The sequence below is a fragment of the Macaca mulatta genome, chromosome 11, assembly GCF_049350105.2.
Source record: "Macaca mulatta isolate MMU2019108-1 chromosome 11, T2T-MMU8v2.0, whole genome shotgun sequence".
NCBI classification, from domain to species: Eukaryota; Metazoa; Chordata; class Mammalia; order Primates; family Cercopithecidae; genus Macaca; species Macaca mulatta.
This window is the reverse complement of record NC_133416.1, coordinates 62,889,417-63,029,375: the sequence shown is the minus strand read 5'-3', so window position 1 is coordinate 63,029,375 and position 139,959 is coordinate 62,889,417. Positions and strand designations below refer to the sequence as shown.

Sequence of the window (139,959 nt, the reverse complement as noted above, 5' to 3'; positions counted from 1 at the left end):
TGAGAGCATAGATAACCAATATTTGGAAAATAAGGTCCTTTTTTGTCTACCCTGGCTCTGCGAACTGTGGCAAGCCGCTCCAGGAACACAGGCACAGTTGCCTGCAGCTGAGGTGTGAGGAATGAGTGGCTAAGGGCTGAAAAAATTTACTGTGCTAAGAGAGCTGAAATTGACTGAAAGTAGCTGCAATTTACAGTCCAAGCCCTGCCCTGGAATTTGCAAGCATTCAATAGACTCTAGAGTTTCAGAATAGTTCACACCAGAAAGATTCTACCAGTGCAATTATCATGTAGACGGAGAGACAGATTCCCAGTGCTTCCCACTCTGTCATCTTCCTAGAATCCTTAGATAATGTAGATAATCTATTTTTTTCTTTTCTTCCTTTTCATTTCTTTTTTACAGGCAGCCCACCAGAACTCGAAGATTCTAGAATAGATTTGGAGTGACTGCCTAGATAATCTATTGATTCCGTTGTTTCTCCTTGGTGACATCCCTCTGGGGCCTACCTCTATGCCTTTTAGTTGGGACTGGCTGCTGCAGCAGCAGAACTGGGCCTGCTATATAGTTGATATCCTGGAATTTCCCTTTGCCACATCGTAGCAATGATCTTCACCCATCTCATGGGTAGACTCTCATTTTCTGGCCCTCATATTTTCTTTCTTGGCTTAATTCTTTTTGGTGGAGAACACTGAAAGAAATAAAAATATTTTACCCCAAAATATATTTATTTAACGTATGTTGAGACGGCTGTCAGACAGCCAGAAAACAGAAGTAGCTCTGCAAAGCTGTCTTTTGTTGGAGAGATTTGCATCTGTAGAGAATCTGTATTGATGCAGCCATCTCTTGCGTTATCCAGATCCAGAGACGATTAACTGAGTGTTTGATATCTTTAAAGGTCTGAAGGAAACATTTACCATCATTCCTCTTTGAGGGCTGCTACCTGTGAGGTTTCATTTGCAGAACAAGACCACTCTTGCTAGCCAGGCCTCCTCTTCTCTCCCTCCCATAACCTGTTTTGTCACTATAACCTGATTTACCACCATAGTTCGTTTTTGGCCATGCTCTAAGACACAATTCTTTCTGCAACCTCACGATGGTATATAAGCTTCTGCACCCCACTGGGGGGTGGGGTAATCATTCTGTGGTTTTCCCCCATGTGCACATTAATAAATATGTATGCTTTTCCCCAATTAGTCTGCCTTTCGTGAGATAATTTTTCTTCTTTTTATATACTTTTTTTCTTAAAAAAAACCTGGCCATCCAGGTGCGGTGGCTCACGCCTGTAATCCCAGCACTTTGGGAGGCTGAGGCAGGCGGATCACCTGAGGTCAGGAGTTTGAGACCAGCCTGGCCAACATGGTGAAACCCCGTCTCTACTAAAAATACAAAAATTAGCTGGGCATGGTGGCGTGCGCATGCAATCCCAGCTACTTGGGCTGAGGCAGGAGAATTGCTTGAACCCAGGAGGTGGAGGTTGCAGTGAGCTGAGATCATGCTACTGCACTCCAGCCTGGGCAACAGAGTGAGACTCCATCTCGAACAAACAAACAAATGTATTATATATTTGCAAAAACAAGTGACCTGCTTTTTGGAATGAGAAACATCAGGGAAGAGTGCAAACGCAGTTCCCCACTACCACAAATTGTTTACTTGAGTTTCCCACATTTGGGGAAATTGCAGGAGTCAGCACATCTGGAGTGCAAAGGAGAAGCCTCGCCCTGGAAAAATCCCCTTTGTGATCATGATATCTCCCCTGCCAGGTAAGTATTGTGAGTTGGTTTTTCAGTGAAACTTCAGTGGCTCCTACACTTTTGGCACTGTGAGCAGAAGACCAAGGCTCCACTCTTCTGGAAGCCACAGTGAAGGGAACCCAGTGCGTGACAAGCCGGAAGAAGGCTAAGAATTTCTCAGTCAGGCTTCCAGCCTCTCTTTCTGTGGAATTCGGTCAGGCAGATGGTAAAAATCACTGTTTGTCCCTTTCTCCTCTGCAAAGTCTAATGGGAGAAAACAATTTGTGTGACTAAATCTTGAGTATAGCCACTCTGGTGTACTTTCTGGTATGACTATTCACATTGTTTGATCTCTTTCCTCCCAGAAATAGTTTCTTCCTTTGTCTTTGTCTTTCTGTGTTGCTCTGTCGTAAAGAGAGGTACCACAGAAGCGCGTTATTCCAGCCAACCCTGCAGACTGCTCAGTTCTGTGGTTCTGATCACACTGGCATGGACATTTCGTTGTGGGTCCCCAAAATATAAGCCCAGTGAAGTTCCCCTCTCAGCTTGTTGTATGTCCTTGAGAGCTTGATGGATGACCAAGTGGGAGCACTTTCTCGTAGTTTCTGCCATCTGAGGGGTTGTGATTTTCAGGTCATGTCAGGTTGCCAGTCTGAAAATGGCTGGGAACCCAAGACATGTAAGATTTTAAGCAACCTACTTTTTGTTCTGAATGTGTCAAGCTCTCAGGAGACTTTGTCTTTTTTTTTTTTTTTTTTTTTTTGAGACGGAGTCTCACGCTGTTGCCCAGGCTGGAGTGCAGTGGCGCGACCTCGGCTCACTGCAAGCTCCGCCTCCCGGGTTCCCGCCATTCTCCTGCCTCAGCCTCCTGAGTAGCTGGGACTACAGGCGCCCGCCACCGCGCCCGGCTAATTTTTTGTATTTTTAGTAGAGACGGGGTTTCACTGTGGTCTCGATCTCCTGACCTTGTGATCCGCCCGCCTCAGCCTCCCAAAGTGCTGGGATTACAGGCTTGAGCCACCGCGCCCGGCCGAGACTTTGTCTTAATAATAAGTTCCAGCCGGGCGCGGTGGCTCACGCCTGCAATCCCAGCACTTTGGGAGGCTGAGAGGGGTGGATCACGAGGTCAGGAGATCAAGACCATCCTGGCTAACATGGTGAAACCCCGTCTCTACTAAAAATACAAAAAAAAAAAAAAAATTAGCCGGGCGTGGTGGTGGGCACCTGTAGTCCCAGTTACTCAGGAGGCTGAGGCAGAAGAATGGCGTGAACCCGGGAGGTGGAGCTTGCAGTGAGCCGAGATCGCACCACTGCACTACAGCCTGGGCGACAGAGCGAGACTCTGTCTCAAAAAAAAAAAAAAATAATAATAAGTTCCATTCATAAGGAAATTTTGTGGTTGTTGTTTTTGAGACAGAGTTGCCCAGGCTGGAGTACAGTGGCTTGATCTTGGCTCACTACAACCTCCGCCTCCTGGGTTCAAGTGATTCTCCCACCTCAGCCTCCCAAGTAGCTGGGACGACAGGTGCGTGAGACCACACCTGGCTAATTTTTGTATTTTTACTAGAGATGGAGTTTCACCATTTTGGCCAGGCTGGTCTTGAACTCCTGGTCTCAACTAATACACCCACCTCGGCCTCCCAAAGTGCTGGGATTACAGGCATGAGCCACCATGGCTGGCACATAAGGGATTTTTTTTTTGTTTCAACCCCTGTTGCCAAATTAATCCAGAGAAGATCCAGTCCCAGGAGGGCTTACGGAGTGTCCCAGATTAATGAGTCTGTGACTGCCAGCCCCTGCCCCCACATTTGTGGGTTAGCGAAGGAACTGTATGCACAGACACCATTCTTAACTGTCTGTGGCAACCAGAGTCTTTGTTATCTCAGGCTACTCCTAGGAATGAAGTTTTGGGTGGAGATCTTTGGGACTGCCTTTTCCACTGCTCTCTAGGAAACACCTCTTTTTCTAGACCTGGAAAATAACATCGTGGGCTTTCCATGAAGAGACTATTGGATTGAGTCACTATTGGAATAAATGCAACATAGGCAATTCTAATCAGTGGCCAAAAAATGGATTCCTGAAATCAGAAAGACCCCTCAATTAAAAAAAAAAAAAGATTCTAGAGATTCTCATTCTAAATAATTGTGTTTATTTGTATTTATGAGAGTAAATTAAAAGAAAGACACATAATCATGACATGGCTAGTCTTAGAAATTCTCTTGGCTGGGCTTCGTGGCTCATGCCTGTAATCCCAGCACTTTGGGAGGCCAAGTTGGGCAGATCACCTGAGGTCAGGAGTTTGAGACCAGCCTGGCCAACATGGTGAAATCCCATCTCTACTAAAAATACAAAAATTAGCCGGGTGTGGTGGCACATGCCTGTAATCCCAACTACTAGAGAGGCTGAGGCAGGAGAATCGCTTGAACCCAGGAGGTGGAGGTTGCAATGAGCCAAGATCATGCCACTGCACTCCAGCCTGTGCAACAGAGTGAGACTCTGTCTCAAAAAAAAAAAAAAAAAAAAAAAAGAAAGAAAGAAAGAAAAAGAAAAAGAAAAGAAAAAACTAATACATGAAGGGCTGGCCCTTTTCTAGTTTAGCGAAAACTAGAGAAGATAAAAAACTAAAACCTGAGGCCAGGCACAGTGGCTCCCACTTGTAATCCCAGCACTCTGAGTAGCAGAGGCCGGATTGCTTAAGTCCAGGGGTTTGAGACCAGCCTAGGCAACATAGCGAAACCCTGTCTCTACTGAAAAAAGAAATACATAAAATTAGCCAGGTGTGGGGGCACACACTTGTAGTCCCAGCTACTTGGGGAGCTGAGATGGGAGAATCACCTGAGCCTGGGAACTCGAGACTCCAGTGAGTCAAGATTGCACCACTGCACTCCAGCCTGGGCAATCAGAATGAGACCCTGCCTTCGAAGAAACAAAAAACACTGTATTAGTCAGGGTTCTCTTAGAGGGGCAGAACTAATAATATATACATATATATATAGTAGTTTATTAAGTATTAATAAATACAAAATATTAGCCGCACGTAGTGGCGGATGCCTGTAATCCCAGCTACTCGGGAGGCTGAGGCAGGAGAATCACTTGAACCGGGGAGGTGGAGGTTGCAGTGAGCTGAGATCGCGCCACTGCACTCCAGCCCGGGCAACAGAGTGAGACTCTGTCTCAAAAAAAAAAAAAAAAAAAAAGAGAAAATTATGTGCTTGGTATCTCTGTTCTCTTACTTTCTAAAGAATTGCTCTCCCATTTACTTCTACTTCTCCCGGCTTCTTTTCCCCTTCATTAACACAAGAAAGGATCTAGAGGGGACTTTTATTTTATTTATTTTTACAAATATTTATTTTATTATTATTATTATTATTATTATTTTATTTTATTTTATTTTATTTTTTTTGAGACGGAGTCTCGCTCCGTCGCCCAAGCTGGAGTGCAGTGGCGTGATCCTGGCTCACTGAAAGCTCCGCCTCCCGGGTTCACGCCATTCTCCTGCCTCAGCCTCCCGAGTAGCTGGGACTACAGACGCCCGCCACCGCGCCCGGCTCATTTTTTGTATTTTTAGTAGAGACGGGGTTTCACCGTGGTCTTGATCTCCTGACCTTGTGATCCGCCCGCCTCGGCCTCCCAAAGTGCTGGGATTACAGGCGTGAGCCACTGCGCCCGGCCTATTATTATTATTTTTATCATTTAAATATTTATTTTATTTATTTTATTTTATTTAGTATTTGAGACAGAGTCTCACTCTGTTACCCAGGCTGGAGTGCAGTGGCGTAATTATGGCTCACTGCAGTCTTGACCTCTGGGCTCAAGTGATCCTCCCACCTGAGCCTCCCAAGTAGATGGAACTACAGGTACGTGATGTGCCACTACCCTCAGCAAATGTTTGTATTTTTGTAGAGATGGAGTTTTGCCATGTTGCCCAGCCTGGTCTCAAACTCCTGGGCTCTAGTGATCTGCTTGCCTTGGCCTCCCAAAGTGTTGGGATTACAGGCGTGGGCCACTGCATTTGGCTTAGAGGGAACTTTAAACTACGTCTCTACTAAAAATACGAAAATTAGCCGGACATAGTGGCGCATACCTGTAGTTCCAGCTACTCAGGAGGCTGAGGCGGGAGAATCACTGGAACCTGGGAGGTGGAGGTTGCCATGAGCTGAGATCGTGCCACTGCACTCCAGCTTGGGCGACAGAGTGAGACTTCGTCTCAAAAAAAAAAAAAAAAAAGCAAACTTCCATGGGGGATAGGCTGATCACAGAGTGGGCTGGTTGGTGTTGCGTTACCCACCAGCTTTGGGGGAATGTCCTTGCAGCAAGGTGCACTGTGGAAACATGGTGCTGTCTCCTGGTATTTCCCTCTTTTGGTGGGACCCAGGATTCAATGTAAAATTAGAATTCTTGATTTTTAGGCTGGGCGCAGTGGCTCACACCTTTAATCCCAGCACTTGGGGAGGCTGAGGCAGGTGGATCAACTGAGGTTAGGAGATCGAGACCAGTGTGGCTGACATGGTGAAACCCCATCTCTACTAAAAATACAAAAAATTAGCCGGGCATTGTGGTGTGTGCCTGTAATCCTAGCTACTCATCCAGGAGGCTGAGGCACAAGAATCACTTGAACCTGGGAGGTAGAGGTTGCAGTGAGCTGAGATCACACCACTGCACTCCAGCCTGGGCAACAGAGCAAGACCCTGTCTAAAAATAAATAAATAAATAAATAAATAAATAAATAAATATATATATATATATATATTTAAAGAGCTGGGTGCTCTGTTTTCCAGCTGTACCTGCTTTCACATATTTAAATTATTAGGCGCCCCCAAACTGCAAATGCTTTGTTGGCCACGTTCATTAATGGGCCCTGCCCTGAGTTCAGCAATGCAGTGAGAAAACAGAGACTAAATTAAAAACTGTCTAGCTAGGTTAGTCTCCAAAATACAACTTTCTGGGATTTAGCTGGTTATTTTAATAATATTTCTAAATTCCCTCTAGGCTCATCTATATGTTTCCTTGTAAAATCCTATGGTAAATTCTTGTGATTTTGTGTTTCCTTTTTTTTTTTTTTTTGAGACAGATTCTTGCTCTGTTGCCCAGGCTGGAGTGCAGTGGCGCAATCTTGGCTCATTGCAACGTGTACCTCCTGGGTTCAAGTGATTCTCCTGCCTCAGCCTCTCAAGTAACTGGAATTACAGGTGCCCGCCACCACGCCCAGTTAATTTTTGTATTTTTAGTAGAGATGGGGTTTCACCATGTTGGCCAGGCTGGCCTTGAACTCACAACCTCACATAATCCACCCACTTCAGCCTCCCAAAGTACTGGGATTACAGGCATGAGCCACAGAGTCTGGGGCTTTTTTTTTTAAAAAAGAAACTCCTGGCAAGCTATGAATGGCATTCATTTTTAATCTTTATCTAACACACCCAAACTCCTTTTTCAAAAAGCTTAAATTTTCTTTCTGTGCTTTGAGATATAAATTTGCCACTTTGTTTTCTCTAAAACTCAGGGCTTCAGCCATGTGAAACAAACCTTACAGAAGGAGCAGGAATGAAAAAAATACACTTTAAACTTTTCCATTTACAAAGGCAGAGTTTTAATCCAACTGTCCTTTTAAACTAGTGAGTTTTACCAGTCTCATGGCTAAAATTTTAAAAAATAAAGATATAAAGTCTTTATTTGTGTTTGTTTATATATGTTATATGTGTACATGTCTATGTTTATCTATTGTCTGTATGGTATCAAACTAGATTATAAATAAATGAATACTCATAAATTAAGTAAATAAGCCCAAATACTTTTCAAGTTCAAGTGACTTTAATAATCTTTGGTAAATAAAACCAGTTCAAAAATTGGTAAAAATCAAACAGAAACATCTTCAAAATTTAATTTAGACATTGTTTTGCCTGGGTCTATCAGCTACCAGGTTTATGTTATCTCTGCTAGATATTTTAAAGTCATAAAATTATTGCTTTTATGATATTTTTTGATACTTCCTTCTTTTGTCTGTGAGCTTATGTCTTTGAATTTGAGCCTTTAGATTTCCAGGTCTAGACAAGTGGCCATGGTGAGGCCCGGGGACAGCACCCAGCCCCATCCTCACTATTCCATCTGTGCCTCCTGGCCATGCTGGAGTGGCTGGATCCTCCAGGCAGCGTCTTCACAGATCTGTCCTTTGCCTGGGATCTGCACCTGGTATGTAATTAAAATTGCCTACTTCGTAGGTTTTACACTAAAAATTAGGGTTACTAAGAGCTAATACTGTAATGAATATGTGTAATTAAAACTACTAGATATAAAGGGAAAAAGACAAACAACAAAAAACAAACAAAAAACTAGTACATACAAGAGAAACAGTTCTGTATGCAAAGTATATAAGAAAAGTAGGATGTGGTTTTGATAAAAGTAAAAAATGTTATAAGAAGACATGAGAATGTGGTTTTTGTTAAAGGAAAACTGATTTTTTGTCTACTCTAGAGGTTTTTAAAAAGTTGTTTTAGTGCTGGGCGCTGTGGCTCACACCTGTAATCCCAGCACTTTGGGAGGCCGAGGTGGGTGGATCACGAGGTCAGGAGATCGAGACCATCCTGGCCAACGTGGTGAAACCCCGTCTCTACTAAAAAAAAAAAATACAAAAAAAAAAAAATTAGCTGGGCATGGTGGCAGGCACCTGTAGTCCCAGCTACTTGGGAGGCTGAGGCAGGAGAATGGTGTGAACCCAGGGAACGGAGCTTGCAGTGAGCTGAGATGGAGCCACTGCATTCCAGCCTGGGTGACAGAGTGAGACTCCATGTCAAAAAAAAAAAAGAAAAAAAAAAAGGAAGTTATTTTAAATTGAAGAATGATAATAGATAAAACAAAATGCGTATGAAAAGTTGGAAAAAAGGGAATGGAAAAATTATTAAGAGGTTATAAAAGGTTTATGAAAATGTTACCTTGTGTGGTCAAAACTGGTTGAAATTAGATAGATTTCTTTATGAGATTTTATTAAAATTAGCTTTGGCATTAATAATAAACATGCAAAGAGAGAATTTGGCTTTCTCTTTTAAACAAGGTTTTTGTGCAGTATTAATAAGAGATAGTAAAAGATTTTTGCTTACTTTTTTTTTTTTTTTGAGACGGAGTCTTGCTCTGTCGCCCAGGCTGCAGTGCACTGGTGCGATCTCAGCTCACTGCAAGCTCCGCCTCCCAGGTTCACACCATTCTCCTGCCTCAGCCTCCCAAGTAGCTGGGACTACAGGTGCCCACCACCACGCCTGGCTAATTGTTTGTATTTTTATATATTTATTTATTTTTGAGACAGAGTCTCACTTTGTCACCCAGGCTGCAATGCAGTGGTGCGATCTCAGCTCACTGCAAGCTCTGCCTCCCAGGTTCACGCCATTCTCCTGCCTCAGCCACCCGAGTAGCTGAGACTACAGGCGCCCACCACCATGCCCGTCTAATTTTTTTGTATTTTCAGTAGAGACAGGGTTTCACTGTGTTAGCCAGGATGGTCTCAATCTCCTGACCTCGTGATCCGCCTGCCTCGGCCTCCCAAAGTGCTGGGATTACAGACATGAGCCACCGCGACCAGCCAATTGTTTGTATTTTTAGTAGAGACGGGGTTTCACTGTGTTAGCCAGGATGGTCTTGATCTCCTGACCTCGTGATCCACCTGCCTCAGCCTCCCAAATTGCTGGGATTACAGGTGTAAACCACCACGCCTGGTCAGTTTTTCCTTACTTTTTAATTAAACTGCCAAAGCTACTTGGCCTCCTGACTAGCTGACTAATGTCACAAAGCCTGGCTAATTTAAACAATATTTGTAGAGATGTGGTCTCACTATGTTGCCCAGACTGGTCTTGAACTCCTGGGCTCAAACAGTCATCTGACCTCGGCCTCCCAAAATGCTAGGATTACAGGTGTGAGCCAATGCACCTGGCTCCTTGTTTTGTTTTTTAGAGACAAGATCCCAATCTGTCACCCAGACTAGGGTACAGTGGCATGATCATTGCTCATTGAGGCCTGGAACTACTTCTGGGCTCAAGTGATCCTCCCACCTCAGTTTCCCAAGTAGCTAGGACTACAGGGCCATGCCACCGTGCCTGGCACCTACCTATTTTTAAAAGATTTTGCAGAGATGGGGTCTTGCTATGTTGCTCAGGCTAGTCTTGAACTCTTGATCTTGTGATCCACCCACCTTGGCCTCCCAAAGTGTTGGGATTACAGGCATGAGCCACTGCACCCAACTTTTTATTATTATTATTATTATTATTATTATTATTTTTGAGACAGAGTCTCTGTTACCCAGCCTGGAGTGTAGTGGCATGATCTTGGCTCACTGCAACCCCTGTCTCCCAGGTTCAAGTGATTCCTGTGCCTCAGCCTCCTGAGTAGCTGGGATTACAGTCACATGCCACCATACCCAGCTAATTTTCCTAGTTTTTGTAGAGACAGCATTTCACCATGTTGGCCAGGCTGGTCTTGAACTCCTGATCTCAAGTGATACACCTGCCTCAGCCTCCCAAAGTGCTGGGATTACAGCATGAGCCACTGTGCGTGGCCTAATGCTTGTTTTTGAGACAAAGTCTCTCTCTGTCACCCAGGCTGTAGCGTAGTGGCACAATCATGGCTCACTGCAGTGTTGAGCTCATGGGCTCAATCAATCCTCCTCAGTCTCCTGAGTAGCTGGATTACAGATGCATGTCACTGGATAATTTTTGTATTTTTTGTAGAGATGGGGTTTTGCCATGTTGCCCATCCTGGTCTGGAACTCCTAGGCTCAAGTGATTTACCAGCCTTGGCTTCCCAAAGTGCTGGGATTACAGGCATGAACCACTGCACTTGGCCTTGAGCTATTTATAGTTTATAACAATTTGGTAAATTATACTTCTATGAGTAAAATCAAAATATTTACTTTTCTCTGTGCCTGATTTCTCCAGAATTCAGAAACTATTTGTGAGTATTCTTAGTTTATGGCAATATGGTTATTTGAATAAGTTTAATAATAATCTATTTTCTTTTGTGATGAGACACAATTGGAGTCTTATTTTACTAAGGCTGTGTCTGGATTGGCATATTTTCAAATATGACCAGATTGCTTTCAGGAATTGAAGTAGACTCTGTAGAGCTGATATAAAGCCTCCTGGAAAGCCTGACCTGTAACCTTGTCTACATAGTTCCCTTACAAGGTTTCTGACTTGTGATAAGTAAAGAATGTCACTTTCTGGTAGGTCTAGGAATTTATTTTATTTTATTTTTATTTTTATTTTTTAAGACAGTGGTTCACTTCATCACCCAGGCTGGAGTATAGTGGTGTGATCTTGGCTCACTGCAACCTCTGCCTCCTAGGCTCAAGTGATTTTCAAGCCTCAGCCTCCCGAGCTGGGATTATAGGCGCCCACTGTCATGCCTGGCTAATTTTTGTATTTTTAGTAGAGACGGGGTTTTGCTGTGTTGACCAGGCTGGTCTCAAACTCCTGGCCTCAAGTGATTCACACGTCTCAGCCTCCCAAACTGCTGGGATTACAGGCATGGGCAACTGCACCCAGCCCAGGTCTAGGAATTTCAAGGTATTTTGAAGACCTTGAGAAGAAAAGAATTCAGCAGATTCATATAGGTGTTACAAACACAATCTCATGATAAATCTTTGACGTGAGTTTCTAGCCTTCAGGCTTTTAAAAGTCTAATATAAAATTCCTTATTAAAAAATTCTGGCCAGGCATGGTGGCTCATGCCTGTAATCCTAGCACTTTGGGAGGCTGAGGTGGGAGGATCACTTGAGGTCAGGAATTCAAAACCAGCTTGGCCATCATGGTAAAACCCCGTATCTACTACAAATACAAAAAATTAGCTGGGCATGGTGGTGCACACCTGTAATCCCAGCTACTCGGGAGGCTGAGGCAGGAGAATTGCTTGAATCCGGGAGGCAGAGGTTGCAGTGAGCCAAGATCATGCCACCACACTACAGCTTGGGAGACAGAGTGAGACTCCATTTCTTTTTTTTTTTTTTTTTTTTTTTTTTTTTTTTTTTTTTTTTGAGACGGAGTCTTGCTCTGTCACCCAGGCTGGAGTGCAGTGGCCGGATCTCAGCTCACTGCAAGCTCCGCCTCCCGGGTTTACGCCATTCTCCTGCCTCAGCCTCCCGAGTAGCTGGGACTACAGGCGCCCGCCACCTCGCCCGGCTAGTTTTTTGTATTTTTTAGTAGAGACGGGGTTTCACCGTGTTAGCCGGGATCGTCTCTCGATCTCCTGACCTCGTGATCCGCCCATCTCGGCCTCCCAAAGTGCTGGGATTACAGGCTTGAGCCACCGCGCCCGGCCGAGACTCCATTTCAAAAAAAAAAAAAAAAAATTCAGCAAAGACAACTTTAAAAGAGCCTATATGACCAATTCTTGCTGCACTTTATGCAGATAATCAGGCCACGTATAATAAAACTAAAATGTATTTTGCAAATAAATTTATCCTATTATTATTTGTCTTTGGTAGAAATGGGGAACTGGAAAGAGAAAAATTATGTTTCAGAAAAAATATAGTACACATGATATTAGATTGTAACCCTGGCCATTGTTTTTGAATCTTTATTATTTGCCTACAATCTGGACAGAATCTGAATTCTTTCCCAGACACAAGTCTCCAAACTAATGTTTTCAACAAATTTTCCTACAATTTTTCTGACTTGTACTCACTAAAAATTAAAATTGTGCCTTTATTGAAGCCCTGCATACTGAAGCTAGATAGCCTGAAGTAACCTCCAGGAGAAATCACCACAGCAACTTATGTAGAAACAGCATTTGTGCTTGTTAATGTATAGAATACTCAGAACATTCACCTGAACACCTTGTTTGAATTACAATTCAGAAAAATCTGTCAGATTGCATTGGCAATCTGAAGATACCTTAGAGACTCTGCAAAAATGAATTTATAGACTACTCCAGACATTAACTTTTGTTTTTCTTCTGTTTCCATAGAAATGACTCTTACTAAAGATCTGTTTGTCTGCATCATATATAGAGGCCTAGCCCATCTGCAGTAGCACCTCCTGGAATGGGACACAGCTGTTTAACCAAACTGATCTATTCTCAGAACTAAGACTGATTAATGAAGATATGGGATGATATATTTAAATTTGCTCTTTTCTGCTTATCCAAATTTGTCAGCTCCTTTCTCTATCTCCATCTAACAACCTTCACCTCAAATCTCTCCAAAGCTATCAACCTGACTTTTAATATTTGAATCATTTTTAAGTTTCAAAGTGGGGACGGAAGGAAATAAAAATGTTTTACCCCAAAATATATTTATTTGACATATTCTGAGATGGCTGTCAGAGAGCCAGAAAATAGTAGCTCTGTAAATCTGTATTTTGTGGGGAAGATTTGCATCTGTAAGAATCTGCGTTGATACAGCCTGGCCTTCCCTTGCCCGAATCCAGAGAAGATTCACTGAGAGTCTGACACCTTTAAACCTCTGAAACATGTACCATCAATCCTCTTTGAGGGCTGCTGCTTGAGAGGTTTCATTTGCAAAACAAGACCACCTTTGCTAGTCAGGCCTCTTCTCTCCTTCCCATTATCTGTTTTGCCACTATAACATGATTTACCACTGTAACCTGTTTTTGGCCATGCTCTGAGCCCCGTTCTATCTGTAACCTCAAGATGGTATATAAGCTTCTGTACCACACTGGGGATGGGATAATCATTCTATGGCTCTCTCCCCTGTGCACATTAATAAGTTTGTATGCCTTTTCTCCAATCAATCTGCCTTTTGTGAGTTGAGTTTTCAGTGAACCTTCAGAGGTTAGAGGGGAAGTTTTCCTTTGGCCCCTGCAACACCTTACTGAGAAAAGGTACAAGAAAGATCAATTGTGAGCTTGAATTTCTGAAGATGCCTTTATTTACTTTTCACGTTTGACTTATAGTTTGGCTGGGTATTTAATTCCAGGTTAAAATAATTTCTTTCAGAATTTTAAAGGCATTGCTCTTTTAATGTTAGCCTTCAATATTACATTGACAAAACAGGTGTCATCTGATTCATGATACCTAATATATGACTTGTGTTTTCTCTCTGAAAGTTTTAGGAGCCAGGTGCGGTAGCTCATACCTGTAATCCCAGCACTTTGGGAGGCCGAGGTGAACAGATCACCTGAAGTCAGGAGGTTGAGGCCAGCCTGGTCAACATGGTGAAACCCCATCTCTACTAAAAAAAAAAAAAAAAAAAAAAAAAAAAAAAAAAAAAAGGGCCGGGCGTGGTGGCTCATGCCTGTAATCGTAGCACTTTGGGAGCCCGAGGCAGGCGGATCACGAGGTCAGGAGATCGAGACCATCCTGGCTAACATGGTGAAACCCCATCTCTACTAAAAATACAAAAGAAAAAAAAAAAAGAAAGAAAGAAAGAAAGAAAAACTAGCTGGGCGTGGTGGTGGGCACCTGTAGTCCCAACTACTAGTAGTCCCAACTACTAGGGAGGATGAGGCAGGAGAATGGCATGAACCCAGGAGGCGGAGCTTGCAGTGAGCTGAGATCTCACCAACGCACTCCAGCCTGGGCAACAGAGTGAGACTCTGTCTCAAAAAAAGAAAAAAAAAAAAAAGAAAAGCCAGGAGAGGTGGCTCACGCCTGTGATCCCAACACTTTGGGAGGCTGAGGTGGGTGCACAAGGTCAGGAGATCAAGACCATCCTGGGCAACATGGTGAAACCCTGTCTCTACTAAAAATACAAAAAAAAAAAAAATAGTTGGGTGTGGTGGTGTGCGCCTGTAATCCCAGCTACTCGGGGGGCTGATGCAGGAGAATTGCTTGAATCTGGGAGGTGGAAGTCGCAGTGAGCTGAGATCGCTCGCACCACTGCACTCCAGCCTGGGCGACAGAGCGAGATTCTGTTTTTTTTTTTTTTTTTTTTTTTTTAAATTAGCTGGGTGTGGTGGTGGGCGCCTGTAATCCCAGCTACTCGGGAGCCTGAGGCAGGAGAATTGCTTGAACCTGGGAGGCAGAGGCTGTAGTGCGCCAAGATTGTGCTACTGCATACTTCAGCCTGGGCAACAGAGTGAGACTCTGTCTCAAAAAAGAAAAAAAAAAAAAAAGAAAGAAAAGAAAGTTTTTGGGATCTGCTCTTTAACTTGATGATATGATTGGTATATTTCTATCTTTATTTTTATCTTTCTGAATGCTTAGGACACTTTTTTAAATTTTGAGACTAATCTTCAGTTTTGGAAAGCATTTTTTTTTGAGACAGGGTCTTGCTCTGTCACATAGACTGGAGTGCAGTGGCACAAACACAGCTCACTGTACCCTTGACCTCCCAGGCTCGAGAGATTTTCCCACCTCAGCCTCTGGAATAGCTGGGACTACAGGTGCTCACCACTATGCCTGGCTAGTTTATTTTTATTTTTTTGTAGAGATGGGGTCTTCCTGTGTTGCCCAGGCTGGTCTCAAACTCCTGGGTTCAAGTTCTTCCTTCCTTGGCCTCCCAAAGTGCTGGGACTACAGGCTTGAGCCTCTGTACCTGGCCTGGAAAGCATTTTCACATGATTTCCTTGGTAATTTCCTCCTTATTTCTCTCTCTGTTGTTCCTTTCTGATATTATATCTTCTCAACTGACATTTGAGTTTTCTACCCTTTTCACTTCTATTGTCACTTGTTCAGTCTTTTTGTTCTACTTAGAGATTTCCTTGACTTTAGCTTCCAGCTTTTCCAATGGAATGTTTTTAATGTTGGTTATCATACTTTAAATTTCCATGACTTTTTTCTTCTTCTTTGAATTATGAAAAATAACACCTTTTCATTTTGATAGGCCAAGGCAGGTGGATCACCTGAGGTCAGGAGTTTGAGACCAGCCTGGCCAACATGGTAAAACTCCGTCTCTACTAAAAATACAAAAAGTGGCCAGGCGTGGTGGTGCTCGCCTGTAATCCCAGCTACTCGGGAGGCTGAGGCAGGAGAATCTCTTGAACCCAGGAAGCAGAGGTTGTAGTGAGCCAAGATCGTGCCACTGCACTCCAGCCTGGGCGACAGAGTGAGACTCCATCTAGGAAAAAAAAAAAAGAAAAGAAAAAAAAATAGCATCTTTCATTTCATGGCATTGATGTTTTCTCTTATCCAAAAATATAAATTATATATTTAAAAAGCAATCTTTTTATGTTGCTTATTCCCTTTGTTTCTTCCAAGTCTTTATTTATTTATTTATTTATTTTTTCTTGTTTGTTCTGGTCTCAGTTTTCCATATTGGAAGTTTTCCTCAGATGTCTTGTGAACTGTGACTGTTCATTCATATGTAAGAGTGTGTAACTAAAAAACCTGGTTAGAAGCTCTGTGTGTTTCACAGTGACCTGCTGATGAGATTCACTGTGGGGAGGCAGGCAGTGTGTTGGCTTTTTGTCAAGGGGCACCCAAGTATCAGTGTTTGTGTTGTCCTCTGGAGCTATTCAGTCCTGCCAGAGAAGAATACTCCAGCTTTCTGTATGGTGGGTGAAATTTTGGCTGCTAGTACACTGGCAACGGGGAAGGAAAAGGAGTCTCATTCTTCGGTGTGGTAACTCTGATAGGCAGAAACAATGCCCCCACCTCCAGAGATATATTTTCTTCCTATTCCCCAGGACCTGTGACTATTACATTATTTGATGAAAGAGTTAAAAGTACCTTACATATGGCCAGGTGCAGTGGTTCAGGCCCGTAATCCCAGCACTTTGGGAGGCTGAGGTGAGCGGATCATGACGTCAGGAGATCGAGACCATCCTGGTCAACATGGTGAAACCCCATCTCTACTAAGAATACAAAAAATTAGCTGGGTGTGGGGGCGGACACCTGTAATCCCAGCTACTTGGGAGGCTGAGGCAGGAGAATCCCTTGAACCTGGGAGGTGGAGGTTGCAGTGAGCCAAGATCACACCACTCTAGCCTGGTAACAGAGCAAGACGCTGTCTCAAAAAAAAAAAAAAAAAAAAAAAAAAAAAAAAAAAAAAATACCTTGTATAGCAAAAGATGTGATTAAATTAAGGATTTTTAAGAAAAAGATTTTTATTCTGCATTATCCAGGTGGGCCCGAAACACTGTTACACACACCTTTATAAGAGAGAGGCAGAGGGGGCCGGGCGCGGTGGCTCAAGCCTGTAATCCCAGCACTTTGGGAGGCCGAGACGGGCGGATCACGAGGTCAGGAGATCGAGACCATCCTGGCTAACACGGTGAAACCCCGTCTCTACTAAAAATACAAAAAAAAAAACTAGCGGGGCGAGGTGGCGGGCGCCTGTAGTCCCAGCTACTCAGGAGGCTGAGGCAGGAGAATGGCGTAAACCTGGGAGGTGGAGCTTGCAGTGAGCTGAGATCCGGCCACTGCACTCCAACCTGGGCGACAGAGCGAGACTCCGTCTCAAAAAAAAAAAAAAAAAAAAGAGAGAGGCAGAGGGAAATTAGATGGTTAGATGGAGACACTCACAAAGGAGAAGATAATGTGAAGACGAAAGCAGAGATTGGAATAACGTGGACATAAGCCAAAAAACACCTGGAGCCACCAGGTGCTGGAAATGGCAAGGAACAGATTTTCTCCATGGCCTTTCCAGGGTGTGTGACCCTGCTGATGCCTTGATTTCAGACTTCTGGCTTCCAGGACTGTGACAGAATACATAGCTGTTGTTTGAAAGCCAGCCAATTTATGGTATTTTGTTTCAGCAGCCATAGGAAACGAATACAGTGACTTTCACTTAAACCCCTGCTTTCAGTCTGGTTTCACGCCCCGCTCTGCCTCTCCAGGCTCAATTTCTCTGGAGAACAAATCTCACATCTGCTGGGAATTTGCCTGGGCCTGGTGAGAGAAACACAAGTATAGGGGCCTCAATACATTTTATTTGTTCAGGCAGATTCTTGCTGTGTCAACCAGGCTGGAGTTCAGTGGCATGATCTTGGCTGACTACAACCTCCACCTCCCAGGTTCAAGCGATTCTTGTGCCTCAGCCTTCCGAGTAGCTGGGATTACAGGCTTATCCCACCGCACACACACCTGTAATCTAACTTTTGTATTTTTAGTAGAGATGAGGTTTCACCATGTTGGTCAGGCTGGTCTCCAACTCCTGGCATCAAGTGATCTGCTCGCCTCTGCCTCCCAAAATGCTGGGATTATAAGCGCAAGCCACTGTGCCTGGCCCACAGACTTTTTTTTACTGCGGATCTTATACAAACTATATGTCTTATTTAAATTATCCCTTACCCCTGCCATCTGAGAGACTGATGCCTTCCATTGCTGATACTTCTGGAATAAAAGAGACAGGGTCGACCAGGCATGGTGGTTCACGCCTTTAATCCCAATACTTTGAGAGGCCAAGGCAGGTGGATCACTGGAGGTCAGGAGTTCAAGACCAGCCTGGCCAACATGGTGAAACCCCGTCTCTACTAAAAATACAAAGAATCAGCCAGGTGTGGTGGCAGGTGCCTGTAATCCCAGCTACTCAGGAGGCTGAGCAGGAGAATCACTTGAACCCAGGAGACAGAAGTTGCAGTGAGTTGACATCATGTCATTGCACTCCAGCCTGGGTGACAACAATGAAACTCTGTCTCAAAAAAAAAAAGACAGGGTTGGGGCATAAATTGGCTTGCTTCCTGTTTGTTTCACCCTCCATGGGCATTTAGGCTTCAACTCTCTCCAAACTAAATGTTATCACTCCTCTATTTGATTTCCCTCTTCCAAAAATATGTTATCATCTCCCAGGCATTGACTCTTCTCCTGTTCTCCTGGTCCTTGTATGTTTATTCCTTTATTATCATTTTAGAGGACAGAGTGAACATAAATTCATGTATTTATTTTATTAATTAACTAATTCATTTATTTTTGAAACAGGATTTTACTCTGTCGCCCGGGTGGAGTGCAGGGGTGTGACTACAGCTCCTCATAGCCTTGACCTCCTGGGCTCAAGCAATCCTCCTGCCTCAGCCTCCCGAGTAGCTGGGACCACAGGTGCACACCACCACACTTGGCTAATTTTTGTTTTTGTTTTGAGACAGAGTCTTACTCTCCTGCCCAGGCTGGAGTGCAGTGGTGCGATCTCAGTTCACTGCAACCTCCACTTCCCAGGTTCAAGCGATTCTCCTGCCTCAACCTCCTGAGTAGCTGGGATTACAGGCGCCTGCCACCATGCCCAGCTAATTTTTGTATTTTTAGTAGAGACGGGTTTTCGCCATATTGGCCGGGCTGGTCTCAAACCCCTGACCTCATGATCCACTGCCTTGGCCTCCCAAAGTGCTGGGATTACAGGCGTGAGCCATCACACCCGGCCATTTTTGGTTTTTTGTAGACATGGGATTTTGCCATATTGCCCAGGCTGGTCTTGAACTCCTGGGTTCAAGGGATCCTCCTGCCTCAGCCTCCTAAAATGGTAGGATTACAGGCATGATCCATCGCGCCCAGCCTGACGATCTTTTTACTGTTTCCATGATTTTGCCTTTCCCAGAATGTCATATAGTTAGAATCATACATACAAGCTACATCATAGCATGTAGCCTTTTCAGATTGGCTTATTTTATTTTATTTATTTATTCATTTATTTTTGAGAATGGGTCTCACTCTGTCACTTAGGCTGGAGTGAAGTGGCACGATCTCAATTCACTGCAACCTCCTCCTCCTGGGGTGTAGCGATCCTCCCACCTCAGCCTCTGAGTATCTGGGACCACAAGTGTGTGCCACGACATCAGGCTAATTTTTTTTTTTTTTGAGGTGGAGTCTCACTGTGTTGCCCAGGCTGGAGTGCAGTGGCGTGATCTTGGCTTACTGTAACCTCCACCTCCCAGGTTCAAGCGACTCTCCTGCCTCAGCCTCCCGAGTAGCTGGGATTACAGACACCCGCCACCACACCCGGCTAATTTTTTTTTTTTTTTTTTTTTTTTTGTATTTTTAGTAGCGACAGGGTTTCGCCATGTTGGCCAGGCTGGTCTCAAACTCCTGACCCCAGGTGATCCACCTTCCTTGGCCTCCCAAAATGCTGGGATTACAGGTATGAGCCACTGTGCCAGGCCCAGATTGGCTTCTTTTACTTAGTAATATGCATTTAAGTTTCCTCTGTGTCTTTTCACAGCTTGATAATTCATTTCTTTTTAGCAATAATATTCTGTTGTCTGGATGTACTACAGTTTATTAATACATTCACTTACTGAAGGACATCATGGTTGCTTCTACATTTCAGCAATTATGGATAAAGATGCTGTAAACATCCATGTGGAAGTTTTTGTATGGACATAACTTTTCAGTTCATTTGGGTAAATATGAAGGAGCACAACTGCTGGATCATATTGTAACAGTATGTTTAATTTTGTAGGCAACTGCCAAACTGTCTTTCAAAGTAACTGTACCATTTTGCACTTCCACCAGCAATGAATGAGAGTTCCTGTTTCTCCACATCCTTGCCAGCATTTGGTATTGTCAGTGTTTTGGATTTTGGCTATTCTAATAGGTGTAAGTGATATCTCACTGTTGTTTTAATTTGCAGTTCTCTAATGACATAGGATGTCAAACATCTTTTCATATGCTTACCTGCGATCTTTATGTCTTATTTGATGAGATGACTCTTCAGATCTTTTACCCACATTTTAATTGGGTTATATATTTATTGCATTTTAAATGATCTTTGCATGTTAGTCAGCAATCCTTAATCAGTAAACATATCTGGTAAACAAATCAGATTTGTTTATTTTAATTGCAAATAAACAAATATTTGCAATTAAGATATGCAAATATTTTCTTCCAGTCTGTGTCATGTCTTCTCATTCTGTTGACATTGTCTTTAGCAGAGCAGTTTCTAATTTAATTTAATTTTATTATTATTATTTTTTGAGACAGGAGTCTCGCTCTGTCGCCCAGGCTGGAGTGCAGTGGCGTGATCTCGGCTCACTGCAACCTCTGCCTCCTAGATTTAAGCGATTCTCCTGCCCCATCCTCCCGAGTAGCTGGGACTACAGGCACCAGCCATCACGCCCGGCTAATTTTTTGTATTTTTAGTAGAGATGGGGTTTCACCATGTTAGTCAGGATGGTCTCAATCTCCTGGCCTCGTGATCCACCTGCCTCAGCCTCCCAAAGTGCTGGGATTACAAGCGTGAGCCACCGTGCCTGGCCAGTTTCTAATTTTAATTAAGTCCAATTTATCAATTTTTTTAATGAACCATATCTTTGGTATTGTATCTAAAAAGTCATTTTCATACCTAAGGTCATCTAGGTTTCTCCTTACATTCCAGGAGTTCTATCGTTTTGCATTTTATATTTAGGTCTATGATCCATTTTGAGCTAATTTTTGTTTTTTTTTTTTTTTTTTTTTGAGACGGAGTCTGCTCTGTTGCCCAGGCTGGAGTGCAGTGGCGTGATCTTGGCTCACTGCAAGCTCCGCCTCCCGGGTTCATGCCATTCTCCTGCCTCAGCCTACCGAGTAGCTGGGACTACAGGCCCCGCCACCATGCCTGGCTAATTTTTTCTATTTTTAGTAGAGATGGGGTTTCACCGTGTTAGCCAGGATGGTCTTGATCTCCTGACCTCATGATCCACCTGCCTCGGCCTCCCAAAGTGCTGGGATTACAGGCGTGAGCCACTGCGCCCGGCTGACGAGCTAATTTTTGTGAAGGATATAAGGTCTGTGTCTAGATTCATTTTTTTTTGCATAAGGATTTCTAGTTGTTCTAGCACAGTTATTGAAAAGACTATCTTGCTCCATTGTATTGCTTTTGCTCCTCCATTGGAGATCAGTTGACTATATTTATGCAGCTCTATTTCTGTTTCTGGGCTCTCTATTCTGCTCCATTGATCTACTTGTCTATTCTTTATTTCTTGAGACAAGATCTGGCTCTGTCACCCAGGCTGGAGTGCAGTGGTGCGATCTTGTCTCACTACAACCTCTGGATTCAAGCCAACCTCCCACCTCAGCCTCCCAAGTAGCTGGGACTACAGGTGCACGCCATTATGTCCAGCTAATTTTTGCATTTTTTGTTGAGATGGGGTTTCACTATGTTGCACAGGCTGGTCTCAAACTCCTGAGCTCAAGCTACCCACCCACCTCAGCCTCTCAAAGTGTTAGGATTACATGTGTGAGCCACTTCACCCAGCCTACTTGTCTATTCTTTCACCAATACTACGCTGTTTTGATTACCATGGCTTTATTAGTCATGAAGTCAGGTAGTATTAGCCCTCTGACTTTGTTCTTGAATATTGAGTTGACTATTCTGTTTTGTTGTGTTTTGTTTATTTTTACCTTTCCATATAACCTTTAGAGACCCTGTCTCAAATAAAAGAAAAAATTTAAAAAAAAGAACAAGCAGCAAGCAGAACAGGTGTTTGTAGACGATTTTTTGAGACAGGGTCTTGCTGTGTTGCCCAGGCTAGAGTGCAGTGGCAGGATCACAGCTCACTGCAGCTTCAACCTCCCGAGCTTAAGTGATCCTCCTGACTGCATCCTCCAGAGTACCTGGGACCATAGACATGCGCTATGACATTTGGATAATTTTTTTTTTTTTTTCTTTTTGATATGGAGTCTCCCTCTGTCACCCAGGCTGGAGTGCAGTGGTACTATCTCAGCTCACCGCAACCTCCACCTCCCGGGCTCAAGCAATTCTCCTGCCTCAGCCTCCTGAGTAGCTGGAATTACGGGTATGTGCCACTATGCCCAGCTAATTTTTGTATTTTTAGTAGAGACAAGGTTTCACCATGTTGGCCAGGATGGATTTTTTTTTTTTTTTTTTAAAGATGGGGGCTTCCCTATGTTGCCAGGCTGGTCTCAAACTCCTGGGCTTAAGGTATCCTCCCACCTCAGCCTCCCAAAGTGCTGAGATTATAGGTGTGAACCACCATACCTGGCCTAGAATACCTTTGATGGAATACAGACAGGGAAAGAACATGAGGGTCCCTTATGGGGTACCTGAAATATTTTCTATCTTGATCTGAGTGATGGCTTCATAGACCAATATACACATTTTTTAAAAAATCAAAATACACACTTAAAATTAGTCCACTTTATACATTTTATTGCATGTGTGCTATCTCTCAATTAAGAAAAATATATTAACCTAGTATTACATTAAGTAGAGAACATCCACAACCAAAAAAGAGAGCTAGGGCATCCACAGATTTAGGTTCCCCTTGTGAAACTCCTTCCTGTAACAAGGCTTTTGATCTCACTAAAGAGTAACTCCCTGCTATGCTAGCAGCAAAGCCTGGAATGTGATCAGGAGTCAACAAAGTGCTGGGCCAGGTTTCTCCAACTCATGACGAGGCACTTGAAAATGGAAGACTTGAGGACGTAATGTCCCCTTTGGACTATTATGGCTTGAGACATATGTTCTCTAAACCGGGCGCTGAGAAGAGGCAACAACCCCAGGACAGATTATCTGAAATATCCAAGTAACCTATTAGGTCCTGCCTGGCTGGGTCCTCCCCATTTCAGTTAAAAGGCCCTGAAGACCAGGGATCAATCCTCAGGTCCTGCAACCTCACTCTGTCTTCTGTCTTTCAGCCTTTTGCAAAAATGTTGTCAACATTTCCTGCGTTTTCACTTAATAGGGTCTTAGGTCCCTCTGGAAGTCGAGAGCATAAAAAAGCAGTCTGGAATTTCTTTGTATTATGGCATTGTTTAGTTCAGACTTAATTTCCCCTTCTGCTTCCTCCTTTGTGCCCTCTTACCCCAGGTCAGACAGGGTGACAGTCACACAGCCAGCTTGTGATCTGCAAGGGTGTATTATAGACAACAGGGAGGTATTTGTGTGGCTCTAAGAATTCACTGGGGAGGGTGACACTAGTCCTGTAAAATGTCCTCTGTAGTTTGTGGGGCTGTGTGAAGGCACCAGCTCACATTCTGTTTGCCTGGGAGAGACTCACAGTGAAGGAGGTTCCAAACCAGTGAATGCAAAGAAAGATAAAAGAAAACAGTCTCCTTAGGATCAACAGTCTTTTTTCTCAGTTATCTTTTCCTATTTCACATTTCAAACACTCCTTTCACAGCTGAGCAGCAGTGCTCATTGTGCCAAAGTTGCACACAGCTCCGTTCCAGTTTGAGTTTGGAATTGTGCCCCTTTAAAACCACTTTAAAACCTTTTAGTTCTTTCTTCCTATGTGCAAGATATATTTGTACACAGCATCAACCCTTCCCCTATGGTCAAATTAATGAATTCCATTTAAAAAAGAATAAAAACACACTGGTGAACACCCAGTATCCTTCTTAAGAAATTTAGGCCGGGCGCGGTGGCTCAAGCCTGTAATCCCAGCACTTTGGGAGGCCGAGACGGCTGGATCACGAGGTCAGGAGATCGAGACCATCCTGGCTAACACGGCGAAACCCCGTCTCTAATAAAAAATACAAAAAACTAGCTGGGCGAGGTGGCAGGCGCCTGTAGTCCCAGCTACTCGGGAGGCTGAGGCAGGAGAATGGCGTGAACCCGGGAGGTGGAGCTTGCAGTGAGCTGAGATCTGGCCACTGTACTACAGCCTGGGCGACAGAGCGAGACTCTGTCTCAAAAAAAAAAAAAAGAAAGAAATTTAGAGGCAAAATAGGGGTTGGAGAGAACCCCCCACCCCATCAAAGCAGGTGTCAAGGCATCCCTTTGCCATCAAGGACAGACTTCTTACTCCAACACTCCTCTCTGCAGTTGCTGGCCTGGCACGAACAGAGCTGGGTCTTTCCCAACTTTCTCTCCCTCATCTAGTTACTACCCTCTTCAAAAGGAGAGGTCAGGCTGGGCACAGTGGCTCACCACGATGCATGAAGGGATATATTCTAGCCCCTGGGACAAGGAGGAGACTAGAGAAATAAGAAATGTCAGTGTTCTCTCAGCATCTGGGATGACAGGGAAATGAAGGTAGCACAGGGGTTTTTTGCTTCTTCTAGGAATGGCAGGCTTTTCTTTGAAGAAAACCAAACTGCTTCTCCTAAGGGAGGTAGGATGTGGGTAAGCACTTTGCCCTCTTGTCCTCACCCAAGGTAAGGACAGAGCGAGACTCTGTCTCACCAAAAAAAAAAAAAAAAAAGAAAAAAAGAAAGAAAAAGAAAAGCCACTAGCCATTTCCAGGGGAATCCTGTGGGCAGCACCTTTTTCTGAGAAATGGAGAAGGGGAGTAGATGTTGGTCTCCCTCACACTTTGGCAGAAGCTGAAGAACTTCTGGATTTGGGTCTGACATCCTTTGGGTTTTAGTAAAAACCCCATCTCTACTAAAAATACAAAATTAGTGGGGCGTGATGGTACATGCCTGTAATCCCAGCAACTTGGGAGGCTGAGGCAGGAGAATCGCTGGAACCTGGGAGGCAGAGGTTGCGGTGAGCCAAGATCGTGCCACTGCACTCCAGCCTGGGCAACAAGAGCGAAACTCCGTCTCAAAAAAAAAAACAGGAGAGGTCAGTGCTGGGCTCTTTCCCTTGCCAATCCCCTATCAAGCCCTTCTGCCAACAAAAAAAAGGAACCAAACCTGGGTTTTCCAGGCCCATGACAGTCCCCAACATCAAGACAGATCTGTTTCGTGGTGTCACAGGGTGAGGACAAGAGGGCAAAGTGCTTACCCACATCCTACCTCCCTTAGGAAAAGCAGTTTGGTTTTCTTCAAAGAAAAGCCTGCCATTCCTAGAAGAAGCAAAAAACCCCTGTGCTACCTTCATTTCCCTATCATCCCAGACTCTGAGAGAACACTGACATTTCTTATTTCTCTAGTCTCCTCCTTGTCCCAGGGGCTAGTATGTATCCCTTCATGCAACAGGTGCTGTGCTGGGGAATAAGACAACCAGTAGAAGCCTCCAGGCTGGGGGTGGTGGCTCACGCCTGTAATCCCAGCACTTTGGGAGGCAGAGGTTGCGGTTAGCCAAGATTGTGGGTGAAGGAGGGTGGATCGCCTGAGGTCAGGAGTTTGAGACCAGCCTGGCTAACACGGTGAAACCCCATTTCTAGCAAAAAAAAAAAAAAATTAGCTGGGCATGGTGGCATGCGCCTGTAATCCCAGCTACTCGGGAGGCCAAGGCAGGATAATTGCTTCAACCCAGGAGGCGGAGGTTGCAGTGAGCTGAGATCACGCCATTGCATTCCAGCCTGGGCGACAGAGCAAGACTCTGTCTCACACACACAGAAAAAGAAATAGAGAAAAGAAGAGAAAAGTCGCCATTTCCAGGGGAGTCCTGTGGGATAGCACCCTGTTCTGAGAAATGGAGAAGGGGAGCAGATGTTGGTCTCCCTCACACTTTGGCAGAAACTGAAGAACTTCTGGATTTGGGTCTGACGTCCTGTCAACTGAGCTGATGCAGGCCAGTGCCCGATGCAGTGTGTGTGCATGCTGCAGTGGTGGGTGGGTGGGAACGCCGGGAAGTGTTCATACAGGGGTTGAGGAAGTTTGGAGCATCATGGGAACAGAATGTGCTGGCCCTGTCCCTGAGCCATACCCAAGCCCCTCCCACTTCCCTGGTCACTAACCGGTTCCAGCTGTGCACAGTCCTGACCATCACTTCCCATACGGCTTCTAGGAACTTATGCGTAATTAAAGAAGTGTGTGCGTATGTCTGTGTTTGTGGGTATGTAGGGGAGTCCTCCTAAAAACAGAGGTTTCCAGGGTAACAGCTTAAAAATTCAACCCCACTCCGCCAAAGAAAGCTCCCTATCTCCTGATTCCCTCGGGGTTCTGAGGAGGAAACAGGTCAGAGGCTAACACCACCAACTCCCACATTTCTCCAGATCAAGGGCAAAGTCGGGGCCAGCCCTAACTTGGTTACAGCTCATGTTTTCCTCACCTCCAGTTTCCAGTTTCAGGCTCCAGATTTGCCCTTATACCTGCCCTCCAGGATTCCCCTTTCTTCTTTCCCCAGCTTCCCTGCCCACTGCCTCCACAGGGTAAGGGTGACTGTCAGAGGGGGTGGGCGATGGCTTCAAGATTAGCTTCTCCTGAGCTTAGAAATCTCTACAAACTTTAGCCTTCCACTCATAGCCCCTTGGCCCCTGATCATTAGAAAATACTCTCAGAGGTCTACCCTACTCCCATTTCCTATAGTTTAAAATATTGTATTAAAAATATTTCTGTAAAACTCTTTTGCCACAATTTGTGGACAGAGAGGGAAACCAATTTGCAGGAAGGGAGCAAGCAAGACAAATAACCCCATTTTTTTCTTTCAGATCAAGTTCTCCTTTTGCGGCAGGCCAGCCACATGTCCTAACCCTTCGCACACATGCCCACATCTCCCCAAGTGAGAGATGACAAATTTAGAGGGGAAAAGAGCTGGGTCAGCCTGGCTCAGGGGTTAGGGGCTGGTGGAGGGGTGGTCATGATGCTGTGCTGGCAACAATTAGTCATCCAGTCCTTGCACATGTGCCCGGCCTGCAGCTCCTGACTCTAGGGGCTTTTGTTTGGGTCCCAGTGGGAACTCTGGGAGACTGAAGAGCGCTGAGCAAAGATGGCAGCTTTAGAGCCCGCTCTAGGCTCTGCTGCATCCTAGCTATGTGACCTGAAGCAACTTATTAGAGACTCCGTTTCTTTTTCTGTAAAAAGATGATAATACTGGCCGGGTGCAGTGGCTCACGCCTCTAATCCCAGCACTTTGGGAGGCTAAGTGGGTGGATCACTTGAGCTCAGGAGTTTGAGATCAGCCTGGCCAACATAGTGAAATCCCGTCTCTACTAAAAGTACAAAAATTAGCTGGGTGTGGTGGCACGCGCCTGTAATCCCAGCTATTCGGGTGGCTGAGGCAGGAGAATTGCTTGATCCCGGGAGGCGGAGGTTGCAGTGAGCCGAGATTGCACCACTGCACTCTCCAGCCTGGGCCACAGAGACTCAGTCTCAGAAAAGGAGTAAAAAAGATGGTAATACTGGCTCAAGGGTTGTTGTTAAAATTTAAATGAAGTTAACTATTTGGCAGCTTTTACTTTTGATTTATTCTCTCTCCTGGCTCCTAAGTTGCTAGAATGTGGTTCCACCCCCAGGCCTTCTGAGGCCAGAGTTAGTACCCAACCTCACCTTATGATAACCGCCATCTCTCTCCCTAACACACTAAATATATATATATATTTATTTTTTATATATTATATATATATATATATTTTTTTTTTTTTTTTCTGGCTGGGCACAGTGGCTCACAGGTATAATCACAGCACTTTGGGAGGCTGAGGTGGGCGGATCACTTGAGCCCAAGACAAGCTTGAGCAACATAGGAAACCTGCCTTCCCCGCCCCCCACCCTTTCTACAAAAAATACAAAAATTATCTGGGCTGGGTGGTGCATGCCTGTAGCCCCAGTTATGCTGGAGGCTGAAGTGGGAGGATTGCTTGAGCCCAGAAGGCGAAGGTTGCAGTGAGCCAGGATTATTGTGCCACTGCATTCCAGCCTGGGAGACCAAAAAAAAAAATTTTTTTTTTCTTTTTTTCCTTACGTGAGGTTTCTAAGGGGAGGGAGTAATTTGCTATAGCATTCGTTTTACTTTACTCCTTTCCCTTGCATCCTCCTTGTCTGTCTCTTCCCCACCTCTCCCCTCACGTCTCCTCCATTATCCTCTCTGGCTCCTAAAGCTTTCTCCTCCATCCCAGCCAGTCTCCAGTGGCTGAGGCCAGGCAGGCGGAGCTGGATAAACTCAGGTCCTCAGACAGTTTCAAAGAAATGCATCAAAATGTTACTAGTGGTTCTCTTTTGGGTAGAATTTACTAGTGGTTTTCATTTTCTTCTTTGTTTTGGTATTTTCTAACACCAAATATTATAATGAATGATGAATAACTTATTCAGGAAAAAAACACAAAACATTACTTTTAAAAATCGTAATTAATTTTCAATTGGCCCATGTTCTGTTCTCAAAAGGAGAAAGACAGGAATGGGGGTAGAACGAGGGAGGAAAGAGAGGAGAAAGAGCCCTGCAGGGGACTAAGCAGGAACTTGTCCCCAAACTCCATCATTTCCTGGGTGCATCAGCTTTGGTGATGGGCCCTGTCACTCATCTCTCAGAGGTTTTCTGTCCTTCCTTGCCTGTCACTGGTCACTTGAGACTTAGTCACCCAATGGTCACCAGTTGGGTGGTGGATGGCTCAGAGGGACCAGCATCACTGAGGGCAGCAGTGTGAATCAGGAGCATCCCCCACCTTGATCCTGGGCTATGAGGTGTTCCCTTGTGGCCTCCCAGCCCTTCTGAGAACATAAGTTCAGCTACCTTTCCCCCCATTCCTATGTCTACTTCGTTGTGCTTTAGAACAATATGCAAATGTATGATGTGTGACTGATGGTGGATCCTTCAGGGGCTCCTAGTTACTTAAAGAACAAAGCTCTAAGTGTCATTGTGGTGTATGGAAAGAGCATGAGTTATAGACTCAGCAGAGGGATTTGAATAAGGTCAGGCCAGTTAGGAGTTCCATGTTCTTGGTCAAATTTCCCTTTCTGAGTATCTATTTCCTCCTACAAAAAGGGGTCAGAATAATTCTTCCCTCACCAGATGGCTGTGAGAACTAAAGGAGGTAATATATAAAGCATGTAATACATAGTAGCTATTTTTTTTTTTTTTTTTTTTTTTTTTTTTACTATTTTTTTGGGATAGAGTCTGGCTCTGTCACCTAGGATGGAGTGCAGTGATGCAATCTCGGCTCACTGCAACCTCTGTCTCCCAGGTTCAAGCAATTCTCCTGCCTCAGCCTCCCAAGTAGCTGGGATTACAGGCGCGTGCCACCACGCCTGGCTACTTTTTGTATTTTTAGTAGAGAGAGGGTTTCACCATGTTGGCCAGGCTGGTCTCAAACTCTTGACCTCAGGTGATCCACCCACCTCAGCCTCCCAAAGTGCTGGGATTACAAGTGTGAGCCACCATGCCCGGCCTTTATTTACTTTTAATTTTTTATTTCCATAGGTTTTTGGGGAACAGGTGGTATTTGGTTGCATAAGTTCTTTAGTGTTTAGTGGTGATTTGTGAGATTTTGGTGCACCCATCACCCAATAGTAGGTATTTTTATTTTAATTAACTAATTAATTAATTAATTTTGAGACGGAGTCTCACTCTGTCACCAGGCTGGAGTCCAGTGGCATGATCTCAGCTCACTGCAATCTCTGCCTCCCCAGTTTAACCAATTCTCCTGCCTCAGCCTCCCAAGTAGCTGGGACTATAGGTGCATGCCACCACACTGGGCTAATTTTTTTATTTTAGTAGAGACAGGGTTTCACCATGTTGACCAGGATGGTCTCGAACTCCTGACCTTGTGATCTGCCTACCTTGGCCTTCCAAAGTGCCGGGATTACAAGCATGACCCACTGCGCCCAGCCATATTTTTATTTATTTTAATTTAATTTTATTTTTTTCCAAGACAGAGTCTTGCTCTGTTGCCTGGGCTGGAGTGCAGTGGTACGATCTTGGCTCACTGCAACCTCCGCCCCCTGGGTTTAAGCAATTCTTCTGCCTCAGCCTCCACAGTAACTGGGATTACAGGCGCATGCCATCACACCCGGCTAATTTTTGGTATTTTAGTAGAGACAAGATTTTGCTATGTTGGCCGGGCTGGTCTGAAACTCCTGACCTCGTGATCCGCCCACCTCAGCCCCCAAAAGTGCTGGGATTACAGGTGTGAGCCATCGCGCCCAGCCGGTATTTTAAAATGTAAGTTTTTCTTCTTTTCCTTGCATAGCATTTAAGGCCCCCTCCAAATTCTGTCTCCCAACCACTTTCCCACCCTGTCATTCTTTGACAGTGATTTATTAAGTAGGGCCTCGAAAGCATGGAGATGGCCTGGGACAGGCACTAGGGATTCAGTGGTGAATGAAGCAGTCCTGACCCTTCTGACTTACTGAGTACAGCAGGCTCTCAGCTCTGCACTTTTACTCAAGACCTGCACTGTCTGTCTCTCAGTATCCTTTTACCCTATCAATTCTTTTTTTTTTTTTTTTTTTTTTTTTTGAGATGGAGTTTTTGCTCTGTTGCCCAGGCTGGAGCGCAATGGTGCGATTTCAACTCACTGCAACCTCCGCCTCCTGGGTTCCAGCGATTCTCCCGCCTCAGCCTCAAGAGTAGCAGCTTGGATTACAGGCACCCGCCACCATACCCGGCTAATTTTTGTATTTTCAGTAGAAACAAGGTTTCACCATGTTGGTCAGGCTGGTCTCGAACTTGATCTCAAGTGATCCCCCTGCCTTGGCCTTTCAAAGTGCTAGGATTACAAGAGTGAGCCACCATGCCTGGCCTTCCCCCATCAATTCTTAGCTGGCCTTCAAAGCCCATCTCAAAGCCTGCCTTCTCAGCAAACCTCCCCCCAGCCCCAAGCCCCTTAGGGTGAGTCACCGCTGGCCCGGAATGCTGGCTCCCCTCTTCCCAGGTGTTTCGATTTGCCTCACCTGATCTGTAAGCTCCCTGAGGGTAGGCTCTGCGCCCTTTACTTATTTGTGCCCTTGTTAAGCCCCACCTACACCCACATATTCCAAGCTCATCAGATTCTTAAAATAATGGCTTTTTATTAAAGCAGACATAAGTGGGTTTCAGGAGCATTTATATTCCCAACTTGGTCTTGGGTACAAAGAAACTGAGGACTTCACCCTTGACTCCTTCACCTGAAACCCAAGCTACCTCAGCTGTTTCCTACCTCTCAGCTTATCCTAGGGAAACTCAAAGGTAGGGGCGGAGTGATTTGCTGGCCCAGGGTCCCTGGGGCACAGCGATGTCTAACTCCAGGGGATGTCCATGGTCCCTATCTCTAGACTCTCCAGAGATTCTGGTTCTCGTCCTGCCCGGATGCTCACCCTAGGGCAGTATGAAAAGTTTTTCCATCTCCAGCAGAGGACTCTGAGGGAAGGGATTGGGAACTCTCTTTGGCTTCCACTCTCTGGTAGGGCAAGTGTTAATGGTGAATTGCAACATATCTCTTGGCTGAGTCACCTCCTTCTGCCTCTCCCCACAATTCCCCTCAGCTGTTATAAAGAGGACCAGAGGCTGGAGAGTAAAAAGAACTGGAGGAAAGAGTCCCTCTGCCTAGCATTGCTTCCCCCAGGCTCCCAGAAATCTCAGGTCAGAGGGCACAGACAACCTCTGGAGCTCTTGTCTGGTGGGACCATGAACTGGCAGCAGCTGTGGCTGGGCTTCCTACTCCCCATGACAGTCTCAGGTCGGGTCCTGGGGCTTGCAGAGGAGATGGCCGTGGTAAGTCCCCCAAGAAAGAGACCTGGGCCAGGGGAGGGACAGGGGTTACTGCCCATCCAAGCCTCCCTCCTGACCCCCAGCCTGCCTGCCTTTCCCTTGCTCCCTCTGCCCCATGGTCTACCCTGCCCATCTCCTGCTGCCTCCCCTTGTTCCACCTGAGCCCCTTCTCTAAGGTGCTTCTGCATTAGTGCTTCCATATCTGGCCCCTTCTCTCCTGAGGGACCTGTTAGGTCACTTAGAAACTTTACTCTGAGACTAACCCCCTTTTAACCTGCTTACCTCCACTCCCATCACAGGAGTACCTGTCGCAATATGGGTACCTACAGAAGCCTCTAGAAGGATCTAATAACTTCAAGCCAGAAGATATCACCGAGGCTCTGAGGTGAGAAGCTATGAGGTGCATGCCTTTAGGGCTAAGGTCTAAAGGTCTTCTTCCTTCTCATACCTTCCTCTCCCTAGGCCCACCTCCTCCTGACCCTAAACCATGGCAGGGATCTAGAGATGGGTGGCGATCATTATTATGGTGGTGGGGCATGGGGTGAGATGGGGATTCACAGACCAGGAATACAGTCATTGGATCTCCCTAGGCCCTAAGCACTCCTTTGGAGTCTCTACCCACATCATATCTCAAATACTAATATTTAGTTATAGCCCACATAAAGTATAATGATATGTAAAACTGAGTTGAGTTGTTGACATGCTGTTACCTTTTGTGGGCCTTTAATTCAGTACTTACTTCTGTTTTATAATTTTATATGTTGATATAATGGATTGTTTTTCTTTCTGCTCTCAGATATGTTCAGGTCCCTTGAAAAGCCCATAGGCCCTATGACAGTCCGTAGATGGATGAAATTGCTCTAGAGCAAGCTGGGCTGGGAGGGGTATCCAGCCAGGAGGGGAGGAGGTTGAAAGAGGACAGGCTGTCAGGTGGGAGCACTAGTGGGAAGCTCTCCAGAGCAGGGGAGCCGGACACCTCCACAGAGTAGGAGAAGGTTAGAAATTGCAGTAGAGGGGCCGGGCACGGTGGCTCACGCCTGTAATCCCAGCACTTTGGGAGATCCAGGCAGGGGAATTGCTTGAGCCCAGAAGTTTGAGAGCAACCTGGGCAACACAGTGAGACCCCATCTCTACCAAAAAAGAAAGGAAGAAAGAGAGAGAGAGAAGAAAAAGAAAGAGAAAGAAAGGAAGAGAGAGAGAAAGAAAGAAAGAAAGAAAGAGAGAGAGACAGAGAGAGAGAAAGAGAAAGAAAGAAAGAGAGAGAGAGAGACAGAGAGAGAAAGAAAGAAAGAAAGAAAGAAAGAAAGAAAGAAAGAAAGAAAGAAAGAAAGAAAGAAATTACAGTAGAGGAGGAAGGCTACACCTGAGGGTCAGCTTACTCGAATGAAAGAGCCTGAAATGGGGAGATGAAGCTGGAGTATCTCCATTTCTGTAGAAAGTCCAAATTATGAGGACTGGAGGCTGGAGTAACCCTGTCAGCTTCAGGGATTCTGTGCTATTCTTGGCCATGACCTTGGGCAGCAGGAAGTCAAAGAGCAATCATCTCCAGCTCCCGGTCATTTCAGATTTTCCTGTCCTGGTAGACCCATCCCTCTCCCTCCTTCAGAGCTTTTCAGGAAGCATCTGAACTTCCAGTCTCAGGTCAGCTGGATGATGCCACAAGGGCCCGCATGAAGCAGCCTCGTTGTGGCCTAGAGGATCCCTTCAACCAGAAGACCCTTAAATACCTGTTGCTGGGTGAGAACGGAGCCTGGAAAAGGGAGGGAGAGGAGGGGTGCTGTGATTCTGGACTGTGGGTGGCATCAGGACAGTCTGGACCAGCTCAGTGTTGAATACCTGGTGATTACCTGGTTATCACCTGTCTTGGGGGTTGAATGCCTAAACCCAGAGGAGCTCTCTGGGGTTGGCAGAAGGATCTGTATTTCTAATCTGTTTTCTGGTCATTAACTAGGCCGCTGGAGAAAGAAGCACTTGACTTTCCGCATCTTGAACCTGCCCTCCACCCTTCCATCCCACACAGCCCGGGCAGCCCTGCGTCAAGCCTTCCAGGACTGGAGCAATGTGGCTCCCTTGACCTTCCGAGAGGTGCAGGCTGGTGGGGCTGACATCCGCCTCTCCTTCCATGGCCGCCAAAGCTTGTACTGTTCCAATTCTTTTGATGGGCCTGGTAGGCAACAGTTTTCAGTTCCCACCTCATAGACCTCTGAGATTACCTCTGTCTCCTTGAACCAGTGACTCTGGAACCTTGATGTTTGGGCTGCCTTTTATCCCACCTGCACCATACACTCTAATTACCTTCTAACGGGAGCAGGGGAGCAGTTGGTCATCTACATGGTGCCTCCCTCCCTCCCTCCTTACCTCCCTCCCTCCCTTTCTTCCTTCCTTCCTTCTCTCCCTCCCTCCTTCCCTCCTTTCTTTCTTTCCTCTCTCTTGCTTGCTTGACAGAGTCTCACTCTGTTGTCCAGACTGGAGTACAGTGGCACAGTCATGGCTCACTGCAGCCTCAACCTCCCAGGCTCAAGTGATCCTCCCACCTCAGCCTCCCAGGTAGAGACTACAGGAAAACACTACCTCACCTGGCTAATTTTTGTAGAGATGAGGTTTTGCTATGTTGCCCAGGCTGGTCTAAAACTCCTGTACTCAAGCAATCATCCTGCATTGACCTCTGAAAATGTTGGGATTACAGGTGTGAGCCATCACCCCTGGCTGCCTATGCTTCTTTTTCTCCCTTAAGTTCCCCTGTTCAAGGCATACCTTAGAGGTATGGGCCAGAGAGGACTGGGTCAGAGAGCATGGAGTGGCTGGGGAGGTAAGGGACAGTGATGGGCATTCCTGAGAGAACTGGGTGATGACAGGGGAATCTGAAAGGAGAGAAAGAAGCATCTAAGAGACAGTGAACATAGCTGGGGGAATTTTAAGGGCATGCATTAATTAGAGTTTATAATAGGCAGGGTGTGCTCTGGCCTAGCGGGCTCTGACCTCCTTCCTGTTCACCTTTGCCTTTGTCCAGGGAGAGTCCTGGCCCATGCCGACATCCCAGAGCTGGGCAGTGTGCACTTCGACGAAGACGAGTTCTGGACTGAGGGGACCTACCGCGGGGTGAACCTGCGCATCATTGCAGCCCATGAAGTGGGCCATGCCCTGGGGCTGGGGCACTCCCGATATTCCCAGGCCCTCATGGCCCCAGTCTACCAGGGCTACCAGCCCCACTTCAAGCTACACCCAGATGATGTGGCAGGCATCCAGGCTCTCTATGGTCAGTCCCTTCCCCTAGTGAGGGGCAGGGTCAGTCTGACTCCCATGTCAAGGCTTGAAGAGACAGGTCTAGCCTCCATATAGGGATATAGCTTAGTGTCTTTCTCCTCTTCCAGCCCAGTTACTCAGTCTTCTTCATTTTCAGGAACAGTTTCTCTCTGACTTTTCTATGTCTAATCTACCTTCCAGGCCTCTCTCTCCTTACACCCATGCTTGGGGATGGAGAATGCACATTCTTCTTCTTCTTCTTCTTCTTTTTTTTTTTTTTGAGATGGTGCCTCACTCTGTCACCCAGGCTGGAGTGCAATGGCACAATCTTGGCTCACTGCAACCTCTGCCTCCCGGGTTCAAGCGATTCTCCTGCCTCAGCCTCCCAAGTAGCTGGGATTACAGGTGCACGCCACCATGCCCAGCTAATTTTTTTTGTATTTTAGTAGAGACGGGGTTTCACCATGTTGCCCAGGATGGTCTTGAATTCCTGAGCTCAGGCAGTCCACCCGCCTCAGCCTTCCAAAGTGCTAGGATTACAGGTGTGAGCCACCACACCCGGCAAGAATGCACATTCTAACAATCCTCCTTCTCCCTTTCTGGTGCTTCTCAAACCTACAATGTGTCTTCCACTGATACCAACATAATATTGCCTACCACGAATGACAATGCTCTAGGATTCCCTTCTCCCCTCTGTATGGGGCCTCTGGGCAAAACTTACAGGAGACTGGTGCGGAGGACAGGTGCTGTGAGTTCTCTCCCTAAGCAGCATGACTTTACCTTGTAGGCAAGAAGAGTCCAGTGATAAAGGATGAGGAAGAAGAAGAGACAGAGCTGCCCACTGTGTCCCCAGTGCCCACAGAACCCAGTCCCATGCCAGACCCCTGCAGTGGTGAACTGGATGCCATGATGCTGGGTGAGGTCCTTCCCCTCCAGGCTGTTGGCAGGCAGTGGGGGCAGCCTGCTGATCCTGAGGCCTGGACATATGGGAGTGACATGGGACTTCAGCATGAGCAATGGAGGTTAGATCCCAGGCATTAATGACTATGGAAGGAGACATGTGACATGGGGAGGGAGAGTTCAGAGCCAAATTAAAGGTGGCTTAGGCAGGCACTTACCAAGGTTGCCACCCTCTAGGGCCACTAGAACACATCTGGAAATGCAGCAAGATGGAGAAAACTACATTAACCAGATTGCCTGTTAGAGAGGGTGTTGCACCTGGTTGGAAGGACAACTAGGAAGCCACTTGGAGGGGAGGCTGAGGTTCCTAAGGAGGAATAGCTATCTTCAGGACTTTTGTTTTGTTGAGTAGACCAAAGCTGAAATGCTCTGAGCAACAAAGCGTTCTGAATCCTCTTTCTCTGCCTTTAATTTTCTCCTTGAATCAAAGTTGAATGACTATTTGAAGAATCAGCCTGCAGGGGGAGGGCAAATTGTTAGTCAGCCTGAGATACCCCCAAGTTTCTGTCTACTTGACCTCTGTCTTTTTGACTTGTTGACACACCATTACTCTAAGGGCCCCGTGGGACGACCTATGCTTTCAAGGGGGACTACGTGTGGACTGTATCAGATTCAGGACCAGGCCCCTTGTTCCGAGTGTCTGCCCTTTGGGAGGGGCTCCCCGGAAACCTGGATGCTGCTGTCTATTCGCCTCGAACACAATGGATTCACTTCTTTAAGGGTAAGGGGGCTAGTTTACAGTATCTTACTTGAGGAGGACCTAATCTTAAACTATAAAAAGGGAGGGAAATGAGAAGTTTCTGAATGGGTGGACCGGAGGAGACCAAAAGCTATCACCTGAGGACAGAGGTGACTTGTTCTCTCCTCACATGCTCTCAGGAGACAAGGTGTGGCGCTACGTTAATTTCAAGATGTCTCCTGGCTTCCCCAAGAAGCTGAATAGGGTAGAACCTAACCTGGATGCAGCTTTCTATTGGCCTCTCAACCAAAAGGTGTTCCTCTTTAAGGTATAAAGTTCAAAGCAAGGGCAAATCCCTTCTTAGGAGGGGTGGGCTACCTTATACTGAGAATCGAAGCTTGTGCTTGAAGGGAGATGTTCTGCAGCTGCACTGGGCTGGGGGTAGACCTCTGGGGGTCCTAAGCTTTCTCCTCTTCCTCTCCCCACCCATCCCATATCCAGGGCTCTGGGTACTGGCAGTGGGACGAGCTGGCCCGAACTGACTTCAGCAGCTACCCCAAACCAATCAAGGGTTTGTTTACGGGAGTGCCAAACCAGCCTTCAGCTGCTACGAGTTGGCAAGATGGCCGAGTCTTCTTCTTCAAAGGCAAAGTCTACTGGCGCCTCAACCAGCAGCTTCGAGTAGAGAAAGGCTATCCCAGAAATATTGCCCACAACTGGATGCACTGTCGTCCCCAGACTGTAGACACTACCCCATCAGGTGGGGATACCACTCCTTCAGGTATGGGCACAACCTTGGATACCACTCTCTCAGCCACAGATACCACATTTGAATACTGACTGCTCACCCACAGATACAATCTTGGACATTACGCCCTCAGGCTCCACCACCCACCCTTTCATTCCCTCCCAGAGGCCTAATACCTGAATGAAATACCTGTCTGCTCAGTTGAACCTCGCAGGTGCTATAGCAGGGGCATGACTGTAGAACTCAGGCCTCTAACAGTTCCAGCTCCAGCCACCACTCTCCTGTGCTCTTTCAATCCTGAGAAGTGCTCCCCTAACTCAGATTTGGCCCCCAACTCCATTTCCTGTCTGTCTTAGACAGCCCTTCCAACTGCGTCATCTCTTTTCTGGAGGTCAATGGTGGAGGCAGATGCCTGGGTCCTGTTCTTCTTACATAAAATGCAAGAAAACAGCATGGCCACTAAACTGAGCAAGGGCGTTGGAATCCTTGAGAATCACATTTATGTGCTTATGGTTATGGGCAAGCTAATTAACCTTGTTGAACCTCAGATTCCCCATTTGCAACATTAGGTTAAGACCAGTCCTGCAGGATTGTTGCACTAAATGAAATACTGTATGTGAAGTACCTGGCACAGTGTCTGGTACATTTGTGTTTAATAAAGGCTAACTATGCTCATAAGAGAGGACTGAACAGCTCTTCCTCTAGCTGTCTGGTTGTATAACTCTTACAGTAGTCTATATGATACAGGTATCTCTATTAGATCTTTAGGGGACAGAGGATTTGTCAAGATGGTTAGCTCTTTGTTTTGGGGTGCAGAGAAAGAAAAGAGCACCAACAGCAGAGGCTGGACTCCTGGTTCAGTATGTAATGCCATTTTATTCACATGCTCCCATGTTCTCCCTCCCTCCCATTGTAGCCTTGCTGCCCAGGGGAGGGATATGTCTTCCTTTATGCATCTGGGAAACCAGGAACAGACCTGGGGCAGGAGAGTCAGAGGGGGAAGAGTTAGAGTGGGTTAGTGGCTGGAACAAAGTTCTGGTTAAGGAGGAAATTAGTGCCACCCACAGTAAGAAGCAGAGAAAGCACTTGTCTCCTATGCAGCCCTGAAGACCAGGCTCCTTTGGGCAAAAGGCAAGACTCTGGCAGGTGGGCCAATGCTCTCTCCTTGGAGCAAGAAGCCAGCTTTTGGGGAAGGCAGGTCCTGAGGCAGGCACTGCCCTGTGGTCTTCCCCAGGTTGAGGAGAAAAGTGGAAGCACCATGGAAGATAGTGCTCCTAGCTGAGGTAGGAGGTGGGGGTTTAAGCCTATGGGGCCCAGGGGGAAGGTCAAAGAAACCCAACTACCCCCTAATGAAGTGCCTGGAGGTGGGGGTATCTTGGAGCTCCTCAGAGCCCTTCTTCCCATCAAAAAGCTATCAAATGCCTTAGAAGCTCCCTGATCCTACAAAACAAAAACCGCTTGTTTCTACCACTGTGAGGCATGCTGAGGTGGATATTTAAAAGGCTATTTCAAGACCAGGTACGGTGGCTATAATCCTAGCACTTTGGGAGGCTGAAGCAGGAGGATCACTTGAGCCCAGGAGTTCAAGACCAGCTTGGGCAACATAGGGAGACCCTGTCTCTGCAAAAAAAATAAAAACAAATGAATAAAAATTAGCTGTGTGTGGCGCCTGTGGTCCCAGCCACTCGGGAGGCTGAAATGAGAGGCTTGCTTGGGCCAGGGAAGTCAAGGTTGTCATGAGCTATGATCACGCCACGGCACTGGACAGAACAAGACCTTGTCTCAAAAAAAAAGACTATATGGATAAGGCTTGGAGGGAATTCGGTAGTCAGTTTCTTCGGGGACCAGGGTACCTCTATTATTGGTCGGAGGTAAATATTCATACTTCCCTTCTTCCCCCTTCCCCATAAGACTCTTCTCTGTTCTTGGAACATATTCCTACAAGGCTGGTCTGGGTTGAGGCACAGATCCTATCCCCAAGTCCAAGAGGTGGGGAAGTTTATGTGCAGGTCCTGTGGCTCAAACCCTGTCCACCTAGTGCTCCCAGGCCCTCACAGGGGTGAGGGCAAAAGTGGAAGTCCAGGCTCAGGTCTGGTTAGAACCAGAGATTCAGGTAAGGGGTACAGTGGAACCACAGTCAGAATTCAGGTCCAGGACGGCGTAGGGGGCTGTGGCCTGGGGTCCTGGTCCCAGTTGGCACTCTTGAAGACTCTGGAAATAACGCTGGGGGGACACAGGGCAGAGAGGAAGGAGGGGCCTGGGTCAGAGCGCCCCTCCCACCCTGACCATCCCCATATGCCCTCTGCTCCATCTGCCCAGGGTGTCCCCAAGCCCCCCACTCACTGGAGTGAGACTGTCAGCAGGGCTCCAGGTATTGGCAGGGAGCTGGTGCCGATAGCTGCCCTCACAAAGCCCCACCCCAGAGGGGATCCAGTGCCATTTGGCCTTTTGCTAAAGGGTCGGAAGGAGTTGGAGATGCCTTTGCTGGTGGCTTAAGACCACTGCTGGCCGGGTGCGGTGGCTCACGCTTGTAATCCCAGCACTTTGGGAGGCTGAGGTGGGTAGATCACTTGAGGTCGGGAGTTCAGGGCCAGCCTGGCCAACATGGTGAAACCCTGTCTCTACTAAAGATACAAAAACTAGCCGGGCATGGTGGTGCACATCTGTAATCCCAGCTACTCGGGAAGCTAAGGCATGAGAATCACTTGAATCCAGGAGGCGGAGGTTGCAGTGAGCCAAGATCATGCCACTGCACTCCAGCCTGGGTGACAGAGTGAGACTGTCTCAAAAAAAAAGACCACTGCTTAGGAGGGGGCAATACAGACTCAAGGAGGCCTCTTTAGACCTGAATCCTACCCTAATACACTCGAAAGAAACCCATTTGACCTTCCTGTTATGTTTCTCTCAAGCCTCATCTTCCCCCCATTTATTCTTTTTTTGTTTTTGAAATGGACTCTTGCTCTGTCACCTAGGCTGGAGTGTACTGGTGTGATCTCGGCTCACTGCAAGCTCCACCTCCCGGGTTCAAGCCATTTTCCTGCCTCAGCCTCCAGAGTAGCTGGGACTACAGGCGCCCGCCACCACGCCTGGCTAGTTTATTTTTTGTATTTTTAGTAGACACAGGGTTTCACCATGTTAGTCACGATGGTCTCGATCTCCTGACCTCGTGATCCGCCCGCCTTGGCCCCCAAAGTTCTGGGATTACAGGCATGAGCCACCACGCCCGGCCCCCCATTTATTCTAAAAGAAACTCTTTGGAATTCTATTCTTTCCTCCTAGACTTCCCTGAGATCCTCCTTTCCTTCTGCAACTCTCTCCTGCTTCCCCTGACTCCTTCAACTTTTTTTTCAGTGCCCTGCCCCATTCACCTTGGACATCCTCCCCCACTCTCCTTCCTCAAATGTATTTCTCCCCTTCCCCTCCTCAAGTCTAGGAACTGGGGACATAAGTAGGCACAGTTTGGCTGCTTCTGTACCACAGCACTAACTCACCATTGGTGTGGCCTCCATGTTCCTCAGGCATGACCTTGCTTCTGTACCACAGCACTAACTCACCACTGGTATGGCCTCCATGTTCCCCAGGCATGAGCTTCCACTGGGCCAGGGCCCCAAGGGCCCCCAAGGCTGGCCAAATCCCCAGTAAGACCCAGCTATATCAGCAGAGAGAAGACAAGGGTGGAAGTGTCTACAGGCGTTGGCCCAGCCGACTGCCCAGTGCCAGCCCCTCCAGGAATTAGTCAGCATAGGCCACAAACACTGCAGAACCCAGCAGGGCTGTGCCCAGAACTGTGAATGGACGTGACCACCCAAGTGTGAGCAGGGTTCCCAGCAGCGCCGGCCCCCGCAGCCCCCCAGCTGGCACCCATGCTGAAGGTGGTTGGTAGATAGGCTCAGTGGAGAGCAGGGCTCCAGCACCCAAGGTCAGGCGTAGCAGGAGACCAGTTAATAAGAGCCCAACACAGTGAACCAGCATGGTGACCACGCCGTAGAAGAGTGGTCTATGTAGAGAGTGCTGTGGTGATGACCACAGCAATGCCCACTCTCATTTCCAGGCTCAGCTGTGTCTCCAGCACCCGCACCTTGTGGCACAGTAGGAAGCTCCTGACAGCAGACCGGAGAGAAACATCACTGTCTTGAAGCAGCGGTAGCCTGGGAAGTGAGGCAGGAGGCATTGAGAGGCAGGAAGGGGGCTCTATGGGGATGACTCTGATGAATTCCAGGGGAGAGGAATGGCTCACTAGAGGAGCAGAAGACAGGGGCAGCATGTCAGGAGACCTCAAGCCCAGGGGCAGAAAGGGGTAGCTTAGGGTCGGGGGGTCACTGTTTCCGGAACTGTGAGGGAATGGGAGGGAAAATCAAGAGGTAAGATGGATACATCCAGGGGAGTAAGGATAGAAAGAAGGTCTGTCCTTTCAGGGATAGCAGATAGGAAAAAATCAGCACAAGCTGATTCAGGTTTTTGGGGAAGAGTGAAGAAGCCTGAAACATAGAGAATAATTTAGGAATGGGGTTTTCAGGTAGGAGGTAAGAGAAGGGCAAATGATAGATGCCAGAAGTGAGAGCTAGGAGGCATGGGCATGGAGGATGGACAAGAAGCTGGCAAGAGCAACAACATAGGCCTAGGAATACAGCCAGAGCAACATGGGTCACACTGGAGGTAGGAACCCCTGGCAGGGAGATGAGATGGCTCAGGAGCGAGAAGGAAAGTTGGCATCATCCTTGAGGGTGACAGTCTCGGGTAATGGCCCCCTAGGTCCTTGGCCCTGCCCTCACCGAAGCAGCAGTAGATGATTCCAAAGCAGCAGCAAAGGGCACACACCGGGGCAGGTGCCACTTCAGGATTGTCCTGGGGTTCCAAAACACATCTTGGGTCTGGAGGCTCTGGGAGTTGTTGATTAAAGGGCCTGGGGTTAGATGTCACAGCCAGGGGTGGCAAGACTTCCTCCAGGGCCAAAGAGAAAGTGGTCACAGAGGGGGAGATGTCAGCTCCTCTCATCCATCCATGAATGTCTTTAGGGGATAGGGAAACCTGCAGGGGGGCACGGGACAGAAACTTTGGTGCCCATAAATCTTGAGGATTCTGTACCTCTATTTACTTTAAATAATGGTACCCATTTCAGAAGCCAGTATGACCCTGTTGAGGTAACTGAAGAAATCTATAGGATTGGATTGAGAGGAGTAGGATCTGTCTTTACCACTCTCTGAAACAAGGACACTTAAGTAAAATGTAAAAGGAAATCTTATAAAATAATGAAAATCTTACAAAGTAATGAGCCTTTGCCTGCCCCCACCACCCTGCAGCTCTTCAGGGTGAGGATGGAAGGAACAGGAAGCCCTGGATGTGTGGAGGGAGGGGTGCAGGGACATTATTGCCCTATCTGCGATTGGGACTTAATACTATCCCACGAGATTGGGAAGGGTGAGGTTAATAGAGAGGGGAGAGGGAGGGAGACCAGGACAGTATGAGTCATGGTAGGGTCTCTGGACAGCTCCTCCAGCCACAGGGCAGAAAGAGGGAAAAAACCAGACACCAAGAGTTTGGAAGGAGGAATTAAGTATGAGACACACCCACAGTTTGTCAGGGTTTTAAAGCCTCAGCTTCATGCTGAGATGGAGTTGTTGGAGGAAGGGGCATCCAGCCACAGTCCTAATCCCACAGCCCCTCATGGAATAAGCAAGGATTTTGCCCACAGACATCTCACATCCTGGTAGCCACTCGCACCTCCCCTTAGGATACTGGTGGGAATTTTCCTACCTTACCCTTCCCCCAGCGGTATCAGGGCTGCCAATGGGATTTGAATTCAGATCCTGAAAGGAGAACACCAAGGAGGAGCTGGCATTTCGGGCACTGTGGGAATGAAGTGGCATAAATGCAGGCGCTTTACTTCCTTCAGCTGTCCTTTGGATATCAAGGTCCTTACAGGCTGGAGGGTTGGCTCTCGGAGCTCCTCTCCTCAATCTGCTTGGAAGTCTGGGGACCCTGAACAAGATGGGGGTTGGGGAGGGGATGTTAACTACTCACTACCCTGCCAGGGTTGAGGAGGAGGGGGTGGAAGTGCTTCCCTAGACCCCCAGCTGCATCCCCGCTCGGAGGTCCTAGACGCCGAAGGGTCGGCTGTCGGTCGAGGGCACCCCCAGGGCCACTCTGTTTGTTGCTGCCTAAACTCTTTCAAGTCGCAGCCCAGGCTCTGTGAGCTAAATGCAACTAGCTGGGGGGGGGGGTAGAGAAAGGGGACAGGGCGTGTGTGTTTGTCTGTGTGTGTGTGTGTGTGTGTGTGTGTGTGTGTGTGTGTGCGCGCGCGCGCGCGCCCGAGCGCGCGCGCCCGCGGTGGGTGGAGGGGGGTGACATCACAAGGCAGGCCCCTCCAACTCTTTCCCCTGTGTGTGTGGGGACCCAGGTTGCCTACTACTCTAGTCCAGGACCAGAGACCCCCAACTATATAGCAGGTAAGAGTCTTGAGAGTCACCCCAAGAGTTTTGGAGAAGGGTCTCCGAATACTTAGGAGATGACAACCGGAAGCTCTCAAAGCCCCAATAGGGGTCCCAGCGCCCCCCTAGCTCCAGCTTTGGTTTCTTCCACTTCCCAGAGAATTGGAGTATTGTCTTCTGGAGAGCCGGGTGGTCGGGATCGTGGACCCAGGGAAGGGGCTTTTGCTAGGCTGGGAGAGCCAGCGGGGGGTTCATGGGTGGAAAAACTTTCGGATCAAGACGGGGCCTGGAAGGGGCACTGACAGGAGAGGTATAAGGCTAGAGCCGTGTGCAGAGGAGGGCACCGACGGAACGGGAGTCGGGGGCGCATGTGGACGTCCACCAAATAGCTTGGTATGCAGATAAGATGTCAAGCAGCATGTAGATGAGTTCAGTATTCTTTGGCTCTCGGGTAAGGTTCTGAGCCGAGCTGAGTTACGCTCCCAGTTCCTAGGCACCGCTCGGTGATCGGGCCAGGGGAGCTGCGTCCCAAGGGGAGGATCCAGGTATAAGGGGCAGCTCGCCAGCTGGGTCAAGCGAGGGGGAGGCCGTGGGTTGCTGTGAAAGGAGGGGCAGCGCTGCAGGGCGAGGGTGGGGGCCAGTCCGGGGCACCCTCTCCTCTGCTCCACCTCCGCACCGCAGGATACAAAGGGGCCTCTGTCCTCGCAGCTGCCAGCACGGAAGGGATCAGGGCAGTGACTCTTCTGAGCTCCCCGGTTTGGTCTGCAAGGGAAACAGACTACGTGAGGCTCGGTGGCTGCCCTCCATCTCCCAGGAATACACCCAGAGCAACCCTGAGAGTCTGCCCTTAGTCTGCAGGCATTGGTGCAGAGCCCACTTGCCTTGCTTCCAGCGGTGCAACCTGCGGGAATCCTATTCCCACACGCGGAGGCAGGGGTCTTTAAATGGCGGAGCCAGTACTTCCTTAGGACCGCCTCCTTGGAGTCGACGCAGCACTAGCTGGACTGGCTCGCCTCTCAGCCAACCACTATTTCTTTTCCTTCCCGTCTCTTCCCTGGTGACCCCGGAAGTGGAAGTAGGCCCAGGTCGGCGGCGGCGGCGGGGACGGAAGGCGGAAGCAGAGCGTGAGCGGGAGGCGGAGCCGGGAGAGCGGCTCTCGTAGCTCACCCTGGCCCCAGGCCGGGCGGCTCGAGGGGGAGGAGTTACCGCCGTTCTTCGGTACGTCCGTTTTTTTTTGTTTTTATTTTTTTTGTTTGTTTGCTTGCTTGTTTTTGAGATGGAGTCTCGCTCTGTCGCCCAGGCTGGAGTACAGTGGAACGATGTCGGCTCACTGCAACCTCCACCTTCCGGGTTCAAGCGATTCTTCTGTCTCAGCCTCCCGGGTAGCTGGGACTACAGGTGCGCGCCACCACGCTTGGCTAATTTTTGTATTTTTAATAGAGACGGAGTTTCACCATATTGGTCAGGCTGGTCTCCAACTCCTGACCTCGTGATCCGCCCGCCTCGGCTTCCCAAAGTGCTGGGAGTATAGGCGTGAGCCACCGTGCCCGGCCACCTTCGTCCCTTCTACACAGCCGGTGGGTTCCCTGGTAGTCTTTCTTAGGGGCAGCCCTAAGCTCCGCCCCCAGATTTTCCTCCAGGGCCGCACGGCCCCCACCCTTTACTGGCAGTCTATGGCCCCCTATCCGGCCGCCTTTCCCATTTTCCTAAGAGTGACCCACCCTCCCCCGACCACACCCTTTACTGTACCTCCCTTTTTCCCTGATTGAAGGTTATAGTTTTCTGGGGAAAGAAGAAAAACTTAGGTGATTTGGAGGAGAGGGGAGGGAGCAAGCAGGGTTGTGGTGAGTCTAGTTTTGGCTTATTGCTAGGAATAGCGAATGCCCCCAAAGAACTTGGGAAAACAAGGGAGGTGGATGAATTAAATGTGTCCACTACTTAAGTTTAATTCCTCTCTTGGTCTCATCCTTGACCGTCTCCACCTTGACATCTGTTACAGGCATCAGAACACACCATGATGGCTGTGACCTAAGACCCTCAGGAAGCCCTGGGGTCATGGCCCAGAAGCACCCCGGAGAAAGAGGGTTGTGTGGAGCCCACCATAGTGGTGGTGCCTCCCTCAGGACTTTAGGACCCTCCGTGGACCCTGAAATACCTTCATTCTCAGGACTCAGGGACTCAGCAGGGACTGCTCCTAATGGTACCCGCTGCTTCACAGAGCACTCTGGTCCTAAGTACACACAGCACCCAAACCCAGCCCATTGGTTGGACCCAAGCCATGGCCCCCCAAGGGGTCCAGGACCACCTAGAGATGCAGAGGACCCTGACCAGAGTGAGACATCGTCAGAAGAAGAGTCAGGAGTGGACCAGGAACTCTCAAAAGAAGATGAGGCGGGGTACCAGGAGGATGGGAACCCTTCTTTTCTTTCCATTCCATCTGCTTGCAACTGCCAGGGAACACCTGGAATTCCAGAAGGGCCTTACTCTGAGGGAGAAAATGGCTCTTCTAGCAACTTTTGCCACCACTGTACCTCTCCAGCCTTGGGGGAAGATGAAGAGTTGGAAGAGGAATATGATGATGAAGAATCTCTTAAGTTCCCCAGTGATTTTTCACGTGTGTCCAGCGGAAAGAAACCCGCATCCCGGAGACAGCGGCACCGCTTTCCAACCAAGGAGGATACTCGGGAGGGTGGACGAAGGGATCCCAGGTCCCCTGGTCGACATCGGCTGGGCCGGAAACGAAGTCAGGCAGATAAACGCAGAGGCCTGGGATTGTGGGGAGCTGAGGAACTGTGTCAACTTGGACAGGCAGGCTTTTGGTGGCTGATTGAACTGCTGGTATTGGTGGGAGAGTACGTAGAAACTTGTGGCCATCTCATCTATGCATGCAGGCAGCTGAAAAGCAGTGATTTGGACCTTTTTCGAGTTTGGATGGGAGTCTGGACTGGGCGGCTGGGGGGCTGGGCCCAGGTCATGTTTCAGTTTCTAAGCCAGGGATTTTACTGTGGAGTAGGATTGTTTACCCGTTTTCTTAAGCTGCTGGGTGCTTTGCTGCTCCTGGCTCTGGCCGTCTTTTTGGGCTTTCTACAGTTGGGATGGCGGTTTCTGGTGGGACTAGGTGACCGGTTAGGCTGGAGGGATAAGGCCACCTGGCTCTTCTCTTGGCTGGATTCCCCAGCCTTGCAGCGTTGCTTGACTCTGCTGAGAGATAGCAGGCCATGGCAGCGGCTGGTAAGAATAGTTCAGTGGGGCTGGCTGGAGTTGCCTTGGGTCAAGCAGAATACTAATAGGCAGGGGAATGCACCTGTAGCTAGTGGGCGCTACTGCCAGCCTGAAGAGGAAGTGGCTCGACTCTTGACCATGACTGGGGTTCCTGAGGATGAGCTAAACCCTTTCCACGTACTGGGGGTTGAGGCCACAGCATCAGATGTTGAACTGAAGAAGGCCTATAGACAGCTGGCAGTGATGGTGAGTACCCTTCTGTTTCCTGTTCCTCTCTTTTGTTCCCATATTTTCTTTTCTTTTCTTTTTTTTTGAGATGTAGTCTTGCCTCGTCACTCAGGCTGGAGTGCAGTGGCACAATCTCAGCTCACTGCAACCTCCGCCTCCTGGGTTCAAGCGATTCTCCTGCCTTAGCCTCATGAGTAGCTGGGATTACAGGTGCGCACCACCATGCCTGGCTAATTTTTTTTGTATTTTTAGTAAAGACTGGGTTTCACCATGCTGGTCTCGAACTCCTGATCTCATGATCCATCCGCCTCAGCCTCCCAAAGTGCTGGGATTACAAGTGTGAGCCACGGCTCCTGGCCTGTTCCTATATTTTCTATTCTAGTTTTAGGGAGAGTGGAATAAAGGGAAGGCAGAGTAGAAAGTTAACGGGTAGGTGAAGATTAACTTTTTTTTTTTTTGAGAAGGAGTCTCGCTCTATCTCTTAGGCTGGAGTGCAGTGGCACGATCTTGGCTCACTGCAAACTCCGCCTCCCGGGTTGACGCCATTCTCCTGCCTCAGCCTCCCGAGTAGCTGGGACTACAGGCGCCCACCACCATGCCCGGCTATTTTTTTGTATTTTTAGTAGAGACGGGGTTTCACCATGTTAGCCAAGATGGTCTCGATCTCCTGACCTTGTGATCCGCCTGCCTCGACCTCCCAAGGTGCTGGGATTACAGGTGTGAGCCACTGTACCCGGCCGGTTAACATATTCTTAGGAAGGAGTCATAAAGACTTTTTGGGCCAGGTGTAGTGGCTCACACCTGTGATCTCAGCACTTTGGGAGGCCAGGCTTGGTGGCGCATGCCTGTAGTCCCAGCTACTAAGGAGGCTGAGGTGGGAGGATCAGTTGAGCCCAAGAGGTCGAGGCTGCAGTGAGCCAGGATCATGTACCTACAGTCTGGGCAACAAAGCCAGACCATGTGAAAAAAAAAAAAAGATATTTTCCCCTCTACGATGGGGTCTGATCTTCCCTCCATTTTGTTTCTTGTCATGAGATATATTTTTTGAACCTGGTATATTAGGCAATGTAGCACTCATTCACCTGGAATATCTAGGTGAAGTCCCTCTAACTAGAATGGGAAAAAGACCTGTTCAGAGAACACCTCAGTTGCTCTTCCCTGAACAAATGAGGTTTTTTTTTTTTTTTTTTTTTAAACGTGGGGCAACCCAACTATTTCTCCCAGAGAAGCAAATATGGACCTAGTGTGGGAGGGTCAGGGAGTGCATGTAAGTATTTTAGCACCAGGTAGGAGAAAACAGGCTGTTTCAGGGTCAGCAACTCAGAATAGGAGAGGGAAAGAAAATGGAAGTGTGTGCATATGTACGTCATACATGAAAATATGGTTGCTTTTATTGATAAGAGGGCGTGCAGGGCCGGGCGCGGTGGCTCACGCCTGTAATCCCAGCACTTTGGGAGGCTGAGGTGGGTGAATCACGAGGTTAGGAGATCGAGACCATCCTGGCTAACATGGTGAAACCCCATCTCTATTAAAAATACAAAAAAATTAGCTGGGCGTGGTGGCGGGCGCCTGTAGTCCCAGCTACTCGGGAGGCTGAGGCAGGAAAATGGCAGTAACCCGGAGGGGGAGCTTGCAGTGAGCTGAGATCGTGCCACTGTACTTCAGCCTGGGCGACAGAGCAAGACCTTGTCTCAAAAAAAAGAAAAGAAAAAAAAAGAGGGTGTGCAGATGGGAGTTGTGTTGCAACTTATGACTGAGGGAAATGGTTTAATACAAGCATGCTATCAAATTGTATTAGAAGTAGATATTAGATTGATATTAGATACCGGATTGTTACTGCTATTTCTGTACAAATAAAACTATATTATGAATGTAAGTAAGGTGTGTAAATTGGAGGCCTACTTACACTGGAGTGTATGGAGCTGGACTGGTAAAACATCACAGTGTGCAAATTACCTCAATGGCTGCATGACACCAAAAAGGAATGGGCAACTAAAGTTTTCATTAATGATTAAAGGTACAGTAAACCACCACACCTATAACTTACCAAAGGACTGAATTAATTTGGTGGGAAATGTATGCCCCTTAGTAGGTAGCTTGGTATATTTTTTTTTTTTTTTTTTTTTTGAGACAGGGTCTCACTCCAGTTCCCCAGGCTGGAGTACAGTGGCAGGATCTCAGCTCACTGCAGCCTTGACCCCCACCAAGCTCAGGTGATTCTTCCACCTCAGCTTCCCGAGTAGCTGGAACTACAGTTGTGCACCACCACACCCGGCTATTTTTATTTTTAGTAGAGATGGGGGTCTCGCTATGTTGCCTAGCCTGATCTCGAACTCCTGGACTCAAGCAATCCACCTGCCTCGGCCTCCCAGAATGTTGGGATTACAGGCTTGAGCCACTGCGCTTGGCCTCTGCTCTATTTTTAGAGTGGGTAACAATTGTTTACTCAATTTTTAGAGTGGGTAACAATTGTTTACTCTCATTGTTACTAATTCTACTAGTAGTAGAGCTCTTTTCTCACCTTCTTTTAGTAGACATCCTGTTTTGGAGAGTATTATTCTTAACAAAAATTCTCATTTTTCAATTTCTCTTGGAGTAGAGATGTAGTTAAGTTCCCCTACCCTCAAAACATCTATCCCTATACCCCAAAGATCTCTCTTGTCCTGGACCAGAGTGTCTCTGGGCTTTTACTGAACCTCTCACTGCCACTAAGCCCTAGTGTGAACATGACTAAAAGGCTGTTCAATTAGCTTGGGAATGTGGGAAATTTAACAGCATTTTAGTTATTTGGCATCAGGCAGGAGACTAGCTTTATCTCTTTGGGGAATGGGGATGCATACAATTAGGAAGCTGTAGGAAGAGAGGATATTATTTGTCTTGGAGAGAAGGCTGAAAGTATATAAAAAGCCTCTGAGACCATGATACACTATTTCATTTCTGAGACTGAAAGGTAGATCACTGTAGGAAGTTTTGGATATGAGAATTTTCTAGTTAAAAAAGAATGAGTTTCAAGATGTAACATCTTTGGAACTCTTATTTTATGACTGATATATGTGTGTGCCGGAGACCAACTGTCCCAATTCATCTGGGATTGAGGAGTTTCTAGAGGCATGGGACTTTTCAGTGCTAAAACTGGGAAAGTCTCAGGCAAACTGGGATGATGAATCCACTGTAGTGCCTGATTCTTTGCTACATACTTCATATATATTCTTATCTAATCCCCCCAGCAATCCATGATATATATATTCAGGCTGGGTGCGGTGGCACACGCCTGTAATCCCAGCACTTTGGGAGGCTGAGGTACGCAGATCACTTGAGGTTAGGAGTTCAAGACCAGACTGTCCAACTAGATGAAACCCCGTCTCCACTAAAAATACAAAAAAATTAGCCGAGTGTGGTGGCACATGCCTGTAATCCCACCTACTAGAGAGGCTGAGGCAGGATAATTGCTAGAACCTGGGAGGCGGAGGTTACAGTGAGCTGAGATCGTGCCACTGCACTCTAGCCTGGGCGACAGAGTGAGACTTTGTCTCAAAAAAAAGATAGATATTCAAGGTAATATAGCTAATTAACAGAGCCGTGAATTGAACCAGATCTGCAGAGCCAGAGCAATTAATCATTAAGCTACGCCGACTCTTCAAAAGGGTGATGAAAGAGAGCCCTTTGATATGAGAATAAACTCAAGGTGGGGAGAGGGTTGGAATGGATTTGTAATGAAATCTGTCTTGGTAGGTTCATCCTGACAAAAATCATCATCCCCGGGCTGAGGAGGCCTTCAAGGTTTTGCGAGCAGCTTGGGACATTGTCAGCAATGCTGAAAAGCGAAAGGAATATGAGATGTAAGTTGGAGATGGGAAATCATCAGATAATGGTAAATGAAAAATCCTCAATAGGAGAGGCATCTGGACTTGGGGGTGGAGGCTCGTTGAGGTGGAGAGAACTAAAGTCACTTGTCTTTCTCGCTAGACGGGGGCCTCAAGAGGCCAATTGATGTGTCTCCCTTTGTCCCTCCCTCAATACCTTCTGACTTACAAAGTGTTTCTTCTCTTAGGAAACGAATGGCAGAGAATGAGCTGAGCCGGTCAGTAAATGAGTTTCTGTCCAAGCTGCAAGATGACCTCAAGGAGGCAATGAATACTATGATGTGTAGCCGATGCCAAGGAAAGCATAGGTATGAAATAGAAGGAGAGGGATGGGACAATCACAGCTCAGGGATTAGGTAACCAAAGATCTTCCTCGTGAGTATTGGTAATTATGAGTTACATCTGTATCTCATAATTAGTAAAAAGACCCTTAAGTTTCTACCTTTGTCATATTGTCAAGAGATTGACTATTTTAATTAGCACTAAGAAAAATTAGCTTTTAAGATAGAACATTGAAGGCATATGAAATATCTAAGTGGGGGTAATTTTAGATGTTTCAGCCCTATTTGTGAATAATGGTAAGACTACTAGTAATGCCCTAAGTAGGCTTGACAAATTATTAAAGAACTATCCTTTTGTTGGTTGCAGGAGGTTTGAAATGGACCGGGAACCTAAGAGTGCCAGATACTGTGCTGAGTGTAATAGACTGCATCCTGCTGAGGAAGGGGACTTTTGGGCAGAGTCAAGCATGTTGGGCCTCAAGATCACCTACTTTGCACTGATGGATGGAAAGGTGTATGACATCACAGGTACTCTCTGTCCTCTAGAAATACAGGCTCATACTTCCTGATCTTTTATGTGCTCTAAACTGCAATGTTTTGGCTAATTATTTCTCATGTTTACAGAGTGGGCTGGATGCCAGCGTGTAGGTATCTCCCCAGATACCCACAGAGTCCCCTATCACATCTCATTTGGTTCTCGGATTCCAGGCACCAGAGGGCGGCAGAGGTAGGTGGTATTTCTGTCAATAATCTACCCACTATTTCAGTTTTGAATATGGTTTCAGATGACCTGCTTTTTAGGACACTCAGGGGCCTTATTTTCTAGGAAGTTTGGGAACTGGTAAGTATATCTAACTTTAGGTAACCATATAACTCTAACATCTCTTGCCTTATTTCTGTTTTATCTCAGAGCCACCCCAGATGCCCCTCCTGCTGATCTTCAGGATTTCTTAAGTCGGATCTTTCAAGTACCCCCAGGGCAGATGCCCAATGGGAACTTCTTTGCAGCTCCTCAGCCTGCCCCTGGTGCCACTGCAGCTTCTAAGCCCAACAGCACAGTACCCAAGGGAGAAGCCAAACCGAAGCGGCGGAAGAAAGTGAGGAGGCCCTTCCAACGTTGACGCCCCTTCTTTCCTCAAAACAATGTCAGGGAGTCAAAAGGGCTGTGTACAGCACAGGATGGAGTTTGATTTATCCCTCCTCCCCCAACACCTAGGAACTGAATCTTTTTTTTTTTTTTTGAGAGACGGAGTCTCGCTCTATTGCCCAGCTGGAGTGCAGTGGTGTAATCTCGGCTTACTGCAACCTCTGTCTCCTGGGTTCAAGCAATTCTCCCATCTCAGCCTCCTGAGTAGCTGGGATTACAGGCACACACCACCACACCTGGCCCAACTAATTCTTTTTTGTATTTTTAGTAGAGACGGGGTTTCACCATGTTGCCCAGGCTGGTCTCAAACTCCTGAGCTCAGGTGATCCACCCGTCTTGGCCTTCCAAAGTGCTGGATTACAGGCATGAGCCACCGCGCCCGGCCTGAATCTTGTCTTTTGACAATACCAAAGAAATAGGGGGTAGCTAGAGTAAAGAACCTAGGGCCTGGACCTGGGCTGGACAGTATATCCCTTTAGGTGTGGGAACTGGGTATTTCCCTGGGGTCTGTATGCCTTTGTCTTGTCATTTGCTTTTAGGGCAGATGACACTTTTTCCCACCCTTTTAAAGCCACAAGTCTGTCTTCTTTCTTGAACCATTTCAGGAGGAGCCCTCTCCTTTACCCCGATACAATATTTAAAAGACAGAACAAGAAAGCATGTAGCCCTAATGATAGGAGATTACTGCATAGAGTTCAGAGAGTGGAAACTGAATTTTCCCTCGACTTTCACTTTGTGGGTAAATCACCCAATTTTAGGCTCTTTTCTGCAAGGATGGCCAAAATTAATCATTTTTAAAAAGTAGATTCATGCCCACTGCCCTTGGGTGAGGGGGAAGGATGCAGGGGTTCCCAGAAGCCCCCATGTGATTCAAGGGTTTGTATTTTTTTTTTTAAGTTTGTTCATATTTGTATGTACATACCTATTTAAAGCCAGGGGATTATCTTTCTATAAATGTATAACTGGTAACCTGTATCTTCCCTCTTTTTTGCCCATATAACTGGAGCCCTTTTTCTCATTTGAGAATCCCTTCCCAAGAAGTGTTAAGCTTAGAGTGAAGGGCACCTCCTACTGGACCAAAGGAGAGGGGACTAGAGAATTGTTTTAAGTTTTATACATTAGGTCAGTATTCCATCTTCCTACCCCCAGCCTTATGAGGACAGCTCTCTGCCCTTCCTGCTGATTAAACTGCAGCTATAGCTGGAAAAAATTATTATAAGAAAAATACACAGCAAAAAAGGTGGTAGGTGTAGAAGATAGGGAAAGATGTAATCACTGAACAAGCTGCCCAAATGGCTTCCTGCTATGGAGGAGAGTGATTTGGCCCTTACCTCACCTGCCTTCCTGATTCAAAGAAACTTGCCGCTGGCAGGACTGGGCCCAGGAGCCCCATTTGCCAATCTCTTCTCTTCTTGGGAGTCTGGAAAAGGTTGTATAGTTCTCACACTTTCAAGGTGTAGAAGACAGTATGGAGAATAAGAGAAGGATGTTTTATAGTTCTCTGTTTCACTGCCTTCCCTATGCCCATGGAGCTGTCCCAAAACCCATCCCTCAGTATTTGTTGATGCCAAAGACACGAACCCCATGGAACTGGGGCAACTTCGGCAGCAGTACACTGAGCAATGAGGCTGTGTTGATGAGGAAGTGAGCAGCATCATACTTGGTATAGAAGCTGGCCAGGAGATAGCTGGGGAGAGAAAAAAATAGGGTGAGTGAGGTTGGCCTTCCCTATCCATATTCTTTTTTTTTTTTTTAAAGAGACAGTTCTCACTATGTTTCCCAGGTTGCAGTGCAGTGGCTATTCACAGGTGTGATACGTGTGGTACAACCTCAAATTCCTGGGCTCAAACAATCCTTCTGCCATAGCCTCCCAGGCAGCTGGGACTCCAGGCATGCACCACAGTGCCCTGCTCTTTCTCTTCTATTTTAAATGACCAGTTTTACTGTATATTTACTGTTCTAGATTATCTAAAACTATTCCAGCTATATCAACAGCATTTACTTTGGGGTTCAGGAGATAGCACCTTTAACTGGAGACTATAAGTCAGTATCTGTTAATTGCTAATGACATGGCAAATGACGGCTGAAGCTATTTGTCTGTATGACTGTTAAAGAGTCCTCTTTGCTTCCACTCCCTACAGTGTTTTTGAAGATTACTATCAGTTCTGCCTTGATTTACTTATTTTGGCAGTGTAAAATCATTTGGTTTTATTTGGCACTTATGTTTTCTAAGTCCTTTCATTTCCTTACTACCAAGGAGGCAGCAAGGAATGCTTGATTACAGCATTGACTTCTACATTTTACTGCTCTCTGTAGACTTAGAACTAGTATACCTTAGTATCTTCAAAGGCTTTTAGATGGGTAGTCTGTTTTTTAACAGCTTCCCTATGGGCCTTTCTCCCTGGCTCTTGGAGCTCTTTCTAACCCAGCATATCCTCATTTCCCCCATAGACTCACAGCACAATAGGAGAGATGCTGAGGAACTTGCGGGAAGAGGTAAACTGGAGCCCATAGTCCATTTGCTCCCAGTGTGTCAGTAGCCGAGCCTTTCCTTGGTCAGGAGTCTCAAAGGGTGTCCCTTTCACCGTATGAAGGAAGACATACATAGCCTGGGAACAGGGAAGGTGGCAGTGTGAGGGGCAGAGAGTAGTTCTTCAGTCAAAGAATTATGTTAAGATCCCAAAAGGAACACATAAATCCCCAAACAATTGGTGATTTTATTTTGCTTTTGGTCGGGAAACGCTGGGGTGGGTACAAGGCCGCGGTTTAGTGCTCACCAGGTTATGGATGACGTTGGTCAGGGTCCAGACAACAGGAATGCTGAAGAAGGGGATGCTGAGTAGAACCACATGCAGCAGTCCTACCAAGATGATGTAGGCCAGCCAGATGCCTCGGCTATTCATCACTCGAGTGTTGGGGTTTACTTCGCTGTGCGCCACCCCCACATTCATCCTAGCCATAATGGGGGATCAGGCAGGAGTCCAACTCAGTTTTTTCTCAACCCCTCTTTGAGCTTTCTCCCAGTTGTCTCTCAGATAGCCCCAATTCCCTGAACTCTATTGGGAATGAAGAACTTACCCATCACGCAGAAAATAAAAACTGAAAACTTGGGGAAAACTTTAAAAGACAAGAAGAGTCCTCACTACATTTTAGAGACACAGTCATTTTTGCTCTGATCTTTACACTTCAACTGTAACATGAAGGTGTACGTAGACTTGGGGCACTCCCTTCAGTGAGCGAGGGAAATAGGAGTATCTGACTTTCCTGAAGAAGTTAATAACCATAAAGAGGTCACGCACACCCAGTATTCCAGGAGAAAGTCATGGAATCATCAAAGAACCACTAAGAAGGGATGACAGAGTAAAGCTCACTCTGGTCCCCACTTTGTTCTCTGGGGCTTGTCCACCCTCTCTCACACCTCCGTGGCATGTAAGCAGTCAGCATCCCCATTACTTCTCTCAAGCGGGGGGCACGACAACAACTTGCCCACGGCTTCTGGACTGGGTTCGGAAGGCACCTGAGCTCAACGCCTGGAGAGATGGAGCCTTGGCTCTGACTCCAGGGGCGGCAGTGATTATCTGAACTCGGTTCTTTAAAATTGTGGTAGCTCTTAAGCTGTTGATGTCTGGTTAGGAAGCGGCTGTTGCCCGCCCCAGCCCCACCGCCAGTTCCTTAAGCCCGCCCCATGCCCCTCCCAGCTTCCTCCTCACGTTCGTCGGTATTTTCAGGGCTCCCTTCAGCGCTCCCCTCTCAATATTTAGGTCACCGCTTCCTCGGCGCCCCTTTCCTCTCCCACCATTTTTCCTCAGCAACCCTTACGGTCTTTGCAGCCCTACCTGCCAACTCAGATCCCCGTCCCGGCTATGGGCGCAGCGCCGGCTACCACACCTGAAGTCTCCAGGAAGTAACGCCTCCCCGTCTGCCCCTTTCCTATTGGAGGAACACAATCAGCGCTGCCACCACCCATTGGTTGGTGATCTGTAATGCAGATGCACAGTTGGTTGCCATTTCTGTCGTTCGCAAGATACAGTGCCCGCCCCTTTCCCTGTTCCACCTTTTGAAAGAGGTGGGGAAAGCTGCCTAGAGAAGTGAGAACGACGTCAGCTATTGACCAATGGGAAGAGTTGATGGTATGGCGTGGGAGCAAGAGTGACAACGATTGGTCGGTCTTGCATCTCTACGCCTAAGGCGGGAGCTCCTGGAGGCGGAGGCAGCGGGTGGGGGCCTAGTGGAGTGAGGGGTAACAAGATGGCGACCGAAACGGTGGAGCTCCATAAGCTGAAGGTACAGTGAATCGGGGAAGGGCTGAGTTGGACTTTTCTAGGAACTGAATTCTACAGGGTAGCTTGCGGCTTCTCCTACGTGTTGTCTTTGCAGCCTTTTCCACTTCGTTTTTCGGCTCCCACTGTAGCTCTTTTGTGCCACCCTTCCACACTACGCCTTCCCTAATTTCCCATTTCTCCTCACGGTTTTACTGCTATATTTATTTATTTCTGCTCCCTTCATCGTTGTATCGTCCGTCATCCTTCCCCATCGGGTTGTGTAAGTGCCTTCTACCTGTTATACTCCTCGTTGCTTTTCAGGGCTGCATTACGTCAGTTCGTCCCTCCTTTTTGCCCCATGTCCGACCCAGGATCCGTTTTTCTTCCCTGCGATGATGTTTCCAGTCTGTCGTCCGAAGCTGAGATTCGCCTGTTAGCAAATGGTGGCATTTTTGTATATTTCTCTCTAAATAGGTCCCAGACACTCAGAAAATACTTCCACTCCCCTTTTCTAGGTGGGATTATGCCCCCAGGCCGAATTTTGAAACCAGGGAGAGGCCTCTCAGAAAAGATCGGTCTCGCCTTAGAAGCCTGGGATTGAGGAGACCTTGAGAATAGTAAAAGTACAGACACCTCTGATTTAAAAGTTTTCGAGTTCTCTCACGCGGCTCTCGGCCCGCCGGCCTTCCTCACACACCATCTCCTACCACCAGAGAGAACTCATACCTGCAATATTTGGGAAAAACAGTTCCAAGGTTAAGATTATCTCTTTTCCATTTCATATCTCGGATGGGTCCTGCATCTCCTGGTGTTACCATTGGCTGACACTGAATCACAGAAGCTGTTTTAAATTGTCTTGTGAGAATCTTGGTAGTTTTCTCACACCTAGATATATAAAAACGTTAAAAATATATTAAAAAGCAGAAAACTTTAAAAAGTATTTTCTTTTAGGGTAAATTAAGATAATCTTGATTGTGGTTTCACAAGTAGTTTTCTCATTACATGTTTTGGACAAACCAGGCTGATGTAGCTGAAACTGAAAAGTGATCCTTTAAAGCTTGAAGAGTTTTTTGTTTTGTTTTGTTTTGTTTTTTGTTGTTGTTGTTTAAGAAAGCTTAAGGGTAGTAAGGGTAGGGAGAGGACCCTTCTTTAGTCACTTATTAGTTGACCCCAATTAGTCTTTCTGTGAAAGCTAGTGTTTTCTTACTCTTGGATTCTAAACTCTATTAGTGGATTTTTGTGTTATTCTGGAGTTATTGTTAACTTGATGGTACCGAAATGCATAGATTATATCAGTGGTCTCCTGATATTGTGATGAGTAAAAAAAAAAAAAAATTGAGCAATCATCTCCACTTTGTGTATATATACTGTACTTATAGAAATTGTATACTTCCATACTGTTATAAAACATACACAGAAAAGGAATTTTTGAATGAGATAAAAAGGAACTGTGAATAGAAGAGCTAATATTTTCTTCCTATTTGTCCTATTTTTGAAATCCCTGGAGTAAGTCACCAGCTGCCCGATGACTTACTTACATTTATAGATTGTGTTGGTTTATGGAGTTCCTCCTTCCATCAAATCTGTATTTGTCAGGTCTATATTAAATTTGTATTTGATTGGATAAGTAACTTTTACATAAAGTCCTCTGACCTGATTTTAGTGTTACAGTCTAAGAGAACATTAGGCACTCTTGACAGCCTAAAAAGAACTCGCTCTTTAATCACATTTGCTTGTCTTTGCTTTTTCTCTAGAGCACTTCTTAACCTTTTGGAGGTCACAGATATCTTTGAAACTCTGATGAAAGGTATGGACCCTCTCCCCAGAAAAAGGCATGTACACATATTTTGCATGCAGTTTGAGGGGCTTCATAAAACTACCTTGTAGCCCTGAGGAGTCCATGGACCTCTGGTTAAGAACTCATGCCTTTGGCTGGGCGTGGTGGCTCACACCTGTAATCCTAGCATTTTGGGAGGCCGAGGTGGGCGGATTGCTTGAGGCCAGGAGTTCGAGACCAGCCTGGGCAACATGGCGAAACCCTGCCTCTACCAAAAATGCGAAAATTAGCCAGGTGTGATGGCAAGTGCCTATAGTCCCAGCTACTGAGGAGGCTGAGGCACAAGACTCGCTTGAGACCGGGATGGAGGTTGCACTGAGCCGAGGTGGTGCACTGCACTCCAGCCTGGGAGACAGTGAGACTCCATCTCAAAAAGAAAAAAAGAACTCATGCCTTTGATTCTGATTTTTAGGGCAGTTAGTTCCACTGGCGATCTTGATGCAATGATCCTGACTTCTGGGTTGACTTGGGGTTTTATTGCCTTTGAAAAAAATCTTGGCTGGGCCCAGTGACCCACACCTCTAATCCCAACTCTTTGGGAGGCGGAGGCCAGGAGTTTGAGACCAGCTTAGGCAACATAGTGACACCCTGTCTCTACAAAAAATTAAAAAATTAGCTGGGCATGGTGGCGCACACCTGTAGTCCCAGCTCCTCAAGAGGCTGAGGTGGGAGGATTGCTTGAGCCTGGAAGGCCAAGGCTGCGGTGAGCTGTGTGATAATTGCTCCACTGCACTTCAGCCTGGGTGACAAAGGGAGACCTTGTCTCAAAAAAAAAAAAAAAAAGAAAAAAATATCTCCATTGTCATAAAGAGATTTTGGGCTTTGGTATGGAACTTCAGGGGAAGGGAATACCTTTGAAGCAGGAAGGAAACATAGTATGTATCTGAGTTGATATGTAATGTCATATCAACAGCAAATTTCTGAGGATTTTGTAGAAATGCATTTTTTTTTTTTTTTTTTTTTTAATTGAGATGGAGTCTTGCTCTGTCACCCAGGCTGGAGTGCCGTGGCAAGATCTTGGCTCACTGCAACCTCCGCCTCCCAGGTTCAAGCGATTCTCATGCCTCAGCTTCCGGAGTAGCTGGGATTACAGGCACGTGCCATCGCGCCTGGCTAATTTTTGTATTTTTAGTAGAGACGGAGTTTCACCATGTTGTTGGCCCGGCTGGACTTGAACTACTGACCTCAGGTGATCCTCTTGCCTTGGCCTCCCAAAGTGCTGGGATTATAGGCATGAGCCACCGCACTTAGCCCATTCTAACACATTTGGAAAGAGAGATTGAACTGTGGATGAAAATGGCTTGAACTGTAACAGTATCAGATATCCAGTCAAACATCAGAAAAGGAACTATTGCAGAGGAGAGGAGAAAGCGGTAGTGGTGTCAGAGTGTTGAGAATAGTGAGACATTTGTATTGGAAAGTGAAGTGAGGAAATACATTGGTGGTTGAAGATAGTTTGGAAAGGAAAATAGGTAAACTATAAAGGTAAATCAAAAGTGATGTTGAAAAGGGCTTTCTAAGTTGTATAAGGAATTCTGGCCTTTGTCATTGAATAAGTAGGGCTGGGAGCCTTTGGAAGTTTGAAAGGAAGAGCTTGATGTGATCAGCTTGTATTCTGTTGGCAGATGGGATTTGTAGGGGGAGTGATTTCACCACTTAGATGTTTATTTTCAGAGTCATTCCTCTGCTTAAAACCTTCAAATTATGTCCCTGCCAGTCTCTGCGGTATAGTTACTAACACTTCAACTACTGCGGCCTTATTTTATTTCATTTCTTCAGAATGATTGTCTTCATCAGTTGCTAACACTTAGCATTTATTATGTGGCAAAGCACTGTTTGAAGCCATTTGCATGCACTGATTTAATTCTCATAATAACCCTATAAGGTAAATACTTATATTATCCTCATTTGAAAAGCAGAAAAACTGTAGCTCAGAGAGAGTAACTGAGTAACTTGCTCTGGTTGCACAGCTAATATGTGGTATATTAAATCCAAGCAGGCTGGGCGTGGTGGCTCACGCCTGTAATCCCAGTACTTTGGGAGGATGAGGCGGGTGGATCACCTGAGTTCGGGAGTTCGAGACCAGCTTGACCAACATGGAGAAACCCTGTCTTTACTAAAAATACAAAATTAGCTGGACGTGGCCGGGCGCGGTGGCTCACGCCTGTAATCCCAGCACTTTGGGAGGCCGAGGCTGGCGGATCACAAGGTCAGGAGATCGAGACCACGGTGAAACCCCGTCTCTACTAAAAATACAAAAAATTAGCCGGGCGCGGTTGTGGGCGCCTGTAGTCCCAGCTACTCGGGAGGCTGAGGCAGGAGAATGGCGTGAACCCGGGAGGCGGAGCTTGCAGTGAGCCGAGATCGCGCCACTGCACTCCAGCCTGGGCGACAGAGCGAGACTCCGTCTCAAAAAAAAAAAAAAAAAAAAAAAAAAAAAATTAGCTGGACGTGGTGGCGCATGCCTGTAATCCCAGCTACTCGGGAGGCTGAGGCAGGAGAATCGCTTGAACCTGGTAGGCGGAGGTTGCGGTGAGCCGAGATGGCACCATTGCTCTCCAGCCTGGGCAACAAAAGTGAAACTCCGTCTCAAAAAAAAAAAAAAAAAAAAAATCCAGGCATCCTGTCTCCAGAATTCCTGTTCTTAATCATTGTACACTGCTTCTCCTTCTTACCTCAACCCAGAACCTTCACATATGCTGCAGTTGGAGTTTTCTTTTGGCTGTAGTACTTCTGCCAGCCTTCCTCCCTAACACCTTTATCTAATTAATTACTACACCCTTTTCAGGTGTTTCACCCAAATATTATTTACCCAAGGAAACTTTCTCTGTTCTATCCACACACATGGTCAGGCCACTTTTTATATAGTTTCATAGGACCCTGTATGTTGTTTAAAAATCAGCTGAACATGCTGGGCACAGTGGCTCATGCCTGTAATCCCAGCACTTTGGGAGGCCGAGGTGGGCGGATCATGAGGTCAGGAGTTCAAGACCAGTCTGACCAACGTGGTGAAACCCCATCTCTACTAAAAATACCAAAATTAGCCAGGCCTGGTGGCGTGCACCTGAAACCCCAGCTACTCGGGAAACTGAGACAGGAGAATCGCTTGAACCCGGGAAGCAGAGGTTACAGGAGCTGAGATCGCGCCATTGCACTCCAAGTCTGAGCAACAGAGTGAGACTGTCTCAAAAAAAAAAAAAAAATCAACTAAACACTATCTGATCATTGATTGGCTTGTTCCCTCCCTGCAAGATTGTAAGCTCCGAATGGGAAAGGACTCTGTTTTGCTCATGATTATTTGCCTGTATCCAAGATAATACTTGATACACAGTAGGCGCTCAATAATGATTTATCGAGTGAATAAGCATGTCAGGAGTTCAAAAGAATGGGAATGAATTTGAAAGACATTTAGGATGTAGTAGAATTTCAAGTATTTATAGATCAGTTAGATATGGGAAGATTGAAAGATGACTCCAGGGTTTGGGCAGTGATACCTTTAGTCTGGGTTGGAGGAGAAGAAGCCAGTTTTGTGCAGAAGAGATAAGTTCAGTTTGAGGCTTAGGTGTCTGTGGGACATCCACTTGGAGATGTCAGGTAGTCAGTTGGAAACGTGGGTCTTTCACTCAAGAGCTGAAAGCTAATGATGCAGACTTGGTTTATTCAGAAAATAAGGAGCACCTGCCATGTCCCAGTTACTGTGGGTGCCAGAGATACAGCAGTGTACAAGACAGACAAAATCCTTGCTCTCATAGAGCTTGTATTTTACTGAGGGAAGGCAAAATAAAAAGTAAAATTTATGGTATGTCAAATGGTGATTGATAAGGCACATAGAGAAAAATAGGAGAAAGGAATAGGAAGTACAATGGGAAGGGTATTGTAATTTTAAATAGGGTAAATGGGGAAGGCCTCATTAACAAGGAGATGATTACAAAAAGACTTTAAGGAGGTGAAGGAATGAGCTATGTGCAAAGTGTTAGAGGAATAGTACAAGACCAGTTTGGCTTATCAGAGTGAGCAATGGTAATAAGGTAATGGTAGGGGAGGGCAAACTTGTAGGACCTTTTAGGTGATAGGATTCAGCCTTTTACCCTTAGTGAGATAGGAAACCAGTGGATGATGTTTGACTAGAGGAGTGACATGTTCTGACTTAAATTTTCAAACGATCACTGTTACTTTGTTGAGAATAAGCTGTAGTGAGGCAAGGGCTGAAAAGTTTTGACAATAATCTGTATGAAAGAAAGACTAGAGTAGTAGCGTTTGCAGTGGTGAGAAGGGTTTGATTCTGGATATATTTTAAAGATAATGCTGATAGACTTTGCTGCTCATTGAGATCAGGAAGTGAATTAGCCTTTGATATAAGTAGAATGACAAGAGGGGCAAAGAAGGAATCTTAGTGAATATTTACAGGTTTGGGTGGAAGAAGAGCTAGCAAGGAGGCTGAGGAGAAGAGAATGAAAGAAAGAAGTGCCAAGACTTTGGCAGTTAATATTGGGCATAAATGAGAGACACTTGAGCTGGTATATTGGCCTACTGTTTACAAGCTGTGGTTTGTTTGTTTTTTGAGACAGTGTCTTGCTTTTTCTCCCAGGCTGGAGTGTAGTGGCATAATCAGGGGTCACTGCAGCCTGTCTTCCTGGACTCAAGTGATCCACCTCAGCCTCTGCTCCCACCCAGTAGGTGGGACTACAGGGGCACATCACCACACCTGAACTGTGTATTTTTTAATTTTCTGTAGAGACCGAGTCTCCCTGTGTTTTCCAGGCTGGCCTCAAACTCCTGGCTTTGAGCAATCCTCCCACCTCAGCCTCCCAAAGTGCTGGGATTACAGGCATGAGCCACCACATCTGGCCAAGCTGTGTGATATTTAAGCAAGTTATTGAATTTCTTTAAGCCTAATTGTAATACCAACCACTTAGGTTCCTTGTAAAGATTTTGAGTTCCTATCATATGTTATAGGTGATATAAAACATTTCTGCCTTCAAAGAATTTACAAACTATACATTGACATAACATGAAAAAGATGATTTTTTTTTTTTTTTTTTTTTGGGATGGACTCTTGCTCTGTCACCCAGGCTGGAGTGCAATGACGTGGTCTCAGCTCACTGCAACCTCTGCCTCCTGGGCTTAAGCCCTTCTCCTCCTGCCTCAGCCTCCCGAGTAGCTGGGATTACAGGTGCCTGCCACCACGCCCAGCTAATTTTTGTATTTTTAGTAGAGACAGGGTTTCACCATGTTGGCCAGGCTGGTCTTGAACTCCTGACCTCAGGTGATCCGCCCGCCTTGGCCTCCCAAAGTGCTGGGAATACAGGCGTGAGCCACCACGCCTAGCCAACATGAAAAATATTTCTGATAAAATATTTTAATCAAAATTTGGCCGGGTGTGGTGGCTCACACCTGTAATCCCAGCCCTTTGAGAGGCCGAGGTGGGAAGATCACCTGAGGTCAGGAGTTCAAGACCAGCCTGACCAACATGGTGAAATCCCATCTCTTCTAAAAATACAAAATTAGCTTGGCATGGTGGTGCGTGCCTGTAATCCCAGCCACTCGGGAAGCTGAAGCAGGAGAATTGCTTGAACCGGAGAGACGGAGGTTGCAGTGAGCCAAGATTGTGCCACTGCACTCCAGCCTGAGTGACAAGGGCGAAACTGAGTCTCAAAAAAAAAAAAAAAAAAAAAATTCAAGATCAGTTAATTAGAAGAAATCACAGGGCAAGCTGGGCACAGTGTCTCATGCCTATAATCCTAACCAACACTTTGAGGCAGGAAGATCACTTGAGCCCAGGAGTTTAAGAACAGCCTGGGCAACATAGTAAGACCTCATCTCTACAGGAAATCAAAAAATTAGTTGGCTGTGGTGGCACACACCTGTGGTCCCAGCTATATAGGAGGCTGAGGCAGGAGGATTGTTTGAGCCCCAGAGGTCAAGGCTGCAGTGAGCCATGATCACGCTGCTGCATTCCAGTCTGGGCAACAGAGCAAAACCCTGAGTCAAAATAAACATAAATAGAAATCACAGGGCAATGCATGATTAATGTCAAATGTATTATGGGGGTAAGTTGATATGTCCTTTCTCTGTGGGTTGGATAGGTAGAATAGAGAATGCTTTATTGACCTTGAAAAATAAGATTTAAAAAATTTTTTGAATGGGTAATCATGCACAAGTTCACAAAAGAGTATATGGTAAAAAGTTTCTTTCCTACACTTTTCCCGAACTAGCTTCCTCTTCTCAGATTCAACCAGTGTCAACTTACCTGTTTCTTCTCCAGACATCTTGTTTATATACATTATACAGAGACATGTGTGTATTATTTTTTACATTAATGTTAGTATCCTATATAGAATGTTCTATAACTTTTTTTTTTTTTTTTTTTTGAAGACAGCGTCTCCCCTCTGTCACCCAGACTGGAGTGCAGTGGTGTGATCATGGCTTACTGTAGCCTCAACCTCCTGGACTCAAGTGATGCTCCTGCCTTAGCCTCCCAAGTAGCTAGGACTACAAGTGTGCACTACCATGCTCAGCGAGTTTTTTGTTTTTTGAGAGACAGGGTCTCACTGTGTTGCCCAGACTGGTCTTGAACTCCTAGGCTCAAGTGATCCTCCTTTGTTGACCTCCCAAAGTACTAGGATGACAGATGTGAACCACTATGCCTACCTAGCTGTTTTTTTTTTTTGTTTATTTTCTTCTTGGGACAAGGTCTTGCTGTGTTGCCCAGGCTGGAGTGCAGTGGCATGATCATGGCTCATTGCAACCTCAGCCTCCCAGAACCAAGTGATCTTTCCACCTCAGCCACCTTAGTAGCTGGGACTGTAGGCACATGCGACTATGCTCGGCTGATTTTTTTTTTTTTCTTCAGTAGCCTTACTGGGATATAATTCATGTACCATACAATTCATTCAGTATACCTGTTAAAATATTTTTTGTTTGTTTTGAGACAGGGTCTCCCTTTGTCACCCAAGCTGGAGTGCAGTGGCATGATCTCAGCTCACTGCAGCCTTGACTTCTTGGACTCAGGCCATCCTCCAGCCTTAGCCCCTCCGGTAGCTGGGACTACAGGCGCATGCCACCATGCTTGCCTGTTTTTGTATTTTTAGTAGAGATGGGGTTTCAACATGTTGCCCAGGCTGGTCTCGAACTCCTGGACTCAAGTGATCCGCCTACCTCCAGCCTCCCAAAGTGCTGGAGTCAAAACATTTCAAATCAAATCAAATCAATTTAGAAAAATAGAGTAAGATTTTATGTTAGTCCTATTTTAAGTTTTAAAAGGTTTTAGTTCTGCTAATGTAATTGTGCTGAAATATGTGCAAAAAGAAATGACATCATTTTCAGCTAGTTTATGTTTTTATTAATCTTCTCTTTCTTTCTTTCTTTCTTTCTTTCTTTCTTTCTTTCTTTCTTTCTTTCTTTCTCTTTCTTTCTTTCTTTCTCTCTTTCTCTTTCTTTCTCTCTTTCCCTTCCTTCCGTCTGTCCGTCCTTCCTTCCGTCCGTCCTTCCTTCCTTCCTTCCACCATCTTTCTTTGCCAGGTATCACTGTGTTGCCCAGGCTGGAGTACAATGCTGTGATCACAGTTACATAGCAGCCTTGACCTCCCAGGTTCAAGCGTTCCTCCCACCTCGGCTTCCCTAGTAGTTGGGACCACAGGCATGTGCTACCTTGTGTGACTAATTAAAAAATTTTTTTTTTTTTTTTTTTTAGGAACAGGGTCTCACTCTATTGCCCAGGCTGTTCTTGAACTCCTGGGCTCAAAGCTGTCCTCCTGACTCAGCCTTCCAACGTGCCGGGACTACAGGCATGAGCCACCATGCCCAGCCTCTGTTTCCCTTTTAAAATAATGTCCTAGTATATGAGAAGAACTCACTATATGACAAAAGAAGTCGTACAACGTTATATAAAAGCTGTATGTAGGCTGAGCGCAGTGGCTCACGCCTCCCTACAAATGATATATGTAAATGTTAAGTGATCTGTAAGTGCCGGGATTACATATGACTTTTATTTTCCTCTAAACTTTTCAGAATTTTCTAACTATTCTACAGTGAACATAATACTTTTATAACAAACTAACAAAAAATTTAAAGTGTAATTAAAATCAAATGACTTGTTCTCCAGGAAGTGGAAAGAAAATAAAGTATCAGCGTGAGAAAGAACAAGATTCTTTTAAAAAAAAAATTTTTTTTTGGAGACGGAGTCTCGCTCTGTCACCCAGGCTGAAATGCAGTGGTACGATCTCGGCTCACTGCAAGCTCTGCCTCCCAGGTTCACGCTATTCTCCTGCCTCAGCCTCCCGAGTAGCTGGGACTACAGGTGCCCCCCATCACGCCCAGCTAATTTTTTTTTTTTTTAATTTTTTGTATTTTTAGTAGAGACAGGGTTTCACCATGCTAGCCAGGAAGGTTTCAATCTCTTGACCTCATGATCCACCCGCCTCGGCCTCCCAAAGTGCTGGGATCACTCCCAAAGGCGTGAGCCACCGTTCCCGACCAAAAAAACTTTTTTTTTTTAATAGAGATGGCATCTCATGGTGTTGCCCAGGCTGGTCTCAAACTTCTGGGTTCAGGTAGTCCTCCTGCCTTGGCCTCACAAGGGACTGGGATTGTAAGCATGAGCCACGGAAATCAAGATTCTTACTTAATAAAGGGACATTAAAGATGACTTATAATGTTATTTAAGGTATAGTTCACAGGCCTCTGCTGGTCCATGAACTAGCTGTTCCTGGTTAGTGGTGAAATAAATACAAAAATTGAGTGTAAGCTTTTAGAAAGTTTTATAGCAGTTTGATAGCACTGCGATATCCAAGTGTGTGCTCATTTTTGTAGTAATTGATTTTTATTGTTATTGCAAAAGTATTGCTCCATGACCTGATTGTAATGTTGTAAAAAGTAACCTTATCAGCCTATCTATGTAAAAGTACATTGAGCTGGGCACAGTGGTGTGTACCTGTAGTCCCAGCTGGAGTTTGGAGTGGGAGGATTAGTTGAGTTCAATAGTTTAAGTTCAGCCTGGGCAACATGGCGAGACCACTGTCTCTAAAAATAAATAAATAAAATAAAAATACATTGATTTGTGAAACTATGAAATCTGAGACCAGTGATTTAGTACTTAATAAATATAAAGCACTTACTAGCTGTCAGGCACTGTTCTAAATGCTTGATAGAATTTTTGATTTAAGGCCGGGCGTGGTGGCTCATGCCTGTAATCGCAACACTTTGGGAGGCCGAGGCAGGCGGATCACAAGGTCAGGAATTCGAGACCAGCCTGGCCGATATGGTGAAACCCCATCTGTACTAAAAATACAAAAATTAGATGGGTACGGTGGCGTGCGCCTGTAGTCCCAGCTGCTCGGGAGGCTGAGGCAGGAGAATCGCTTGAACCCGGGGGGCAGAGGTTGCAGAAGCTGAGGTCGTGCCACTGCACTCCAGCCTGAGTGATATGGTGAGACTTCGTCTCATAAAAAAAACAAACAAAAAAATATATATGTATATATTTAGTAGAGATGGGGTTTCACCGTGCTAGCCAGGATGGTCTGGATCTCTTGACCTCATGATCCTCTTGACCTAATGATCCTCATTATATATAAAAAATATATATATACTTTTTTTTTTTGTAATGGCTCACACCTGTAATCCCAGAACTTTGGGAGGCCAAGGCAGGTGGATCACTTGCGGTCAGGAGTTCGAGACCAGCCTGGCCAACATGGTGAAACCCCGCCTCTAGTAAAAATACAAAAATTAGCCAGGCGTGGTGGCGGGCGCCTGTAATCCCAGCTACTCGGGAGGCTGAGGCAGGAGAATTACTTGAACCCAGAAGGCAGAGGTTGCAGTGAGCCGAGATCGTGCCACTGTACTCCAGCCAGGGCACCAGAGCAAGACTCCGTCTCAAAAAAAAAAAAAAAATTTTTTTTTTTTTTACTTAATCTTCATAACAACCCTATGAAATAGGTACTGTTATTGTTCCTATTTCACAAGTAAGGAAACTGAGGCACAGAAAGGTGAAGTTATTCATGTAAGGTTGCAAGTAGTAAAATTGGAATTCTAACCTAAGTAGTCTGGCTTCAGAGTCTATGCTCTCCAGTCACTCTGCAGTCTTTTTTTTTTAAACAGGCTAAAGCCTTAAAAATAATTTTTTTTTTTTGAGACATAATTTCGTTCTTGGCATCCAGGCTGGAGCGCAATGGTGCGATCTCAGCTCCCTGCAACCTCTGTGTCCCAGGTTCAAGCCGTTCTCCTGCCTCAGCCTCCTGAATAGCTGGGATTACAGGCATGCGCCACCATGCCTGACTAGTTTTGTATTTTATATTTTAATTTTTATTTATTTTTTTGAGACAGTCTCACTCTTTCACCTGCTGGAGTGCAATGGCATGATTTCGGCTCACTGCAACCTCCGTCTCCTGGGTTTAAGCAATTCTATTGCCTCAGCCTCCTGAATAGCTGGGATTATAGGTGCCTGCCACCATGCCCGGCTAATATTTGTATTTTTAGTAGAGACAGGGTTTCACCATGTTGACCAAGTTGGTCTTGAACTCCTGACTTCAGTTGATCTGCCCACCTAGGCGCCCCAAAGTGCTGGGATTATAGGCGTGAGCCACCGCACCCAGCCTAGTTTTGTATTTTTAGTAGAGATGGGGTTTCACCATGTTAGCTAGGCTGCTGTTGAACTCCTGACCTCAGATGATCTGCCCGCCTTGGCCTCCCAAAGTGCTTGTAACAGGCATGAGCCACTGTCCCCGGCCTAAAAATAATTTTTAATGGATGGTTACCTACCATGTTCCTCAGTAGAGGTTGCTTTCCGCTTGTTGGGTTGGGCACTTCCGTTCGTAACATCCCCTCCTGCCTGCCCCACTCACTAAATGCTTTACCAGTCATTGTGATATATTTTAAAAATAGAAAAAACTCTCCACTTTTCATTATGAAATGTTCCCCTGGCTGAAAAATGTAGAGATGCAGGGAATACTCCATAGTTGTAAAATTTTTTGTCTGTAGGAATCTGCCTTCTAGCTTCTGATTGGTCATAGATCTGTGCTTCAAAACAAAAAAGGTCATCTTTCAGACCAGACATCTATCTGTGTGTTGATCTGCATATAGAATTTCTGGAGCCTTTCTTTCCTGCTTGTTCTCCTGGGTCAGCGTGTCATTGTGCTTCATAAAATAAGAATATAGAGCCCAGTAAGGCCATTACATCATTTATTATGGAGTCTATATTTCAGTTACCTGTGACTTACAGGTAGCAAATCATACTGTTAACCTTCTTTGCCTAAAATTCTGAGGTCTTTATCCTTTGACTTACTATTGAGCCAATCCTCACTTATCCAGTTTTTGTATAACTTAAGTTTTGAATCTAAGTGTAGGAATTTATATGTATACCTTATTCCTTCTAAATTGAGTATTTGTTTTGGCTTATTATTAGTCCTGAAGAAGTGTTTTTTTTTCTTTTTTCTGTTTCTGTGGTGTTTTTTAAGCTTAGTTATGTCCGTAATACATCAATTCTCCTCCTCCTATTGTCTGTAAAATTGATGAACATAGCTTTTATATCTTTAGATAAGTTACTGATTTTAAAATCTTCAGCAGAACTCTAGGGTATGCCATTAGATATTTCTTCTCATTCTGACATAGATCCTGTAATCAGTTCATTGTTGACATTAGCTAATGTATCTACTTGATTCTGTGGTGGTTACATCTGTATGCATGTATATGGTAGATTGTAATAAAGGATCTGGGATAATAAGTGGTAAGGAGAATCTGCTTTTAGATCATTGGATTTTCTGCTTGAAGGTTCATTCTTCCAATATGCTGGCTGCCACAGTAATCTTTGGAATAAAACCTTTTTCCCCCTTAGAATATTTAGAAATAACTAGAGATTTGTGACAGTTAGTAGGTATGCAAATAGATGAAGTTTTTATTAAAGTGTGATGTTTAGCCTTAGGCAGTTCCTCTTGTGTATTGAATATCATTAGAGGAAAATGGATCATCGTTGTGGACCTAGAGCCTTGGTAGAATTAATGGCAGTAATTTGGGATGGAACTTCATTTTCTTTTTTTCTTTTCCTTGTGGGAACTACCGTTTTATTCACTGGTGTTCATCCTGTTAACTAAGGAAAAGTTTTATTTTTTTCCCCTCAGCTTGCTGAACTAAAGCAAGAATGTCTTGCTCGTGGTTTGGAGACCAAGGGAATAAAGCAAGATCTTATCCACAGACTCCAGGCATATCTTGAAGAACATGGTGAGTACTTTGTGGAGGCAGAATGATGTGAGTGAGGGGATTTTCAGGCTTTGACACTGAAAAGATTTCCTTTTTTTTTTTTTAAGTCATTAGTGATGTAAGCTCTTAATTAACGGCATCAAGAAAACTCTTTTTTTTTTGAGGTGGAGTCTCGCTCTGTTGCCCAGGCTGGAGTGTAGTGACACAGTCTCAGCTCACTGCAACCTCCATCTTCCGGGTTCAACCAATTCTCCTGTCTCAGCCTCCCGAGCAGCTGGAACTACAGGCGCACGCCACCACGCCTGGCTGATTTTTGTGTTTTTAGTAGAGACGGGGGTTCACCATATTGGTCGGACTGGTCTAGAACTCCTGACTTCAGGGGATCCACCCGCCTCGGCCTTCCAAAGTGCTGGGATTACAGGCGTGAGCCACCGTACCTGGCCATCTTGTACAACCTTCATCTCAGGTTGTACAAGTCCCCTCTCTAATTTTTATTTACTTATTCCCTTTTATTTCCATTCCTCGTTTCACTTCCTCCCCAACCCATTTAGGCACTCATTCTAATGTGTTTGAATGTATTTTTTTGGTCTTTTTCATGATAAAATATATAGTGTTGTTTCGTAGAATGTTTTCATTTATATAATTGGTAATTATATAACTGGCCATAGCCTTGCTTTATTTCTCATTTCATTCACTAAGTGTTGTGTTTTTTTTAAATGTGTCCGTGTGGAATGTGACTGTGTAGTTATCTAGTCTGTTGATTCTAATTCCTGCATAGCATTCCATGATGGATAACCACACATTTTACTTAATTCACTCGGTGACAGAAACATATTGCCACCAAGCCTCTGCTACTACAAGTGATACTACTTATAGTATACTATATGTATATAATAGTATATAGTATATATTATGCTATGGGTTGAATATTATATATTTGAAATACTTGAGACCAGAAATGTTTCAGTTTTTATATTTTTTTTGGATTTTGGAATATTTGTGTATATATGTAATGAGGTATCTTGGGGGTGAGATGCAAGCCTAAACACAAAATTCATTTGTTTCTTATCCATATATTTGAAAGTAGTTTTACACAGTATTTAAAATAATTTTGTACATGAAACAGAGTTTTGACTGTGACCCATCGCATGAGGTTAGGTGTGGGGTTTTCCACTTGTGGGGTTGTATCAGCCTTCAGAAAGTTTTAGATTTAGAAGCATTTTAGGTTTTGAATTTTCAGATTGGCGATGCTTGACCTGTAGGATATAGTATACTATATTCTATATACTAATAATATATAGTATATTATTATGAACTACTTATTTCATGCTTTTAAGTTCCTGTGAAAGTTTTTTTGGGGTATATGCCCAAGAGTGGTATTTCTAATTAATATTCATACATATATACTTAATGTGACTAAGGACTCCCAAATTGTTTTCCAGAATTGCTCTATAGATCTACAGTCTCATCACTAGTACATAAGGGTTCTTGTATCTCCACAAACCTAAACTTGGCACTGTCCTATCAAGTGGCCTAAGTTTTGCTAATTTGTTGGCTGTTTTATGTTCTCCATGAAAAAAGTTTAAGCATTTCACAATTCTTTTGTTTCTTCTTTGCCCATTTTTCTATTGAGGTTCCCATAATTTGCTTGTTGGTTTGCAGGCATTTCTTTTATATCCTAATAACTATTCTTTTGTTGGTTTTAGGCACAAATATCTTCTTTGGCTGTGCAGGGTGGTTCATGCCTGTAACTCAGCACTTTGGGAGGCTAAGGTGGTATGACCTCTTGAGGCCAGGAGTTTGAGACCAGTCTGGACAGCATAGTGAGATCCATCTCTAAGAAAAATAATAGAATTAGCTGGGTGTAGTGATGTGCACTTATAGTCCTACCTACTTGGGAGGCTAAGGCAGGAGAATCCCTTGAGCCCAGGACGTGGAGGCTGCAGGGAGCTGTGATTATGCCACTACACTTCAGTCTGGGCGATAGAGTAAGACTCTGTCTCAACAGAAACAAATATCTTGTCATTTGTCTTTTAACTTTCTTTGTGCTATCCTTAAGTAGAAGTACTTAGTTTCGAAAAATATTCAGTTTTTCACTTCTTACTTTTGCTTCTGAGTTGTTTTTCTGTTAAACAAATCTTTCCCCACCACTAAATCTCAAAGATACTTTTCCACATTACTTTTTTTGTTTGTTTATTTTTCAAGACTGGGTCTTGCTCTGTCACCCAGGCTGGAGTGCAGTGACATCATCTCAGCTCACTGCAACCTCTGCCTTCCAGGTTCAAGTAATGTTCTCACTTCAGCCTCCCTAGTAGCTAAGACTATAGGCACACACCCCGACACCCAGCTACTTTTTAAATATTTTTTGTAAAGACGGGGTTTCACTGTGTTCCCCAAGCTGGTCGCTTGAACTCCTGGGTTCAAGGATCCACCTGCCTCTGCCTCCCAGATTTGTGGGATTACAGAGAGCCACAGTGCCTGACTCCACATTACTTTTAAAATTAAAATTAATTCTCTAGTTTGACTTCACATTTAGTTCTTCAGTCCAACTGGAGTTCACATTTGTAATTAATGTTAGGTAGAGAGAGATCTGGTTTTGTCTTCTCCAGATGTAGCAGATTTTATGTGCATCAATTTCTGCCTTCACTATTGGATTTTTTGGGGGAAAGCAAAGTGATTATAATTTTAACCTTGGTAAGTGATCAAGATGGTTTTGTAGCAGGGCTTGACCTGAATATTTTAATATTCTTTAGCTGAAGAGGAGGCAAATGAAGAAGATGTACTGGGAGATGAAACAGAGGTGAGTTGGATAGAGTAAGGTTAGTCTCTGGTCTGGTAATATGACACTGCTTTGGCCACATTGCTTTAACATCAGTCATTGGAAGACTTAGATATAAATTTATTAGGGGAGCATAAGATGGGTATGAAGGTTCTGAGAGACTGGTTTATTTTGGAGTTCTGATGTTCTTCTATTTATAGATATTTATTGTTTAGATTTATGTTAACCACCTTGTTTCATTTGGTTTTAGGAAGAAGAAACAAAGCCCATTGAGCTACCTGTCAAAGAGGAAGAACCCCCTGAAAAAACTGTTGATGTGTAATTATCTCTTTTTTATAATCTGAGTACAGAGCAGGCAGCTCTTTTTTTTATTGTGTTTAATGTTTAACTCTGTTTACCTCTTACATGTTCCCATTGGCCTTTTCATTTCTGATTAGGTCATTTTTTGTTTTTTAGAAGGGACTACTTCAAAGTACTTGGTCCCAGTGAAACAAAGCAAATTGTCTCTGAGTTATGTAATAGGTAATTAGGACAAGGCGACTTCAAGCCCAGACATAGTTTAATTCTCCTAGCCTTTGTTGTTCTTTTGTAGGGTCACTATAATAGATTATTCTGTTACTCTATAGAGAATCTGTACAATTCTGTATACAGTGTAAAACTGTATAAACTCTGTTAACTCCCTTTTTTTTTTTTTTTTTGAGACAGGATCTCACTCTGTTGCCCAGACTGGAGTGCAGTGGCGCGATCTCGGCTCACCGTAACCTCCGCTTCCCAGGCTCAAGCAATTCTCCTGCCTCAGCCTCCCGAGTAGCTGGGATTATAGGCATGCGCCACTACTGCCCGACTAGTTTTTGTATTTTTAGTAGAGACAGGGTTTTACCATGTTGGCCAGGCTGGTCTTGAACTCCTGACCTCAAATGATCCACCTACCTTGGCCTCCCTAAGTACTGGGATTATAGGTGTGAGCCACCATGCCCAGCCCATTCTCTTAACTGTTTATAAGAGTTTTGCACTTTTCTGTAAAAGTGTAAAACTTAGGCCAGGCACGGTGGGGCATGCTCGTAATCCCAGCACTTGGGATTTGGGAGGCTGAGGCATGTGGATCACGAGGTCTGGGCGTGGTGGCGGGCGCCTGTAGTCCCAGCTGCTCGGAGGCTGAGGCAGGAGAATGGCGTGAGCCTGGAAGGCGGAGGTTGCAGTGAGCTGAGATCGCGCCACTGTACTCCAGCCTGGGCAACAGAGCGAGACTCCGTCTCAAAAAAAAAAAAAAAGAACAGTTGAGTCCTAAACTTTTAACATTTTTGTTCCTCATAGCTGTGTCAGTGCATTTAATTATAAAAGGCAATATATTTACAAGTAAAAAGTCAGTACATAGTGGAATATATCAATTAAAAATTAAGTACTCTTTGTATCCATTCTCATCTGACTTTACTGAGGTTTTTAGAACAGTACATACTTTTGGAAGATTTTATATGGGTCTGCATGTGTTTATGTGCATACGTATGTATGTGTATATATAGATACACCTGTACACACACTATGTACACTCTTGATTTTTTTCATATCTGGAAATTTTTTATATCATCATTTTCTTATGTAAGTGTTAGTTATACGCTAGGCATTGTTCTTAAGAGTTATATGCTAGGCATTGTTCTAAATGTTTTACAAATACTTTCATTTTATCCTCAGTAGACCCTATGAAGCCAGGATAATTATCCTAGAAGTGGTCTCTTTTTTGTTTAGCTTGTCATTATGGGAAATTACAAGTATATACAAAAGTTCAACTAGTACAATAGACTCTCATCTACCTATCACCCACATTTACTAGTTATCAACTTAGAACCTTGTTTTTTCTAGCATTTAATAGTATTCCATTCTCTGGATAAACAGTAATTTATTTCACCAGCGTTCTATTGATGGACATTTAGATTATTCATAAAAGAAAAAAAATGTAGTTCTGCATGTCCTTTTCTAATTATTTATACTCACAAGTATACCCGTAGGGTAAATTCCTAGCAGTGGATTTGCTGCATCACAGAGGATGTACATTTAACATCTTGATAGATTTTTGTCAAATATCCCTTTATATATTTTTGAGACAGGGACTCTTATCCAGGCTGGAGTGCAGTGGAACAATCTTGGCTCACTGCAACCTCCTTTTCCCAGCTCAAGCAGTCCTCCAGCTTCAGCCTCCCGAGTAGCTGGGACTATAGGCATGAGCCACTACGCCTGGCTCTTTTTTGTATTTTTTGTAGAGAGAGGGTTTTGCCGTGTTTGCCAGGCTGGTCTCGAACTCCTGAGCTCAAAGCAATCCACCTGCCTTGGCCTGCCAAACTGCTGGGATTACAGGTGTGAGCCACCATGCCCAGCCTATCAAATATTACTTTCTAAAGCCATTTAGTTATCTTTCCATCATAAGATGTTTATGATTAGATATAGTGCCTTGAAAAAATGACTTTGTGAGATAGTTTTAAAATAGAAATGTTACGGGGATTTCTGGAACAAGAAAGAAGATCAAGTGAATACCATCATAATTGGCTTGTGTGGGTTAAAAAATAGAGGTTCAAAAGTTTGAAATTCATTATTCATAGAATATTTAAAATGTGCATTCTGTTCAGGGGGTTTTAATTCTATTAATGAATTTTGAAGCTAGGAAATTGAAGTGGGTGGGGTGATCATTTTGATTTTTAGAGGATAGTTGTGGTTAGACTGAAGTATGTACAAAAAGATTCTGGGTGTCTGTATTTCTGAGAATGTTGTTTACGTGATTGGGTAGGAGAGAAATTTCTCAGTGAAGAGTGGAAATTTCCCATGCATTTGATGTTTGTTTATTGCGCTTGAGTTTAGTTATACCTAAGGGAATTGGAATAGAATGGAAGGAAACTTCCCTTCTGGGGTTCCCTTTCTGCCATGAGGTGCACTGCATTGACTGTACTTCAGAGTGGGAATAGGGAGGAAGCCATTGCAGTTGGGTTAATGGAGAGTACTGCTTTCTTGATGGCATTGTATTTCAAGTAAAACATTAAACTTCTTTGGCTTTCTGTGCCTAAATTATAAGACAAGGTTAGGGAAGGATGGCAAGGAAATCTGAATTGTTTAGAAATTTCTTTAAACATCAGAATAGTCAGGGCTAGTTTAGATTCTTTGACTATTTAAAAGGAGATCCCTTTCTTCATCTTTGGCCTGAGGTTCTCCAAAAATGTATCTGTTTCTAGTTTGATTCCCCACCCCCAACCAGCTAAAGCAGTTACATATTGTAGGACTTTGTTATGGTCAGCAGGGGGCACCCATTGCTTGTCTGTCAGTCCAGGGATTTCCAATAAAAGGGTGGAAGAGAGTACTTGTTCCAGAATTGCTTCCTCTGAAAATGTCATTAAACCATTACTACCTTTCAGGGCATCAAATGGGAAAAGTGTCCGGGATATTGGAACAAAAGCTGCCCATGTCTCTAAATGAGGGACCTTAATGAGACTGGTTATGACCCACAGTTTTATGGGAGTTGTTTGGTGGAGGGTTAATGCCCTTCCATTTATCCTGGGTACTTCCGAACTTTGTCTCCCGCCCCTGTGGTCCCCCCTCTTTTGTTTTCTCTTAAACCTTTGACCAGTAACATGCCATGTTTTCCTAATTCAAACTCCCCTTAGACTTTTTTCTTCCTACCTTCTTTGGCATTTTTATTTGTTCCACTTTGTTCCAACTAGAGCTACATTCCTCATGGGAGAAATAAGGGATTTTTAAAAGAAGGAAACCAGACCTTGTAGAGTACTTAATTGTTGTGATGAATATTGGGAGCTGGTGCTTAAAGGAGGATTGGAGGGTTACTCATTAGTTCAAAAGTAAATTAAAGGCTGGGCTTGGTGGCTGACGCCTGTAATCCCAGCACTCTGGGAGGCTGAGGCAGGTGGATCACTTGAGGCCAGTTCGTAACTAGCCTGGCCAACATGGTGAAACCCTATCTTTACTAAAAATACAAAAATTAGCTGGGCGTGGTGGCAGGCGCCTGTAATTCCAGCTACTTGGGAGGTTGAGGCAGGAGAACCTCTTGAACCCAGGAGGTGGAGGTTGCAGTGAGCCAAGATTGCACCGTTGCACTCCAGCCTGTGTGACAAGAGCAAAACTCCGTCTCAGAAAAAAAAAAAAGTAAATTAAAAAGTTCCTAAAAGCAAATGAGATGGTTTCTGGTGTCCTTTGAGTGTTTCCCTTCAGCCCAGTGTATTTAACCAGACTTCTTTCCTTATTTCTTTATTGTACTTTAGCTAAAGAAGATTAGTTTGTTATTTGAACTCTTTCTTCTCAATAGATGACAGTTAAAGGAACCAAAGCTCTAGTGAACTTCATGTTTCCTTGGCATAAGGGGTGGCAGAGAGATAATAGGGCAGAGATAATTCAAGTGAATTTTTACACATTTCTGAGGTTGTGGTTTAGAATATCAGTTTTCTCATTTTAAAAGATCTCTTTCTTTTCTAGGGCAGCAGAGAAGAAAGTGGTGAAAATTACATCTGAAATACCACAGACTGAGGTAGGTATTCTGTTCCCTAGTAGAACAGTCTCTACATTTCTGTCTCCCTCTTACCCTTTATTATATCTGCATCATCCTCTAAAATTTATTCACAGGCAGAAAATCAGTATTGACAGATTTTGGTGTTGAAACGTTTCACTGCCAGCTGCTCTTTGGAAAATATTTGGCTGGCATAGGGTAGTCTTTCTTGAAGCTGTAGTCTTTTTATATGTAACACTATTGTCTTAACAATGACTCTCTTTGAGATGTTTACAAACCTAGGATTAGAATTTGGGAGGATTGTACTTTGAAAATGTATTGGTAGATGTGACTCTTATGTTGCTACCGGCCAGTAGCTGAGATTGAAATTCCACTGGTTTCTGTGGGGTAGGACTGTGAAACCAGGTTCCAGTTGAGATCTTGTGTTCAGTGTCATACTTGCAAAGTAGAGAATTATTAAACTCTTTTAGAATGGCATAAAACAATGCTGCCTCATTTCTAACTGAAAGAATGCCATTAGTGTTGGAACCAAGCTATTCCTTTGATTACTTTTCAAAGGTCAGCCAAACATAGCTTTTGACTTCTTGGCTTCATGTATAATATAGGTTTTACTTTATTTCTCCCTTTTGTTTTTGAGGGTATGTAATAATAGTCTTTTTGTGTTTGCTTTCTGGGAAGGGCTGTTAAGTCCTAGTATGGACACAACCTGCTATCTTCTAGGATTGTCAGTATTTTCAGTTTGGACCCTAAGAAATTACTTCTGATGTTTTTAAGATACCTTCTTTTGGCTGGGCGGGGTGGCTCACGCCTGTAATCCCAGCAGTTTGGGAGGCTGAGGTGGACAGTTCACTTGAAGTCAGGAGTTCGAGATCAGCCTGGCCATCATGGTGAAATCTCATTTCTACTAAAAGCACAAAAATTAGCTGGGCACAGTGGCACAGTCCTCTAATACCAGTTACTCGGGAGGCTGAGCCACGAGAATCGCTTGAACCCAGGAGGCTGAGGTTGCAGTGAGCTGAGATCATGCCACTGTACTCCAGCCTGGGGGACAGAGTGAGACTTTAAAAAAAATTTTTTTATTTTTATTATTTTTATTTTTTTAAAGATACCTACCTCTGACTAACTTTCTTAAACCATAAATTGACTTCTTTTTTCTTCCTTTTTTTTTTTTTTTTTTTTTTTGTCTATTTTTACTTAGAGAATGCAGAAGAGGGCTGAACGATTCAATGTACCTGTGAGCTTGGAGAGTAAGAAAGCTGCTCGGGCAGCTAGGTGAGTGTCCCCAGCCTTTTGGGCCTGCGATAGTGATGTTGTAAAGGTGAAGATATGTGATCCTAGGTTTTTGATATAATTGTTGATTTAAGTAGAATAGAGGCTTGCTGAAGGATATGAACACTTTTTTGACCCTATTCAGAACGTATCTACTGGTTTGGTTATAGTAGCTATAAATTGGGCTTTATTGAGAAGGGTTTTTGTAACAGTTAAAGCCAGGAACTGACTACTACTACTAATTCTGATAAGGCTTCCTCTTAGCTTAATCTCTGGACTTGGTAAGAGGGAGAGTAAACTGAACCTCTTTCATGGGGTTGTTAGAATTAGCTAATGATTGCAAGACTTGAGATCACAAGCAAGAAGTGTCATATGTATACTTGACACGGAGACAGACAACCAGGAGTGTGAACAGCTTCCTAAAATTTAGTTTGTTTTTCCTTCTTCAGGTTTGGGATTTCTTCAGTTCCAACAAAAGGTAAGAGTACAGAGATACTTCTGAGAAAGTTACCCTTTTATTCTTTCTTTTCTGGTATAACAGGTTTCATTTCTCCAAAATAAAGTAAATTTGCTAGCTGTAGAAACTCTTAAGAGATTATAGCATTCATCTCCTGCTTTAGATATAATTATACTTAGGCCTTCCTGGGCAATTAAAAGAGATACTGAATGTTATGAGAGGATAGGAAGTGCCAACATTTGTCTGTCTTTCTTGAACATCTTCAAAGAAGTTTCTCTAGTACTTTGCTTACTTATTCTAGGGTCTCAACTGCATAAAATTATTGCATACTTTCCAGTGTTATACTGGCTATTATAAGTGATAAAAGGGAAAAGAATATCTTCTACCTTAACAGTTTTACTTCTAGGAACGTATAAGGAAATAGTCTTGAATGTGCATAAAGACTTAGCCTCAAGGATTATCACAGCATTAATATCACAGTGATCAATAACTGGAAACAACCAACTGTACAACAGAGAATTGGTTATTAAATGTGTGCCATGGTATAGAAGACTATACTGTGCTGAAATAATATTGAAAGATATTTATCAGCGATATTAATAAAAAGTTACAAATTTATATTAACAGTATGTTCCCATTTTAGTCATGTAAGAGTGCATGTATAGATAGGAAAAAAGGTTGGAAGGATATACAGTAGACACTTGAACAACACAGGTTTGAACTGCACAGGTCCACTTATACATGGATTTATTTTTTTTCCCCAATAAATACACTTTGCCCTCTGTATCTGAGGGTTCTTCATAACCAAATGTGGTTCAGAAATACAGTATTTTTGGGATGCGAAACCTGCAGATATGGAGGAGCAACTTATTATAATCCGCTGCAGAACTTGAGCATAGTGGATTTTGGTATCAGCTGCAGGGTTGGGGTTGGATCCAATCCCCTGAGGAAATGGAGGGATGACTGTATTCTAAAATGTTAGTACTCATTATCTCTGGTTGGTGGAATTTTGAATGATTTATTTCTTTTTGCTTGTCTGTGTTTTTAAAATCGATTCAATGAATATGTATCACTTTTATAATGAATTAGAGGAAATTATTACTATTTTTTGAGACACAGTCTTGCTCTGTCACCCAGACTGGAGTGCAGGGACGCAGTCTGGCTCACTGCAACCTCTGCCTCCCGGGTTCAAGCTATTTTCCTGCTTCAGCCTGCTTCAGCTGGGACTGCAGGTGCGTGACACCACACCCAGCTAATTTTTGCATTTTTAGTAGAGACAGGTTTCACTGTGTTGGCCAGGCTGGTCTTGAACTCCTGACCTCAAGTGATCCACTCACCTCTGCCTCCCAAAATGGTGGGATTACAGGTGTGCCGAGCCTGAAATAGTTATTATTTTTAAGAAACTCTGGGTGTGGTGGCTCACACCTATAATCCCAACACTTTGGAATGCCAAGCTGGGAGGATTGCTTGAGCCCAGCAGTTGGAAACTAGCTTGGGAAACAAAGTGACACCTTGTTTCTACAAAAAATTAAAAAATTAGCTAGACATGGTAGCAGGTGCCTGTAGTCCCAGCTACTTGGGACGCTGGGGTGGGAGGATCTCTTGAGCCTGGGAGGTCTTTGCTGTGCTTTTAAAAAGGTGGAAAAATTTCTGGCCACTATCACTAAGTGTTATAGAGAAAAAATTTTTTTTCTGACTCTTAGTTATACCAAGAGAGATAATATAATTGGTGAAGATACAACAGAAATTATAGAAGGTGGTGCTTTTTTATTTTTTTTAAGAGACAGGGTTTCACTATATTGCCCATGCTGGACTTGAGCTCCTGGGCTCAAGCAACCCTCCCTCAACCTCCTGAGTAACTGGGACTACAGGTGCGTGGCTAAAATGCTATTTGAAGAAAGATAATAGTTAAATTAGCCGGGCGCGGTGGCGGGCGCCTGTAGTCCCAGCTACTCAGGAGGCTGAGGCAGGAGAATGGCGGGAACCTGGGAGGCGGAGCTTGCAGTGAGCCGAGATCGCGCCACTGCACTCCAGCCTGGGCAACAGCGTGAGACTCCGTCTCAAAAAAAAAAAAAAGAAAGATAATAGTTAATAGTCTGAAAAGGGAACCTGATAAAAAATACAGTTTCAGTTTTACTCATAATTCTGACATCTTAGAATTATAGAGTAACTCGCCGGGCGCGGTGGCTCAAGCCTGTAATCCCAGCACTTTGGGAGGCTGAGACGGGCGGATCACGAGGTCAGGAGATCGAGACCATCCTGGCTAACACGGTGAAACCCCGTCTCTACTAAAAATACAAAAAACTAGCCAGGCGAGGTGGCGGGCACCTGTAGTCCCAGCTACTCGGGAGGCTGAGGCAGGAGAATGGCGTAAACCTGGGAGGCGGAGCTTGCAGTGAGCTGAGATCCGGCCACTGCACTCCAGCCTGGGCGACAGAGCTAGACACCATCTCAAAAAAAAAAAAAAAAAAGAACTATAGAGTAACTCTAAAATAACGGAATTTGGGAACATTTAAAAGGAAGCATTGTTTTTTGAATGAGATCCTGAAAAGTTTGAAGTAAATAATTATTGGTTAGGTTCTTGGTGATAATTTCAGGACAGAAAATTGGCCTTAAGGAAGCATAATTTCTTTTTATTTTTTTTGAGATGGAGTCTTGCTCTGTTGCCCAGACTGGAGCGCAGTGGCACCCCTCAGTACAGCCTCTGCCTCCTGGGTTCAAGCAATTCTCCTGTCTCAGCCTCCTGAGTAGCTGGGACTACAGGCGCATGCCACCACGCCCTGCTAATTTTTGTTTTTTTAGTAGAGACGGGATTTCACCATATTGGTCAGGCTGGTCTAGAACGCCTGACTTCAGGAGATCCACCTGCCTTGGCCTCCCAAAGTGCTGGGATTACAGGCGTGAGCCACCGCACCCGGCCCAGGAGCCAAAGTTTCAACTCGTAATAGTAGTTCTTGTTTGTCCAGATGTGATCTCTTTTTTAAGAGCTTTAGAGAGATGCAATTTATATGACGTAACAATTCATCCATTTAAAGGTATATAATTCATTATTCCATAGTATATTCACAGGGTTGTGCAGCCATCATCACCGTGCTTATCACCCCAAAAAGAAACTGTGCCCATTAGCAGATATCCTCCATTACCTCTCCCTGCCCAGCCCTAAGCAGCCGCTTAGTTTTTTTCTCCGTGGAAATTTGCCTTCATATGAATGAATTCATATAGTATATTGTCTTTAGTGACTGGATTCTTTCACTTAGCATAGTTTTCAAGGTTCACTTATGTTGTAGCATGTATCTCTATTCATTTTTATTATTTAATAATATTCCATTGTATGGATATACTATACTTAATTTAGCCAGTCATCAAGCTGATGGGTGTTTTTCTTTAACATTTTGTCTAATATGAATAATGCTGCTGTGAACATTTATGTACAAGTTTTTGTGTAATTATATGTTTTCATTTTCTCTTGGCTGTATACTAGCAGTGGAATTGTGGGATCATGTGTAACTGTATTTACCTTTTGAGGAACTGCCAAACTGTTTTCCAGAGCAGCTGTACCGTTTTATGTTCCTGCTAGCAGTTAATGGAGACATGATTGCTAGATGGAATTTCTGCCTTTTCTTTGTCATCATAGGATAAAGGGGGTGTGTCCCGTATACAGTTTTTATGTTGCCTAATTTGACTTGAAGACTGTCGGCTTTTATGACTTTTAAAAATATTAAATAAAAAAAATAAATAAATAAAAATATTAAATAAAATTTTGTTTACTTCCTTAGGTCTGTCATCTGATAACAAACCTATGGTAAGAAATCTTTTTTTATTTCTTACACACCCAGATCTTAATTCTGTATAGCTAACTTTAGAGACTCCTCACCAGATTAGAAGAAACTCTGAGAACATTAATTTGTTGACTGTTTTCAGTATAATGTTATATGTCCTGAATTTAAAAAATTGTTGGAGATACTGAGAGGTCAGGAAAATTGTCACATGTTCAGTTACTGCAGACGTCTTTCTTCCTACCACTGTTTTCAAAAGTAAGAACAGATTTTGTTAGCTAGAGAACAACCCGTGTATATAACTTTTTGTTTTATGGTACTGAATCCTTGTCCAATGGCCTTAGATAATGTCTAATTCATAATTACCACAAGAGAATCTATGGAAGCAATTTAGGAGTTCTGTTTGTAGATAGTGCTTTTTTTTTTTTTTTTAATTTTTTAAATACTATCCATGAAATGTGAAATCATAGTAAAGAATGGTAGAATAAAATGGCTTTCTGGACCATTGTTTCTAGTCAGCATATTTTAAGAATGGTAACGAATACTGTGGTGAAATAGAATCAGCTTTATGAAATCCTGCTTTAGGGGTTGCTGCTTAATATTGTAAGTTAAGATTTAATATTATTAATGAAAATTTCCTATTCTTTTTTTTTTTTTTAAGATGGAGTTTCATTCTTGTTGCCCAGGCTGGAGTGCAATGGTGCAGTCTCAGCTTACTACAACCTCCGCCTCCTAGGTTCAAGGAATTATTCTGCCTCAGCCTCCCAAGTAGCTGGGATTACAGGTGCCCCCCCACCATGCCTGGCTAATTTTTGTATTTTTAGTAGAGACGGGGTTTCACCATGTTGGCCAGGCTGGTCTCGAACTCCTGACCTCAGGTGATCTGCCCACCTCAGCCTCCCAAACTGCTGGGATTACAGGCATGAGCCACCGCACCGGCCCTAAATAATTCTTACAATAGTAACGAGTCCATGTACCAAGGTTTCCAAGAAAGAGGAGGGAAGAGAATCGAGTGGGTAGTGGTTATAGATTGTCTTCTGAAAAAGGTGCTTCTGTGATGGTTTCTCTTTGCTTGGAGATAGATTTAAGAAATACTTGCAGAGACGATATGAGAATTAATGATTTTGGATTGAGAATGGTAGACTTGTTTGGAGGTGATGATTTAGACATGTGTTTGCTTTCTCCAGCAGTGTTTGCCTTCCCTTGATCTTAAGCCCTCCTTAGGCTATTGACACCTGTGATAAATGCAGGAGGCAGGACTGAATGTTTCACTGCATTCCAGAGGAGGCCTTTTAATAATCAGTGGACTGGATGGTTGCTGCTTAGTTTTCTTATTTTTCTCATAGGGTATCTTTGATGTTATAGGCTTGTTTGAACTCTTAGCTTCAGACTATAGTTTCTGCATTTTTTGTTTTCTGTTTTGATTTTTTAAAACTGTGTTCTTTCCCCCATGTTTTTATAGGTTAACTTGGATAAGCTGAAGGAAAGAGCTCAAAGATTTGGTTTGAATGTCTCTTCAATCTCCAGAAAGGTAATGTAGGTTCGATGGAAGTAATGTTTTCGTGACATTAGAGCAGCTTATGGGAACTACATAGTCTGGAAATGACCCTCCTGAGAATGTAACTGGCTACAAAGCATTTCATTTCACATACTCGTTTGACTGTCACCTCCTCTCGCTGGCTCTTGATTATATTATAGGAATTATTTCACAAGCCGATTGCTTTTTCCCGTGGATTGTTTTCATAGCTTTCACCCAGGCTGCTAGAGCATGGTCTATATTTCTTTTCTTTCTTTCTTTTTTTTCCTTTGAGACAGGGTCATTCTGTTGCCAGACTGGAGTGCAGTGGTGTGATCATGGCTCACTGCAGGCTTGACCTCCTTGGGCTCAGGTGATCCTCCCATGTCAGCCTCTCACGTAGCTAAAACTGCGGCGCGTGCCACCATGCCCAGCTAATTTTTTTCTATTTTTGGTAGAGACGAGATTTTGCTATGTTACACAAGCTGGTCTCAAACTCCTGGGCCTAAGGGATCCACCCACTTCTGCCTCCCAGAGTGCTGGGATTACAGGCGTGAGCCATTGCACCCAGCCTGAGTATGGTCTATATTTCTGTTGGTTAAGATGTTGAATTCAGTGAAGTTAAAACTTATTACAACTACTTTAACTTTGATAATAGGCATAATGGGAATTAAATAATCAGGAGAAGATAGTCTTGTTTTTAGGTCAGAAGTACTTAGAAATAAAACTTGGAGGATTGGTGGAACAAAAATAAAAAAGTTAACTCATTCTTTATGCCCCTCTGCTAACTGATGTTATTTACTTTATTAAGCAAGATGACTTTGTTTACTTCATGCTGTGTGGGATGATTGGTTCCCCAGGGCATAGTTGCCTTTGTAGTTTTGCTAGGCACATTGGATAAAATGATAAGGATTTTTCTATTTGCCTAGAGCAGGTGATCTCTTAATCTTTGTTGTTTAGAACAGGAACATGTTTCTTGGTTGTCAAAGTGGTGGCAGGGTATTTGAAACCAGAAAAACCATCATTTAAGAAAAAAATCGGCCGGGCATGGTGGCTCACGCCTGTAATCCTAGCACTTTGGGAAGCCGAGGCGGGCGGATCACCTGAGGTCAGGAGTTCGAGACCAGGCCGGCCAACATGGTAAAACCCTGTCTCTACTAAAACTACAAAAATTAGCCGGGCGTGGTGGCACATGCCTTAATCCCAGCTACTTGGGAGACTGAGGCAGGAGAATCACTTGAACCCGGGAGGCGGAGGTTGTAGTGAGCCGAGATCATGCTTCTGTACTCCAGCCTGGGCAACAGAGTGAGACTCTGTCTCAAAAAAAAGAAAAAAATCATTATTTCCAACTCAGCATAAAAGTATTTAGCTCTCTAGAAAGCCATTGAAAGAAACTTATCTGACATTGGTTATATGTTTTGCTTAGTAAAAAAACTAAACACTAAAAGTAATCATTATTGTGCCACTATGGAACACTTGTGCACAACTTTGTTCCATCTTCCATTCAGGTTAACTTTTTTTTTTTTTCCCAATCTTTTTTGAGACAGGTTCTCACTCTGTCACCCAGGCTGCAGTGCAGTAGCATGATCACAGCTCATTGCAGCCTCCATTTCCCAGGCTCGAGCAAGCCTCCCACCTCAGCCTCCTGAGTAGGTGGGACCACAGACGTGTGCCACCATGCCTGGCTAGTTTTTTGAATTTTTTTTTAAGAGACGAGGTCTCCCTGTGTTGCCTAGCTGGTCTCAAACTTCTGGCCTCAAGCCATCCTCCTGCCTTGGCCTCCCAAAATGCGGGACTATAGGTGTAAGCCACTGCACCTGGCCTGGGTTATCATTTTTTATATTAACCAGAAATATAGCATCAGGTCCGTGTGCCTAGCATGATGCTGAGACCATCTATGCTCAGTGGGAATACTTGCTCATTTATGTGAAGTAAGAAAAAATTTGGAGTTGAGAGGCAGAGTATGTGATTCTTAAGCCACATGCACCTTAATTGGGAAGGGCTGTTGTAAACCAAAGGTCACTTGTGTTGTGCCAGATGGCCAAGGGGAAGGATGCCTTGGATCTGTGGCCCTAGTTCTCGTCTGTTTTCTCCTCTTTTATATGAGGGCTAGATGTCTGAGAACCCCAGCAGTAAAAATTCACTCCATCTTCTAAGGAATTGTCTGTGTTCCTTCAGAATCTACAAAATTGAACATCATATCTCTTACTACATAGCTCATAGCTCCTACTACACATTGCTGAGAAGAATTTGTCCATCAATGCTATACTATATACCTGTGTTATTTTTATAGTATTTCATTACAGGAATAGCAGGTCTTTCTCTTCCCTTCCCTAGACTTTTTCTCTTTCTTTGACCTTTTTTCATTTTTAATCCACAGGAGGCTGAGTAAAACAGATACATATATTAACTTTGTGACTTTGAGCAAATTACTGAACTTCTTTGATCCTCATCTGTAAGACTTAGAGCAATACCTAGCAACCTGATTGGGAAGAGTAAATAATTGGATACAGGGCCAGGTGCAATGTCTTATGCTTGAAATCCCATGATTTTGGGAGGCTGAGGTAGGAGGATTAATTGAGCCCAGGAGTTTGAGGCTGCAGTGAGCCATGATAGTGACACTGCACTCCAGCCTGGGTAACAGAGTGAGATCCTGTCTTTTTTTTTTCTTTTTTCCTGAGACAGGGTCTTGTTCTGTCACCCAGGCAGTGCAGTGGTGCAGTGGTGCAGTGGTGCGATCTCAGCTCACTACAACCTCTGCCTCCTGGGTTCAAGTGATTTTTCCCACCTCAACCTCCTGAGTAGCTGAGAATATGGGAGCGCGCCACCACACCCAGCTAATTTTGCATTTTTAGTAGAGATGGAGTTTCTCCATATTGTCCAAGCTGGTCTCAAACTTTTGGTCTCAAGTGATCCACCCACCTTGGCCTCCCAAAGTGCTGGGATTACAGGCGTGAGCCACCGCACATGGCCTAGACTCTGTCTTTAAAAATAAAAATTGTATACAGTATTCAAAATTACCTAACAGTGCTACTTTGACCCTCAATAAATGTTGGTTTTCTTCCTTTTTTTTTAGTTCAGTTCTGTTGGTAAATTGCCTTTATGGCCTTAAAATTGAGTCAATTAACTTGACTCAATTTTAGTTTTTGTTGATCATTGATAAGATTTCAGCACCCATTTTAAGTCTCTGGAGGGTTGTAATACAATAATGGTAATTGGCAGAACTCTGGCTCTGAGCTTCCTTCTCTAATAACATTGATTGCCAATATGTATAGCATATTTTTTTATTTGCATATGTGCTAGAGTAGTGCTTCTGAAATTATCTGTGGCAAAAAACTAGTTTAAAAATTTTTTTGATTATTGCAGAGTGATAACTTTTATAAAATGCAATTAAAATGTTACAACAGTATTAAATTATTCTGAAAGTTTCTTAACATTTTCAATTTCTGGACCTTTACACACTGGTAAGAAACAGTTTGGAGACTAGCACCAGGAGGCAGACTATATTTTAAGTAGCACTTTACTAGCATATGTATGGTTTCTAGGGACTACTTTACTTGGAGATTTGTGACCTTTTGAGATGTCCTCTTTGAGTATAGGCCCCATTTACATTGGTTATAAGTCTTGATTTTCAGAACCATCCTAATTTGAACAGTTTGGTCTGTTTTGTCCCGTAAACCATCACAGTGTCCCAGAAATGCTGATGTTTTGCTGTCTACACCAGCACTGTCCAATAAAACTTATTTTACAAAGCCATTTGTGGCTAGTGGCTACTGTATTGGACAACTCATATCTAGCTTATATCTCCCACACAGCTTTCATACTTGGAAGTGGCATAGAAATTACTTGTCAGACCACATACTTGCACCTCTGTTAATCTGTAGCTGAGAATTTTTTTTAATAATTGTAGAAAATATAAACAGTTTCAGAGTAAATCTGTGAAAGGAGAGAAGTTGGAGGAAAAGGAGTAAGACATAAGAAAAGTAAGGATTCTTTTTTTCTAGAACTTAGTGTTCTAGTGAACAGTTCCACATCCTGGAATTGCAGCTGGGTACATTGTCTGGTGAGAATTGGCTAGTTCTTGTGCTTAACTATTTATCACCAGAATGAGTTGTTACCTAGTGTTTGGTTGGTTGGCAGAGGTTAGTGACTTAGTTAAGTTAGTGTTTACGGAACTGCCAGATGAGCATACTTTTGTCCACTTCATCCTGGGATTCTGGGTTCCAGTGTAACCTTCTATATAATTTGGTCACTTGTCTTTTAAGTTGTGTAATTCTCTAGGCACGGATTTTATTCAGTTAGATGTGGTACACATAGTGGCAGTTAGCAGGTAATGTAGCCTCTTCTCCTAGTATTCTAAGCAAGACAATGAAAAACCCACTTTTTGTCATCTCTGTTGCGTGGGGTTTGTCTGCTTGATCCAACTTATGTCCCTGCTTGCTTGCTGATTTCTCTTTAGTGGACTTGGCTACTGATCAGTGTAGTATATGAATAAAGAGGAAGTATGTGAGAGCAAATGAGCTGTGGATTGAATAATGTTTATGATTGATTTCTTTTTTTCTTTTTTTTTAGAGATAGGGTCTCATATGTTGCCCAGGCTGGTCTCCAATTCCTGGGCTCAACTGATCCTTCTGCCTCAGCCTCCCAAAGTGCTGGGATTACAGGTGTTAGCCACTGTGCCCAGCCTATTATTTATTTATTTATTTTTTAATTGTCACAATCTGCTCATCTCCTCTTCATATTTTAGATTTATGGCTTGAGCCTATTACAGATTTAAGGAACCTGAGTCTCTGCTATTTTTCCTAGGCTGACTTTTGCATGACTATTTATATATTTCAGTTTTTAGCTCCACTAGTGTACTATACACATATCAGGCACTACACAGAAATGTAAAGAAATCTCTCTCCCACCTCCCCCCAGCCTCCCCTAAATCATCATCTCCTCTTCCCTCTGCCCAAGAAAAGTCTGTTTGTTCATGTTTCCAGCTTAAGTCTCAGTGAATAGAATCTTACTGGTTTAGACTAATGGAAAGTGACAAGGCGAAGAATGGCATTGGCATTTACAGAAAATTTTTTTTTTTTTCTTTTTTTTGGTGAGATGGAGTCTTGCTCTGTCGCCCAGGCTGGGTGCGGTGGCGCGATCTCCACTCACTGCAAGCTCCACCTCCTGGATTCACGCCATTCTCCTGCCTTAGCCTCCCCTGTGGCTGGGACTACAGGCGCCCACCACCGCGCCCGGCTAGTTTTTATATTTTTAGTAGAGACAGGGTTTCACCGTGTTAGTCAGGATGGTCTCGATCTCCTGACCTCGTGATCCACCCGTCTCGGCCTTCCAAAGTGCTGGGATTACAGGCGTGAGCCACCGCGCCCGGCTACAGAAATTTTTTACACAAGAGGCTATAAATTGTCCCCTTCAACCCTTTGGACTGTTTGAGGATAGAGTGGCATGGCTTTTCTCATAAGTCTCATGGTGACAGTGGACTAACAAACCTCCCACCCCCCTCAAACAAAACAAAACAAAACTCAGATAAATAACATGTAGCTGGTTTGCTCTCATTGATCACCAGCTAGGTTTTCTGTCTTGTGCTTGACTGGTTGTTTTTCCTCCCTCTGTTTCCCGTGCCTCCCAAGAGAAGTAGTGTTTGGGTCAGTGCCGTTGGTGAAGGACAGAACTTAGCCTGGCACATAGGAAACCATTTTTATTTTTCTTTTAAGACAGGGTCTAACTCTGTCACCCGGGCTGGAGTGCAGTGACGCAATGATAGCTCACTGCAGCCTCAGCCTCCTAGGGTCAAGTGATCCTTCCGCCTCAGCCTCCTGAGTAGCTGGGACTACAGGTGTGCGCCACCACACCCAGCTAATTTTAGTATTTTTTGTAGAGATGGGGTTTCACCATGTTGCCCAGGCTGGTGCTTTTGAACTCCTGGACTCAAGCAGTCTTCCAGCCTCAGCCTCCCAAAGTGCTGAGATTACAACCATGAGCTACTGTGACTGGAAACTCATCTTCGAAAGGAGTTTGAAGCCTGGGCAACATAATGAGACCCTGTCTTCTATAAAAAGTAAAAACAAATTAGCCAGGTGCAGTGTGGCACATGCCTCTGGTCCCAGCTACTTAGGAGACTTAGGAGGGAGGATTGCTTCAGCCTAGGAGGTCAAGACTGCAGTGAGCCCTGTTCATATCACTGCATGCCAGCCTGAGTGATGGAGCGAGACCCCATCTCCATAAAAAATTTTAAAAAAGAAAAGAATGGGAGATGGATAGAGGGAATAAAGCCAGCTCAGTTAATATATTTGTAGTCAAGGGATATTAGTTTTGGTAAAAACTAAGTCTGGGCTTAGTGCTGTAGTATTAACTGCTGTGCTAATTTGAGTGGATTGTTTAGTATTTTTCAAACATTGGCACCTCGGGAAGGAGGAACTTGGTACTTTAGGACATTATAGGAAATCCATCTACATGAGTATTTAAAAAAACAAAACAAGTCTAATCCCAGGCACTAAGCAGAAAACTGGAATGTGGTTGATACTCTTTTCTTTCCCCAGGAATGTGAGGGCGGTATATGTTACTGATTCTTGGTTACTAGTAGAAGGTACAAGCATCTTATATCATTGACCTTAGCACATCTTCCTTTTTTATGTATTAGAATAGTACCAGGATTTTTCTACTTCCAGCCCTTCATATAGGTAACTGTCCTAAAGAGTTATCTCAGCCGGGCGCAGTGGCTCACGCCTGTAATCCCAGCACTTTGGGAGGCCGAGGCGGGCGATCACAAGGTCAGGAGATTGAGACCATCCTGGCTAACATGGTGAAACCCCATCTCTACCAAAAATACAAAAATTAGCCGGGCATGGTGGCGGGCGCCTGTAGTGCCAGCTACTCGGGAGGCTGAGGCAGGAGAATGGTGGGAACCTGGGGAGGTGGGGCTTGCAGGGAGCTGAGTTTGCACCACTGCACTCCAGCCTGGGCAACAGAGCGAGACTGCATATCCAAAAAAAAGAGTTATCTTAAGTCCAGCAAACCCTGAAGGATACTTTTCCCAGGTTTATGATTTTTGCCACGCTTATTTCCTGATGGGTATGATCTGTGTTAACACAGTGTCACAATATAAAAAGTTTAGGCTGGGCACAGAGGTTCACACCTATAATCCTAGCTCTAGTACTTTGAAGTATCACTTGATCCCAGGAGTTCGAGACCAGCCTGGGCAACATAATAAGATCCTATCTCTACAAAAAATAAAAATAGCCAGGTATGGTGGTGAGTGCCTGTAGTCCCAGCTTCTTGAAAGGCTGAGGTGGAAGCATTGCTTGAGTCCAAGAGGTCAAGGCTGCAGTAAGCCATGATGGCATCACTGCACTTTAGCCTAGGAAACAGAGCAAGACCCTATCTGAACAACAACAAAAAGAATATAAAAAGGTTGAAAGTAGCCGGGCGCGGTGGCTCAAGCCTGTAATCCCAGCACTTTGGGAGGCCGAGACGGGCGGATCACAAGGTCAGGAGATCGAGACCATCCTGGCTAACACGGTGAAACCCCATCTCTACTAAAAAATAAAAAAAAAACTAGCCGGGCGAAGTGGCGGGTGCCTGTAGTCCCAGCTACTCGGGAGGCTGAGGCAGGAGAATGGCGTGAACCTGAGAGGAGGAGCTTGCAGTGAGCTGAGATCCGGCCACTGCACTCCAGCCTGGGTGACAGAGCAAGACTCCGTCTCAAAAAAAAAAAAAGGTTGAAAGTAGACTGTGCCTCTACTGACTTCTTCATGAGGCTGGTGACTAGAATATTCTTGGGTAGCTGCAGTGATCATTTTCATGAACCTTTTGTATTACATTTTTTATCACCATTGGTAGGAGATGAACCACTTCACAGTAAGTGAGGTATTGGATGTGCCTTTTTGTTTGTTTGTTTGTTTGTTTCATTTTTGAGATGGAGTTTCGCTCTTTTGCCCGGGCTGAAGTGCAGTGATGCAATCTCAGCTCAGTGCAACCTCTGCCTTTCGGTTTTAAGCGATTCTCCTGCCTCAGCTTCCCAAGTAGCTGGGATTGCAGGCACCCGCCACCACGCCTGGCTAATTTTTGTATTTTTAGTAGAGATGGGGTTTTGCCGTGTTGGCCAGGCTGGTCTCGAACTCGTGACTTCGTGATCTGCCCGCCTTGGCCTCCCAAAGGGACCTGCCTTGTTTGTTAGGAGCTTGTCACTTAACTGTATTGAGGTACCAAAGAGGAAGCTGAGACAAAGTCAATTCAAAGTACAGACGGGCACCAGTCTTCTAGCATACAGATTTCATTGTAGCTAACTAACGGCATGCTGTTCTCAATTCACTCTCTGGAAGGCCTGTTGTATTCTATCTTCTATTCTCCCACCATCTGAAATAAGTGAAGAAATATTTTTTGTTCCTTTGCTTCAGTGCTGGGTTTTGGTGTACAGATTAGCCATTGGGATGTGGAAAGATGAAAGAGGTTCATACAGCAGTCCTCCCTTACCTGTGGTTGTGCTTTCTGTTGTTTCAGTTACCCTCAGTCAACCACAGTCCTAAAATATTACATGGAAAATTCCAGAAACAAACAGTTTATAAGTTTTAAATTGCACACTGTTCTGAGTAGCATGATAAAATCTTGCCATGTCCTGCTCAGGTACATGAATCATCCCCTTGTCCAGCATATCCCTACTACTTCCCCATTAGAGCAATGCTTGTGTTGAAGTAACTGTTATTTTACTTAATATTGGCCCTAATGCGCAAGAGTAGTGATGCTGGCATATTGTTGTAATTTTTTTTTTTTTTTTTGAGACAGAGTTTTGCACTTGTTGCCCAGGCTGGAGTGCAGTGGCGTGATCTTGGATCACTGCAACCTCCGCCTCCTGGGTTCCGGTGATTCTCCTGCTTCAGCCTCCCAAGTAGCTGGGATTACAGGCATGTGCCACTGTGCCCAGCTAGTTTTTTATTTTATTTTTATTTATTTATTTTTTGAGATAGAGTTTCTCTGTCACCCAGGCTGGATGGAGTGCAGTGGCACAATCTCAGCTCACTGCAACCTCCGCCTCCTGGGTTCTAGCAATTCTCCTGCCTCAGCCTCCCGAATAGCTGGGATTGCAGGCATGTGCCACTATGCCCGGCTAATTTTTTTTGTATTTTTAGTGGAGATGGGGTTTCACTATATTGGCCAGGCTGGTCTCGAACTTCTGACCTTGTGATCTGCCCACCTTAGCCTCCCAAAGTGCTGGGATTACAGGCATGAGCTACTGTGCCCGGTCTCATTTATTTATTTATTTATTTAGAGACAAGGTTTTGCTCTGTCACCCAGGCTGGAGTGCAGTGGCATGATCACAGCTCACTGCAGCCTCCACCTCCCGGGCTTAAGTGACCCTCCCACCTCAGCCTCATGAGTAGCTGGGACTACAGGTACACACCAACACGCCCAGCCAATTTTTAAATTTTTTTGTAGATACAGGGTCTCACTATGTTACCCAAGCTGGTCTCAAACTCCTGGGCCCAGGTGATCCTCCCGCCTTGGTCTCCCAAAGTGCTGGGATTACAGGGTTGGGCCACCATGCCTGGCCTGTTCTATTTCATTATTGCTGTTAATCTCTTATTGTGTCTAATTTAAAAATTAAAATTGCAGGTAAAAACAGTATATATAAAGTTTGGTACTATTTGAGGCTTCAGGGGGTTTTGGAATGTATCCCTCTTGTATAAGAGGGACTACTATACTATGGTTTTAGAAGTTGGTCACCAGCCTTCTCAGAGGGTCTGTAATTAGGATTTGTTTGTTTAAGTGTGGCTGTATAAACCTTTTCCAAAGGAAGAATGATGGGGCCATGCATAGGATATTACCAACATGGAACTTTATAAACCTAAGGAACCATAAGCCATGGTGAAGAGTTTGGTAGAGTATCTTTAAAGGAAGTAGTGGTAGAAGAATTAGATCCCAGAATAAGTTGGAAAAGTAGCCTGCTTAGTAAATTTGGGTTCTATTCAGATATACTCAAGCAGCAGTGCCTAGGCTTGGTGTAAAATTTAATTCTCCATTTCTCTTTCTTATACAGCCGTGGGACCAAGAAAAACGCAGATAGTAGACTTGTAAGTGGAAAAAACAAAACTAAATGTAGGCCCCTCAGCCATTGATACCTCACTGATCAAGAGCTTTTGGGGGAATTTCCCCGCTCCTTCATCCTAGGTTATTTCAATAACTGTTCTTTTCAACTTAGATTAACCACCAAGAAAAGAAGATTACTCTATGGTAGATAGAGATAGCAATTGAGAGAGTGGATATCTTAGAAGATAAATTTCAGGAAAAGCTAAAACTCAACCTCATAGTCTTCAGGATTTCTTAGATAACATTTCTTGGAGTTTTTTGTTTTGTTTTGTTTTTTGTTTTTTTGTGTGTTTTGTTTTGTTTTGTTTTGTTTTGTTTTGCTTTGCTTTTTGAGACAGTCTCACCCTGTCCCCCAGGCTGGAGTGCAATGGCATTATCTTGGCTCACTGCAACCTCCGCCTCTCAGGTTCAAGTGATTCTCCTGCCTCAGCCTCCCGAGTAGCTTGGATTACAGGTGCGTGCCACCACGGCCAGCTAATTTTTTGTATCTTTAGTAGAGACAGGGTTTCACCATGTTGGCCAGGCTGGTCTTGAACTCCTGATCTCGTGATCTGCTGGCCTCGGCCTCCGAAAGTGCTGGGCTTACAGGCGTGAACTACAGCGCCTGGCCTCTTGGAGCATTTTTAAGACTAAACAAATGTTTAACCACTCTTTTACATTCCCTTTTCATTCATAATACTTTGAAAATAAATATTGGGCCTTTTCAAGGAGAGATACAATGTGTAATCCTATATCTGTTTTCTTCTTCTCTGTCTCCTCCCCTTTAAGATAAAAAAATGCAGTACTCTTCCCCACCCGCCCAGTGGAACAAACTTTGTAAAAGGAGCTGTTTAAAGGGGAAACAGGCCAGCACAGTGACTCAAACCTATAATCTCAGCACTTTGAGAGGCCGAGGCGGGTGGATCACCTCAGGTCAGGAGTTTGAGACCAGCCTGGCCAACATGTGAAACTCCATCTCTAGTAAAAATACAAAAATTAGCTGGGTATGGTGGCTCACGCCTGTAGTCCCAACTACTTAGGAGGCTGAATCACGAGAATTGCTTGAACCCTGGAGGTGGAGGTCTCAGTGAGCTGAGATTATGCCACTGCACTCCAGCCTGGGCAACTGAGAGAGACTTGGTCTCAAAAATAATATTAAGAAAAATAGGCCAGGCGTGGTGGCTCATGCCTATAATCCCAGCACTTTGGGAGGCTGAGGCGGGTGGATCATGAGGTCAGGAGATCGAGATCATCCTGGCTAACACGGTGAAACCCCGACTCTACTAAAAAATACAAAAAAATAATTAGCCAGGCGTGGTGGCAGACGCCTATAGTCCCAGCTACTCAGGAGGCTGAGGCAGGAGAATGGCGTGAACCCAGGAGGTGGAGCTTGCATTGAGTTGAGTTCACACCACCGCACTCCAGCCTGGGCAACACAGCGAGACTCCATCTCAAAAAAATAATAATAAATAAAATTAAATTAAAAAATAATAATAAAGAGGAAACAATAGGGGAAACTCTCTGACCTCAGTTTATTCCATCATCTGGTTCTTCATCTGTCCCTGCAGAGGAACAGAACTTGTCTTTTGTCTGTAACACAAATACATCATCTCCCTCCCTTCCCAGGTTCCCCCACACCCACACGTCTCACTTCCTTTTATTATGGGTCCAGTCAGTGATGTCAGTTATGTGCGCCATTCAACTGCTGTTGAACAGCTTGGCTATAGGAATTTGGAAGAGCGAAGAGGCAGAATGGAATTTTTCTCTCTCCTGACTAGAGCAAGACAATGTATTCTAATTTCAACCAGAGAAGTAGGAGACGGGTTTTTCTTTGCTCAACTTCTCCTTCTACTGTCCCACTATTCCCTACAATCCTTCAACATATACTTTTTACCTAGCCAATGTATGAGGAAAAAATTGGACAAGAGATGTTAGAAGTAAAAATTGAACATTTTAAGAGGAAAAGTTTGGGCGGGTGTAGTGGCTCACACCTGTAATCCCAGCACTTTGGAAGGTTAAGGCCGGTGGATCGTGAGGTCAGGAGATCGAGAACATCCTGGCTAACACGGAAAAACCCTGTCTCTACTAAAAATATAAAAAATTAGCAGCACGTGGTGGCATGTGCCTGTAGTCCCAGCTACTCGGGAGGCTGAGGCAGGAGAATCGCTTGAACCCGGGAGGCAGAGGTTGCAGTGAGCCTAGATCACGCCACTGCACTCCAGCCTGGGTAACAGAGTGAGACTCTGTCTCAAAAAAAAAATAAATAAATAAATGAAGAGGAAAAGTCTTTAATATTTAGGGAAACAAGGTGAAATTTTTGATGCTATGTCAGCATTCATGGCTGGTGCTTTGCGCTATATTTATGGTAAACTGGGTATTTGGGAAAGTTCTGTTAGATGTTTAGACCTCCCTGAAGGTGCATGGCTGAGATCATTAAGCTCTCGTACCTTTTAATTTTATGTATTTCTCTCTGATTTCATTCATTGAATTTGCACCTGAAGAACTTCAGGTAAAGAAATTTGTAGTAAGAAAAAACTCTTTTCTGTTTCCCCTGGTCAATACCCCCTCCATAATGTCTTTGCATTCCTTCGTCTAACATGTCAGAATTGATGACTTCGATAAAAGACAAGTTTTATGCCTCTCTTTGGCCCCCTGCTCGTCTTTGCCACAAGAGTAAACACAGCCTCAAAGGGCTCAAGAGGAGTGCTGGATTCTGTTAAGTCTGTTTTACTTTTCAATATGTTCAGTTGTTTTTGCCAGCCTCTTTCTTGAGATGGGCTTATTCTCTGGGTAAGAGTTTTTTCTTTTTTCTTTTGAAAGTACCACTCTTAGTACATACGGTAAATAGTTTTAACAATTACATTATATCTGGTTGTATATCTAATTTTGGGGTGATAGATAGTTGGCCTGGCCTTTCTGAGTGAAGCAATATCTATCCACACTCCCAGATACTCTCCCCAGCTGTAGTGAAATGTGAGCTCTCTGAATCCAAGTATACTCAGCCCTCTGTATCCATGGGTTCTACATCTGTGGATCAAAAGCATTTGGGGGGGAAAATACAACAATAAAAAATAATACAAATGAAACAGGATCGTATAACAGCTATTCATGTAACATTTACATTCTATTAGTTGTAAGTACTCTGGAGATGATTTAAAGTATATAGACGGGATGAGCATAGGTTATATGTAAATACTGTGCTTTTTTTTTTTTTTTTTTTTAAAGATGCAGTCTCACACTCTTGTAGAGTGCTGTGTCCCAGATCCTGGCTCACTGCAGCCTCCACCTCCTAGGCTCAAGTAACCCCACCTCATCCCCCGCAAGTAGCTGGGACCACAGGCGTGCACCACCACGCCTGGCTAATTTTATTTTGCAGAGACAAGGTCTCCCTATTTTGCCCAGGCTAGTCTCAAAGTCCTGGGCTCAAGCAGTCCTCCTGCCTTTCAAAGTGCTTAGATTACAGGCGGAAGCCACTGCACCTAGCCTTATGTCATTTTGTATAAGGGACTTGAGTGCCCACAGATTTTGGTATCTGCAGGTGGGGGCAGGGGTGGTCCTGGAACCAATGCTTCTTGGATTCTGAGGGACAACTGTATATCCTTCAGAGTCTCTATGGGAGGAAATAAAGTGGTGTTGGGGAAGGAATTTTTTGGTATATGTGTATGTGATTAATTTTTTTGATAGGAAATTTTGGTTAAAGGCTCCTCATGTTGTGAGAGCTATAGCAGAATGGGAATGTTTAAAATGTATGTTAATACTTGAGAGGTTTATACATGTGGGTTCAGTTAAAATAAGATTGAACAATTATGGGATAGTTCATTTTCTCATGTACTCACCAAAGTAGCAAAGTTGCTCTTCATGACAGATAGCTAAAGGAGGTCAGATCCCATAGTATTTTGGAGGTGGAGGTGGGGATGAGGCAGGACATCAAATTGGAGATACTTTAAGGGGATTACTTGGTGGTGATGTTTGTAAATTAGCAAAGACCCCATTTTTAATATAATATGAAGTCCCTTGTTAAGATCTAGAAAATTTGGCCGGGCGCGGTGGCTCAAGCCTGTAATCCCAGCACTTTGGGAGGCCGAGGCGGGTGGATCACAAGGTCAGGAGATCGAGACCACAGTGAAACCCCGTCTCTACTAAAAATACAAAAAATTAGCTGGGCGCGGTGGCGGGCGCCTGTAGTCCTAGCTACTCAGGAGGCTGAGGCAGGAGAATGGCGTGAACCCAGGAGGCGGAGCTTGCAGTGAGCCGAGATCGCGCCACTGCACTCCAGCCTGGGCAACAGCGTGAGACTCCGTCTCAAAAAAAAAAAAAAAAAAAAAAAAAAAAGATCTAGAAAATTTTAACTCCTTTTTTCCTCTCCCCTTCCTTTGCTACTCTTTTTTTCATGGTTTTTTTTTCTTTCTTTTTTTTTTTTTTTGAGACAGTCTCGCTCCGTTTCCCAGGCTGGAGTGCAGCGGTGTGATCCCAGCTCACTGCAACCTCTGCCTCCTGGGTTCAAACAATTCTCCTGCCTCAGCTTCCTGAGTAGCTGGGACTATAAGTAGGCACCACCACGCCTGGCTAATTTTTGTATCTTTGGTAGAGGCCGGGTTTCACCATGTTGGCCAGGCTGGTCTCAAACTCCTGACTTTGGGTGATTCGCCTACCTTGGCCTCCTAAAGTGCTGGGATTACAGGTGTGAGCCACCATACTTGTCCATCTTTTTTTCATTTTTTTTTTTTTCTTTTTTAATTTAACCTTTTAACTCCCAGAGCAGATTCTTAGGACAGAAATAGAAATGTGTGGCCGGGCGTGGTGGCTTGCGCCTGTAATCTCAGTGCTTTGGGAGGCCAAGGCAGGCAGATCACGAGGTCAGGAGGTGGAGACCATCCTGGCTAACATGGTGAAACCTGTCTCTACTAAAAATACAAAAAAAGTTAGCCGGGTGTGGTGGCAGGCACCTGTAATCCCAGCTGTTTGGGAGGCTGAGGCAGGAGAATGGCTTGAACCCGGGAGGCGGAGGTTGCAGTGAGCCAGTGTTGCGTCACTGCACTCCAGTTTGGGTGACAGAGCAAGACTCCACCTCCAAAAAAAAAAAAATACAAATACAAATAGAAATGTGTTTTCAGGCCGGGCGCGGTGGCTCACGCCTGTAATCCCAGCACTTTGGGAGGCCGAGGCGGGCAGATTACGAGGTCAGGAGATCGAGACCATCCTGGCGAACACGGTGAAACCCCGTCTCTACTAAAAATACAAAAAAATTAGCCGGGCGTGGTGGTGGGTGCCCGTAGTCCCAGCTACTCGGGAGGCTGAGACAGGAGAATGGCATGAACCCGGGAGGCAGTGGAGCTTGCAGTGAGCGGAGATTGCGACACTGCACTCCAGCCTGGGCGACAGAGCGAGACTCCGTCTCAAAAAAAAAAAAAAAAAAAAAAAGAAATGTGTTTTCAGGGTATTGTACACTTGGAGTTTGTAACAAATATTAACTCTGGAAGTCCCTAGCAGGGGAGATATGTAACTGAGAAGGAGATTATATTTGAAATACTTGATCTGGACTTTATTTTATTTATTTATTTTGAGGGGGTTTCACTCTCGTCACCCAAACTGGATTGCAGGGATGCAATCTCGGCTCACTGCAACCTCCACTTCCTGGGTTCAGTCGATTCTTCTGCCTCAACCTCCCGAGTAGCTGGGATGACAGGTGCATGCCGCCACGCCTGGCTAATTTTTGTGTTTTTTTCTTTAGTAGAGATGGGGTTTCACCATGTTGGCTAGGCTGGTCTTGAACTCCTGACCTCAAAGTGATCCACCCGCCTAGGCCTCCCAAAGTCCTGGGATTACAGGTGTGAGCCACCGTGCCCAGCCCCTTGATCTTGACATTAGAAAGTAATTATTGGTAGGGAGTTTATTGGGGTATAGAGTAGGCAGTTACAGAATTTGCATATCATACCCATGCTTAGGTATGAGGTGGTTGAAAAGAAGGAGCAATTAGAAATGAACAGAGGTGGTACAGTGGCTCATGCCTATAATCCCAACATTTTGGGAGGCCAAAGTGGGAGGATTAATTGAGCCCAGGAATTGAGACCAGCCTGTGCAGTATAGTGAGACCTTGTCTCTACAAGAAAATAAACAATTAGCTGGGCGGGCTGGCATGCCTGAAGTCCCAGCTACTTAGGAGGCTGAGGTGGGAGGATTGCTTGAGCCGGCGAGGTCCAGGCTGCAGCGAGCTGTGATCGTGCCACTGCACTCCAGCCTGGGTGACAGAGCGAGAGACTCTGTCTCAAAAAGAAAAAAGGGCCAGGTGCAGTGTCTCATGCCTATGATCCCAGCATTTTGAGAGGCCAAGGCGGGTCGATCACTTGAGGTCAGGAGTTTGAGACCAGCCTGGCCAAGATGGTGAAACGCCGTCTCTACTAAAAATACTAAAATTAGCCAGTGTGGTGGTGGGCACCTGCAATCCCAGCTACTCAGGAGGCTGAGGCAGGAGAATCACTTGAACCTGGGAGGTGGAGGTTGCAGTGAGCAGAGATCACACCATTGCACTCCAGCCTGGGCAACAAGAGTAAAACTCTGTTTCAAAAAAAAAAAAAAAGAAGAAGAAGAAATCCCATTTTCCCTTTCCCCCACTTTATTGATATTCCTCCTTTCCCTTTGTATCAGTTCTGTAGGAAAAAATGCCTTTGTGTGCTGCAATCTAGTTGCCTCCCTCTTTTCCCCACATAACTGCAGTGTGCCCTGATCTTGTTTTGGCATGTTCTTCCTGTATTGAACTGTGATGAAAGATTCTCTCTGCTTTTCTATTTGAATTGTAGGAGAGCAGTAAGACAGGTGTGCTACCCAGAATCCTCTGTGATTTCGTCACAGCTCTCTTTTTACCCCTCACATCTCTGCAGCTGAAATAGTGTTTGTAGGAAGCATAAACTTTGGAATACCCTTAGCATTTATAGGAAATAATTGGAGCAGGATGGGAGTCTTCTTTGGACTTGATGAGAACTTTTTTTTTTTTTTGAGACGGAGTCTCGCTCTGTCGCCCAGGCTAGAGTGCAGTGGCCGGATCTCAGCTCACTGCAAGCTCCGCCTCCCAGGTTTACGCCATTCTCCTGCCTCAGCCTCCCGAGTAGCTGGGACTACAGGCACCCACCACCTCGCCCGGCTAGTTTTTTGTATTTTTTAGTAGAGATGGGGTTTCACCGGGTTAGCCAGGATGGTCTCGATCTCCTGACCTCGTGATCCGCCCGTCTCGGCCACCCAAAGTGCTGGGATTACAGGCTTGAGCCACCGCGCCCGGCCGATGAGAACTTTTAAAAAGTTATTTGGTCTGTATTTTTTCAAAGCTACTTGAAATGGGCCCCAAATAATGGTTGCACATAAGGGTTACGGGGAACCTTTTAAAAAATACAGCTCTGTAGGCCTTCCCTTTTGAGATGTCGATTTATTAGGTTGGGTTGTGGCCTGAAATCTGCATTTTTAAATACTTTATATGAAAATAATCTGGTTTCCTAGTGCTCACTCTTAAATTTCTGAATGGTCAGTTAACTGTCCTCCCTTCTCTGTATGTTTTGGCTAAAACAGCATATACCTCTCCTGAAAAGTTTCAGCTTCCCAGGCTGGGCACAGTGGCTCATGCCTGTAATTCCAGCACTTTGGGAGGCCGAGGTGGGCGGATCATCTGAGGTTGGGAGTTAGAGACCAGCCTGGCCAACATGGAGAAACCCTGTCTCTACTAAAAAATACAAAATTAGCCAGGTGTGCTGGTACATGCCTGTAATCCCATCTTCTCAGGAGGCTGAGGCGGGAGAATCGCTTGAACCCGGGAGACAGAGGTTGTGGTGAGCTGAGATCGTGCCATTGCACTCCAGCCTGGACAGAAAGAGCAAAACTCTGTCTCAAAAAAAAAAAAAAAAAAATTTCAGCTTCCCTCTACTGACTTCTTGACATTTCTGCCAGGCTCTGCATCACTTATCCTTAAAAGCAGCAGCTCCTTGGCTTTTAAGGGAGGGAGATGGGGACTTTTAATAGAAACTTGATTTCTGGGGGTCTCAAGTGTGAAGCCTTCATTTCCTCCACCTGCCTTGCTTTGTCCTACAATCAGCTAGAGCAAGACCGAAACGACCTCCTCTGGGGTTGAAGAGGAGTGGGGGTTGGGGAAAGAGCTTGATTTGGACAAGAGAAGGAAAAGGTGGTGGAACCTAGTGAGCAAGTAGTTCTTACCTGACTGTGTTATTGGGCTTCAAATCCTGTGAAGATAAGAGGAAATACGATTCTTGGTGTTCTCTTTAAAGTTCCTAGCACCCTACCAGGCCTAGAAAGTTGATACTGATCTCACACTTGAAAGAGACTGTTGAGAGTAGGTTAAGATAGTTATATTGGGGAGGTGTGTTATGTGTATGTGTGTGGATAGTGTTGGAGTGTCTCTACTATATTATTTGCTAAGGTGGTGTACTTGCTGCTAGTCTGGTCTCTCACCTTCATCTGCTTAAGCTCTGTGCATTGATTTTTGGGACCACCCTATGTTCTGTTGTCTGGCTGCCATAAAGGCTCGGGAATAAACAGTTTCAGAAACTGTGGCAGGGAAGGTGACAGCTGTGTTTTTAAGCATCCAAGTGTTTCTGAGAGAATAACCATCAGTTGCTGTCATTCATCCTGAGAGTATGAAATTGGAAGCTCGCTTACCCTGGAGTGTTTCATAACCTTTACCTCTGGGAAGTCAAGACCATGTCATCATTAATCTACCATTGCCTGAAAGCCCCCAGGCTCTGCTTTTCATCCTGCCATCAGTCATGTGGCACTGAGATTCAGGAAAAGTGGCCAAAAGGCTCCCTCTTTTCCTTTTTCCATACTACCTTGCATTCCCTTGGAAATCAGACTGGCCTGAGAACTATTAACATCTTAATATGGTAACTCATTTACAGAGGGGGGCAGTTATTTGTTATTTTTGTGAAATATGACATCTTAGCTCTCTGTCAGCCTCTTTTCTATCACTCTAGGGAAAAGACTTCTGAGGGGGAAAATAATAGCAGTACCTGAGCTCCCCTGAAATGCTTCTTTCTGCTTGTAAGGATTTTTCTCACTGGACTCTTTAGATTGGAATTTCTGCTTCTCACACATGGTATAAGGAGGGATGATAAGTGAGTGAGCTTGTTACACTTGACCAGGAACAGTGCCTGGCTTGGTTAATTCTTTTGATCGCAGAGAATAATGATGTTTCTTATTTGAATCCAGTAAAAGTACTCATGTTTTATGTTCTTGGGAATTACTGAGTTCAAATTCCCTAATGATGCTTGGGTTACACTTTGCTTTGTTTCTCCTAGTTTCTTTTTATATGATCCGGAGTGGCAATGGTAATAAGATTGAAGAAGGTGGGCCGGGTGCGGTGTCTCACACCTGCAATCCCAGCACTTTGGGAGGCTGAGGCGAGTGGATCACCTGAGGTCAGGAGTTCGAGACCAGCCTGGCTAATATGGTGAAACCCCGTTTCTACTAAACACACACACACACAACTAGCCAGGCACGGTGGCACACGCCTGTAATCCCAGCTACTCGAGAGGCTGAGGCAGGAGAATCACTTGAACCTGGGAAGCAGAGGTTGCAGTGAACCGAGATTATGTCATTGTACTCCAGCTTGGGCAACAAGAGTGAAACTCTGTCTTTAAAAAAAAAAAAAGATTGAAGAAGGTGAATGCTTTCAACACACAACCCATGGGGTGCTAATTAAATCAAATTGGACCCCTTTTGGCAGAGTAAATAGCCATGGCACACAAGCAAGGAGCAGTATTCTTTATTGTATTTAGGATAAAATTAGTAAGATTTGAAAAATGTTCTCATGAATTTGAATCTTGAAGACACAGATTGGGTTTAGAAAATAAAGTTAGAACTCCATTTTGGGTAGACATAGTAATGGTACTCTGCTGTAAAAAGGGAACAGACACTTTAGAAAATATCTGTGGTATTCAGCCGCCAATTATTGCATCCGATCTTCCTTTTGCAGCTTACTTCCTGGCTACAGTATATATGCCATGGAAATCATTGCTAAGAACCCTTAATTTAAAATTTCTAGTTATAGGCTGGGTGTGGTGACTCATGCCTGTAATCCCAGCACTTTGGGAGGCTGAGGTGGGTGGATCACTAAGTCAGGAGTTTGAGACCGGCCTGGCCAACATGGTGACACCCTGTCTCTACTAAAAAACAAAAATTAGCTGGGTGTGGTTGCAGGCACCTGTAATCCCAGCTATTCGGGAGGCTGAGGCAGGAGAATCATTTGAACCCAGGAGGTGGAGGTTACAGTGAGCTGAGATTGTGCCATTACCCTTCAGCCTGGGCGATAGGGCGAGACTCTGTCTCAGAAAAAAAAAAAAAAAATTCAGGGCCGGGCGTGGTGGCTCGTGCCTGTAATCCTAACACTTTGGGAGGCTGAGGTGGGTGGATCATGAGGTCAGGAGATTGAGACCATCCTGGCTAACACAGTGAAACCCTATCTCTACTAAAAATACGAAAAAAAACCCCAAAAAACTAGCCGGGCCTGGTGGCAAGCACCTATAGTCCCAGCTACTCGGGAGACTGAGGCAGGAGAAAGGCCTGAACCCTGGAAGCGGAGCTTGCAGTGGGCTGAGATCTTGCCACTGCACTCTAACCTGGGTGACAGAGCAAGACTCCGTCTCAAAAAAAAAAAAAAAAAAAATTCTAATTGTAACCTGGTAACTCTTTCCCGTCTCTTTTTTCTTCTCAGGACATTAAGTATTTTAATGTTTATAGAGGAGTATGTTCTAAAGAGACCAGCAGCAACTTTGTAACTAACTACACTTCATCTTGCTTTCTAAATTCCTATCTCTGTTTCTGTGTGTTTGCTTTTCATCTCTGGATCTCATGTTTCTCTCTCACCTCAATACTTCTGGCCTCTCTCTTCTAATAGAAACACAAATACTCCTCACCTTACGATGTGGGTTATATCCTGATAAAAACCCATCTTAGGCTGGATGCAGTGGCTCATGCCTGTAATCCCTGCACTCTGGGAGGCCGAGGCAGGCGGATCACGAGGTCAGGAGATCGAGACCATCCTGGCCAACACGGTGAAACCCTGTCTCTACTAAAAAAACACACACATGGCCGGGCGCGGTGGCTCAAGCCTGTAATCCCAGCACTTTGGGAGGCTGAGACGGGCGGATCACGAGGTCAGGAGATCGAGACCATCCTGGCTAACACGGTGAAACCCCGTCTCTACTAAAAATACAAGAAAATTAGCCGGGCGAGGTGGCGGGCGCCTGTAGTCCCAGCTACTCGGGAGGCTGAGGCAGGAGAATGGCATGAACCCGGGAGGCGGAGCTTGCAGTGAGCCGAGATCGCGCCACTGCACTCCAGCCTGGGGCACAGAGCAAGACTCCGTCTCAAAAAAAAAAAAAACACACACAAAATTAGCCAGGCATGATGGTGGGTGCCTGTAGTCTCAGCTACTAGGGAGGCTGAGGCAGGGGAATGGCGTGAACCCAGGAGGCAGAGCTTGTAGTGAGCCGAGATTGTGCCACTGCATGTCAACCTGGGCAACGGAGCGAGACTCCATCTTAAAAAAAAAAAAAAACAAAAAAAAAAAACATCTTAAGTCAAAAATTCATTTAATACACCTAACCTTTTGAATATCATAGCTTAGCTAGTTGACCTTAAACATCCCCAGAACCCTTATATTAGTCTACAGTTGGGCAAAATCATCTAACACAAAGCCTATTTTGTAATAAAGTGTTGAATGTCTCATGTAACTTATTGAATACTGAAAGTGAAAAACAGAATGGTTGTATGGATACATCAAGTATAGTTTCTACTGAGCATGCATCGTTCGCTGTTGTAAAGTTGAAAAATCTTAAGTCAAAGCATTGTAAGTTGGGGACCATTTGTATGTTCAAAATCACTTGCTAAAGACAGGCTAAACATTTGGCTCCAAGCCTTATGGCAGCCAGTAGAAAGGGAAAGCACAGTTGCGCTGTTTATGGTTATTCACAGGATTCAGAAGGTAAAAACTAACAAGTTGCCTAAGAAAAGCATAACTCTTTTGGATCTGGGGGCTAGAAAGAAAATTTCCCTCATGAGTCCTCATAATGCAGTTATGTAAAGAACAGTAGTATACACCTTTATAGTAACTTGGTGAATTCATAAGCCTCGTGAAGTTAAGGATCATATTCCTTAACTTTATCTTATTCGTCTCTGTATTCCCAGTACCTGACCCAAAGTAGATACTCATTTGACTAGTGAATGAACGAATTAATTTTGTGGCTGCAGTGCTATTGATAATGTTGATGTCACATAATTCAGAGATTCCTCAGGGGCCTTTAGAGAACCTCTATTTAACCTATTACCTTAAATAGATATATTTTATTGGTAGTCATTAATTATTAGGGTTTATGAAATCAGTAAAGCCTAGCAGCCCAGATTTTCAAGGTCTGAGAAAGAGAAGATAGTTTGACCTGGCGTGATGGCTCACACCTGTAATCCCAGCACTTTGGGAGGCTGAGGCGGGTGTATCACGTGAGGTCAGGAGTTTGAGACCAGCCCGGCCAACATGGTGAAACCCCATCTCTACTAAAAATACACAAAATTAGCTGGGCATCGGGCTCACGCCTGTAATCCCAGCTACTCGAGAGACTGAGACAGGAGAATTGCTTGAACCCAGGAGGCAGAGATTGCAGTGAGCCAAGATTGTGCCATTGCACTCCAGCCTGGGCAACAGAATGAGACTTTGTCTCAAAAAAAGAAAGAGGCTGGGTGTGGTGGCTCACGCCTGTAATCTCAGCACTTTGGGAGGCTGCGGCGGGCAGATCACCTGAGGTCAGGACCAGCCTGGCTGACTTGGTGAAACCCTGTCTGTACTAAAAATACAAAAATTAGTCTGGTGTGGTGGTGGCGGGCACCTGTAATCCCAGCTACTCTGGAGGCCGAGGCAGGAGAATCTCAAGAACCGGGAAGTCGGGGGTTGCAGTGAGCTGAGATCGCACCACTACACTCCAGCTTGGGCAATAGAGTGGGACTTGGTCTCAAAAAAAATAAATAAGAGGGCCGGGCACGGTGGTTCACGCCTGTAATCCCAGCATTGTGGGAGGCTGAGGCAGGTGAATCACCTGAGGTCAGGAGTTTGAGACCAGCCAGGCCAACATGGAGAAACCCTGTCTCTACTAAAAGTACCAAAAAAAATTAGCTGGGCAAGGCCGGGCGCGGTGGCTCAAGCCTGTAATCCCAGCACTTTGGGAGGCCGAGACGGGCGGATCACGAGGTCAGGAGATCAAGACCATCCTGGCTAACACGGTGAAACCCCGTCTCTACTAAAAAATACAAAAAACTAGCCAGGCGAGGTGGCGGGTGCCTGTAGTCCCAGCTACTCGGGAGGCTGAGGCAGGAGAATGGCATAAACCTGGGAGGCGGAGCTTGCAGTGAGCTGAGATCCGGCCACTGCACTCCAGCCTGGACGACAGAGCGAGACTCTGTCTCAAAAAAAAAATAAGCTGGGCATGGTGACGGGCACCTGTAATCCCAGCTACTCGGGAGGCTGGGGCAGGAGAATCGCCTGAACCCGGGAGACAGAGGTTGCAGTGAGCCGATATCGCGCCATTGCACTCCAGCCTGGTGACAGAGTGAGACTCTGTCTCTAAATAAATAAATAAATAAATAAGCGCCGGGGGACAGGAAGGAAAGGAGGGCGGAGGGAGATGGTTAATAGGACTTTGTGGAGAAGACTGATTTTGTCCAGTAACTGTTCTTCCACAACCCAAATTTTAACCCTTAGTCATCTGTCCAAGTATATACTCTTTTCTTGCAGCTAAAGGGAGTTTTCTTGTTGCCTTGGTAATGGATCTGATTCTTACCAGCCTTTGGTGATTTTGCTCATTTATTTATTTATTTGTATTTATATATTTTTGAGACAAGATCTCACTCTGTTGCCCAGACTGAAGTGCAGTGGCATGACAATGGCCCACTGCAGCCTCAACCTCCTTGGCTCAAGCAATCCTCCCCCATCAGCCTCTCGAGTCTCGAGTAGCTGGAACCACAGGCATGTACCACCATGCCCAGCTAAATTTTTTTTTTTTTTTTTTTAGAGATGGGATCTCACTATGTTGCCCAGGTTGGTTTTGAACTCCTGAGCTCAAGTGATCCTCCCACCTCGGCCTCCCAAAGTGCTTGGGATGGCAGGTGTGAACCACCATACTAGGCCACCATGATTTCACTTCTTATCTAGAAGAATGAATGGCATTGTTAGCTTAAATTTTGATTGTGATCTCAAACTTTGTTTCAAGGAGCAGGAGAAATACGGCAATAAAAGTAATAGCTAACGTTTATTAAATACGTTTTATAGTTCCTGTGTGCAAAGTACTCTTTACACATGTTGTTTGTATCTTAGAACAGGCTTGAATGTCTGTCTTTTCTCTTCCAGGTATTGTTTTCAAGGGCTCAGTTTGGAACTGTATTCTACAATGGAAAATACAATGATAGTAAGGGTATTTGGTTTTATTAAATATAGACCCTGGGGCTGGGCATGGTGGCTCATTCCTGTAATCCCAGCACTTTGGGAGGCAGAGACTGGGAGGCAGAGGCGAGTAGATTGCTTGAGCTTAGGAGTTCAAGACCAACCTGGGCAACATGGTGAAACCCTCTCTCTACAAAAAATACAAAAATTACCTGGGTGTGTTGGCTTGCGCCTGTGGTCCCAGCTGCTTGGGAGGCTGAGGTAAGAATCTCCCTTGAGCCTGAGAGGTGGAGGTTGCAGTGAGCTGACATCGAGCCACTATACTCCAGCCTGGGTGACGGAGCGAGACTGTCTCAAAACGACAACAAAAAAAATCAAAAAACAAAAAACCCCAAAAACTATGCTTTATGTTCTTATATAGGTACTCTCTCCTCTTTTGCACAGTTATTTCTCATTTTTATAAATGAGATCTTAAGGAAAGCAAACAAGGCAGGTATTGGGTACCATGAGGGTTGCATATATTGAAATTACTGGCATCCATCAGTTGGTTGGCTTGGTGTTTTAAATCTTGAGAAGGAAGAGGTGGGAGGAATTGAAATGTATGAATTAATCTGAACTTCCAATGCCTGTGTTTGGCGAGTAAGGACAGTTTTCTCTTGATTTTGTGTGCAAGTTGTTTGTTTTTAGGAGTATAGATTTGATAGGAAATAAGGGCACTTCAGACTCAAGCACTTCTTTTCTCACACAGCAGTATGCATGGGAAAAAAAAAGAGTTTTGTTAGTAGTTGAGGATTTGAGGGAGGGTGGTGGGGGAGGGATGAAGAAGGGAAAGGTTTGCAAATGCATGTGACACTGAGCTAGAGGGGTCACTGCTGCCTGCAGATGCCACAACCCCATTTGTGCACTTGAGCGTGGCCTGAGGGAGCATTGGCCTGATGAATGCAGAGAGACATGCGTTTTGATCGAGGTAATTTCCCTCAGATGGGTTTCGCCATCCCATGAATCAAAACCTGTCAGCAAGGAGCTAAAGATGGAGTGAAGTTTATTGTACATTTGTTTCCATGCGACACCGTCACGCTAGAAGGGTCAAGTGAGAGAGATCATTAGAACTGTGTTGATTTACTGGGCCCAGTTGTGCACTTTCCCTGCAGGGAAAGGAGGAAAGAGGCTTTAAGAGAGGAGCTGAGGGGTGCTGGGTGGGGAGGGAAGGGCAATCTATTTGTGGGGAGTTGGGGGAAAGATGTATTGTTGTTGTTGTTTCCCCTGGAACTCCTGATGGGTTTAGAACAGATGCTCTGCCTGTATCTCTGGAAGAGGCACCAAAGATCTTATTAAAAAGGGAAGCTAGACTGGGTGTGGTGGCTCATGCCTGTAATCCCAGCACTTTGAGAGGCAAGGTGAAAGGATTACTTGAGTCCAGGAGTTTGAAACCAGCCTGGGCGACATAGCAAGACCCTGTCCCTATTAAAAAAAAAAAAAAAAAAGCCAGGCATGGCACATACCTGTAGTCCTAGCTACTCAGGAGGCTAAGGTTAGAGGATTACTTGAGCCCAGGAATTCAACATTTCAGTGAGCCATGATCATGCTACTGCACTACAGCATGGCAACAGAGTGAGGCCCTGTCTCTTAAAAAGGTGGGGAGCGAGGCAGGTGGCTAACGGAGAAATCAGACTCCCCATTTCAGGATATAGCAAAATAAAGAACCAGGAGCAAAACTGGCCTGCACATTCCAAGTGGACATACGTTGGGGGAGGATGTGGCCTCAGGGTTTGTGCTGATATAATCTCTGAGTTTCAAAAGTCTTATCTCCTTTGTGATTTGAACTTGCTGAAGTACTGCTAGTGCTAAATTGAATGGAAAAAAAGTGTATAATGGTAGTTTAACTAAAGATGGTGGTCTAATCTTGCCTCTCCACAAGAAGAGAGCCTCCATTTATTTTCCTGAAAACTGTTTCCTACTTGGCCAGGAGACTTAGTGAAGATATATCAACTAGAACATTCTAGAGGTTCTCAATTTGAAATCTCTATTTATATTCTATATTCACTTTATCTTAGTGGTAGTAGATCAAGAAAACTTTCCCTCTTGACTTTGTTAGCAAAAAATGTGGTGGGACTTAATGTTTGTTGGAAACCTTCCTTATTCTTTTTTTTTTTTTCTTGTGAAATGGAGTCTGGCTCTGTCACCAGGCTGGAGTGCAGTGGTGCGATCTTGGCTCACTGCAACCTCCGCCTCCCGGGTTCAAGTGATTCTCCTGCCTCCGCTTCCTGAGTAGGGACTACAGGCACGCGCCACCACGCCCAACTAATTTTTGTATTTTTTAAATAGAGACAAGGTTTCACTATGTTGGCCAGGATGGTCTCAATCTCCTGACCGTGTGATCTGCCCGCCTCGGCCTCCCAAAGTGCTGGGATTACAGGCGTGAGCCACTGCGTCCAGCCTTATTCTTATTTTTAGTCTTATTTTTTTTGAGATGGAGTTTTGGTCTTGTTGCCCAGGCTGGAGAATGTCGTGATCTCGGCTCACTGCAACCTCCGCCTCCTGGGTTCAAGAGATTCTTCTGCCTCAGCCTCCTGAGTAACTGGGATTACAGGCATGCATCACTACACCTGGCTAATTTTGTATTTTTAGTAGAGATGGGGTTTCTCCATGTTGGTCAGGCTGGTCTTGAACTCCTGACCTCAGGTGATCGTCTGCCTCGGCCTCCCAAAGTGCTAGGATTACAGGCGTGAACCACTGCGCCCAGCCTAATTTTGTGTTTTTAGTAGAGGCGGGGTTTCTCCATGTTGGTCAGGCTGGTCTCGAACTCCCAACCTCAGGTGATTTTAGAAAATCCTTCCTGGAATTTTCCCAAAGTGCTGGGATTGCAGGTGTGAGCCACTGCTCCTAGCCCCTTATTCTTTTATTACATCTCAACAAATGGGATAGCCAATTAGGCAAAATGAGAAACAGATTCAGCTGAGAAAAACATTAGTACAAGATTACTAACTGGAGCCCTTTCCCTAGATACTGTTACTTATAAATTGTAGGTATATGGTACGCTAGAAAGAAGAAGGGGTCCTAGTATTCTTGACCTGATTATTTGAGTGAAGTGATTAAAATTTACTAGTGTTTTTAGCTAAGGGTTCTGATGATCCTTCTTCCTTCTGAATTAAGCACTTAATTGTCCTACTGTTCTTCCAAAGAAATACTTAAGTGAGATACCTTGAGGAGGTGGTAAAGCTAAGAAAGTGGATTGCTGAGTAAAATGTCCTGGATTCCAATCCTCGTATTATTTGTGAAATTTTGGGCGAGTCACTTAATCTCTCCAAGACTCAGTTTTCCTATCTACGGAATGAATTTAATTATAGTGCCTACTCCATGGGATTATTATAAGAAGTAAATGATGCCAGGTACAGTGGCTCACACCTGTAATCCCAACACTTTGGAAGACTGAGGCAAGAGGATTGATTTGAGCCCAGGAGTTCAAGACTAGCCTGGGAAACATAGCGAGACCCCCTCTCTGCAAAAATGAAAATAAAGTAGTAAATGAGCCTGGGTGCGGTGGCTCACACCTGTAATCCCAACACTGGGAGGCTGAGGTGGGTGGATCACCTGAGGTCAGGAGTTCGAGACCAGCCTGGCTAACATGGCGAAACCCCATCTCTACTGAAAATACAAAAATTAGCCAGGCGTGGTGGCGTGCACCTGTAGTTCCAGCTACTCAGGAGGCTGAGGCAGGAGAATTGCTTGAACCTGGAAGGCAGAGGTTGCATTGAGCCAAGATGGCACCACTGCACTCCAGCCTGGGTGACACAGCGAGACTCTGTCTCAGGGGAAAAAAAAAAAAAGTAGTAAATGAGATACTGCATGTAAAGAACTACACACAGTACCTGGTACATACTAAGCACTCATATGTTAATGGCTATAGTGTTATTATTTTAATTTATTATTATTGAGGACAAGAATACTTCTTTTTTTCTTTGAACCTGGCTTAATGTTTTTATAATAGTTTAGAGTACATTAATGAGGTACCCATTGTGGATTTGCTGGTGGTCATAATGAGAAAGGCAGAAAAACTGTGGAGGCAGTAGTTTATTCTAGTAATACACTGTGATTAAATGATAACTTGTATAGGATTCTTAATTGCTTTGTAACCGTCATTCTTTCTTAGGTTCCTTCCTACTCACTAGAAAGCAGATGCAGCAAAAGGGAGAAAATGAACATCTTTCTCAAGCTGAAAGAGTTAAAGAAAGACCAAGACAGTACTCCTGCCTGCTGTGTTCAGACAGGTGGACTAGTTAAATTGAGCACAGAAAGCTGGATAGCTGCTCTGCTTTTAATTTGTACAGGTGGCTGCTGTGGCCACAGGGACAAAGGCAACTCCTTAGTTGGGGTTGAGAGTAGATGCATTGAAAAATTCCTGTGTTTCTGTAGGTCTTTTGGTGTAACCTTTGCTTTTGACCCTGTAGTTTTGGGACACCCAGAGAGACAGCCTGCCTATGGACTGTAGGAATATAATTTCCTTGGGGTTTAAAAACAAATCCAGCTCAGAAACACCACACAGACATTCTTTAAAAGTTGGTTTGAGGCCGGGTGCGGTGGCTCACACCTGTATTCCCAGCACTTTGGGAGGCTAAGGCAGGCGGATCACCTGAGGTTGGGAGTTCGAGACCAGCCTGACCAACATGGAAAAACCCCGTCTCAACTAAAAATACAAAATTGGCCGGGCGTGGTGGCGCATGCCTGTAGTCCAGCTACTCGGGAGGCACAGGTTGCAGTTAGCTGAGATTGTGCCACTGCACTGCAGCCTAGGTAACGAAGTAAGACTCTGTCTCAAAAAAAAAAAAAAAAAAAAAAAAAATGGTTTGTTTGAACTCTTTTGAGACGGAGTCCCGCTCTGTCACCCAGGATGGACTGCAATGGCATGATCTCAGCTCGCTGTAACCTCCGCCTCCTGGGTTCAAGCTATTTTCCTGCCTCAGCCTCCCAAGTAGCTGAGATTACAGGCACCTGCTGCCATACCTGGCCAATTTTTGTATGTTTATTAAAGACAGGTTTCACCATGTTGGCCAGGCTGGTCTCCAACTCCTGACCTCAAGTGATCTGCCTGCCTTGGCCTCCCAAAGTGCTGGAATTACAGGTGTGAGCCACCATGCCCTTGTTTGAACTCTTCTGATCTGTCCTTCTGTTGGGTTAACTTATGTAAATAAAGTCAAAGAAACTGTCCTGCTCTTTAATGAGGATGGGTACATCTGTAGGGAGTAGAGGGTCTCTTGAGATTATGAGAGAATGAGATCTTTGTATATATGTGCCAAATTTTAGAAAATCCTTCCTGGGGGAAAGACACCTGAGGAGCCTACCTGAGTTCAGATGTTTTCTAATCCTGAGGCTGAGCTTCTGATGACTGGTGATAAAATGTGAGGGGAAGGTGGAGAAAGAGAAAATAACTGTTAAAGTGGGCTAAACAAAGTGGTAGGGTTTAGGTTCTGATAGGAAAATATATAGACTCTTATACTGAACACTGTTGGACATGAATGATGTCCAACACCTAGGATAATGGCCAGCTCCAACTCATGGTAAACTGAAATATTCTCTCATTCTCAGGCAGACATCATGAGTTTCACAGATGCTTGGAAAATGTCCACAGCATTTCTCTTAAAGAGTTGACTGTGGCTGTCACCTTGATTGACCTGTTTTAAGAATCATTTCAAAGAAGCCTTCTATGGCTTTGCTGGGTGTTTCAAACAAATAAGTTTTTCAGAAATACCACTCTGGTCCTCTTCCCCTTTCTTTCCTTGGTAACGTGTAAGCAGTGTTCAACAAGTAGTTTGGGTACCTTCTAACTAGGTGTTACTAGGTGTAACTGGGTGTTACTCAGTGAAACCTTAGTTTTCCATATCCCTCAACTGCCAAAATTGCTTGAGCATAGAAATTTGTTTTATGGGTGTTTCTTACTGTTTATTTTATTTTATTTATTTATTTATTTTGAGACAGAGTCTTGCTGTGTCACCCAGGCTGGAGTGCAGTGGTGCAATTTCAGCTTAGTGCAACCTCTGCTTCCCAGGTTCAAGCAGTTCTCTGCCTTAGCCTCCCTAGTAGTTGAGATTACAGGCGGCTGCCACCTCACCCGGCTAATTTTTTTGTATTTTTAGCAGAAATGGGGTTTCACCACCTTGGCCAGGCTGGTGTTGACCTGCGGATCCACCCGCCTCAGCCTCCCAAAGTGCTGGGATTACAGGCGTGGGCCACCATGCCCAGCCTCTTACTGTTTATTTACTCTACTTGTCTATGAGTATTGAGGCCCTGCCTAAAATTAAGTTTTTAGTCATTATAGGTACAATATAGTATATGCTAGCTTATTCAGTTTCTTATGTATCTTATCTCTTTATGTGATCCTTAGTTCTTGGTGCAAGGTTGGTTAGCACCTTGTGACCAATAAGTTATCATTTCATTCCCATTTACTTGGTGAATGGAGGCTAGTTTGTTTCAATTATTTCCTTTGTCCCTGAACAGTCTGAAGATGATGAGAAACTGAAAAAGAGGAAGGAGCGATTTGGGATTGTCACAAGTTCAGCTGGAACTGGAACCACAGAGGATACAGAGGTAAAAATATACCTGGAATGTTTCATAGACCTTGAAGGGAAATTAGAGTGAATAAACTGAATGGAGAAATATTGTTTCCCCACCTATTTATTTATTTACTTATTTAAGTAGAGATGGGGTCTCTGTTACTCAGGAAGTGAGTGAATAAACTGAGTAGAGAAACACTGTTTTCCCACCTACTTCTTATGTATGTATGTATGTAGAGATTGGGTCTCATTCTGTTGCTCAGGCTGGTCTCAAACTCCTGAACTCAAGCGATCCTCCGCACTCAGCTCCCAAATTGTTGGGATTATTATAGGCATGAGCCACTATGTCTGGCTACCCACCTACTTCTTAAGTGCCCAAATATTTTGCCTTTTTCTTGATAAATTTTTTTCTGGATGAAGTGGCAACACTGAATTCCATCAATATACTTAATTCAGTGTTAGAGTCTATTAGACTAGTGGCAAAGAGTATAATGTTTGGAATCAGGTAGGCTTGGATTTTAAAAGTGGCTCTGGGCTGGGTGTGGTGGCTCGTGCCTGTAATCCTAGCATTTTGGGAGGCTGAGGCAGGCAGATCTCTTGAGCCCAGGAGTTCGAGATGAGCCTGGGCAACATGGAGAAACCCTGTCTCTACTAAGAATACAAAAATTAGCCAGGCGTGGTGGCACACACCTGTAGTCGCAGCTACTCAGGAGGCTGAGATGGTTGAGCCCAGGAGGTCAAGGCTGCAGTGAACCTGGATGTCGCCACTGTACTCCAGCCTGGGCAATAGAGTGAGACCCTGTCTCAAAAAAGAAAAAGGCAGCCAGGCACGGTGGCTCATGCCTGTAATCCTAGCGCTTTGGGAGGCTGAGGCGGGCAGATTGAGGTTGGGAGTTCAAGATCAGCCTAGCCAACATGATGAAACCCCATCTTTACTAAAAATACAAAAACTTAGTCGGGTGCAGTGGCGTGTGCCTGTAATCCCAGCTACTCTGGAGACTGAGACTTGAGAATCTCTTGAAACCGGGAGGCAGAGGTTGCAGTGAGCCAAGATCATGCCACTGTACTCCAGCCTGGGCTACAGAGTGAGACTTGGTCTCAAAAAAAAAAAAAAAGAAAAAGAAAAAGGCTTTGCCACTTAGTATTAATAAGTTATAGTACTTCCTGAGCCTCAGTTTCATCATCCAGGAAGTGGAGATAATATACCTACCTCAAAGTGATATTTAAAGAATGAAACGATTCTGTGTAAAAAGGGATAGTTTTAAAATATTTAATAAGTACTGGTTGTGCCTAACTCCCTTCTGGAAAAGGACAATGGACTCAAATGAGATTTCCTGTTCTTGTCACTTTGTTTACAGATAGTTTCTCAAAATGAAAGAATCCCAGCACTTTAGGAGAGCAGTGTGGGAGGATCACTTGAGGTCAGGAGTTGGAAACCAGCCTGAGCAACATAGTGAGACCTCATCTCTACTAAAAGTTTTTTTAAAATTAGCTGGGTGTGGTGGCATGTGCCTGTAGTCCCAGCTACTCCAGAGGATGAGGTAGAGGTTGCAGTGAGCCCAGATTGCACCACTGCACTTCAGCCTAGGCAACAGAGAAAGACCGTCTCAAAAAAAAAAAAAAAAAAAAAAAAAAAAATATATATATATATATATATATATATATATATATATGGCTGTTCTTGCATTGCTATAAAGGAGAAATACATGAGACCGGGAAGCATGGTGCTGGCATCTGCTTGGCTTCTGGGGAGGCCTCAGGAAGCTTACAATCATGGTGGGAGAAATGGCCATATCTTACAAAAACTTACTATCTTGAGGACTGTACCAACAGGATGATGCTTTATGAAAAGGTTTTTTTTTTTTTTTTTTTTTTTTTGAGACGGAGTCTTGCTCTGTCGTCTAGGCTGGAGTGTGGTGGCACAATCTCAGCTTACTGCAACCTCCGCCTCCCGGGTTCAAGTGATTCTTCTGCCTCAGCCTCCTGAGTATCTGGCATTACAGGCGCGTACCACCACACCTGGCTAATTTTTGTGTTTTTCGTAGAGACGGGGTTTCGCCGTGTTGGTCAGGCTGGCCAAACTCCTGACCTCATTATCTGCCTGTCTCGGCCTCTCAAAGTCCTGGGATTACAGGCGTGAGCCACTGCGCCCGGCCTATGAAAGGCTTCTTTATGAATAAGTATCAGAGTTAGTCTTGTAAATTAAACCCTGAAAATTTTAGAATCAGATCAGTTAGCACTCTTCACTAGAAAAAAGCCAGAGGAGTTTGTATTCTGTGAGGGGCAGTGGTTGGGAGTGCCCATGAAGGACTTGGTGCTGTTCTGTGAGTCACTTCCAGAACTAGAAGTCTTCCCTCACCATTTTGTGTCCTCTCCAGTGTTGCTGCCTCCTTTAAGAGATCTATGATAGGGACTCACCCACATACCACTCACTCCCTGTTCGTTCTGTTTGCATCAAAGATTTATATGCCTTTTTTGTGAGTTGGAGTCCTAAGGAATAGCTACTGTCTGGGCCTGACTGCTCAGAAGGGCATCTCCTTCACCTCTGTGAATAGCATTTCTTAATCCTTTATCCTCTGAAATCTTCCATCTCCCCATTGACTGGAAGACTTTCCCCAGCCTGTTAAGAGCCTATTGTTTCCAGGCTAGCTGATCTCAGGCTGAGTGGTCTTCCTTCAGGAATCTTCCCATTTTCTACCACTGTTCTCTCTCTTCCTCGCCCCCAATAATCTTTACTCCTCACCCTCCTTAGCCGCTAAACTTTCCCAGCTCCTCCTGGTTAACTGGAAAGATTGGAGAGATTCAGGAATGAAATCTCTAGCTGCCAAGCTCAAGTCTGGGCCATCCTTCCTTCTCGGGCCTTGTGACAGTTCATGTGAGTTTGGGTTAAAGCGGCCAGGAACCCAGGCAACTATTGTCTTCAGTCTAATTTTTTTCTTCTTGCTGCTTCTTTACAGGCAAAGAAGAGGAAAAGAGCAGAGCGCTTTGGGATTGCCTGATGAAAAGTTCTTGATACTATCTGTTCTCCAGTGTTTTCCATTTCTCTCATTCTTCTTGGTCACATATATGCCTAAATGCACAGTCACGTGCCTACGTCCTGCCTCGCAATGAGGGAGCATGTACCCCAGGTACATCCGTGAACTGCGGCAGCAGTTTGACTTATTGCTGTTTCAGCTTTAAGGTTGTTGTGTTTTTGTTTTTGATTATGTTGCTCGTTAATAAAAAAAAAAAAAAAATAGAAAAGAGAACAATGTGTTTTATTAGGTGCTCCTTTGATTTATTGGAGCCAGATTAGACCAGATAAGAGGAGCTTCAAGGGCAAATATTATAGAGAGAGAATTGGCCGTAACATCTTTATCCCTTAGAAGAGAAGATGAGGAAAAAGATTGAGTTTACCCTTTAAGCCTATTTATTCCCTTCTCTCATACTCACAAGCATTTTTTATCCTCTGTGAAGAGGTTAAGTTACCCACCCACCAAGTCTTTGCTCCAGCAGCTTGTAGTGACCCGCTGAAATAAAACAGAACATGGGAGGTTTTAGGTGTTGCAAAGGACATAAATACAAGGGCAGTGATTAGCAGCCTTCTGTTCCGAGCTAATAATGCTGACTTTTTCTTGGATAAAATAGAGTCCAGGGTCCCACATTAGAGGAAAAGGGCCCTCATTTCAAGGGTGGCCTGGCATGATACTGTGTTGGTCAGTCAGTTCAGGAAGGGAGATGGGCTGGATATCCCTCAGAGATAGAAGAAATTTTGTGTGCGGAATCAAAGCATGACAGAGGATGTCAGAGCTGTTACACATTGTTAGCTAAGTCATTGGGAATATAAGCAGTGGAACTGGAGGCTTCAAGTTCATGTAGGTCTGAAACCTCCTACTTAATCTTTTTGTATATGTTAGTGCAGAGTTTCTCCTCTTAATCTTTATGTAAGCTTGGTTTTTGTTTGAGTTATTTTTGGTAATAAGATTTAGGAGCCTGGCACCTTACGTGAAAACTTTGGTACTATGATCAGATCCCATGTTGCTGTGGTATAATCCTTTATCCTTATTTCTACTAAAACCTGCCTGGTTTTGTGCTTAATGAAATGGTAATGGTTTGATCACCTTTCTAATGTCAAGAATCTCTTTATTTCTCTAAAGTCTCTGGTTGGTGAGGAAGGCAGGGACCTAAAGCTTAGATACTTTAGGAAAATTGTGCCTCGGAGAGCAGATCCAAAAACTGCTGCCCATTTGTTGTGAAGTTTGCCCCATTCTGAGACTTTGGAGAAGTGAACAAAAGGGAATGCTGGTTAAATTTCTGACACCTCCTCATCCAAATAAACCTTACAATTGGAATGACCTTCCCTTTTTCCCTCTTTTCTGTCTGCCTCACTTTTCTTTACCTCAGGCTCTGATCTTGGGGCTAGCTTTTCCTGTCTCTACTCTGTCTGCATCTGAAAACAGAATAGATCTTATTTGTAATTTGAGAGATCATAGATTCACTAATGGTTTCTACCTCAATGTGGTTTTAAAAAGAGAAAAATGCATGAGGGAATAGAGCAGATGCTGACTATGAAGTGGAACAGTGGATCTTTTGGAAGTTTTCTTCACTTTGTCTCTTTATCCTCTATAACCTTCCAGAAAGATATTCAGCCTTACTTGCCAGGATTCTCTTCTTGAAGCCTAATTATTCTCCTCACTCATCTTCCCCCAGATCTTTGAACAGTGTTTTCCAATTGGTGAGGATATTTTTTTTCTTACTAACCTTTTTCTTCCCATTTCAGCAGCTGTTCCTGTGTTGGTCAGAAGTCTCTAACCTCCGAACCAGATCAAATCCTCCCCTTCCTATCTCGTTATAATCATTCCCCACATACTCTTTGAGCATGAATAGTTCAGGATGCCTTTTTCCCAATTCAGTTTTAAAACAGTAATTCCATTTGGAGATGGAACAGACATTGAGGCTTGTAATTGTTTGCCTGAGATCTTAGTACCCTTCCTTCCTATCCCCCAGTTTCCCTACTGTAGCTGATCCAGCATCCAGATGTGGTTAACTGATTCCAAGTCCTGAAGCTGTGACATTCTCTGCATACCTGGAAGCTCTTAATGAGGGAGTCTATAAAAGCTGTGGGGAGAACTAGCTTCCTCAGCTGTAAATCTGTACTTTTTTATGGTTCTCTAGGATTATTCTCTTTTTTTCCACTCTCACTCTAAACTGCCCAGCCCCTCACCCCATCTCTTAAGAACTGCTGAAGATAGAGGCTAGAAGCTTCTGTGAGGATGAGGGCTATAGGAAGGAAGGTGTGAATAAGGTCAGGACTTCTTGGTGTTGAGCTGAGTTTTCTTGCTGTGTCTGACATGAGGAGTGAGGGAGGAGCTTAAGGGAGGATAACTTTTTTGCTGTTTTCTTATATGATTATTGGAATCCCCCCAAAATTTAACCTCCCTTCTCTTGCCATATCTAGGCTTTTCTTGTTTTTCCCTCCAAAGGGATTGACAATTACAGATTTCACATCTTTCCAGATTCTTTGAGCCCAAGGTGTCCCCAACTTTCTTGTTATCTCTTTCCCTTATGTTGTTCTTGTATTTAGGTTTCTACCTCCTGGATCACTTTTAATAGGATAGATTAGAATGTAATATTGTTTAGCAACTACTTAGGTTTAATTTCTTGTTCTGCCACACTAGCTCTGAGACCTTGGGCCGATAATCATTCTCTTTTCAGACTGTACCAAAAGGAACCCCATTGTGAAGGTTGCTGTGTGAATGAAGTGATATTCTCATATCATGTATTCACACTACAATTTGATTACCATAATTTACATAGTAATCATTTAATAAATATTAGCTCTTAATCTTACTGGGTGTCAGGGTACTATGGAAATACATATTTCTTTCCGAGTAGGTTCTAGCTAGGTGTGAGTGCCCTAGTTTGAACATGTTTGTGTGTGCATACACCCAGTTAGCAGTTGTATTTGGAGAAAAAGAAAAGGCAGAAAGAGTCCCATTCACTCCCTCAACCCCAGCTCACTGGCAGGAAAGCTGGACATTGTTGCTTTGGAGCATTGACTTTCCTGCTTCTGCTCCACTATAGACCAGAAGCTGTAAATGCCACTGCCTGCTGATTCTTAGCTTGGGGCCCCTGCCATTTAAAATATGGGCAAGGTCAGAGTATAGGATAGCTTCTCATGCCCTTAGTTGGAGGATGTTTTAAGATAAAGAAGAAAAGACTTGTAAAAAGTCATCTTGAGTGGTTGGTCTCTTTTGGGTGTTCTCTCAGTATAGGAAACAAGTTCTCTCAGTATAGGAAACACGGGGAGAGAAAACCCATTTTCAGCTCAGGACAAAGTTAGGGGTAGATGTGGATATAGTTCCCTTGGGAAGATAGAATACATAACACTTCTGCTACTCAACCAGTTCCAGCCTCAGTCTTGTAGTTGGTCTCCGGTAGGGTCAATGTGCTGATAGAACTGATAAGACAGGGAAAGCATGGCAGTACACTGAACCCTCAGCAGCCCTGTCCCCAATTCTGGATCAGGTTGATGTCACAGGAGCTTTGCTTATTTTTATTTTAATTTTTTTTTAGAGACAGTGTCTTACTATGTTGCTCAGCTTGGAGTACAGTGGCTATTTACAGGTCCAATCATAGCACACTGCAGCCCTGACCCTCTGGCCTCAAGTGGTCCTCCTGCCGCAACCTCCTGAATAGCTGGAACTACAGGAGCACACCACTGGGTCCTGCTTTCCTTATTTTTTAAAAATGTGAGTCAGGCAATATTCTTTTGCCATTCCCAATTCATATGCCCGGGGAATTGTGCTCTAGTTACATGGGAAAAAATTTTACAGTGAACTGAAAGAATATTTGAGATGCTATTTTAGCCACTCTTGTGTAACAAGGCAAGTTGGATGGCTATGTTGGTTTACAGATTTTTGTCAAACTTCGTTGAGGAAACCTAGGAACAGGGACTGCAGGAGAATAGGACACTAGCTGGATCATCTCAAGAGAATCTTTAGATCTTCCATTCTGTGGAGGCTGGGAGAGGGGTTTTGTAGTCTTTGGGACTGTTTTGGCTCAAGCTTTTCAGAGAGGGGTTGTTCTAGTTGCCCCCAGTTTCCTGTCCTCTTCCCATCCTTCCTTGGCCTGCATGTCCCAAACCTCATACCACCATGCCCTTAGTGTTTTCTGTCTTGCTCCAGGACCCCATCTTCTTAGTCATTGAATACGAGGTTTCCTGTCTCAGATCCTCTTCACCTCTGGTTCTCCAAGGTGTAAATGTGGCACTTGATTAGGGAGAAGAGCTCAGCACTGAATTCTAAACTCTTTGACTGCTTTTATTTTTTTTTTCAGGTTCAAGTGCTGGATTGTGTCATGTGACCATCCCAAAACTCAGAGCACCCTATGGCCATCTTTGCCCTCTGTCACATAACTTGAAAACTGCCTGATGGCCTTTTTGCAGTGGTTCCCTCCAGGAAGCCTTGATCTCAGTTGAAGAAGTTCTTTCCCAGCATTCCAGTGCCCCTGTCAGCTCCATACTCCTCAGACACCCTTAACAAAGGCTGTCATGCACACAATGTAACAAATACACAAAATAAATGATAATTACACTAATAATGATATGTTCAGAGGGGCACTGGCCAGGTCCACACATATCATAGGTGGGAGGGGGTGCTAACTCCCACTGGGTTGCTGAGCTGTCCCCCAAGCCCCTTTACTCCATGCCTCTTTGGGGGTGGGGAGGAACAGGGGAATGAGAGTTCAGCTCACAGATTTATGTTCAGAAGAGAAAGACCCCTGCCCCCACCACCACACACACACACAAAGGTCTTTATTTGGTGGTATTAAAGGGGCAGTATTCTAAGTGTCCCCCATATTTAATGGCCCAGCTCTCTAGAATCTGTAGAAGGAAGATATACCTGATGCTTATTGCCCAATCCCTACTCTGCGAAGATCAAGAGGCATTTGACCTTGGAGGGAGATATCATCTGTTCTTCACTTCTCTGTTCCTTTCCTTCCACCAAGGAAATGTGAGTGGTGTTGATGGCCGGGTGTGTCTTGTTCTCCAGGATTGGGGCAGAAGGAAGGATGAAGAACAGGGCCAGAGAGGCTTGGGGTTAGCATAGCTGCTATATGGGTGAAGGCAAGCTGAAAAGCCTAACAGCCCCTGCCCATTCCTCTACTGAAACACCTTGTTTCACTTTCTCACTATAAGAATAGGAATAAGATGTTAAAGCTCACCAACATCACCTTCTCAAGGGTGGTCACATACCTTTGCCCCTTCCACCAACTGGCCAAGAGGGAGAGTCATGCTCTTGGGAAGAATGAGCCATCCAGGTTTGCTCACCAGCTTGGGCTTTACTTTAAGTTCAGTACTGTTTTTATCAGACCCGTAACTGCTGGCTCTACTTAGAGTGACAGTTTTGCTGAAGGTTCTTACCCCACCTCTCCTGACATCCTCTAAGCTCTTGCCTGGAGCCAAGAGGCGTGGTGGTGAAGTAAGGATAGGGTGTGGATCAGGAGATTCTCAACTTGGCTTCTAGGCACTGTCCAGCTGGGAGGCAGAGGGGAACTTGTACTCTGAAGCCTGTAACTCCTCTTAAGCCTCACATCTCTTCACCACTACTCTGGTGCCCTGGTTATCTGTCCCACAGCGAGAGGTATTTTATGTCCATAAAGTGCCCGTGGTAAGTGCTCAGAATTCATCTCTTGGCTGTGGCGGGTGCTGTCATTTCTCATTCCATTGAGGGGAAGAAACTGAGGCACAGCGAGTCCAGAGGAGAATGGGTCAGGGTTGTGGGAGGAATTAATGGGCCTAGCTAGTAACTTGAAATGGCAACCAGTCTCTGCCTTCTTCCTAGCCTTCCAAACCCGGGAGTCTCCATCCTTCCCATCCTCTGTTCTAACTGGCCTTGTCAGATGCTTTTCCCCACTGTACTTTCCCCTCCCTGCTGCCAGGTACTGTTAGATTCCAAAAATAAAAGGAAAATAATTATACACTCTGCTTCCTTGTTCTCCCCTCTTCCACCCTGAGCTTTTGGGGTTAGGGGACTAAAATATCCCCCTTCCAGAATCCCTCCCACCTTGGTCTGCTGGCTTTATTCCCTAGCCCAGAGCAGTGATTTGGATTCAAATGCCCTGTAACCTTCAGCCTCCTTACTGCTCCTTTCTTGACCTCTCCTAACGCTTTCCAGACCCAGGGGACTCTAGGGTCTCTATACTCTTTCTTATTGACCTGAAGATAGAGGCTGGGAGCAGGGCCATTCCAGAGGCTCTTTGGTCTCTCTCTTGGCTGAGGGAATTTGGGCTTAAGCAGGCTGCACCCTCTGGCTAAGTAACTCAGTATCATGAGGGTTGACCTGAGGGTTTAAAGTAGCTCTCATCATATAGATCCTGGATGTTGAGGGTTCTCTTTCCCACCCCTCTATCCCCAGCTCTTAAACCCTAACCTCTTACTATTTCCATGACAACTGGCTTAAATTCAACCCATTTGGCTCAGAAAAAGTTGAGTTAGGGTGATAATGGGTTAGAAACTAAACTTCATGTGTCGACCCTCTTGCCCTTTACTCCCATTCCCAACCCTGGAGGCTTTATACAAGTGCTTAAGTGGGTAGGTGTTGGGGAGAGCAGGGTTTGGGGAATAAGGGATAAATGGGGCACAGTGGGCAGGGGCCCTCCTATTCCAGTAAAGCCAAATACCAAAAAAATGAAAAGTCACAATAAATAAATAAATAAAAATTCCCAAATCCTTTTGCCCCTGCCCTCACTTCCCTTCCCCTAGCCACTGTGGAGGGAGAGAAGGGAAAAAGAACGGATTTTTGATTTCTTCTCCTACTGAGTAGTCAGGGGATCTCCCCAAACTATACCAAGCCCCTCACCTTGCCAGTGGAAGAAAGGAGGCTTGGTGTGGGGCTTTCATTTATTACTCCATTTCAGTCTCTTTCTCAGTGTTTTGTCTCTGCCTAGTCTGTCTCTTCTGCCTCTCTCTCTTTGCCTTCTCACTGCTGCTCTTTTTGTTCCTCTGTCTCTATCCCTCTGTCTCTACATCTCTCTGTCTTTTTGTCAAACCTTCGCATCTGCAAACTTCAAACACTCCCCACCCTGACTATGCCCCTCCTTCCCCTTTCCCCCAAACCCCTCACCCCTCAATACCCACCTGCCTCCCTCTGTTGTATTGCACACTGCTTGGTCGGGGAACAGGGTGTGATGTTCAATGGGAAGAGTGGAGGGAGCTCTAGGGCTTGGGGGAATGGGGGCAGGGCTGGGGGTCTTGGGGTAGGGTCTGTGGGGGAGGCATCCTCTATCCCCCACCTTAAGAGCAGCCACAGCGATCCACCACCATGCCAGGGATCTTGCCGTAGATAATCTGCTGCTTGTCATTGAAGTAGAGCATGTTGATTGGGGACATCTTGGTGGGGGTACAACAGGGCCCAGCAGAGCCTCTTGGATTGGCCTGCTGCACCAAATGGGTATGCGGATATTTTTGCATGAACATGTACTCGCACTGGCCGGAGCAGTAGTTGGCCTTGTAGCGCTTAGGTGCGATGATCCAGTCCCAGCCGAAAGCCTCAAAGTCCACTGTGAGGGGATATCGGCAGCAGCGGGACTCGCTTGAGTGCTCGTCGCAGTCCAGACCCAGGTTCCGCCGGGAACGTTTTGTGTTCTCTAGGACTCGAAGCTCCATGAATGGATGCTGAGGGTCAGGGAGAGGGGAAAGAAATGTGATACGGCCCTGAACAGTTCCTCTTCCCTGTTCCTTTCCCACCTGCCAGGGGCATCAGAATAGAGACCGCTGACTTCTCAGCTTTTCCATTGCTCCCACCCCCAGAATTTATCTTCTGCCCACTTTTCTTGCCAGCTAGCTAACTCTCCTTCAACTCACCATCTCTAATTCTTACTCTTCTGGCAAACTGACCCCCGTCAGCCCCTTGGCCCAGTGCCTCAACAGCCAGTTTTTGTGTTCTCACAGCTCTTCCATTAACTGACACCTTTACCTTCAAATCCAGTTTTCAGCTGTTGTCTGATTTGGATCCTTGAGAAGTAACAGTTGCCACCCTACTCCTCAGCTCCTCTAGAATGAGCTCCTGACCCCAGAGAAGTAATGCTAGACCCCAACCTCCTTCACATTCCTTGTCTACCTTTTCCAATGTAACCCCATCTCCTCGGGGCCAGGTTACACATATCCACCACCTCAGGCCCCCTGCTCACCAGCCCCTCAGCTCCCGGCCCCAGGGAGGTGACAGCCAGGTCTGTGCCACTGGGATCAAAGGCGTTGATCTCGATGCCCCAGTTGCTCTGTGGCTGGCGGAACCAGCTGTGTAGCACTTGCTTGAAGTCGATGCTCTGCCAATGGCCTGAGCGTGAGTGCAGCTCAATCTTCAGTGAGCGGATACGGATGTGACGCCGGCCTCCGCCCCCTCCCCCTGCGGTCCCTTCCCCAGTTAGGGGTTTTAGTCGCAAAATCTGCAGGTAGACTGTGGCTGGGCGGGGTACAGGCCGTAGGTACACCCACAGCTGGGCCTTCAGTACCTTTGTGAACATCACCTTGGGGCTGAAGTGAAAATGGCAGCAGAGAGGGCTGCCATCTGTCTGTACTGCTGGGTCCGCTGATAAGAGAGAAGGGCACAGCATCAGCAAAGGGTGTTTGTGTAGGGTATCAGTAGTCCTGGGTGGCATTGGCAATCTGGACTTCTCAGCCTGACTTTTCCAATTCTTTACCCTTCTCCCGTGCCTGTCTTATAACATGTCTCTGGTACCTAAAACAGCACTTCCTCTATAGGATGATGGCCCTATAAGGCCTTACTGATACGTATTCATTTCCTAATCCACTTGCCCTAATATATAGATTCCCGTCTACCAGATAACCTGCAAAATTATTCCTCCACCACCATCCTTACTGGCCTCCAACCTTTCCCAGCATGTAAGGCTCCAACATTTTCTGAATCTTTGAAGCTCTTTATAGAAGCCATACCTCCTATCACACCTGCTGCCCTTACGTCACCTTGCCCCCTATCTGCTCTGACTTATCTGCTGGGCAGGTAGAGCCTGGCACATCCCTCCGCCACAAAAAACAAAAACAAAAAAAAAAACAAAAACAAAAACACAGGTGGCCTCAGAGAGGGGATAACCCAGGGTCCAGATAGGGAGCATGAGCTAAATTTACCCCATTATGTAAACCAGAATTCAGATCTAGGCTTCTTGCCTCACTCCCATTAGGAATAACACCTAGCAAAATGGAACTATCCAAGCACTTCCTATACATCTGTCTCCCCATTCTCTCCTAAGAAGTTTCTTCAGCTGCTGCTTCATCATCATCACCATGACTGCTCCAGCTCTTGAGGAAAGGAATAATTACCTTCATGGTGTTGCCTCCTATTTGCCTAAAGCACCAGAAATAATATTAAATACACCAGATCAACTACAATGCCTTTTTTTTCCCCTGAGCTTCCTTTGGCTTCTCAGTCTAGTGCTGGTAGGTCATGACAAAGTTTTAACATCCCAACTTTACATTTTGACCCATTTCTCCTTGCTCTGGACCATAAATTGATCCTTCTTGGGTCTAATGAACAATTCTCAATAAATATCTGCCTCTGCTTCCATTCCAGCTCCTCTTCACTGCCTTTCTTAAGTCAGTTGGGAGTGCCCTACAACATGTCTCCATTGGACAGTATATGTCTATCCTCACTCTAGATAGGAAGAATCAGGAATGAGCTTCCAGAGCCATAGAAGCAGAGTCAGGAAGTCTGGGCCTTTAAGTATCCTCCCCATGTCTTGAGTTCTGCAAAATCAGGACGGACTTAGGATGTCCTGTCAGCTTTTCCCCACTCCCACCCTGGGAGAAAGAGGACCTTCTAAGTGAGATGAGGAGGAAAATGCTTAATGAACTTCATATATTCAGGATATGATACCCAAAGTCTCTATAGCTTTTTTTTTTTTTTTTTTCTTGATTATTCTCTGAGGTCCCAGGGCCCTGGCAGTCCAGTTATTTTACTGGCTGGAGCTTCAGTGATGGTGCAATGGAGTAGGGTTTGGGGAGTGAGAATTCAGAGATTAGAAGTAGCTGGGGTAGGGAAGCTACTAGTGAGATGGGGAGTGACAAGCAACATCCCAAATAGCATACTCTACCTAATTTCAGCATAGGAATTGCCTGTTTTCTTGCCATTAGGTACTAACCTCCATGAGAGTAGACACTATGTTATTCATACTGTGTCTGTTTTGCTCACCATTGTAGCTTTAGTGCCTCCCATAGTGGCAGACAGCACTCAGTAAATACGCAGTCAATGAACTCCCTAAACTCCCAATCTTAAATTATACAGGCAAGTGCCTGAAAGTTCTTCCTGGCATCTAAATTCTGTTCTTTGACTATAATTGAAGTGGGTTTAATCACTGCCTGATTCCTTACTAACCACTATATAACTTTACTAAACTTCTCAGTGTGATATAATTCTTGCTTCACATAAGTGCTAAGCATTAACTAGAGAATGTGAAAATAGAAAACGAACAAACCAACATTTATTGAGAAGCTACTACTATTTTCACATTCTCTACTAAGCTCTAAACATAACCCTCCCTCTACCTAAGCTGATCCAGGGTTTGAAGATGAGGGCTACATCTAAGTCTTTGGTTCCATGTACTTGTCCCCCAGTGGACAGGGGACAGTCAGTGCTACAAGGAGGTAGGGCATAGGGAAAAAGGAAAGAGCAGAGAGAAGAGCCAGGGGAGAGACTGGAGATGGTGAGGGAGATGAGTTAAGAGTTGAAGGCAGATGAGTAGATATAGGGGGAGAAATAGAGGCTAGAGTGGAAAAATGCAGGGGATAATCATGGCAAAGGGAGAATAAGTTTGGGAGTTTGAGAATCCTGATGCGGGGGCAGTGATAGAAAGGAGTGGGTGATGGTTAGAAAGCTAAAGGTGGGAGGAAGCTAAACCTAGTGGGGTAAAGGAGAGAAAGGATAGAAAGGGTACAGACGGAGGAACAAAGGAGAAGCAGGTAGAGCCACAGAGGGAAACGGGGCTTGAGAGAGTCCCCAACACACATATGCCGAGCTCTGATGGGGAGGAAAAGGGGCCACATCTGTGTTGAATTGATCGGGCTGGTGGCAGGCAGCAGGTCAGGTTTAGTAGGCGGCGCTGGTGGGAGAGAGAGGTCACTGCACTATTTTCAGCAAATGCCCAACCCCCTCCCTGCACACCACCTCCCCTTCCCCCTACCCTAACCCCCCCCAACACACACACTCCCAACCATGGCTGGAAGGCCTAAGGGCAGGAGGTTGGGCTGAGAGGGCAGGGGCCTCTTGGTGTGGGGAGGAGAGAAACTCAGGGGCTGGGCTTGGCTCCCAGAAGGGCAGGGGGCTGGGTTCCCAGGATGAAGGCTCGGTGGGAGAGCCTGAGAGGGTAGAGGGAACTAGGGCAGGCAGAGCAGCCTAGGAGAGGTGGGGGCTGGGGTCCAGGGTTGAGGGCTGGGGGAGGGGAGGGAGGGGGAGGGGAACGGAGGCCATCTCTGCTGACAAACACCTCCCCCGATTAGCAGAGCACAAGTCTCTTATTAAAGCGGGTCCCTGGGGATTAGACTATAAAAGTCTCTTTTTCCTTTTCCCCTCTCTCCCTCCCCTCCCCTCCCCTCCACTCCCCCTCCCTCTCTTAAGAGCTCAGCTAGGCTCTTAAAGGGGACGTACAATACCTGGCCGGAGACCCAGTTCCCTACTTGCACAAGTCCTGGGGTGGCACCAGAGTGGAAGTTGGGATGGGATCCCACCAGCTAGTGTCCCCTCCCCACCCACCCAGGCCTCACCTGCACAGCCCAACTCATGTAGGCAGGGTCCCTTCATTTCGTGTATTCCCATTGCCAGAGCTAACTCTGGTGGGCTCGGGCCTGTTGGTTAAGGGATGCTAAGGATATTTAGGGGCAAGGGGAAGTCCACAGCCCCATCACCCATCCTGGAAATCTTCACACACACTACACCACATAGACTAGAGTATCTTTTCCCTCTGTAACCTTCATCTTCCAGCAAACTCTTGATCTGAATTCCTCTATAACTCTGTTTCCTAGAAACCCCACCCCCTACCCTCAGTCGATCTGAGACTGATCCTACTAGCTTCCATAAGCAGAAGCCTTAAGAATAGAAGGGAAACTGAGGAACCCGAGACCAGATCCCCATGCCTCCCACCCCCACAGCCAGTTAGTTTCCTGGTTCTTTGAGCTTAACAGCCCCGACCAAGTATTGTGGAATTGAGAGGTCTGCAGAAATACCAGGGGCAGTGTGAGGCACTCAGCCTCCCAGATGCACACCTGGGTTCCTGTGCCTCTCCCATGGGGGTGGGCCACTGGGACTCCCCTCAGCCCCCAGCTTTTTATGACCCATCTGCCAATAAACCAGTCTCCCCCGTCTTCTGTTCACAGCCATAAAACCAAACTCTGTGTGTGTTGCAGGGGGCTGTGGGAAGGGGGGAACCTTGCCAAACCACTAGGGAATAAGAGAGGCCTGGTTCCCTGTAGTTGGGGAGGGGGGAGACCTCAGTGGGGGAGGAGGAGAAGGAGTCACCTGACCCTAGGGAGAGCTGGAAAGGGCGGGGGTGGGGGGACGGGTGTAGTATTCGCCTGGATTTTCCAGGTCATAAAATTTCAAAGCAGCTCATGTCTATTATATATGTTCATCTTCCGTTTGGTCAGGGGCTCGGATGCCTGGGTTCCCGCTCCCCCATCTATTCTTTCTCTTTTTTCCTAGGTCTTCCTCTCTCTCAAGTCCAGCTGCGGTAGGGGCGGGCAAATAAGGGATGGAACACTAAGGTTTGAGTAGCCAATGAGTGTCCTTAGCCCCCAGCGCAATGGAGTTGAGTTCTCTGAGCTCGGTCAGTATCAAGAAGGCACAGCTTTTCCACCCCTTCGGATACCCGGTCTGAGACAAGGCTCAGGATGGAAAGGGTGCCAGCTGGGTTGCCAGGAGGTGTACAGGCTCTGGGACCCTATTCTTGGGAGAGAGCACACAGTTCTCTGCAGCCGAGTGGGCACGCTGCGAAAGGAGCACGGAGTGGGGAGTTAGCGCCAGGGCCACTGGGAGGCAGGGAGCACTGCAGTCCAGCTGGGGCTGCGGGGGTCCTGCAGCCTCCCGATTCTGTTCTCCAGCCTCCCAGCCACGGCTCTTCAGGACAGAGTCGCTGCCCAGCCCCAGCTTCCCCGGACTCCAACAACGGTCTTTTTCGCATACTGGGGGTGGAAGGCAGTATCTCGAAACCCGCCCCATTTCCCCCCGCCCCAACCTCCGGAAACTGGGCGTGCATACAACTTTGCAGCCCATCTCCATCGCTCGAAAAACTTCTATGAAGTAGCCCCCGCTCCCTAATTCGTCAAGTTTTCGCAGGAAAAGCTTCCGGGCCGGGGCAGCAGGGAGCGCCCCGCTTGGAGCAGAAGGCGCCCATCGCGGGGCCAGAGCCAGCACCCCACTGCTCGCGCCCCGCAGCCCACTTACTCTCCTGGGCCATGCTAATGACGGTCTCGGTGGTGGCGTGGTACTCGTCCTCCTCCAGGAAGTCCTCGGGCTGCAGCGCGTCGCCCTGGAAGTCGTGTAGGTCCAGGATCTGCTGCAGCGGCGGCGCCTTGGGCAGCAGCTGCTTCACCACCTCGCGGCTGATGTTGGGCGCCTCCTTGAGCCGCAGTTTGCTCAAGATCTGCGACTTGATGCTCTCTAGGCGCAGCTCGCGGCTGTGCTGCCGCCACACGCACACGGGGCAGCCGTCCGGCTCGGGCGCCACGGACGGGGCTGGCCGGCTAGAGCGCTCCCCCCCGACCCCCGCCGCTGCCGCCGCCGCCGCCGCCGCCGCCGCCGCCGCGGGGCCCTCGGCCGCCTCCCCCCGGGGCCGCAGCTCCAGGGCGAGGAGCAGGAAGCCCAGCAGCAGCGGGGCCGCGAGCACCATGCTGGAGGGGAGGGGAGGGAGGACTGGGGGGCGGGGACGCCGGAGTCCCGCGGGGAGGGGGCGGAGGGAGGAGGGAGGGAGGAGGAGGGGGTCCGGGCGGCGCGGGATTGGGGGCTGCCCGGCCGAGGGGGGACCCGGGGGGCCGGGGGCGGCGGGCGCGCGGGCGGGGCGGGCGGGCGGCCGGGGCGGGCGGCTGGGGGGGCCCGAGCCCGGGCCAGGCCCTTTATAGCCCCGGCCCCCGTGTCGTCAGCGGCCGCGATTGGCTGCGGAGCCAACAAAAGAGGCAGCGCTGTCATCCGAGGCGAGAGAGGGAGCCGGAGAGATCCGAGGAATAGAGAGAGGGAGGGAGTGAGGGAGCAAGGGCCAGAGAGAGATGAAGAGACAGAGATATGAGGGGGCGGGGGGGGGGCGGATATAGGGGAAAGTCAGAGCCAGAGAGACCAAGGAGAATCAGAGAGAAAAAGGGGGACGAGACAGAGATAGGAAAAGGAGGAGGAGGAGAGAGGGAGAGACAAAGGAGGAAAAGAAGAGTCAGGGGGAAGATGCAGAGGTGAGAGACTTAGCTAGAGAGGGAAATAGTGTGTCTGTGGGAGACACAGAACCAAGGAGGAGAAAGACTGGGACAACTAGTGGGAGAGTTAGAGTGGAGACAAAAATGGGGAGAAGAGGGGTACCACTAGACGGGGGGAGACAGAGGTCTACAGAGCCAGACCACAAGAGATCGGGGGTCATGGAGATGGGAACAGGGGCAGAGGAACACAGGACAGAGGAGTGCCCTGGGAAAGAGAGGTGGGGAGAGAAATCAGGATTGGGGAGGAGAGAGAGGGGCACAGACAGGGAGATACCAAGGGAGCCCCTGAGGAGGTAGGTGCAGGGGATTGGGGGTGGGGGAGAGGAAAGGCAGAAACTCCTGAGAGAAGGAGCCACAAGAGTCAGCCTCGGTGGGAGCACGGAGAGCCCAGGGGACAGAGGTGGAGAACTTGAGACCAGAGGAGCTCTAGCCATCAGAGGTAGCCCAAAGAAGATGCTCAAAGAAGCCGTGGAAGGAAGCATCAGGCTAGGCTCATCAGAGGGATTAAGGGGACTAGGAGAGGAAGAGGTCAGGGACAACCTAAGAAGGTGGAGAGGTGATGGGAAGAACTGAAACAGAGGGAAGACATAGAGCTGGGAAGACTGAGCTTGAAATTGGGGCTTAACAGGGCTAAGGGAGTCAGCTGGCTGGAAAAGGCAGGAGCTAGAGGCCACTGGGGGAGGGGTGGGAAGGAGATGGCTGGAGGCTGCTATACTTGAGGAGAAATCTGGATTTCTGGATTTCTAGCTATATCTTTGGATCTGCAGGGTCTGAGAAGTCTGAGAAGGGGATGGAGGTTGCAAGGGTGAGCATGGGAGAGAAGTCTGCGCTCAGATGCACGAGATGAAATACAGATGTGGGACCAGCCCTAGTCTTCAGGTGTGACCCTGGACACAGCCAGAGAGCAGAGTAGAACAGTACTAAGGTGAAAAACTGTTTTGAAGGTGCTTAACTTCTGACTTCAGGTTTTCCAGGCTTATTTCTGGATCTGAAAGCCCTGGAGCAATAGTCAAATCGAAAATGTTTGGGTCACGCTGGGTACGGTGGCTTATGCCTGTAATCCCAGCACTTTGGGAGGCCGAGGCGGGTGGATCACGAGGTGAGGGGATCGAGACCATCCTGGCTAACACAGTGAAACACTGTCTTTACTAAAAATACAAAAAATTGGACGGGCGTGGTGGCGGGCGCCTGTAGTCCCAACTGCTGGGGAGGCTGAGGCAGGGGAATGGCGTGAACCGGGGAGGCGGAGCTTGCAGTGACCTGAGATGGCAGATGGTGCCACTGCACTCCAGCCTGGGCGACAGAGAGACACTCCGTCTCAAAAAAAAAAAAAAAAAGAAAAAAGAAAATGTTTGAAGGAATCAGGTCTTGCTAATTTCCTGGCATCCACAATGTTTATTTAATAAATTGATGAACTTTATTATTGGGCTTCTCAGAATAGAGGGGCATTGGTTTCCTCTCTGGAATTAAAGCCCAATAAGATATCTTAAAGTTGGGCTGGCATAGGCATCAGGAGTACCAGATATAAGGATACAGTTGGGTTGAGGAACTGTAGTAGAATAAGGGAAGAAACTGGGGATCTGGGTATGAGGGGAGGAGGTTGGGTAGAGGTTAGGAGGACCAAGCTGGGCAAGCTGGGGAGCTTTGAAGAGACAATCCATTTCCATGGGCAACAGAAACTGAAACCAAAGCAGACTGGAATAAAAACTTAGACAGCTTGTTCCCTCCCTTGCTTTCAACCAAGACATGGGCATTTCAGTGTTTCATCAAGTTCCTTCATCTATAATATGGGGGTCACAATTCCTACCCTTAACTGGTTGTGAGGATTACATATAAGCAATTGATAGTGGCCTTCATGGGCTTCTTCTCTTTCATGATTCTTCCTTTCCTTTCTGATTTTCCAGAGCAGTGATTGCCTTTAGCACATATTCTAGCATATCCTATTTTCTAAAATGTTTCTCTGATGTCATTTCTTCAGCAAAATTGGAAAGGCTGTGAGAGCAAAGTTGGTGTCACCTTCTTCTCCTCCTCCCTTAGAGAAGGTAGTACAGACTTCACTTCCTCACCAAACATGTATCTAGTGGCAGGTGCAAAGATAAATGAGATGCAAAAGTAAGTAAGACTCAGCTCCTTTCCTCAGAGAACAAATAAACTAGAAAAGACACTAGGAAGGCTGGGCGCGGTGGGTCATGCCTGTAATCCCAACACTTTGGGAGGCTGAGGCAGGTGGATCACGTGAGGTCAGGAGTTTGAGACCAGGCTGGCCAACATGGTGAAATCCCGTCTTTACTAAAAATACAAAAATTAGTCAGGCATGGTGGTGTGTGACTGTAATCCCAGCTACTTAAGAGGCTGAGGTGGGAGAATCGCTTGAACCTGGAAGGTGGAGGTTGCGGTGAGCTGAGATCATGCTACTGCACTCCAGCCTGGGCAACAGAGTGAGACTCTGTCAAAAAAAAAAAAAAAAAAAGAAAGAAAGGAGGAAAGAAGGAAGGATGAAAAAGAAAGAAAGAAAGAAAGAAGGAAAGAAAGAAAGAAGGAAAGAAAGAAAGAAAGAAAGAAAGAAAGAAAGAAAGAAAGAAGAAAGAAAGAAAGAAAGAAAAAGAAGGAAAAAAGTAAACAGGACCAGCCAGAACTCTAGGCCAGATGCCTGGGTGTTTCAAGGCACTTCAAACATCACAGGTTAGAGAACTCCTCCTTTCTTTCTCCCTAAAATGTGTCCCATCCTGCAGCTTTTCACTTTAGTGAATGACAATCATCCAGGCTAGAAACTTGAATGTTGTGTTTCACCCTTGTCCTCTTGATCATTTCTGAATCTTTGCACAGGTTGTTTCTTCTTCCTGGAACAACTCACCCGACTGCTTCCACTCCCTTCCACCCACCAATCTCTTGGCCAAGTTTACTCTTTCTTTAGGTCTCAGCATAGATCCCATCCAAGAATCCTTTCCTGACTTCAGGTATAGAGTAGCTGCTTCTTCCAGATATATCTGCACCATTCTGTGAGGTATGGAGATTAATCACCTAGCTTCTAGACTAGAAGTAGACTGGCTAGGCTCAAGTCCCAGCTCTCTTCCTTTCTGGTTGTGTGAACTTGGACAAGTTATTAAGCCTCTTTATACCTCAGATTCCTCACCTGTAAGATGGGGATAATTGTGTGTGTATATATATATACACACACATAGAAAGAGAGAGAGAGGGAGAGAGAGAGACGGAATGTTGCTTTGTCACCCAGGTTGGAGTGCAGTGGCGAGGTCTCGACTCACTGCAACCTCCACCTCCCAGGTTCAAGCTAAGGATAGATTCACCTATCCTTAGCTGCCCGAATAGCTGGGATTACAGGCACATGCCACCATGCCTGGCTAATTTTTGTATTTTTAGTAAAGACGGGGTTTCACCATGTTGGCCAGATAGGTCTTGAACTCCTGACCTCAAGCGATCTACCCGCCTCGCCTCCCGAAGTGCTGGGATTACAGGCGTGAGCCACTGTGCCTGGCCAAGGATAACAATATTGTACCTATTTCATAAGGTTATGAGGATTAAATGTCTGAAAAACTGTTCTAAATGCATTAGTTATTGCTGTTCCTCCAACGTACAACCCTGACCTTGGGAGACCAGAATGAGCAAGAACTTTTTCGCCAAAGTATTCCTTAACAGTTTTGAATAAAGAATGAACGAGCCCTGCTAAGTGAATTTGATAAGAGTTGTGTAGGGGAAACAAAACAGTGTATTTGTATATATGAGGGATTATTGGTATCTGCCAAATACAGGGAATTAGAGTCAGGAACATTTAAGACAGAAAGGATTTATATCTCCTGATAGCCTTCTCAGTTTCCAAGACTAAACTTAATCCAATAAGAGGACAAGACTGCCATCTGATGGTAGAATCTGGAATATCAGCTCCTTGGAGGTGGAACTAAAACCATGGCTTGTTTTATTTTTGCATACATTGTACATTTTCATTTTAGACATTTAGTTTGAAAAGTTCTATATCATAATGCATTAAGCCTTGTCCTTTCTCCAGTGCCTCCTAGATGTTGCCTCTTTCCTTGAGTTCCCTCAGGTATGGTCCTGTTGGGATCCCCTGAGTTTCAGGAACTAACCCCTGGGTGGTTTCTTTTAGGAGTTTCAGAACTCCAGCTGCCCCAGACTCCCAAAAATGGGGCACTGGTGGCTTTACGGAAAAGAAATTTGGAGGGATCTGGACATTAGATCTTTCCTTATCCTAGTACATGTAAGGTTTGGGGCCCCGCCCACTGTCCTAGTCTCCCTGGCAACTGTCTTCCTGCCAAGGGTGCCCCTCTCCCAGAGTTACCCAGGCAACCTTCAGGCCCGCCTTCTTCAAGGTCCTGACTGGTTCATAGCAAATGTGGGTCACAGCCTAAGGGAGGCATTTAGGCTTAAAATGTATGAACTGCCAGGAGAGAAGGCGGCTGTGTTCCGCGGGAGCGTATGAGGTTTCAGGACTTGCTAGAGAGAGAGGTGCTTGGGTAGATGGTCTGCTACATCCTCAGGAAGAGCTGCAGCTCCCTGGAGCCTGTCACCGGGGTCTGAGGCCAGAGTTGCCTGGACTATGATCAGAAGTGCTGCTGCCAGAACAGGAGAACCATTGTAAGGGAACCCTGTAAGGAGGGACTCTTGCCACCCTGCACCTTCACCACAATGGCCACCTTCACACCCAAACTGCCTTGTCTATCAGAGCTAGGCTCAGTGGGGAGTAGCTATTTTTCTCTCCTCCCTGGGGAGGATCCCTAATTCTATCTCTTCTTCCTTTTTTCTCCTAAAGTTTCTATTTTGAGGGTCAGTGGACTCATTCTTCGGCACTGCAGGGCTTTCTAAGGAGGGGAGGGGCTACATCTCATTGAGGTTTACTCCCCAGCTCTCCTGCTCTCCCTGCATGTGCCTCTAGGGGAGTGGGGAGGCTATTCTGGGCTGGGGATGGTGTGTTAGCAGAGTGGACCCCTTCCAGTCCTCTGCCCACAAATCCTGCAGCCCCAGAGAGGATGTCACTGTAATTACTGTCCTCTCCCACACCACATTCTAAACCCTACAATTATCTTGCTGGGATCACTTGGCAGTCTTGTTAACCTCTTTAGCCCCGAGGCCCTCTAAGAGAAGTTGGGAGTTGGGAGAAGGGGGCCAAAGAGTTGGTGTTTGGGGTGGGGGGCACTGTGGCAGGATACAACTGGGGGACTCTAAGAATCATTTGGGGTTATGTCTTCCTTTGCCTCTGGCCTCCCTCCTGCTCATCCCCAATCTGTCCCCTCTCCCCTTCTCATGGCAGGCCAGCTCTACAACTCCACTGGGTGCAAGCTGCTTCTTATCTTCATTCTTGGCCTCCCTAGGGTCCCCACCGCTTCCCTGAGTTCTCACCTACTGCTCCCTCTCCGGCCCCATGGTGGGTCCTCATTGTAGGCCCTGTTTCTGGCAGTGACCAATGCTGCCAGCAGGAGGCACCACTATTCCAGCTGCTGCTCCAGGAAAAGAACGGGTCTGAGTGAAATGTCAGCTTCTCCAAGGACCTTAAAACGCTGGCAGATGGGCTGATCCGGGAGGCGACAAAGCACGGCCTGGGCTGCCAGGTGAGGGAGCTGCTGGGAAGCAGGAGGGAACTGCAGGAGTGTTCAGAGGAAATTCTGTCTCCAGAGGGAACGAAGGAGAAAGCAGAGGATAGTGAAGGTCAAAGTTGTCAGATGAGGGGGGTGTGTGTGTGTGTGTGTGTGTGTGAACGGTGAGGGTGTGAGGATAACCAGAGGGTCTGGCTGGGATCTGGGAATGGGAACTTGAAATTGGTGAGGGCAGGAGAAACTGGTCTGGGCTCTACCAAGGGGTGCCAGCACTCCTCACCCTTGGTTCCCTGGGCGGCAAGACCACATCCATGGGGAAGAACCCAACCAGTTTGAGAACAGCCTGGGTGAGTCTGCCATAGGCCCTTCTTTGGCAGGTATCTCAGGTCCTCTGCTGCCCCAATGCATCGCCCAGGCTGTGCTAGGCAGCCTCCAGAATCCAGGGGTTCTCTTTGTAATAGCCCTCTTGCCACACTATATTTTTTGTCTGTGTCTGTAAGGTTGTAAGCACCCTGAAGGCAGGGACATGTCTTCCTTATCTCCATGTTTAGGCTCCCCATACATGGATGAATACATGAATGAATTTTTCCTGAGCCCCTGCCTAGGCCTCTTGACCTTTTAGTCCCAAGGAACAGAAACCTGAGATAACCACCTAGCCCCAGCATCACCTCTTTGTCATTTTTCCTATGTTCATCTCTGTTCCATCCTAGGAAAAACTTCAGTTGTGAGGCTCTGTGATTCTCAGGTAGATACCTCTGTGCT

At 45.5% G+C, this 139,959-nt stretch overlaps 6 protein-coding genes and 1 non-coding gene across 17 annotated transcripts; 3 read left to right on the top strand and 4 right to left on the bottom strand.

Annotated features, from left to right (window-relative positions):
- Window positions 1-1,604: 1,604 nt before the first annotated feature.
- Window positions 1,605-1,768, bottom strand: LOC114671233 (U1 spliceosomal RNA). The gene has a single exon (XR_003721114.2). It is a non-coding gene; the product is annotated as a U1 spliceosomal RNA (small nuclear RNA).
- A 28,745-nt stretch (window positions 1,769-30,513) lies between these two features.
- On the top strand, window positions 30,514-38,078 carry MMP19 (matrix metallopeptidase 19). Of its 2 annotated transcripts, none has more exons than XR_003720655.2 (9): window positions 30,514-31,773; window positions 32,070-32,155; window positions 33,377-33,507; window positions 33,722-33,937; window positions 34,781-35,026; window positions 35,801-36,035; window positions 36,530-36,694; window positions 36,853-36,980; window positions 37,154-38,078. XR_003720655.2 is itself a non-coding variant. In XM_015151921.3 (9 exons), exons 1-9 carry the CDS (start codon window positions 31,312-31,314, stop codon window positions 37,490-37,492), a joined length of 1,902 nt encoding a protein of 633 aa, XP_015007407.3. In that variant the 5' UTR covers window positions 30,514-31,311; the 3' UTR covers window positions 37,493-38,078. The 2 variants fall into 2 exon arrangements, 1 of the variants encoding a protein (XP_015007407.3); XM_015151921.3 differs by having other exon boundaries at window positions 35,801-35,929.
- Window positions 38,079-38,256: 178 nt separating this feature from the next.
- LOC707807 (uncharacterized) lies at window positions 38,257-44,820 on the bottom strand (the record flags this gene model as incomplete). Its single annotated transcript, XM_077953097.1, has 6 exons — window positions 38,257-39,623; window positions 40,892-41,049; window positions 41,479-41,548; window positions 42,173-42,428; window positions 43,160-43,379; window positions 44,132-44,820. Coding segments are annotated over 6 exons (1,479 nt in total), but the record flags the coding sequence as incomplete, so codon positions are not given.
- On the top strand, window positions 43,744-53,538 carry DNAJC14 (DnaJ heat shock protein family (Hsp40) member C14). 4 transcript variants are annotated; one of them, XM_015151920.3, is made up of 7 exons: window positions 43,744-43,846; window positions 45,828-47,296; window positions 51,011-51,117; window positions 51,330-51,449; window positions 51,790-51,950; window positions 52,047-52,149; window positions 52,333-53,538. In XM_015151920.3, the coding sequence occupies exons 2-7, from the start codon at window positions 45,884-45,886 to the stop codon at window positions 52,541-52,543; spliced, it is 2,115 nt and encodes a 704-aa protein (XP_015007406.3). In that variant the 5' UTR covers window positions 43,744-43,846; window positions 45,828-45,883; the 3' UTR covers window positions 52,544-53,538. The 4 variants fall into 4 exon arrangements, with proteins under 4 accessions (XP_015007406.3, XP_015007403.2, XP_077810604.1 ...); XM_015151917.3 differs by lacking the exon at window positions 43,744-43,846 and adding an exon at window positions 44,948-45,046; XM_077954478.1 differs by lacking the exon at window positions 43,744-43,846 and adding an exon at window positions 44,948-45,226.
- Window positions 53,539-53,668: 130 nt separating this feature from the next.
- On the bottom strand, window positions 53,669-56,475 carry ORMDL2 (ORMDL sphingolipid biosynthesis regulator 2). Its single transcript, XM_015151930.3, has 4 exons — window positions 56,406-56,475; window positions 55,347-55,521; window positions 55,027-55,178; window positions 53,669-54,256 (listed from the first exon to the last, which is right to left on the bottom strand). The coding sequence occupies exons 2-4, from the start codon at window positions 55,518-55,520 to the stop codon at window positions 54,121-54,123; spliced, it is 462 nt and encodes a 153-aa protein (XP_015007416.1). The 5' UTR covers window position 55,521; window positions 56,406-56,475; the 3' UTR covers window positions 53,669-54,120.
- A 321-nt stretch (window positions 56,476-56,796) lies between these two features.
- On the top strand, window positions 56,797-123,765 carry SARNP (SAP domain containing ribonucleoprotein). 7 transcript variants are annotated; one of them, XR_013401154.1, is made up of 14 exons: window positions 56,797-56,853; window positions 70,779-70,878; window positions 73,611-73,657; window positions 73,887-73,954; window positions 78,104-78,155; window positions 79,333-79,406; window positions 79,853-79,881; window positions 83,637-83,662; window positions 85,099-85,167; window positions 109,607-109,664; window positions 116,132-116,221; window positions 119,145-119,315; window positions 122,743-122,918; window positions 123,505-123,765. XR_013401154.1 is itself a non-coding variant. In XM_015151926.3 (11 exons), exons 1-11 carry the CDS (start codon window positions 56,818-56,820, stop codon window positions 123,529-123,531), a joined length of 618 nt encoding a protein of 205 aa, XP_015007412.1. In that variant the 5' UTR covers window positions 56,797-56,817; the 3' UTR covers window positions 123,532-123,765. The 7 variants fall into 7 exon arrangements, 4 of the variants coding, with proteins under 4 accessions (XP_015007412.1, XP_015007411.1, XP_015007414.1 ...); XR_003720657.2 differs by lacking the exon at window positions 109,607-109,664; XR_001448042.3 differs by lacking the exons at window positions 109,607-109,664; window positions 122,743-122,918.
- Window positions 123,766-124,489: 724 nt separating this feature from the next.
- Window positions 124,490-133,257, bottom strand: GDF11 (growth differentiation factor 11). The gene is made up of 3 exons (XM_015151924.3): window positions 132,618-133,257; window positions 127,360-127,757; window positions 124,490-126,844 (listed from the first exon to the last, which is right to left on the bottom strand). The coding sequence occupies exons 1-3, from the start codon at window positions 133,060-133,062 to the stop codon at window positions 126,464-126,466; spliced, it is 1,224 nt and encodes a 407-aa protein (XP_015007410.3). The 5' UTR covers window positions 133,063-133,257; the 3' UTR covers window positions 124,490-126,463.
- Window positions 133,258-139,959: the final 6,702 nt, after the last annotated feature.

What these genes read in the sequence shown, in the direction of transcription:
- MMP19 (XM_015151921.3), top strand. Translation starts at nt 31,312, where the DNA reads ATGTCCATGGTCCCTATCTCTAGACTCTCCAGAGATTCTGGTTCTCGT. An exon ending in ACTGGATGCCATGATGCTGG is followed by an intron (nt 35,930 to 36,529) that starts GTGAGGTCCTTC and finishes CATTACTCTAAG; the next exon opens with GGCCCCGTGGGACGACCTAT. An exon ending in ATGGATTCACTTCTTTAAGG is followed by an intron (nt 36,695 to 36,852) that starts GTAAGGGGGCTA and finishes ACATGCTCTCAG; the next exon opens with GAGACAAGGTGTGGCGCTAC.
- DNAJC14 (XM_077954478.1), top strand. Translation starts at nt 45,148, where the DNA reads ATGTCGGCTCACTGCAACCTCCACCTTCCGGGTTCAAGCGATTCTTCT. An exon ending in AAGCGAAAGGAATATGAGAT is followed by an intron (nt 51,118 to 51,329) that starts GTAAGTTGGAGA and finishes TTCTTCTCTTAG; the next exon opens with GAAACGAATGGCAGAGAATG. An exon ending in GGCACCAGAGGGCGGCAGAG is followed by an intron (nt 52,150 to 52,332) that starts GTAGGTGGTATT and finishes GTTTTATCTCAG; the next exon opens with AGCCACCCCAGATGCCCCTC.
- ORMDL2 (XM_015151930.3), bottom strand. Translation starts at nt 55,520, where the DNA reads ATGAATGTGGGGGTGGCGCACAGCGAAGTAAACCCCAACACTCGAGTG. An exon ending in CCAACGTCATCCATAACCTG is followed by an intron (nt 55,179 to 55,346) that starts GTGAGCACTAAA and finishes CCCTGTTCCCAG; the next exon opens with GCTATGTATGTCTTCCTTCA. An exon ending in AGCATCTCTCCTATTGTGCT is followed by an intron (nt 54,257 to 55,026) that starts GTGAGTCTATGG and finishes TTCTCTCCCCAG; the next exon opens with CTATCTCCTGGCCAGCTTCT.
- SARNP (XM_015151925.3), top strand. Translation starts at nt 56,818, where the DNA reads ATGGCGACCGAAACGGTGGAGCTCCATAAGCTGAAG. An exon ending in TACTGGGAGATGAAACAGAG is followed by an intron (nt 73,658 to 73,886) that starts GTGAGTTGGATA and finishes ATTTGGTTTTAG; the next exon opens with GAAGAAGAAACAAAGCCCAT. An exon ending in GAACCACAGAGGATACAGAG is followed by an intron (nt 116,222 to 119,144) that starts GTAAAAATATAC and finishes GCTTCTTTACAG; the next exon opens with GCAAAGAAGAGGAAAAGAGC.
- GDF11 (XM_015151924.3), bottom strand. Translation starts at nt 133,062, where the DNA reads ATGGTGCTCGCGGCCCCGCTGCTGCTGGGCTTCCTGCTCCTCGCCCTG. An exon ending in CATTAGCATGGCCCAGGAGA is followed by an intron (nt 127,758 to 132,617) that starts GTAAGTGGGCTG and finishes CTCTCTTATCAG; the next exon opens with CGGACCCAGCAGTACAGACA. An exon ending in GGCCGGGAGCTGAGGGGCTG is followed by an intron (nt 126,845 to 127,359) that starts GTGAGCAGGGGG and finishes CCTGACCCTCAG; the next exon opens with CATCCATTCATGGAGCTTCG.